Consider the following 121,896-nt stretch of genomic DNA (forward strand, 5'->3'; position numbering starts at 1 on the left):
CACTTAAAAATGAACTTCACCGCATAGCACGCTCCTAGCCAACCATCATTTCGAATGATATCGTTATCTGCCCTGATTTGTTGAAAACAGGAGGCGTACGCCTTTTTTGTGACACTTATGAACGGCATAAGTGTCACAAAAAAGGCGTCCATCTCCCGTTTTCAACTAATCAGGCAGATAACGATATCATTCGAGATAACGGTTGGCTAGGGGCGTGCTATGCGGTGAAGTTCATTTCTATGTGCGTGCGTGTGTGCGTGCGTGTGTGTGTGCGTGTGTTTACTGCTACGTATTTCACTTGCTCTGTCCGATTATACTGTTCTGATTATGTTGTCTGATTATTATACTGTGTCCGATTACAGTTATACTGTACACTTCCTGTCATATGGGAATTGCGAAAGGGTAAGCGAGAGAGTCGGACCGAAAAAAAAAGCACACACGTTCTCTCAATAACTTCCGCTTTTCTTCAATGCCTGAAACAATATACGGGGATTTTTAATGTGTGTGTGTGTTTTTTTTTCATTATCAGGACACGGAATAACACCACGGGCAAAAACTGGGCAAACTTATTTCGTGTAAAACCCTTATCGAAGCATAAATCATTCAAAAATGATACGTATTTCACTTGCTCATTCTCTACTCTTGTTCATATGCGACTAGAGGAAGTCTCTTCTGATTACGTTGATTGATTGAATCGATTAGGTCGATGAGTTCTGGAGAGATAAGACACGGAGCTCAATATTGTACCGCCGTAGGGCGTTTACAATGTATGCACTTGAATCCTAGCATTTTTTTTTTTTTCTGCACACATCCGTGCACTTTCCAGACGAAACAAGCAATTCTTTCACCTAGCTCACTTCACACCCGCATTTAGACCAAAGGAACCGAAACAGAAAATGAATAGCGAATGCCTTCTAACTCTCCAGCACGCACACCACGTCGCCGCCATTTTGGTTGCGGGTGGTCGTCATTGTCGTCTGCAATCGTTTCGTTTTTAGGTTTCGTCGTCTGCTTTCGCATCGCAGCCTACTTTGGACGTTTGGGCGCCCATTGGGTGGTCTGCGCGCCAGACGCCCGCAGAAAAAAAGAACAGGAAATCATACAAAACGAACGTGAACAAGATAAAAAAAATGCCCCCGGGTTCCACGCCACAGGAATAGGCCGGAGAGTCGAGAACGATTATGCGGTACAACGCAGATCTGTAGCGATAGAAGGATGCCGATCCCAATGCGACTTTCTTTTGTGCCGCTGGTTGATATGTCAATAACGGACGAGAGTCACACTGCACTCTTAAAAATGAACTTCACCGCATAGCACGCTCCTAGTCAACCATCATCTCGAATGATATCGTTATCTGCCCGGATTTGTTGAAAATGGGAGGCGTACGCCTTTTTTGTGACAATTATGAACAACATAAGTGTCACAAAAAAGGCGTACGCCTGTTTTCAACAAATCAGGGCAGATAACGATATCATTCGAGATGATGGTTGACTAGGAGCGTGCTATGCGGTGAAGTTCATTTTTAAGAGTGTGTGAACGCGTCTAGAAAATAACGTTTGGGAAATGTAGGATTGTTTTGGAACAAGCAGCTTCTGCACTCTTAGAAATGAACTTCGCTGCATGGCACGCTCCGAGCCAACCATCATCTCGAATGATATCGTTATCTGCTCGGATTTGTTGAAAACGGGAGGCGTTCGCCTCTTTCGTGACAGTTATGAACAGCATAAGTGTCACAAGAAAGGCGTACGCCCCCTGCTTTCAACAAATCAACGTCAGATAACGATATCATTCGAGATTATGGTTGGCTAGGAGATTGCTATACGGTGAAGTTCATTTTTAAGTGTGGGTATTCGAAAAGGAATGAATATCTCATGTTACCGAACATCAGAATTCGAAAAGATACAAGAAAATGCCCGTATGTCTCAATTATCAATAAATCAATCAGTTCGTCTTTAGTTATATTTTTCAATGGCATGTAGTGCGTGTGTACGTGTACTCGTAAATTTTAATAAAATTCCTCACAACATTTCAATCAGTCAATCAATCAATCAATTCGTCATTATCTTTTCTTTTTTTCTTTTTTTTTTTTTGCGGTGCATAACACTGGAAGCGACCAGAAAGCGGCGCAACTGTTGCTTGACGAGGGCACATCCTCGAAGATGCTCAGCTCAGCTAGCAGTGACATATATCCAAAACTAAATGCACACAAGATTGGTACACCTGAACTAACACCACACTCTTAAAAATGAGCTTCACCGCATAGCACGCTCCTAGCCAACCATCATCTTGAATGATATCGCTATCTACACTGATTTGTTGAAAACGGGAGGCGTACGCCATTTCTGTGACACTTATGCTGTTCATAATTGTCACAGAAAAGGCGTACGCCCCCCGTTTTCAACAAATCAGGGCAGATAACGATATTATTCGAGATAATGGTTGGCTAGGAGCGTGCTATGCGGTGAAGTTCATTTTTAAGAGTGCACGGACAAAAACTGGACAAACTTATTTCGTGTAAAACCCTTATCGAAGCATAAATCTTTCAAAATAAATTGTCCACAACATCACAGCCTATAACCCTCATTTGCTGGTTTTTAGTCTTCTGTCATCATGTCCCTTCATTGTGTGTCTCCTTGTAACTATTCGTCAAACTCGAGGAAAAATGTCATCAACCATTTGCCCCCAAATCCTGATTTCATAACCGGAATTACCATCCAATCATCGCAGTCTATACGCGAAGGTGTTTTATTTCCCACGATCCGGACTGAACACGATCGAGCCACACTCAATCAGGAAGCGAACAAGTTCAATGAGGTGGCAACAACAAGTATACTTATGCAGGCGGAAGTCCCAGTTCCAATGCTATTGCCTGCAGCCTACATGTGTACAAAAACACGCCACCGCACAGTTGACGCACAACCGACCCTTCGCACTCTCCCCCAACGCACCCACAAGAAGTGTGTTCCCGCTATACTTTACGTACGTGGGAATCTCTTATATCGAAACGTTCGCTATATCGAACTGTACACTTCCTGTCATATGGGAATTGCGAAAGGGTAAGCGAGAGTGTCGTGCCGAAACAAAAAAAAAAAAAAAAAAAAGCACACGCGTTCTCTCAGTAACTTCCGCTTTTCTTCAATGCCTGAAATTATATATATGGGGATTTTTAATTTTTTTTAATTATCAGAACACGGTAGACGTGGTCAGTGCGTATCAGTTGATGCAGACACCTTTGGAACAGTAATAGGTCTCAGTCCTATATAGGTACTGACTATACAGGAATTTCGCTTAGCTTTTTCAGGGGCTGTTATGATATTAAAGAGCCAATCACGCCGGAACTCTAGTATATTGTACGGCGTTCACGATAGCAGTTGCGAGAACAAAGTGATCGGAATCCCCGTTGCAAAATAAACTACTGTAAATAAATGTTATCTGACCATAAAACGCACAGTCGCGCGCGGGAAACTGCCAAAAGGCGAACTGAGACTATACGAGGAACCTGGAGCTGTTAAGGACAACGGGCAGAAAGAATTCGCGTACGCGGGACCGGCTGCTCCGCTACAACAAGTTAGTTATTTACTTGTCAAGGCCTCTGCTTTTATACAGGTTTGTCATGTGACCAGGCCGTTGTCCTTATAGGTCCAGGTTCTTCGTATAGCTATGTACTAACAGGCATATACTCAGCCATCCTAATGAACTGAGACTAACCTGGACATACGAATGCAAACACCGAACTTGGGCTAAACTAATAATAAACGAACCAACATGCTGCGCTCCGTAGTGTCCGCCCTGCTAAGCCTAACGGAAGCTAAAATGTGGCTTTCGTTCGCTACTTCGACTTGGACAGACATGGAAAACACGTGAGTTCGAGGGGTCAGGCGTCGATGAAACGGCGATCGACGAAAAGGCGTTCGACGAAAAGGCGTTCGATGAAAATGGCGTTCGATGAAAATGGCGTTCGATGAAATGGCGTTCGATAAAACGGAGTTCGACGTAACGGCGTTCGATGAAATGAGCGGACACCGAATTTGAGTGGTTAAATAGTGTCGTCGTGCTTTTAAAACACGGCATATCATCTTAGAGCATTCCAGCATTCTCCTTGATTCTCCTTGTTACAAGAACGGGAATTTCGAGACCGGGGATTTCGCGACCGGGAATATCGAGCTCCTCCCAAAACCAGAACCAAGAAAAAAAAAGGTAATCGGTCATATGAGTACATTCTCCTCCCCTTCTGCTCGCTCCACACCACATTTATTTTTTTTTAACTCGTGCCATGACCTGTGGTATAGATGATGATGATGATGATGATTCGGGTTTTTCTGGCGCATTGACAACTACGGTCATAATGCGCCATTGCAATGATAAGAATGAACTAGCTAAAAGAAACTAGAACTAGCTGTGGTATAGAGCTCCTCACTTGCATGAGAGACCATGTAGCATAAACTAAAGACACAAGGATGACGACGACGACGAGCTGGCGTTTAATTGCACAAAATCATCAATAAAAAAAAATTTGGAGACAACCTACCTGGGAAAGAACGCACAAGCCAATACGAAACTACACGAATGCGCATGGACCCGGTACAAAGCACTTCCCTCAATTAAGTAACATCTTCATTGTAAACAGTGAAAGCATTTTACGAACGACCTCGAACAGAAAAACGTGGGAGAATCGGAGAGACGGCCTTCCTCGTGGCATGCTTGGCTAGCTGAATGATCATCTCCAGCTGCATCTTCAATATGGGGGATGATACCTTCAAGGACAACACCTTCCTCTCATTACATTCTTTATTCCTCCGCGGAGTCAATCGGTTATCTGGGCTCCATTGTTTACTACTAGATGCTCTCACGGACGTGGAATATATGCTCGTGCGTTCGATCGCCGTCAGGGATGGACGAAGAAAGAAGGGCACCTCATTTCCTGCCAAACGTGTTTGGTTAATTATGAAGGAAGCTCGTCCCTTTAATTAGGTGTGCAAATTCGGATAGTAAGCGTGCATTGGATTCAGCATGCACAACCTTCGAGGATACTAGAAATGACGTTACGCTAATTTTGTATTACGCAATGCTTAACGTGAAATCAGGGACGCGGTGCAGTATAGTGTTGATTTATAATTCAACGTGCAGGGGGTAATCTAGCGAACGATGGTTAATTTTTACCCGTGTTGGGCGCTGCATGACATAACACAACAGCATAAAAAGACTCATGTTATAGTCGTGTTCAACCTAAGAAGGAGAAGAAATCTAGTCCGTCAGCTCTCAAAATATTACTGCGCCGTGGATAGGATGACTGGACACAGTGAGGTCACGCTCCCTCCTTGCGCAGGATAATGTAATCTACCATTCTAACTCTGCTTCTGCTTCTTTTTAAGTGTGTCCAGAGAGAGGTCAGCCAATATTTGGCTTACTACTCTTCAAAAAAGTGACACAAAAAAGTTACAGACACAGGTAAGTGAACATGGGCGGAAGCACACGTGCTCACTCACTCACTCACTGACACTACGCTGCGGCAGAAAGTGCGCTCCCCTGCTGATGGCACATGGTGGCGCTATCGTATTTCGAATACATTTGCAGTACCATATATGGGTACCTTAAGTATACGGTGTCTTATGAACGCCTGAAAACAAATACCACAATCACATGCTAGAATTAAAAAAAAAGACATCCTTCCACACTCCAGTACTTCATGAATGGGTACAAGAAGTACACACATATATCACGTAGCACGTAAAATTGAAAAACACGCGCGCATACACATAATACAGTTTCACAATTGCGTGCCACAGCGGCAGGTATAGGATAAATTACAAACCGCAGCACATCCACCCACCACCGCCAGCACATCCAGGAAATCCCGTTCCTATACCATAGAGCCGCTTCGGCGCAAACGTGTTGTTACTGGAACAGATCAAGACAATCATCCCGTATTGATCCTAACTACTATCATCAATCCAGGAAAAAAAGAAAAACTGGACGGTCCTCCCTCTCTCCCACGCGTCCTCTGTTATTACTGTCAATACTATAGGTTCGACTCCCGCACAAGAAAAAAAAAAAAAAAAGAAACACTACTATTTGGCCAGTCTCATGGACGCCGTGCGCACAGTACAAACTACCAGGCGTATACCAGGACGTTGCCTCTCTGGTAATACGCCGGTTCTTTTACAAGACGCGCTGTCGGCGACTTCTGAAAAGCGCCGGACGCAGCCGGTCGGAACGGTTACAGTTAGATACGCACAAGCACCCTCTCTTCACAGAGGAATCTCCGTCACGTTCACTTTCACTGGCCCGCTTTCTATCGTGATTATTTGGCGGATGTTCCTCTCACATGGCATAGTTGCCCAATGTTCTCAAGAAAGACCTTCGGACATGTGAGTGGGCGACAAAGAAAAGTGTTCGAAGTGTTCTGCAAACAAAGTTGTGGGAAAATAACGAGAATTCAGCAAGAATAGACGATTTTTAAAAAAATGCGCGCGCCACCAGCGCGCGGCGCAAAGCATCATGGGAAGTTTGGGGACACTGCTCTGTCGTCTGCTTCGGTTATGGAATGGTTTACCTCGGCCACGTGACCTCGGCTGACGCTGCTGCTGCGCACACCGGGAATGTTGTTGTTCTTCTACCTCCGCTTCTAGTCTACTGTAATCAAATGAACTTTGTCTGGTGTACGGTATCTCGTAATGCTGTAAGACGCTCTGAGTTCCCATGGGCTAAGTTATCTTGCTTGGCTACAGTTGGCAATACAAGTTATCTTGCTTGATGACAATACACACTCTGAGTTCCCATGGGCCCTTGCGTGCCACAGGTGGGCAATACATTTGGCAATACTCTAAGGTCCCATCCTACAGTTGGCGATACAAGGTCTATTGCGAATAGTTTCAGCACCTTAAAGCTGAAAAAACAAACAAACAACAAGAAAGAAGCGTGGAGTGTGTCCATCAGGGCTTTCTGAGCGACGTACTGGTTGGTGATTAACGCAGTATCACATACCCCTGACGCACGGGCACGAAAAATGACATGCGGCGCCACACGGATATAATATATATATATAATGGCATTTGTCTGAATGACAGTTTCTGCTTAATGAGATCGACACAACTTCATTCGCCGATGAAGTGTCTGATCTGGCCCCCATTGTCTGCGCAGAGTAACAATTTTATTTTTGCACAAAACCACTTTGTACCGTGCAGGACAATATTATTTCATAATTTGAGGTGACACGAGTACTATTCTTTGGTGAAGGTAAAGCTGAAGTTTATATTAAAAAGAAAAGAAAAGAAAAAGAAACACCGACAAAAGCAAAAGAACGCGTGACTGAGCCGAAGGAACGGCATCGACACCATGGCGTTTAATGTGATTACGAACTGACGTGTGGCGCGACCTTCGTGAATAATGCCATTCGGAGATAATGTCATTTGTTCTGCCCGTGTGGTACATCTTACATTTAAAGGTCAGCTTTCTGTTTCTGCTTTCGATTTCACAGATCGGTTGACTCTAGTTGACGGGTCTACATGGTTATGGAAGGAGGGGAACTTCGCCGCTGAATGTATGTCAAACGCCAGGTACATTCTCTATAAGAAAAAAAAAAAGAAGTAATTTTAGTCCTTTTGGTACTAAATGCATTGCCACAAAAATTACTCCCTTTGGAGAGTAAATGCACGGGAGTAAATGAATGTCACAGAGTTGGGACTGCGTTTCACGCTATGTTCTAACAATTTCACGTACATAATTCGTGTGCATGAATGAAAATACTATGAATTAAACCGTCAACCGTGATATGTCGAGTGAGACAAAATCTTGCGACATGCGTAGGGCACAATTCCAGGAGAAAGAACCTCTAACTACTTTTTTCCTTTGTGTGACTGGAACAATTCGAATTCACGAAGAGCACATATTTGCGTAGACTATTGCATTCAGGAGACCATCTGCGAAGTTGAGTGACTATTTGTAGTCCTGGGGAGTAAATTTCTGAGTTAGGGGACTAAAATGAGGAGTAATTGCAGTCTAGGGGACTAGGAGCTGCAATTACTCCTCATTTTACTCTTTTTTTTTTCTTCTTAGAGCGTACTCGAGGGTCAATCGTTGACCATCGTATATACCTGGCGTTTGACATATCATTCAGAAGCAGTTCCCTTCCTTCCATACCCGTTCAGACCCAAGCGTTCCATGGCTCGCCCTCGTACAACTTGGGACAAAAGTTTACGGAACACGGCACTGGCGTATTTCTTCATGGGAGTGGCCCCCTGCTACATATCAAGAAGATATCGAATAAGAAACGGGTGTTTGGCTATTCTGTCCATCTCTCAATGTGTGCGTCCACCTCTGTTTGCTGCTAGGGTGTCGCTCAAATGGAGAAATGTCACAACCCCGTGTTCCGTAAACTTTTGTCCCAAGCTGTACCACGTAAACAGCCAAGTAATGAGAAGGAAATATTTCTACTTCCTCGTCCCATTATATATCTTCCATCTCAAGTCTTCATGTACATCAACAGTCTCCACGCTCCCACGGAGGCCCAGCCAGTCATCATCAAGAGCCAGCAACTATCCGTTATCCAAAGGTGAAATTCCGCCCTCCGCTTCACATTGCACTCGATGACCTTTCACGCAAAAAAAAAAAATAAATAAAAAAGTAAAATAAACCACTGCTTAGGCTTCGTTTCCAAGCCTCTTAAAATCATCGCACCGGCCAAAGGTCAAATAGAAAGCGGACAGCGCGTGAGGAGATAGCGAAGAAGCTCAACAGGCTGGCTCCGTGAAGTGCCCTGTTGCAGATGGGCACGAGTGAAAGTGCATGGGGTCCTCTTTCGAAGAGTACTTACACATCGTGCCACGAAAGTGTGAAACGTGAACTCTCAGCCGCGATGACCTTGCGTCGGGGAGGACTTGCAGCTTCGAGCGGTTTCGTGATGCGGGAGGGTACATCGGGAGTGATCGAGACCGGCTGTTGAACTCGTTGCTCTCCGACGAGTGGGAACTCTTCAAGTTTCGTGGAGCTAGGCTCCTCGTTTTCTGTGTCAGTGGTATCGGTTGATCTCGAACTCGACGAAGGCGCGAAGATTGGATGCTCGATGCAGCCCTTGTCGGTCGTGCAACTTTGTCGCTAAAAAGGAATTCCGTGTGGTCACGTTGACTTGTCGAACTTTGTTGAACTGATTATTCAAAGTCGTGAACTGTTCGCTGCTTGTTCATATTTGTCAAGATACGCGCCCAGCCAGCACAATATATTGGCACAATATTGGATGGATATCGGCAATACTGGTCCAAATGCTAGAAAGATTACTCTGCAGGTAAACTGACTGCCAGAAGTTAAGGAAACCAAAAGAATCAAAATACGCTGCCCGTCCCAATATCACGAAGAAAGGGCTCTCGGGGTCATCTCGAGAACGCCGCCTACGGGGTGAGGGATAAGCGTCCAAAACTGCCAAAATACGAAATGGATGGCTATCCAGTGCTCCGGGCGACAGGGTGTGACCCTGTGTCGTCGACGGCAACAGACCCTGAGCACTTGGGAGACACCGATTTTCCTATCTTATGAAGCAGCCGGCCGCGAACGGGATGTTAACGTACTTAAAACTGTGACTTACGGAACTGAAACATTGATTTTGTTTCGCACGAGGACTCAAACCTCCGGACCCAAGAGGGCGCTTCCGCGAATTTTCTAAAGAACCCGCGAAACCTGTGCTTTGGACTCTCCAAGATTATAGGTGACGTCACCGGCAGCATTGACGCCTGTCTCCAACGGCAGCGCGCGTCTCCGCTCTCCACCCGACGTTAGAAGACTGCCAGCAGCTGTGGCTTCGAGCGGTTTCGTGATGGGGAGGGTATATCGGAGTGATTGAGACCGGCTGTTGAACTCGTTACTCTCCGACGAGCAGGAACTTTTCAAGTTTCGTGGAGGCTCCTCGTTTTCTGTGTCAGTGGTATCGGTTGATCACGAACTCGACGAAGGCTCGAAGATTGGATGCTTGATGCAGCCCTTGTTGGTCGTGCAACTTTGTCGCTTGAAATGAATTCTGTTCAACTGCGTGTGGTCACGTTCACTTGTCGAACCTTGTTGAACTGTTTAATCAAAGTCGTGAACTGTTCACTGCTTGTTCATATTTGTCAAAATACGCGCCCAAGTGGCACAATACATTGGCCCAATATCGGCTGGATTTCGGCAATACCGGTCCAAATGCTGAACTGCAACATTTGAACCTGTATATTGAACCAGTATTGCCGTGTACTGGACCAAGTGCCAGTGTTTGACTATTGGACCAGCATTGCCGATATGCAGCCAATATTGGGAATATTGTGCTGCTTGACTCAATATTGGCTGGGCATAGGCAATACTGGATCAGTATTATGACTCACACCTCCGGCCCAAAAGGGTCAGTTCAGTAAGTTGCGCGCTTCCGCGAAAGAACCGGCGAGACTCATGCTTCGGGTTCTCCAGGGTTATAGGTGACATCACCGGGAGCGCGCATCGCCGCTCTCCACCCGACGTTGCAAGACTTGCCAGCAGCTGAAGCGATCGAGGAGAACGGAAATCGCCTTCCGGAGAAGCAACGCTGTCGGACGCGTGGGTATACGAGCGGCGCTCCCATGTCGTATTACTTGGTCCGAATTGGAAATTACTTTTATGACACTTCCCAGTCACATGGAGAAACAACATGTTGAGAGAACACAGTTTGAAGCATACGGAAGGATTCTGAAGGCGTGAAATGGGTCTCATGCGCATGACGTCACGCGCAGCCTTTGAGCCACGTGACTCGGGAAAACACGGGGATACATCACAGGCATCATACCAACGCCACCTAGATACAGAAGGCCTGTCGAATGCCTCCTCTCTCCCCTTCGCTGTATCGACGACCCGCACCCCTACGTCATTGATTACGTAACGACGACGCGCAAAGCATGCTGGTGGCTACTATCAGCTTTATCAGGCGACGCGCTTTTCCAGCTTCTTGCCCATCACAGCAAAATATACCCTCGAACCGGTCTTGTCCCGATGTCACATGTTTGTAAACAGAGGGTCGTCTATACGTGGTCACATAAAGCAAGAATTCATCTGCTACCGCGATCGTTGTTTTAAAGTTTTCCCATATTGTACGCGGGGACGTTCACTGCTCGCAGACGACAGTGGCTATATGGCTGACGGTGACTCGCCCTCATGGCCACGACCGCTGAAAGCACGTTCGCGGTTGGCTACGGCCGTTGAAAACACAGTCCTGATTGGCTGACTCTTAGTTGTTACGTCACGTCGACGAGTAAGCAGGCTCTCTATATCTACTTGGTATTGGTCATACCGCGGGCCGAATGGAGGCAACAGCGTGTGTTTTTACAATATCCCCTCGTAATTGTACGCACTAACGGCTGCCCCCCTACTGTAACTATGTTTTCCCGAGTCACGTGAGCAAACATGACGTCACTGCACAAGCCTCATTTAGTCCGTATTCGGAGCCGGTGGATGAGGGACTGCATTGGTCGAGGAACTTTGAGGAAGAGATACGAAAACGTCGTCCTGAACAACTGCCCATCAATGTTGTATCGCACACGATGTCTTCCTGGGACACACTCTCTCGAATGTGCACCCTCTATACGACTATGCGAAGTAACAACACGTCGTGAGAGAACAAACAAAAAACTATCGCCTCTATTAATCCTATATGTCTGTCTTCGCGTATAACTGTCTGAGGAGGAGATGCATCAATTCTCATACAACACATCCTATTTTGCAAGCCAGCGCAAAGGCCTGTTTTCTTGGCTTGCACCACTTCCCCATGACGGCCATCATTCACAATCATAGCAGCGACGTGTGGCAATTGCATGGACGAATCCCACCGGCCGTCATTTTGTCGCACGCGGCGCTGCCATGGGGATGTGTCCGCTGTTCATCATCCTGTCTCTAACTCTCGTCCACGTCTCAGCTCAAGCAGTGCTTCTCACAGCGTGTCCGAACAGCACTTTCACCTGCGGAAACGGACGCTGTGTCTCCGTTAGCTATGTCTGCGATGGTGATAACGACTGTCAGAACAACAGAGACGAAGATGTCTGCCGGAATGGATGCCCTCGAACGCACTTCGAATGCCACAATGCAACGAGCAGAAGAAAATGTATTCCTAAGAGCTTCGTCTGCAACCTCAACGACGACTGCATCGACGGCGAAGACGAGAAGCAATGTGTGCCGCGTTGTACCGCGGCGCAGTTCCTCTGCAGGGATAACACGTCCTGCGTGGCCAGAAGAGTTCTCTGTGACGGTGAGCGCGACTGCGCCGATGGCTCTGACGAAGTTGGCTGCTTCGACAGTTGTTCGGAGTCTGAAGTTCCCTGTAACGTCTTCGGGCGTCCGTGTTTGTCTAAGCGCCATGTTTGCGACGGTGTGCAGGACTGTCTTAACGGAACTGATGAGACGAACTGCATTCGGCAAGACCCTGAAGGACACCGCTGTGGTTCTTGTCCTGAAGGTCAGTTTGAATGCCGAGATCAACTTAGGTGTCTCAGAGCAGATAAACGTTGTGACGGGGACGTCGACTGCAACGATGGTTCTGATGAAGTAGGGTGTCCTCAACGTGTAATTTGTAATTCGACTCAATTCCTCTGCAATGATGGAACAAAATGTATTCTGCGCGGCCAAGTATGCGATAACGTTACCCACTGCAGCGATGGCTCTGACGAGTTCGGCTGCGACCCTTGCGAAAAAGCAAACTGCAGTCAAAGGTGCACTTCTTTCCTGAACGGTACAACAGTGTGTTCTTGTCACCACGGCTACAGACTGCTTCCTGACGGAGTGACTTGCGAAGACATCGATGAATGCGTGGGTGACAATCCGGGTTGTAGCCATATTTGTACCAACAGGAAAGGTTCGAGGTCTTGCTCTTGTTTCGAAGGATACCGCATGCTCGGAGACAGCATTTGCAAGGCCGAGGGCGCGGATGCTGTGATGGTTTTCGCTGTCAGGAACATGATAAAGGGGAAATCCTTGAACGCGAATCGTATATACGACATTCACCCCACGAAAGGTGACGCATCGGCGGTAGAAGTCGATATTGAAAGACGAAAGCTGTACTGGGCCATTACAGACTCGGAGGGCAGCACAGTCCATTCGTGCTTCCTCAACGGCACGGACTTCAAAGTCGTGGCTCACTTTTCGAGATCGAAAATTGAAGATATAGCATGGGACTGGTTTTCGAGGAACCTTTACCTTCTTGATTCTTGGCGTAAACGTATCGTTGTCTGCACGCATAACGGGGATGCCTGCGGTGACTTGATAGTCGACAATATCAAAGTTCCCGGGAATCTCGTTCTTGTGCCACACTCGTCTACAATGTATTGGACGGAACTGGGGAATCCAGTAGCAATCGTGACAGCCGGCATGGATGGAACCAATGCAACTCACCTCCTGGCTGGTGACCTTCGTCACCCTTCTGGTCTTACCTACGATCAGATCACCGACAGACTCTACTGGTGCGACGACAAACAAGGGACGATCGAGTCCCTCGACGTCCCGACCATGCGACGACGCACACTGCTGGGGAAACAACGTCGCTTCACGCCTGGAAACCTTGACAACTTCGAGGACCATCTTTTCTGGATCGACTGGACGACGTCGACGTTCAGGATGAGCAGGAAGTTTGGAAGTAACTACAGTGCTGAACTGAGCATCGGAGACACGTCTTCCATGAAGACGTTCGGTCTCTACCACCCTGTACTGGTACAGCAACGTACATACAATCCTTGCAGAGAGAACCCTTGCAGACGTATTTGTCTGTTGAGTCCGGTGACAACGGCGGGTTATAGGTGCATGTGTGATGATGAAGGCTGTGATGTGGGTCAGTCGTGGGACGGATGTGCTGGACAAGGAGGCAGAGAAACGTTGACTGACTGATTGATTGATTTGAGCGATTGAACATTCACTTATTTCTGATCTGACACGACCGCAGTATAAGGGTTTATGGACGTTGTCGGATGACGTTCTCGTGGTGGCTTTAAGAGGAACAGTGAGGAGAAAAAGGTTACTTATCTAATCTTATCTATATACTCTGAGCCTATATTTCCATTGTCATCGTTGGCGTCGGGTATACCGTATTAGACTCCCTCGATTACGTCGTGAGATTTGCTCAGGGTGTTCTCGGTCAATATGTATTTTCCTCATTCCTAATTTTTTGAGTTCGCTTCCTTTGTTTGTCCTTTAGTCTGGCTTCCTCCGTGTGGGATATCGCGATGTTTGCTGTTCAAGCAGTTTTTTTTATGTTATAGTTCTTTTAGTGCCAGCGTATATTTTCCCGGACCACAAGTATTGGACTAGCCAGTCCTGACCCTGTCGGACTAACAACTCCACATTTTTTGTTTTCGTCTATTAAAGAGTCTCTTGAGGTAATGCATTACCTTATGTAACAAAGCATTGTGTGGTATACATTATTATTATTATTATTTTTGCATAGTCAGTATTAAGGCAGGATGCTAAATACCGTAGTTCCCGTGTGATTACTAGAGTTTTCGTAACCATGCACTTTACTTCCATTCTTTGGACTTGGAACGCATCAAATGTTTATCAATGCCGTGTCAAAAAAGAATTCAGGGGTGGCAAGAGTGTGTGAATGTAAATAAAATTAATGTGATCGACTTCGTCTGATTCAGAGCGCTTGAAATCTGAGAAATAAGAGAAATAAGACCAGAAAGCGAGGCACGACAATTCCTTGACAATGTTGTAACATAGCGCCGCCAGGATTAGTGGAACCACAACCGAAGTTTGGTGGAGATTGGGGAAGTGAAAAAAAAAAGTCACGAAATACGCTCGTTCTTAGGATTACTTAGTAGACTTGTGTGCTCTATATTCCCCTTTGAATCTATAACTGTGTGTCGTCACGATGCCAGAATACTTCGTGTGGGCTAGTGTGCGCAGAATACAGAGGAGGGATAAGAACGGTTGTTTCATTCAATTTTGGCTCAACAGTAGACCCCACTGGAATTGAAACCCGTGTTGGTAGATTCAGATACAGCTGAACCGCAAGCGCTTCAGCCGTGCGCTTTCGGCAGACGCGCCAGCCATTTAACGGCAAGACTGTGTTCAATTCTCTCATTTCATTCCCACAAAACACTCTCGAGAAATATTGTTCGTTCCAGAGATGTCTGAAGAGCAGCATTTCGTCAGCCTAAGCATCTGGCTGACTATACCCGATCCTTTTTACTCTAACCAACCCTCGAGTGCTCTGTTTTGTACCATGTACATGTGTACCAACATCACCGCCCGGAAACTATGAGAGGCTCGCATTCATGTACTCCGCTCATTCAGACAGGCCTCTCACCAGCGCACTCATCCGGGTCAAAAGCTAAACAGCGCAATTACGCGATCACTCAGCGATAAGGCCTGTTTCGCTCACCGCACATCCCACGCATCGCTGCGCACAACAGAATGTTGTGTTTGCGTAATGAACTATGGAGGTTCTCATGCACGCGAGGCGCGTGACACGGAAAAGACTTGGAGAAGACTGGTTTGAACGGTCAACACTGCCCTAGTCGGCTTACAGTCACGGTAGTCAGGACTGCGTGGTGTCGCAGCAGCTCAGTGCCGGAGATTAGTGTACCTGACTACTAGTACCCTCTGTATACACAGAGGGAGCTAGTAGTCAGGCACTCTAGCAGAGAGACATGTATTTGAAGACAGACCAAGAGGAGGAATAATGGGACCTTATATGTCGTTCATTACAAGCTCATCTTGAGTCCAGTCTGGTCTAATACCCCTGTCGGACGACAAGACCAAAGGCCTTTGGGAAATTGGCCTTTTCGAAAAATGATCTTTGACAACTCTGGGTGACAGACGGCAGCGTAAAGACCCTCATTAAAAACTGACCTTTGCACCCAACGGAGCTCCAGGACGGCCTTTGCGATTCAAACCGAGGCACTCTTGACAACAACATCTCAATTCTCAAGTGAAATATGAACCATTTAAATGAGACGAAAAGAGTACCCCTGAAGATTATAACCGCGTTGGTAAAGTCTTTGTAGGATGACAACTTTAGTACGGGACTACAGAATTAAATAGAAGCGAAATATAGATGGCGCAAAGGCGCCAGCAACAAGAGGCTCCTCTACGGGCATTACGGCGCGTCTGACAGGGGCTACTCCAGGCCATTCCAAAATCTTAGGACGAAAGGTCATTTAGAGCACCATCTGACAGGAGTACCAAGTGATCTACCGTGATTGTGCGGAACGCTCAGTGAACAACCCTGCCCCAAAAGTTTTGAACAACACTGCATGCCAAGCCCGCACCCTTCAGAGCGCGGTACCTTAGCTGGCGGTCATATAGTTACAGAATAATCGTGGGTTACATTTCTTTATTCGTTTCTTTTTTTCTTCTTGAAAACAACTATGTTCCGCATCTCATCAGCAGCGAAGTGGTGCTTCAATGTCGCACTAAGAATTTGTAGGTGGATGGAACAACTCCCATCACCAGGTGCGCTCTCTTGGGTTTCACTCAGAGCTATAAACGGATCTGGTTTCACTAGGCCTTCCGATAGTCTTCCATACTACAGATCTCAGTCTTTTAAGACAAGGAGGCACGTTTTTTTTTTCCCTCGCCATTGAAGAAGATGTGGGGCGTACGAAATCACATTCGTCACGCGCAGGGCGTCCAGTTCAACTTCCGCGTTGTCTGCTGCATAAAGCAACACGGATAACACCTCATCTTCTCGTTCTCAAGTGTTGCACACTGCATCAAATTCTACTTATAGAACGTGACAGTTTTGTCACGGCCCATTGCCAGGGCCGCGGTTTTGTCGTGAGCTATGTTAACGTTTGTCCTCCAGTTTGCGAAGAAGGAAAAAGGGCTGTCCCAGAGACACGTCGTGTCCATAAACCTTCGCGCGAGGAGACCAGCGGCCGACGTGCGGAGCTGTCACCCATGAAGAGACCGGTAGCGGTATTTCGACGCTGGCAAAGGCCTTATCAAAAGTTGACGGCGGCCTGATCATCGAGGTCACGGTCGAGGACAGCCACCATGCGGGAGCTATCTTTGAGGAGTAGTTGTCAGAATGAGAGGCTGTCTCGTCGAACTGGGTTGTCGGGGCACGCAGTGCGACGGGAATGCTAGGTTAACTGGCTCTGTCGTTACGTCGATGCCGCTTTGAAGCACGTTAGTTCTAGTTTCACGGTCTCCGCGCTCGTTATACCCTGTGCGGGCATGGTTGCCAGATTTGGCTGCCTTTGTGGGCTACGGCGACTTGGGTATTTTCCAACTTCTTTGCGGGGGCTATATTTTAGACTCCTGTGTAGATAAATCGTGATAAGTTTGTTTCTTTGTACACTTGTTTCTTTGTTATTGTTGTATCTATATTAGTTGTTGTTGCTTCTTTGTTTCTTTGTAAAAAAAATAGTAGTTTTGCTCCTTTTGGGGACTAAATGCATCGCCACAAAAGATAGTCCCTTTCGGGAGTAAATGAATGTCACAGAGTGCATGGAGACTGCATTTCACGCTCTGTTCTAAGAATCCCAGGTACATAATTCGCGTGCATGCATGAAAACACTTTGAATCAAACCGTCAACCGTGATACATTGAGTAATATAAAATCTTGCGACATACGTAGGGCACAATTAGCGCTAACTGGTTCTTACTCTGTGTGGGTGGAAAATTGCTATGCTAGTTGAGTTATGATGCCATATGCCATCAAATTCACGAAGAGCATATATTTACGTAGACTGTTGCATTCGGAAAACCATTTACGAAGTTCGGTGACAATTTGCAGTCCTGGGGAGTAAATGTCGGTGTTAGGGGACTAAAATGGGGAGTATAATTGCAGTCTACGGGACTAGAAGCTTCAATTACTCTCCACTTTGCTCCTTTTTTCTTTTTTTCTTGGAGTGTTGGGTCACAGCTAACGACCAAGTACATTCATGCAATTCTCTCTCCCTTGATGATCCGCCTATACAGTTTTCTTACTGACGTCCCAACCCTAGAGGGCACTAGCATCGAAAAAGCGACACCGTCGCCATGATAGAATCCGGCGACGTTTTTGTTTCGTTTTTTGTCCGCTGCCATATATGCTATTTAGAAGTCTATTGACGTTGAAAACATGAATATTCTGGGGTACGGTCTGAAAGGTTCAGGACCTCATGACCTATAATGGTGACAAACACGCTATATAGCGACAGTGGCGTCATGTGTTCTCTATCGGTAACGATGTGCTCCGGCATGCTTCCCTTTCCTTAATCAATAAAATGTCGGCATTTTCCGATGACGTATCGATATCACCTGTACTGACCTTTATCAATAATCTGTTTCAGGTATCGATATATAGATAGATATTCTATATATAAAAAGATTCCGAGAGTTTTACACATCTACTGCCTACACATACTCACCACGCTCTCAAATAGACGGCCGGATATTGCTAATTAACTCGCCCCATAAGCACATCCAACTCGCAGAGCACCTGCTCTATAATACCTCCCATGGCTCGTACAATAGGCGGCCCACTAAATGCCATGAACCCTTGCACATGGGGCAGAGTGAGTTTGATTTATGCCCGCGATTAGCATGGTAGAATATAGATCGTAGTACTCCTCAAAGAGGATGGCTTAGCGGAGGGGAGAGAGAGAGAGAAAGAGAGGAAGGGGGGCATGCTTGATGGTAACGTGCCGCCGTTTAGATTTTCAACAAGTGCTCTATAATCATCCACTCTTCCGAAACGCTTTCGAAGAATGCTGGCGTGTGGGTGGACGGACGGTTGAATGCATAATAAGAAAAGAGAAGATATGTTGGTAGGAACATATACACGCGCGTGTACAGTCTTGAGCAATAATAACTGAGTTACAAATAACTTGTAATTATTTACTAATTTTGTGCGAAAGGAAATTGTAACAGCTTCTATTATTACCACCTTTAAAAGTAGAGCCACAGCGAAAGTAAAACTAAAAATAACTTTATTTTATGATGATGATGATTGGAAGTTTCATGGCCAGGGGCGAAACTCTACCCCAATTTAATTTGTTTTGCCAAGATTGCGAAAGTTATGAAATTTCCGTGATAGCGAGACTGTGAAATTCCCGACACGCTCATGCTTTAAACTTGACAGCTTTTTTTTTTTTTTTTTTTTTTTTGCACGACTTTGGCGAAACATTGGTTCGCTACAATGGCGTGGTTTGCTCAAAACCGGACTTTCCTTCGTTAAAACGACACAGTCTGCCAAACTATAATTTCTTTAAAACGTCACACATCAGTGATAGTTTATTAGATCTTGTGTACGTATTTTTCATACACCTAACGCTAACGTTCTTTGGGCAGTTCCAGCCTGGAAGAAGTGAAGGCTTCTCTGGACTACCTGGACAGCATTATCGAAGAGTACAACGACATCTCCATGCCCTCACCCGTCCCTGTCACAAATGATAGCGGCTACGGCATCGAGGATGAAACATCGTCACCGATGAGCAATGACGCAACACCTGTTCAGTACGTTACATTCATTTTCTTCTTTGTAAAAGAAAGGAAAAGAACGGCTCGAAATTTGCCTCACAATCTTCCACAGTAGCCCGTCACCTATCCGGAAGATCTCGGTGGAAGAGGAAAGCGGCGAGAACAACAATATAAGCCACATTATCATCAAAGACATAATCACGGTAACGTATATCACCAGCTATTAGCCGCAACAACATCGAATATCCTCTGGATGTACGAATAACGTCCTCACGGATTCGTACGTCCGACGGATATCACTCAGATATCCATTGGACGTGCGAATTCGTTGGTACATTATTCGTACATCCAGAGGATATTCGGTGTTGTTGGGGAACTTATTGCGCATGTTAATGGTTTCCATCCCGTCTTTTCTTTCTTTTTTGTTTGTATGTTTGTTTGTTTGCGCAAGTAGTGTATGTTTTTTGGTTTTCGATCCGGTCCGGCTTCGGTCCAGCTCATATCAGGTCGAACCGGTTCGTCAAGTCACGTTACAAAGAAGTATATAAACATATATTTGTATTTCTAATACACAAGTTAGAACGTATATTTTTACTAAGTTTAAATGTGAAGGGCTACGAAGTCCTGTTTGCAATTTGGCGGACGACCACGCATGTTTTGAGCTATGCTCTCTCTCTTATCTCACTCATCTTCCTTCCTACTTTACACTCTTTTACACTTTTATTGAGGACAGACTCAGATGCCCTTCATACGTACGGACAGTCCGGTATCGACGGCTACCGTAGATCTAGCTTACAATGGCACGGCAGCCCGATACCAGGCAGGCTCCGCGGTGTTTCCGGCAACTGAGACCGAAATATTTGTTTTCTGCGAATTATTGTTGCATATGAAAGATCATAATTAACATGTAAAGGAAAAATCCTCATGGCGAACTGCTGATATTTCGAACAGAGACTGTTCGCCTTCTGCACCAATAAGAAGAACAGTTTCTGTTCGAAATACCAGCAGTTTTACCATTGGTTCGCATATTTTCTTCTTTTGAACTGAACCGTGCGAACTTAAAAATAGGTTTGAAGTGGTCCCGGCTTTGCCAAGGTTTGACCGACATGTCACATCCGGCTATGTCGAGTGTAGAAGATCCCTTGTCGACAACTGTCATTGGAAGCCTACCGGCCTACCGCTTACCTGCGAAGCGCAGATGCATACGTGTGTAACAAGCGACGCGCACGTATGGCACGTATATCACGACGGTGGCTCCACAGCGCAGGAGAAAATGTGACTTGTTTCAAGATACCGGCAGGGTGGAGGCGCGGGTAGTGACTGCATTCGCTGTCCCCAGGGGACGCTGGCGTGCTGCGTGTGGCTCGTGAGAGCGTGGCGGGCTGATTTACGACCGGTGCCTTTTTTCTTTTTTTCGAATGCCTCGACTTTGTGTTGGCGTACCTACCGTGACCTGGTTCACCTTAGCAATTGACCTTATTCACCTTCATAACGGGGGTAAAAAAAATAAAAATAAGAACACGAAATAACAGAGTGAAAAAGGAAACATCCGTAATGTTGAGTAGTGACCGCGTGCTTTTCTATTTTACTTTTTTAAGTATATACAACCAAAAGATAGGGGGGAAAATCACTCGAAAAGTCTGCATGTGCTGACAGAACATAATCGTAATTGGAGCACAAATCTGCATTTGGTTGAACGACATTCATTTGCTCATTAATTTTTATTGATACCGTAAAGGACCATGCATATACAGGGTCATACGTAGGTTTAATCGCTTTGCAGTCATTGCAGACCGCATAAGTACTTAACTTCCGTGTGGATACGTGAGGTATGCTTCGTACAATTATGAAATAATGTCAAATATAACGTGGATATAATAAAGAAAAATGCATCATGTAGTGCGAGTGACCTGTGCGTGACCATTCCACAAGACTTGTGCCATCGCATAGAATGAAAGACCGTGAAATTATAATCATTACTCGATATTTTAACATGCTGATCAAGTTCGTAGCTCTCCTGCTTGATGACAATACACGCTCAAGTTCGTACAGAGTTCAATCATGGGTTTAGGAAGAATTTGTAGAACAGCTAAGGCGCAATAATTTTAAACGAAAAGACAGTCAAGATCCAGAGTGACCACAGGGTCTGTTCTCATGAGAACGATGAGTAGATGCAGCAGGGAGAGTAAAACAAGAATAGGACGCTTTTGTACGTATTCAACGTACGTACGGAAGTAAACGCAGGTTGTTCTCATGACGATCGCATCAACCTGTGTGGCCCACTGAGCTGTGAACAGCAAATTGCACAGCATTAGGCCTAAGGTTGCCTAAGCTATAGACCCTTGTGTACTGGTAGCCTATTTTACGAATTTCGTAGGTGTGACTCATCCATGAGCAGTCAGCAAATACATTAAGCCCAAAAGCACTCGTATGTGCTAGAGCAAGCCATATTTGAAATCTTGCAAAAAAAAATTAAACCACGTGACCAGAAGGTGGACGTATTTATTCGTGTTCAGGTTTATCGGTTCAGCATGGTTCAACACAGTACTCATCTTGGGGCGAAGAACATGTGACACAATCGCTGTAAATGTTTTTATAGAAGAATGTTTGATGATTCGTCATCCGGGAAGTCTTTTATCTGAACCAGGAGGGTTGAGAGATACAGCTGAGAGAACTGGAAGAGCAGAAGATTCTCCGTATACTGCATAATATGTACTTGCCTATATTGGCAAAGAAGGATAAGCAGGAAGAGATATAAGCGAGATACTTTTTAGGGTGTCGGGGGAAACGGCACTTTACGGAATCAAAGTAAAAATACATCTGCACTCTAAGAAAAAAAGGAGTACTTTTACTCCTTTTGGGGAGTAATTGCATTGCCACAAAAAATAGTCCCTTTCGGGAGTAAATGCACGGGAGAAAATGAATGTCACAGAGTGAAGACCGCATTTCACGCGCTGTTGTAAGAGTCCCGGGTACATAATTGGTGCGCATGCATGAAGATACTTTGAAGCAAACCGTCAACCGTGATATATCGAGTGATATAAAATCTTGCGCCATACTATACGGCACAACTTGAGAAGAAAGATGCGCTAACTGTTTCTTACTCTGTGTGGCTGGAAAATTGCTACGTTGTGTGAGTTATACAGTGTTATGTCGTTCAAATTGACCAAAGGCACATATTTACGTAGACTTTTGCATTCAGGAGACCATTCGCGAAGTTTAGTGACAATTTGCAGTCCTGGGGAGTAAACGTTGGGACTAAATGTTGGGTTAGGGGACTAAAATGGGGAGTAATTGCAGACTAGTGGAGTAGAAGCTGCAATTACTCCCCGTTTTACTCCTTTTTTTTTCTTATAGTGTGTCTGAAGGGCAATTTTAGGAAATTCACAAAATTAACCCCACTCCTGCCTTTCTGGTCTCCTTTTTCCTGCGTTGTCTGTCATTCGAGTGCGCAATCTTTCTCATTTTTAGAACAGTTTCTTGCAGTCTCTATTTTCAACGACGGCAGACGGTGGCTAAACAAACATCAAAAGTATGGGCAACCCCCTTAAAGCGAAAACAAAAGACTCGAAGCAAACAAGCTGAAACGAAGCTCCCGGCCAAGCACCCTACGGGACCAGTTTGGCAGGTCACTCCACGCGCGCGCATACACACACACACTGGTTACTGGCTACAGGTCCGGAAAATCTACACGTTATGCAACTTCGGCGTCTTCATGACATGCACTGTTTCTTTTTATGGGCCTGCCCTTTTGAGGAGGCCCCATAAATGTAATTACCCTTCAAACACCAACGTATCTTCGTGCAGAAACGATAGCGCAGGTTAATCTTGGCATCCACAGCGTGATAGAGACATGACCTTATCGGACGTAGGAAGGAACCAGATGCAGCGATGAGAGGCATCGGCCGATTTTTCGAACAACTATACTGTTCGGGTCCAGAAGAAGAAGAACGGTCTCTGTTCGAAATGTGGCGCCGTAGCGAACATTGAGCACTTCCTAACAGACTGTGAGTTCTACGAAACGGAGAGGCGGAAACTCTGTGCTCAGTTGAGTACTGCCAGCAGACAGACATTCAACCTGGCTGCAATTCTTGGCCCATGTCAGAGTCACGTGCAACACCGTCGATGTCTTCTGGTGTTCTTGGTGTTCCTCTTGGCTACCGGTTTGCGCTGTAGAGCCATACTCTGTATCTCACTGACCATTGGTGCTTCTTTCATGGGTGTTTTTTTTTTTTTTCGTCTTGCTTTTTGCGGCTTTTTGGGCTTAGGTGGACAAAATTAATCCACATATCGACTACTGTGGCGTCACTCATTACCGCAGTTGTATCGCGACGTAAAGCCGCGAATAACCAATCAATCAATCTGCTGCCATATGTCATGCGTGTGCGGCACTACTACACGTGGCCGGTACGTTCTACTCCACTTTCTTCGTGATAACACTATGCGTCAGAACTTTCTTGGGGTGCGTTTTTTTATTTATTCTACCCGGGTAACCCCCGGGTTACGCACCACGTGACCCGAGTGAGATGTCACGTGACCTGTGGGTACGTACCCCCGTTAAGAAATTTTTGCCCATTACGAGTTACGCCCGTCTCGGCGAACATGGCGACAAAGGCAGACGACGTTTTTGTCGAGGACATGATTGTAGAAGTTGCGGCACTTGTGCTGCATGACGCATTTGACGAAGGGGAAGAGATGATGACAAAGGAAGAAAAAGGCACGCATCCAACGAAACATTCAGTCGTGCTAAAGCCACCGAAATATGCTCAGAATCCGAAAGTTAAAAGACGCAGGACTCTCACTTGACGTCGTGTGACGTCATAACCCTCTGCTATACCCACCTGCTGAGTTGGGTGAGTGAGAGTAGGTACCCAGAGTAACCCTCGAGCGACGAGAGTTGAATTTTCGCCGGTAGGTTATGACGTCACTTCCGTCACCCTGGATTTTTCGCCCAGTAAGGGTTACCCCCGAGTTACCCGGATAGAATAAAAAAAACGCACCCTTGGGTTGTGTTCGTTTATTGGACTCCAACAACTCGAGAGTCGACAGAGTCGACTCTTGCTGGGCGAAAATTCCCTGGTGCGGCTCTCGTGACGTCATCGCCCTGGCAGTGACTCCCGTTCTAAAATTCGAGGAATCAACACTAGCGGTGCTCGGTAGTCGGCTTCCAGCGACTCTCGATGCGAGTCGTTGGAGTCGATGACGTACGATGACTCTCATACGTCACAACTCCGACTCGCGGCTCGCGCGAGTTGAATAAACGAACACAACCTTGGTGTCACTGCACTGTTTTACTCTACTAGGAATCGGGGAACAATGCACGACCATCATACAACAAGAACGCGGGAGGATGCAACTCCGGATACGGTCGCAGATATGAAGGAGACTGCAGATTGATACAATTGTGCTACTGCGCCGGCTTCTATTTATCGCATTTATTGTTATTTTTCATCATCGCGACGCAGATAAGCTTGGCGAAGGATGGCCCGCTATGTTTCTCAAGCAGCAGGGATGAAACAACCACATCATATAAAATCACATAATGTTGGCTACTCCAGCGATGATATATATGCTCTCCGGAAACCTGTTTGACCAACAAAACAACTTTTTTTTTTTTTTTTAAGATGACGAATGGGGAGTTTCATCGCCAGGGGCGATACTCTACCCTATTGCTGATGGTGATGTGGGGAAGGAAAGCATAAGCCCCTTCACAATAAGGTTCGAAGTCCTATATGGTGTCCAAAAATGTCAAAAGAACTTTGAGGGCACAGCGTTGGCGGGCGGGATTTGGCCCGGGACCAAGCCATTTTGAGAGAGGGGGCGAGAGTCCAGCTGGTTAAGAGACCGGGAGAGTTTTGCCAAACTAACGGAACTGCCTTGGGAAAATAGTAGAGTTCCAGATACTATTTGTTTGTGTGTATATATGCCCAGTTTAAGTTACGGTTCAACTCTGTGTTGGAAATTCACCAGGGCTTCTTGGTGGTCCATCATGGATTTCTGATTGTTCATCAGAATCTCCTAGTGGACAACCAGAAAGTGCCAGTGGTCCACTATAGAGGATCCTAGTGGTCCACCACGAATTTCTGATGGCGCACCTGTAACGCCTAGTAGACAACCAGAAGGTGCCAGTGGTCCACCAGAGGAGCGCCACAAGTAGACCACTAGAGATAGTTTTTGCCACCACTAGACAGTTCTAGACGGCCGTTAGGGACAGCTTCCCGACTACTACAGATAATACAAAATGGTTATAAGCTCCTGCGCGGATAGAGGGGAAAGAGGAGGCCCTGTTGTCCCGATCCATCCCTTCAATTTCTGTCGTCACCTAGTGCTTCAATTGGCCATATAGGCAGTGTATGTAACACGACGTCTTCTGGGTCCAGTTCTGGATCCATCCCTGTTCATAGCTGTACCCAGCTATATATCGAGTCATTGCATAGGCGTTGTTTCTAGTTGTTGTTTCTAACTGTGCTTCCCTTCTTCCACAGTGTCACATGTCTCCTCCTCCTGTGCCCCGAAGAGGCCCTCGTTCCTGTTGCCGCAACAGAGAGTACCCAGTGAGTCCACCACCTCGAAGACGCTACACCAGCCCTGAACGTCGCATGAAGGCTGCCCTCCAAAGCAAGGCGCAAGAATCGAACCTCAAACGGAACCCCAGCGCTCCTGCCTTCAACCCAGCGTACCAGCGCCATGACACCAACAACAACGTTACTTCTAAAATCAGCGACGTTAAACCTGGCGACCTTCTCCCAAGAGTTACCGTCACCTTCCGTACTGTCTCCAACCCGAGGAACATGTCTCCGCCTCCGGCTTTCTCTCCTGCTTGCTCACCGGTAACGTTTCGCCGCAAGACAGAGTCCAGGAACTCGATTCACGTCGATTTTAACGTCAAGGACCTCTGCGGGAAGGACGACAACCAGGTTAGGACTAGTGAGGAAGGAAGGTTTGTACGGACGCGAAGTCTTCGAGGACTTCGTCGCACGAGCGTCGACGAAGTCACGAGAGGATCTTCCGTCTCTCCTCCGCCGCTACCACCCAGGAAATCTAGGGACGACGTCAAGCGAAACGGCCAAAGTGGTAAACACGTCACGTTCTGCGTGGACAATGACGACGCGACGTTAAATGGCAAGAAGGAAAACGGACCGGCGTCACATACAGACGCAGCGCCGCACTCTCCAGTTCAACGCATTAAATTGATGCCATTAACGCAGGAAACGATCGAAGACAAACTGCGCCCAGCGGACGAGAACGGGATCTACATTAAAACCTTCGAACCGTCCGCCGTCGATGACGTCCCCACAGATTGTTACAACGTCTACAATGTCCGCACGGGAAAGATATCGTCCAGCGTGCTGAAGCCTTCCCTGGTCGCGAGACAGTCCGTGAAGTCTACGACCAACAACGTGAGCAGTCCGCTGGAGAGGCTACGAAGCATATCCCCGACAAGAGAGGCTGCCGAAAGGTTTATAGGAAAAATAATCTCGAAGTGCAAGTCTACCTCACCCAATAACAAAGACAAGAAGGCGGTGACGGACCAACACCAGTCCAGATTGAGCAAACAGCAACGTCACAGTCGGTGTACGAAGTGTGCGGTAGCTACGGGTAAATGCTGTTCAGGGGTGCCGATGATCAAGATAGCGAGAGGAACTTGAAGTGTCGTTATGACTCTTTGGAAGTACATATAGAATTCAGGACACGCTACTATATGTGGTTGGTGGTACAGACTGTGGACTAAGCGCAGTGTTTTGTGCAGAAAATACAGATATATTTTAGGAATGGACTGTGTAAAGCTGGAACCTCATGCATAAAGGACAAGCACTGCTACTAACGTAGGGATGCAGCACGGCCTTCCGTGGTTCATCTCGTCGCAGCTCCTCGCCGTGGCATGTGCTGCGCTGTGCTGACGTGCGACACCGAAAACAGAATGACTATTTCGTTATTTTCAGATTACTATATGCTGCGAAACAAAGCCTTGTAATAAAATCCTGTTTGAAGAGACATACCAGAGAGACAAGAGACATATCATAACAAGGATATAGAATTGCACGCCTGAAGCATGGTGCGTTCGAAACGGAAAACACAGTAACCGAAACAGAAAACTTTGGGTGGCCCGTGTCCGTACCGGGGTGACTTCCTCTACAACAGTGCTTTACAAGCTCTGCTACTCTGCGCCCCCATCAAAAACATGATATGGCGACCTCCCCCACGCCCCCGTACTTTTCGCAACGCCAAAAGCTTATCAATTTCAGTGCACGATCAGAAATATGAAAAATTGACGCTGAAATTTCATTTGACAATGAATACACTGCGACTGAAACAGCCGGGACAGAAACCGTCGCAAAAAAAAAAAGAAAAAGAAAGGAAGAGAGAGAAAGAAAGAAGAAAAAACAGACGCATGGCAGCAGTTATGGATGTCTCTATTCAATAACGTGAGCTTGCTTGTTAGACCTCCAGGTCCGCTAACACGAATTGTTTCCTTCTTTCTTTTTATTTTTATTTATTTATTATTATTTTTTGACGCAGAATAGTGTGCAGAGCATGGTCTAGGGACATCCTTTCCTTTTTAAGGACATCTTTTTTGCTGTCCCAAGTTGCCGTGCTGTTTCGCGACCCCCCAGCTGAATCCGTTACAAAAGTGCGGCCATTATGCGAGTACTAAATGCTGTTTATTCTCCCCTGCCCGAAATTAAGCTAAAATGTTCACGGTGTGGGTATGTAGCGCACATACCGATTCTCAGAGTCGACGCCAGCTTTTCCGACGGACGTCTTCCAATGTCTGACAGAGTCGGTGAAGAATGTGAATGGAACGAACCTGCGACAACGACACCTGTGAATGAGCTATTTAAAGCCGACCCGCAAGGAGCGCAATAAACAGCGACTTGAGGTTCCCCTGCACAGGAATGTTATTACCTTGACGGTTTTATCACGTCTCTCTTTTCTTTCTTTTTCTCTTCTTTTTTTGTCATTATCGAACGTCCAATGTGCAATTAGTCTCAAGAGAAAGGTAAGTTTAGCATTACCAGTGAGGTCTAAACGGTCGGAACGGAGGTCTACACGGTTCCACATTTTTAAGAAGTGCTCAGCTTGCAAACGTGAAAACACGGTTAGGATTCAGAATAGTCATAATATTAGAACCACGAGACTATATAGGAACTCCTTTGGTTAGGCAGCGTCGTCAGCATCATCCTCATCACCATCCTCTCATTTTTCCCAATAGCAATGGGGTAGCATTCTGCTCAATGAGGTTGAGAGCAACGTTGCCATTCTTCTCTCTTAGCCCAGGCACCGACAGGGAGATGCAAGGTGTCGGAAAAGTCCAACGAGGAGTGGGAGCTGTGGGTTCGACCACAAAGTCCGGTATACTAGTCTTCAGTTGAGAGACAAATGGGTGTACGCTGCTGCACTTGCGTCTCCGGAGCTTCATAACTAGCGGATGCCGGCGATGGTGAGCTAGAAGGCGGAGGTACTGACGACACGTCTCCCCGTAGCGAAGAACTTCAAACGGGGCTTCCTAAGCGTCAGCAACGACCATATGGGTCTCTGCCGCCCGAGGGACTCCCAAGCACACTCGGAGACTGCGCGCCTGGAGGCACTGCAGCTTATGGACTGAAGAAGGTGGAAGGTCATTCAACACAGGCAGGCTGTAATCAAGTGACCCGCGAACCAAAGTTCGGTGGACGTTAATAGTACTGACTGTCGATAGAGCTTGTAGATAGGAGGGGTGTTCAAGTCAAACCGGGACTTTCTGTCTGCTGAGTGTACAAATGGCTCGCGCTAATTCTTTTTCGTCATTTTCACACGCGACAGACCTCCGGGTTCACCACGTAGTGGTCCAAAGTTTGTGCAAAACAGAAGACACGTGCTGGACAAGATGGCCGACAACGAGGTGAGTGCGCACATCGAACAGAGAATTGTCATGAAGTTTCTTGTGAATGAAGGCGTAAAGTCATCTGAAATTCACAGAAGACTTCAAGCTCAGTACGGCCATGATACACTTAGCCGCAGCAAACCGTTTGAGTGGTGCAAACGGTTCCGAGACGGCCGTACATCAGTGCAGGACGATCCCGAGTGCAGGACGATGTTGATTTTCTGCCCAGTGGTACCACCATCAATAGTGCATATTACTGCCAGGTTCTCAGGGATGTGCATTAGGCGCTGAAGCAAAAGAGGCCGGGCCTCATCATCCAAAGGAATCCTCCTTCTACAGGACAGTGCACGCCCGCATACCGCGCATCTCACGACACGCACCTTACAGGAACTTGGCTGGCTGTTGCTGCCACATCCCCCTTACAGTCCAGACCTCGCCCCCAGCGATTTCCATCTCTTCGGGCCACTGAAGGCGTTCCCTGGCGCCCGCTACTTCAGCTGCGACGACGAGGTCAAGAATGCGGTCCGATCATGGCTGCTACGCGCCGTAAGGATTTCTAAGCTGCTGGCATCCAAGCCCTCGTGAAACGCTGGGACAAGTGCATTAGTGCACCTGGAGATTACGTTGAAAAATAAAACTAATTTCTCGCCTGTAAGTTCATTTTACTTATGCGAAAAATGAAAAGTTCCGGTTTGACTTGAACACCCCTCATATTGTAACTAGTGTGCCTGTTACAAAGTTTTTCGCGCATGCTGTCGTCAACAAATTGTCCTATAACGTCACAGATAAATGGTTTCGGTGTGTGGGACCAAAACCAATTATCTGTGTCCGTTGAATATCTATTAAACATTCTGTCAGTTGTGAGTAGCATCCCTGAGTGTTTGCGTGTGCATGTCTCGTGTCTCCATGTTTCCCTTTTTTTTTTTCGCTTTCTTTATTAGAATGTCAGGACACCAACTACCCCAACCTAGAGCTCTGATGAGAACTGCAGTTCCGACTGATATTACTGAGCATTGACTGCCAGGTTTGTAGTTCGTCTTCCTTTTCATGACAAACTGCGTTTTGTTCTACAATTTTTGACTCGCGTGGCTTCTTGAATATCGCACCAGGAATTGATTGGAACGAAATTTATGTATGTTCAGATGTCGATATACCGCCTACGAAATCCTAGAAGATCATCTGCAATCTGCTATTCTAGCCAACCGCACAGTTATCAGTTCCTGAAATAAATATCTCGAAGCTCGAAGTCCGTAGCTAACAAAAGGTATTATAAACCCGGGTACAAAGAAATATAACCTTGGTAAGAGTCTCAAAACACCAACCGTGTAACCTATCCTTGAGCGACAGATATACATCATACTCTAAAATACCATCCAAAATTATATTCTGTACAAAGAGGCAATACTTCCTGTATCAAAGCATCAAATATAAGTAGAAGACAGGTTTCTAAACAGGTCCTCTTTCAACGTAAAACCTGTTAAGATTAAGTACAACAATACTACTTCTGAACATGACGAGTGCCATGATTTTTTTCTCCTTAGCATTTATGTACATTCCTACTATGTTAATTGTTAATGTGATTTTTCTGTCTTTAGCATCTACGTACATTACTGCGATGTTAACTAAACATGTCATGCACTGCGATTTCACCCCATTTTCCTGTGCATTACTATTACGTTAACTATCACAAGAGAGGACCATTCAAAAGGAATCTTTTTCCCACCGGGTACTCTATCTTGTGTGTACCTGCTAACACGTATGTTCCGGTGAAAATAAATAAATATACTCAATTCAATTCAAGAATTCAATAGCTGTCGTCTGCTGCGGCAGTGGTGGTGGTGATTGTGAAAGGGCTCGCCGTTGTCGGCCTTGTCGGCTGATGTGGGCAACGTCACGACTGACGCCCTAGGGGAATGTGCGTCCTGGGCCGACTTCTAAGGGCCATGTGTTGTCACGTCGAGACTGGGAGGTACCCGAGTTCGAACCCCGGAGCCGGCTGGGCTGTCTGGAGTTTTTCCTGGGTTTTGCTCAGACGCTTTCAGACATATGTCGGCTGCGACAGTGGTGGTGGTGGTGCTGGTGGTGGTGGTGATGATGGTGGTGAACGGGCTCGCCGTTGTATGCCTCACATAGGTGGGCAATGTCACGACTGACGCCCTGGGGGAATGTGCGTCCTGGGCCGACTTCTAAGGGAACTGTGCCGACATATGTTTGTAAACGTCTGAGGAAAACGCAGGAAAAACCCCATACAGCAAAGCCGGCACTGCCGTTCAAAGTTCACATTTCCCAACAGCCCAATCATGATAGAGATCGCGCGGGCTGGCGCGGGTCGTCAGCGAGCACCGAAACCACCGTTGCTTCCACACCTTCCATAGTCTGTTTCCTTCCATCTTTCTTTTTCCAATAAAAAAAAAAAAAAAAGGAACAGCGCCAGTCTCGATTCTCCGCAGCCTACTTATCTGTCACTGGGGTTCCGCAACATGGGACGTATGCTACTCCCCGGTGAGAAGACGTGTTTGAAAAATGTGTCGCTTTACTGTATATTAATAGAAGCGCTCCCACGGACGCGTCGCTCGCAGCTAGCGGCCCGGGAGAGCCAGCTTCTCCGGAGCACAGTTCTATTTTATCACTTAACTGCAGATACCGTCCCATATGTGTGGGACTCCCCCGCAAGGCTATGCGGTTTATGCAGGCCGCGTCAGCGCCGTGTGCAGACTCTTTCCACACCGTTCGAAACTCCACGCCTGCCTGGCGCGTCTATTTTGCGATGAAAAAAAAATTCATCGTGTCCGTCGACGGCGTTGCTTTAAAAAAAGGATGGCGTCGCGTTCCTCCGTTATGTCCACGGGGTCGTCGGCGAAGCAGGCGAAGGAAGATGTCAAGGTGATAAACTAGCGATAGGATGAAATACATCACAATAGTTTTCACGAAGGGGCACTGTGAGACGCATACTTCGTTCTGCGCAATGAAGTGACACTTGCGCCGCTGCAACACGGGCATTTGAATTATGATTGAAGGCAATGACCGTTGAACATTTCGAGCACCATTGACGCTGTCCCACTTGTACGCGGGTGACACCTGACACGGGCGCAGCGCCGATCCAGTGCTCCTTGACAGGTTGACGCATTACGCTCCAGATGGCGCTATGCGCGTCCGCCTGCCCAGTCTGCACGGTCTGCACAAGTCACAAGTTTTCGTAGGCAAAAGGTGTCTAGAGTGGTGGCAAATGTTTGGCAAAAAGCGATTTTGGAATTTTAATAGTATTTCGATTGCTCCTTTCCCGTAAACATCAATTTTATACACAATTTTTCTACGACCCCATGGTGTGGACAACGAGCCGCTGCGTGATGCCGAGGGCAGAAAAGTAAATTTGCGAATGCCAGTTACATGTAATATAATCATAATATATAACAATAATAATACATGTAATATAATAATATATAGTCAGCTGTTTGTGGGCACTAAGTGTGGAAATAAATAAATAAATAACCGTAATGACTGTTACACTGAAAGTTTCACGGCTTTTCATAGCATTTCTCGCATGTTTATTGCGTGCGTTTGTTTAAGCGCTTGATGCGTGCTCGCAGATCACGAGGCTGCCAGTGGCAGTTCCCTTGACAGCCGCGCGTGTTTTGTTGTACAGTCCGCCGCAGCCGAAAACGAAAAATTTATGGAGAGGGCTTTCGCTGCTCCTTCAAAGATGAAACAATCAGCGAATCAAGAGGATGTGGAGGGAAAAGGGGTTGAGGGATGTCAAAAATATCAACGAATATCATCAGGCAATATAAATTCCTAAAGCATCATCCTGATGAAAATTCCAGTGCGCAGAAAGTATGTTCGATGAAACGGAAAAAGCATTCGCACACGACACCATTAAAAAAAATAACAACTTAAGAGGAACAAATAGACTGTCTTGAAAAAAGCATTAAAGAGATGCTCTCTACCTTGCTAAAATTGAATTTGACAAAAAGTTATGTTGTATTTCTACGGAGGCACAAGAACTCCGTGCATGCCTAAGTAATGTGCAAGTTACGCGGGAATGAGGTCCAGCCCCGAGGCTGGGAAGTGACTTGTGTTTAGTGGCGGATCCAGGATTTTTCTGGGGGGAGGGGGGAGTTGTTTGTTAGCCGATTTAGTTTCTTCATCAAAAGTCTACCTACGAGAGCTAAGTAGTTTAGAACAATGACGTTTAGAATACTATAGTTTAGAACAATAGCTTTTATAGAACAACAGTTTAGAACACTGTTCGACGCAAAAAGTTCAAGGAGCGAACGTTCGGCGGAGGAACTCAGCGCAGCACGATCACTTTGTCGAGCAACCGTACCTGGAACTCGCTCGATTTAATTAATTGCAATTGACTTGCTCCCCACGGACGTGAAACGAAATAACTTTACATAACTCGCAATCCATACGCGTAGATATTTAATTCGCGTACCCATTACATGACACTGCGGTTTTCACAGAGTTACAGCTATATGCCTCATAATGTAGTTTATAACGTAAGCTTCAGAAGTTTACAGCCACGCAGGGTAAGGGCGCTCGTTTACAATTGCAGCCGACGTCGGCTTTCATTTTCTGTAAACGCGAGTATGGTTTACATCAGTTTTCTGGACGCGCAAGCATTTATTTTCTTCACGTAGGCAACGCGCTATACGACAGAATGCAGCTGACCCTACGACTGACGGTCGTGACGCAGACGCTGTACCGCCGGGACAGCGCCCTGGGTGTCTATGCTGTGTGCCTGTCTTCAATGAGACCTCAGTTGAAGACTTGTTTCAAAACCGCACTTCAAAGGAGATTCTAGAAGCTTCCTTTGTTGCCGAGTAATGGGTAATCAATGCATTACTTTACAGAACAGTAGTGACTAAGAGTGATGGTAATGAATCACAAAATAAAAGTAATTTCTCCAAGTACTGTACGGTACTCTTGTTGTTACTCTAGCGTGCATAGAAGTCGATCAATCGCGGTCCTCGTGAAAAGAAAAACGTCCTAAAGGCTTCACTTTATATGTTTACCTTTAGTGTTTTTATAGTTTTGTGTTTTTCCTTCTTTCTTTTTTCTTTTTCACAACCAGTTTTTACGAGGTGAAATGGTATATATATATATATATATTTATATATATTCAAGTTTTGTACATAATATATCTGCTATCCGAGGAAGTGTAGATTCTGCTCAAAATCCCGTAAAATGCCGTATTAAAGTTTTCGAGATGTTTTCCGGGACCACTGATTTTCTACTTTGATACGGCATTACGAAAAGACAGACGGCAATGACATGCGAGACGAAGAGAATGTGTCTACCGGTGCATACTTGCATCGCGGAAGTTCTGACGAAGGTGCGAGGTTTCGTCTCTTCCATTATTTGTGTCATGTATCACGTATGCTTTTACACGTGATGTCTATTCTCTCAGAAGAGTACGCCGTGATGTCTCTACGACGTGTTCACTAACATCAATATCTAATAAGTCTTCACTCTGCTCAAAGCCCTTCTTCACTGAATCTTGAATCTGTCCGTACGTTTCGAAGTTCACAAAACCAAATCGGCTGTCATTTTCGGCGTTTTCCTGCAAACGCCGGAAGCTCTTTTTTTTTTTTTTTTTACACACCACCGCCTTCAGTTACTTCAATATTCTACGCATTGCATGCGATCCTGAATGAAAATTAGTGGTACTGTACTCAAAAATTCTGAAAGTGGTTCAGTGAAGATGAAAAGTGAAAAAGAAAGAGTATTCAAAAAATTCACAGTGTACATCAAAATTGCACTACAACACACATGTATTGATTGGCATCGGAGAGGAAGACCAGGAACACAGCAGGAAGCAATACTGCCCCGCGACCGATATTACAACACGTGTACTACTGCGCCCACTCGGTAGTGCACCTTGAGGAGAGGCAAAAAGGAGAAGAAAGGAAGAGTACGAAGGATAAAAATCACTACTACTTCTTGTCTATTGTGTCATTTGAATGACGTCTCCTATTGAATACCTTTTGTAGATCCTACCACGAGACCGTAACGTTTCAGAAATACTTGTCCGTGCTGTCGTCTGCGTCATGCATCGTCTGCTACGTCCGTGGTGGTGGTGGTGATGGCGATAGGGCTTGCCGTTGTCGGCCTCACGTATGTGGGCAACATGTGTCTGTGTCCGTGTCTACGTCCGTGTGCCTGCTTCTGCCGTTCAAAATTCAAATTTCAACTGTCCAATCGCGATAGAGATCACGTGGGCCGGTGTGCGGCGCGTAAGCGTATATAAATGCAAATCAATGTATTCTTATTGCTTCAAAAGAGTTTTTTTTTTTTTTTTGCAGCCTATCGCCTTATGTTAACGCAGAGCTAAAATTATGTTTCCCTTTATTAACGACAGAGGGCAGTGCGTGATTAGCGCGTGACATGATGCACTTCATTGCATCGCGCACAAAACAAAAATGATCGCGTCACGATTGTTAATGAGTGAGCTTCTGCTGCAGCGCACAGACACAAATGCAGAACGCTGCCTCCCTGCTCCGGTGGTTTGCGATTGTCATTTACGGCTAGCCGCCCATAACACCTGAGTGACTTGCACGATCCAGCCGACCGACCTTGTTGCTGTGCGCTAGATATGGGTCCTTACTGTATAGGTATCAAGGACTTCCTAATAGGGTTAGAGGCGTCTTTTGCTTCTTACGGCTTCTATGAGTGATCCGTCCCATTTAGTCAAAACGTGTTAAATAAAATGCTCGCAGCAAAATAAAAAAATGTAAAGCGTGCATGCAGTGTAAATGAATCTTGTGCTTTGGGGTTGAACATGGTGTACAACCAGTTTTTACCCCCGATTTCCATTGTCCTCACTTGGGGTAAAACTCGAAAAAGCATTGAAAACGAACCTGCCAAAATGCAAATCCGCTCGTCCGTATACGGAGAATGCTAAGTACTCACCGCTTGGCATTTCGTGTTCATCCGAAATGCGAGAAGCGCTTTTTCCTCTCGATTTTTCCCGGTTCTCGGTTATTTCGGGTTTAATAAAACCCGATTTTTGCCCCACGCGAACGCAAGGATCGAGAAGCGTAAGCTGTTCACTTTGCCGAGACGTGCACTCTGTATGAAATAAAAACTTAATAAATAATGAAATAAAAACTTAATAAATTTTCCTTTAACAATAAAAACTGCAATGGAAGTACTACGTATTATCGAACGTGGAAAGTTCTAACGCAATCCACGATGTTCATCTTATTTGAAAGAGATGCTGACAGCAACAACGATGCCTGTGATAATAATGCGGGTTTTATGTCTTCAGACAACTGATGATGAAAGGGATATTTCTGTACTTACCAACACGTGAGGTCCACTAGTTCATAAAGTTCACCAAGAAAGCCGTTATTAATCACTTTGCTGTACCAGTTCACGATGTGATCATTTAAAGTTCGAATGGTAATACGGCATGTCCTTTCTTCATTCAAAACCGCAAACAAAGACACAACTCATAGGCAGACTCTTTCACACAACACGTCATGAAGCTGAAACCATCACACCTCACAATTATGACGGTAAGGGCCACTGTGAAGTCCCATTTGCTTCGCCACCATAGACCTCGTACCGCACCAACTAAAACAGCGCAAAGAAATCGCGAAGCACAAAACAAAATCACTCCACTTCACTTCAATGTAGTTTGCCTTCGCTGGGCCTGTTCCGTTCGCGCCGGTTTGTCCATATAAGCAACGAGTCTACATCGCTGTACCGAGCATGCCTGCTTATCAACCAGCACGATATCAGCAAGATAGTAAAGTCATGTTCTGCATCATAACCGCCGTGAAGAGCAGTCACTGCATCAGGATCTTTCATCAGATAACTACATAGCGTACCAGTCCCAAGCAGCAAAATGCACTGAAAGTCGAGTGCAATAGGGGTGGACGGGTAGGTGAAAGGCCTTGAACAGATTCGTGAAACTAAAGGACATTGATAAGACACATACCGTCCACCCCTATTGCACTTGACTTTCAGTACATTGTGCTGCTTGGGGTATTTTTCAGACACTTGTCGTCGACGTGTCTGAAAGTGAAACACAGCGTATCTCAGGCTTTGTGATTACGTAGCCCTCCCTATATCGGGGTGTTTCCTTTCATTAGTATAACATCTAGGGTTTCCCCTTTTTGGTACTTACCGAAACACATCGATAAACGTAGGATGGTAAATATTTTTTACGCGGTCTATGGTAATAATTATACAGCGCTAATCACCCGAGTGAGCACTTCATCCGTTGTATCAAAGTACCTGTCGACAAATGTAAAACTTACAGGCGAGTTTTCTGTTTGCATATGCCTTTGGACGGTTCACGCAGAACAGTGACCGGTGCTTTCTGCTGGGGCAAGGATAACAAAGAGTTAAAGGCGTTAATTCCTTAATTTCTTAATTAAAAGTTAATTTCTCCTTGTCGAGGGAAAGACGTCTTGTTACTACGAAAGGAGCGGTATGCAATGTCGTCTGAATTCCTTAACATGCACCTGGTATCAGCGGCATGGCCGAGAGGGTTAAGGCGTCCAACTCATTGGTGATAACCAATCTGAAGACTGAGAAGTGGTGAGTTCGAATACTACCACCGGCTGTGCTCTCTGAACTTTTCCCCTGAGTTTTCCGATGACTTTCCGGAACGAAAGTCGGCACAGTTCCTCCGGAAGTCGGCCCAGGACGCATACTAACCCCCCTGTCCTCCACTCCTTCCTGCTGTCCTCTCTCCAGCTGTCCACATCTGTACGCCTCTCATAGCCACGGTTGCTTCGCGGCGCTAACACGAAAAAAAAAAAGCATGCACCTCACAACCTATTACAAGTTCAGGTTTGAGCAGTTGGTACTGTAACAAAAAAATGTGTATAAAACGGGGATTGTTACCAAAAATAATAACGTTTCCGGTACCCGAAGATCTCCGCTTATCAGTGTTTCCGTTTTCGTTTCCAATCGAACTTATTGAATCAGTTTCCGTTTCCGTTCTTGAAGTAGATGTTTCGTTTCTGCTTTCGCTTCTCAGCTATTTCTGTTTCGGATTCCGTTTCCGAAAAAAATAAAATCGGCTGTTCGGTATTCGCGGCATACTTTCCGTGTCCTACTTGATCGTTAATACTGTGTCATACTGTGACAACCTATATTTCTGTGTCATACTTTAAGTACGAAAAAACGAAGGAAGATTTGTGGTCTGCCTCGAGCACTCATACTTGAATTTGTTGAATTTATATACGGCGTGGCACGGGTTGGATTGGATTGGATTGCCCGGAGTGCGCCTTCACGGGCAGAAGTGAAGTGCGAGAGAACTACTCGCTGGCTTCTGAGACGTCTCCGCCTGCAACACGGTTACCAACACTCGCACTTAATTGCTATGCATTTAGTTGTAATTGGCTGCAACACGCTGTGAATACCAAACATATAACGAATATATTTGGTGGTTGCCAGTTCAGGAATAAAAAAAAAAAAAAAAAAAAAGGAGAGGTTTCCGTTATGGTTACTGTCCTTTCAATTCTGTTTCGGTTTCTGTTAGAGACGAAAAATATTTTTGTTTTTGTGTCGATTTTCGTTTCCACAGGAATTCTGGAAGAAAACATTTCCCGTTCCCGTTTCTGTCTTCGGTAACAATCAATGGTATAAAATGTTGCGTTCACTGTGTGCCTTGGACATGCCTTGGACATGCCTAGGACATGCTCGTTTTTATTTCCCGTCAAGGTTCACCGAGTGTCGTCATGTTTCAAATATCACCAAAAGTCGTCCATTCGTCGAGCAATAAAGCAACCCATCCAACAGGGAACGTGCAGTATCTCAAGCGAAAGCGAACCACCGGCAAGGATTCCATACAGACCCTGCTCATGTCCCCGGTGCGCACGAAGACCAGAACGAATGACTTCAAAGAACCCTGCGCTTCCGGAGTCTGGGCCATAGAACGCTAAACGGCACCGGTTGATCCACGCTTGGGAGATAATTTCCGTACCTAGCAAAACCAACTGCGAAAGGCAGAGGGTGCAAAGGGTGGCCGCGAGTCAATGACAGGCGTACAGTTCCCATACCCGGTGTAGTAAGATGTGACATCGCAAAAAAAGAAAAAAAGAAAAGGCATACTCTGCGATTTCCGAAGCCCCACATGCTGGACAGCGGCCAGGGCGACGGGCGCAGGAAGCACACCTTGAGCCAACTTCCACCGGAGACTGGCACGCCGAGCATCGAGCCGTCCGGCAGTTGCTCCTACGCCTACGCGAGCCACACCCTGAGAGAGGACTCGCCCCGTGGGAGATCTACTGATTTCACCAGATGCCGTATAAAAGGATCTCACGTCCCACAACGGAATGTCACCAGCAGGAAACGTACTGCGTTTACTATACAGTTCAAAAGATGCGGAGGGGGTACTTCTGCTCTCGGCCGGAACTTTTACAAGGCCAGGAAAAAAAAAAAAAAGATACTTGCAGAGTGCCATTAAAAAAAAAAAATCGCTAAGGCGCACCGGATGTTCAGGCGAATGCTATAGGCTGTAAAGTTTGTACGCATTTCGCCGCGACAGAAGGCACGCCAAGCTCGCCCGCGTCGCGTATTTCGTGCACACGAGCCCTCGACACTCGCCCAACTGACCACCCCCCCACAGAAAACGAAATGCTCAGCGAGTAACTGCAGACCGGACTACATAGTCTGCCGTGCGTACGACGCACATAAACCACAGAGTGTTTATTGTTTTCAAGAAGGACGGTGCACATAGTGCATATATATATATATATGATATGATATGATATGATATGATATGATATGATATGATATGATATGATATGATATGATATGATATGATATGATATGATATGATAGGGCTTCAACAGGACTCAGGTCCTGCCTACTGTAGGATGGGACAAGGGTAGGATGGGGATGGGGGGTCTGTATTGTCATCAAGCAGGAGAGCTACCGGAGATACATATATGTATTAGCATCATCGTGGAAGACCAGCCATATTGGCTGGCTCCCAGGCAGGTTGTATTGCCAACTGTAGGAAGTTTATCAGGCAGGTTTACCCATGAATAAGTTTTACCAAATTCACAACGCTCTTCCGTTCCACGTGCCCTCACTACATATGAGCCAGTTGAAAGTCAGAGTCAGTGGTGTGTACTATCGTTCTTTGCTTTGCGTGCGTGTCTTTACCGGTGTATGACTTCGAAGTAGATTTACACGTAATATCGAGTCCGTTCGCATCGGTGTGGCTATGTGGCTACGTGGTGTACGTGCCGCGCAGGGTAGGACAGCAGATAGCTTCGATCACCTGGGGTCCTTTCAAGCAGCGTGGAAGGGAGTTGGGACATATATATCTTTTTATTGCATCATACGCGGGTATAGGCGAGCTGCGCTACAGCTTTGGACCGACGCCAGCGCCACGCTGCGGCGGGAGCGCGCATCTATTAGCTGTATCGGTGGCGATAACTCTCTTCCGTTTCGCTGGCTAAGACAGGGCACCTCAATTTAGTGAAGGCGACATGGACCTGGGGAACAATATATAGCACAAGTACGTATCCACATGGAACGTGCGATTCAAAGGATAAACATTTTCGATATTCGAATTCTGGTCAAACTTGTGCCCTACACGGACGACATCTTTTTAAAGGTACTGTAAAGCAGCAGGCTAGCTGCTAATATTGGCAGTGGCATTTGAAAGCTTATTCAGAAAGAAATCCACACTGCAAATTTTATGTGCGACAGAAAACTCTAAATATTTTTTAATCACGACTGAAATTGCGGTGAAAAGACGAGGGGCGACGCCTGGTGGGTACCAATCACCTATTCCTCGAGCAACAGTGTTACATGTCCCCAACCTTGTATCGGCTAAGTCATGGGCTAAGTAGCCGGCTTCACGAACTTTCTTTGAAAAGGTTGTTCAAACGAGATAGTTCCTGCCATATATTATCTCAAAATGCAAGAACATCATGGAAATGAGTAACAAACTGTCAGCAGAAACACCATGCGAGTCACCCTCGCAAAAATGCACCACGTCAGGCAAGCCGACGTGGTGATGGTAGCCTTCCACAGATGCCGCTGTACACTCCCATTGTTATTGGCATGTTTATGTTCGCCGCCCTACAAGGAGGAACTGCGGAATTCGTGTCGGGTCTTAGACACAGGGTTGCCCGTAATATTAAATCTGAATTTTCTAATAAACTAGGAGGTGGATTTGAACAAAATTTGTGGCGTTTGTATACTGAGCACCCAGGCTGTCAAATGAGCCAGCAGTATAAAATTGCATGCCTGCTGCTTTACAGTACCTTTAAGAAAAAATATTCCCTGGAACAGCACCGCAAAGGATACTGCACCGACAACCGTTTTATAGACCGCGTGTTCAAACACACGGTCCACATATTCCACATGTGTTTTATGCTGACAAATTTAATTAGCCCTGTGCTAAAAGTAATGTGCTGTGATGCGTGTTCTAAAGCAATAGTTTTTTTAGTCCCTCAGTTTAGGAAATAGGGGTTCTTGGTATGCCAATTGCCCAATATGCAGAACATTGCCTGATACGGATTGCCATTTCCGGCCTCGGTAGCTCAGTTAGTAGGCGCAGGCTTGCTGAGTACTCTAGGTGCTCAAAATTATCCGCAGTCCTATACCACGCTGCATGTGCAGCATGCAGCCGTACAGTAGACCCTCCGTACGTGTAAATTTCGTAGTTATTATTTAGTGTAGTGTGTTAACACATGCAAGCCCAAAAAATTCAGGATAGACGATTTCAGCCGTACCTTAGTGCGAACACAACACACTCGCCGCCTCGCTCTGCAGCAAGACTATGCGCGCGCTTTCCGCGAGAGGCGCCTCTAGCGAACCGCAGGTCGCCTATGCTACCTTCAGGAACCGTCACGGAATACATGTACAGTCAAACTCCTTTATAGCGAACACCTTTTTAACGAAAATACCACTACAGCAATTTTTTTGCGATCCCGCTGCAGCCCTATAGGTCCAATAACGGACATCCTTTTTAACGAAAATACCTTTACTGCAATTTTTTTCTTTTTTTTTTTTTTGCTGTTCCCTGAGTTTAGTTGTAAAGGAGTTTGACTGTATTTCCTTTGGTAAGCGCTAATTTAGTGAGAAATTTGTTTTGCAAAACGGCGCTCAGAGGCGATAAGTTCGCCCAGCGGCTCCTCGCGTCTCGTGACGTCCAGTGACTGAGGACTCTTCATTGGTCACAATCATCTGTTAGTGAAAGCGACCAGTCGAGACGCGAGAGGGGCGGCGCAAAACGCAACTGCAAAAAGAAAGAAAGAGAAACGATGAAAATTAATGTTCTGAGGCTGGAACACATAATAAAGAAGAAAAGGGAAGTCGCTCTCATCAGTATAGACGTCTACCTAAGAAACGTCATCATGACGTTGGTAGACACACCGAAACCAAAAGAAATCGGAAGGGGAGAGCTGGGTTCCACGAATGGGCAATTGTTCACTGCCTCCTATTGAAAGAAAAGTAGGACCGAAGGTCGCGTCCTGTTCAGAGACCATCGTAATCCCCTCAAGACCGTGGCTTTCGGGCGCGACCTTGTTCGCCACTAGCTTTGAACGTATTTCAACTCTACCAAACTCGTGGCGCTGTCGGACATTATGATGTCATTTGTTTACAAACATGTAGAGGTCTATTGAAAGAAAAGTAGGACCGAAGGTCGCGTCCCTTGCAGGGAAATTCGTAATCCCCTCAAGACCGTGGCCTTCGGGCGCGATCTTGTCCACCCGGTTCAGTGGTTCAACTCTACCAAATGGACCATTTCCGACAACGCGTATGCGCATGCCCAGCCCTTGAGTCCGCCATTTTTGAGCGGAAAACATCGCCATGGACCCACCTGCGGGCGACTGTCATGTTCATTGTGGGCAGATAATCGGTTTCAAGGTTACGCGGACGATTGAGGTCCGGTAATGAGTACAATACGCTTTCCCTCTTTCCGCATTCTTCTTCCAATCTTCTTTGGCTACTTTCCCACGCAACGTGCGTGCCAGTTCGTAAAGCGTCACCATTATTAGAGGGATAGACACGACGTTCGACATTCCGCCGCCAGGGGCGACGCGAATATGGAAAAGGTCCATTGAGCTTTTTTTCACGACTGCCTATACGCATGCGCATGACCTTGAGGCGCCGGAGAGTGCTATTCCCGTCTTCACTAGATGGCGCAGTATTGGGACGACAGAAGTGGGGACCAGTGGGGAGACTGCATGAAGGGCGCGAGCTCGTCGGTCCCACACCGGACCGGTTTTGGACCTATGTGCTACACACGTGGATTTCTTTTCACGCGCTCCGAGCGTAGTTCGCTGGACAGCCGCTATGATACAACGCCTATGTTTAGAAATATCCATTGGTGGCGCTGTCGAACAATATGACGTCATTTGTTTACAAACAGGGAGGGGTCTATTGCGCTCCAGAATTACGCGGTGCACTCGTAGTTTTTGTGCGAATGTAGTTCGCAGGGCTTGTAATGCTAACCTCTAGTTCTTCCGACATATTTGTTCTCCAGTCTTTCCATGCTCATTTAACGTGCGCCGGAACTCTCCCACACACTGTTTACTTCCTCCACTTTACTATCGTCCTCAGCCGGGATCGAACCCGCGATCTTGAACTCAGCAAGACCGTGAGTTAGTCGACACCGGAGTATGAAAGGCGCCCCTCGTATTATGGGCCTATTTCTGCGTTTGGCTTTAGAGGTCACGTATTTTTTAGAACAGAACCAAGGCAATATGACAACACCGGAGCACAAAAGGTGCCCTCGAATAGACCTCGTATTGCCTTTTCGTATTGCCAACTGTAGGGTGGAACAAACGAAAGCTTGCCCACATCACAATTCAAAAATATAATTTTACAATTTTAGAAAAGCAAGCGCGACCTGTCGCACGCAAGGGATCATGGGAACTTAGAGCGCCTCAAAGCATTACAAGACAACCAGAGGCGGAGGTAGAGGAAGAACAATAACATTTACGGTGTGCGCAGGAGCAGTGTCAGTCGGGGTAACCCAACCGAAGCAGGCGACAGAGCAATGTCCCTCAAAGTTCCCATGCTGCTTTGCGCCGCGGGCTTGATGACGCGCGCACCTTTTTAAAATCGTCTATTAGCATATTACCTGAGGTTTTGTTCTAACAAAAATATACTAAGTCTACCAGAAATATTTCACGCTTGAATAGTGCACCATTGAGTGCACAACAACATATGCGTTGATTTGCTTCTGATCCTTCTGATGAATTGAATGAAACACACTGTGACCCCCTGTGCGGCAGCCTTCTTCAGCGCGCTGGACAGGCTAGGAACTCTACCGTTGCATTAAGCACTGGTGGGTTGGCGAAATTTGAAAAGAGACAACGTGTATAAATGATAACAGCTTCGCGAAAAAATAGCACAAGCCGGAGAACCAGTAGTAGTCATCCAGTTTTTATTGATGTTCATTTCATCAGTGCCAGATTCTATTGCCTTCAGCATTAGTTCCTCGGCCGTTCTTTCACGAATTTTCTATCGGATTCAAATTAAGAACAACTTAAAGTCGCACAGAAATCATTTTTAACACCCTGTTTTCTTCCCCAAAAAAAAACTGTTAAGTGGGCCAGTAAAATGCACCACGAGAAGTAATGCACCTCACAAAGTCATAATTATCGCAGAAATTGAATTTAAAGTACGCCGCACAAAGCGACCTTGCGCAACTTGCGGTGGTGGAGAGCAGACCCGCGCTCGCTGATTGGTTCCGAGTATCGTCTGCTAGCCAGCTGTTCAGGGCTCTGAAGAAGCATTGCTCAGGGCTCATTGCGGGGAAACTCCCGCGGGGCAATGAAATCCTCCATGCCCACGGTCACCCTTTCAATCCCTACTCCCACCCGAGAGAACATAATTATATAATTGGGTGTTTACGTCGGCGAGACAACAGAGATCATGAGCGACGCCACAGCGGTCGGTCTGTGGATTGCTTTTGCCCACCTGAGGGTTCTTTAACGCGCAATGAAAGCTCATCACAGGGCACCCCGTATTTTAACGTCCCTCGCGGAAGACGGCGTGTCTAAGCAACTTGTACCCTGCCACCAAGTTGCTGGCGTCCTCGGCCGGGTTCGAACCCGCGATCAGAAGGCGAACACGCTACCGACTGAGCCACAGAGGGCGGTCCGAGAGAACAGGTTTACCGACTGAGAAAGCCGGCTCAAAAAAAGAAAAAGACAGGCGCTGACCTCGACTGACCGCGCAGACGTTATGACGTCATAGGTCGTCCCTCTCCTCCTTGTTACACTCCGGAGGGCGAGGCGAGAGTGAACGAGCGCGGCTGGTGTTTGTGCACATTTTTTTTTTTTTTTTTTACTGGGTGCATCAGAAACTTCTGTGCTGTTTGGCAAATTGACGCATATTCTTTCATCATATGTCTTAAACTGAAAATAGTTTGGATGGCCCTGTATACTCTTTTAAGCCCGATATATGTCCACATTGCGAATAATGGTTCATGCAGTGTATTGCATTGCTGCTGTCCTCTCTTGTGTAGTCGACGTCATTGGACAGGCTGAGTCGGGTGTTGAACGGAGCGATAAAACGTACACGATCCGGTGACATACTTTTGTTGTTTATCTAGCTCTCGCCAGCTGTCGGTCTCGTGTCATGTGGCGTTCACGTTCGAGACAGCAGGTTCGGCCAACAACACGAATCCACCGAGCACGTGTACAGCATGCCTCGCCCCATGAAACTTTAAAACCTACCCTTCTACACCCTCTACCCTCTACATCAGGCTTCCGACACAGTATTACACAACCGTGCATAACATAAGACCTGTAATCGTTCTCAACCCATAGCGAGCTGTGTCAAGCTAATCTGTAACCTATCTCTCAGAAGATTAGCAGTTCGAACACAGGTATGGTATACACGTTCAAAAGGCCAATAGCAATAGTGGTGAACGTACTCGAACGCCGTAGTCGAGGTGGGCAGCCACGACAGACGCCCTGGGGGAATGTTCGTCCTGGGCCGACTTCTAAGGGAACTGTTCCGACATATGTCTCAAAGCGTCTGAGGAAAACCCAGGAAAAACCCCAGACAGCAACCCTGAAAGTGTCTCTCTCCTTCGCACGTAAACACACGAAGTCAGCAGGATGACATGCAATCGCCGCAGACGATTTCAAACACAGGCTTCCTGTAGCTAATACAAGTGGCTCCCCATGGGGTTGATGGCAGTTCGTCACTATGGCTACGGCTGCAGAAAATTCGGTCGTGATTGGCCATGTGATTGGCAGACTCTTAATTGTCACGTCACGACGTTTAAGCGATCAGACTTTGTTTCTAGGCGGTGTTGGTGTATCCTGCGCTGGGCGGCATCAGGATCGCAATCGCCAGTCCGATCATCATCGTCATCATTCATATTAGACCCCCCAGCTATGGGGTAGTGTTCCACTCCTACAGTGGAAAACCTCCCTACTTCATCGTCAAAATATAATTGTTGTTGTTGTTTCGCTGCGGCGCAGCCACAAGATATTCCGTATAGCAGACGACAGGAAAAGACGCAGACGGTGTCGTCTGCTAAGTGCGAATCAGGCCATTCCCGATATTCCGACACCGTGCGGATGCTCAACGTAACCCGCGGAACTTCTGCCTCGTGGGCAGTTTTTTTGTTCCCCCTTCCACTGGAATATTCAACGGGAACATCGCGCGTGTGAACACACGGATACGTACTCGACCGTCAAAGTAGTTCTTATCTGTCTGTATAGCGAACTGTCACGGTGTCCCGTACACTCCTACACCGTTATTCACTCCCGATTTGCGAAGAGCACGAGACGCACGCCTCCTCGTGACAGTTAACGTAACTGCACAAGTGTCACAAAAAGGCGTATGCCTCCCTTTTCAACGATGTCAATCGGGACGACGGTTGGCTATGTGCGTGGTGTCCGGTAAAGTTCTGTTTAAAGAGCTTATAGTTCTCGAAAAAGTCTGGTGTAGTGTCTGGTGTGTCTGTGTGTCTTCTTCCTTAGAATTAGCTAATTCCTTCCGCCGTCGCTGTTTCGACGGCGCACAAATCGGTTTACAACGATCTTGCATGCAAGTTCTTATGTATACAGAGCACTCCATCACCGACCGAGGGAAGGATTTCCCGCCGCAGCTGTTTTCGTCGCTGCGGGGGGGGGGGATTCAGAGCGCGGCAACCGCGAACGGCGCTTTCAATTGACGTGTGAAATCAGAGCGGACACGACAGAGACATACGACATTAATGCAGCCTTGATTCGTCATGGGACGCTCCTTCTTTTCGCAACGGTTTCTCTCTCACCCTCTTTTTCTTAGTCCCCTCTCTCTCTCTGATAGTCTTTTTGTCCCGGAAATTGCGCTGCGAAAAGAATTCTGTGCAAAGACGTGATGATCGACGGAATTATCTTAAATATACGTAATTGATCGTGTACCTTTACCACTCCGCAACACTTGTCCTGATACTTTTCTTCAAACTTTCGTAACACGGGAGGTAGCTCATAATGACGATGGTTATTATTGGTTGTTACTATTATTTTTTTTAAATGAAGATGTTAGTCGCGACTCGTTAGTATGGGGGAAAACGAACACGAACAGCAAATAGCGAAGCCCGTGACAAACAAAAAATATTGACAATACGCACTGACAATAAAGAAGAACTAAGTATAGACACCGTTTTCCCGTGGACGCCGCCATATTGAAAGCGCAGCGCCGTCTAGCCGGGGGAGCACGTTGAAAACCGTTTACTGCCCATGCAAGAGAGAAAGAAAGCACACGTGTCGTGTGCCTCCTCCCTGGCATCGCTTTCCTCCTTGCTGGAGTGCGCTGGGTGTGAGGCTGGCTGGCATGAAGATTTCGGAAGAAAAGGAAAATGAAAAGAGAGCGAGAGAGAGAAACAAGAAGAGAGAGGGAGAGGAAAACGCGAGAGGTAGCAATCACCAGAACTCCTAGTGCTCCTCACTTTGGTAGCACCCGGATTAGTTGCTAATAGTTAACAACACACGAATGCGGAGTAGCAAGTCGTAATTTTTCCTGACCATTCAACCTTGCTGTACAACCTTCCCTGTAGAACCTTTTATCCATATTTCCCTCCCTCCGATATTTTGATTGGGTAGGAAATATAACAGGCCTGTTGCGCTGGGCTAAGTGAGGTGTCGCTACAGAGCTCACCAAACCAAAACTTGCGTGACAGCGCCTCTTGCGGTGATCGCTTCGTATCTCTGCCCCTGCGAGCAGACGACAACCCGCCATTCAGGATTTCGTGCCTTTCCATTATTTTCTTGCGTCTGTATCTACATGCGTATCTGTCTCGCGGGCTTGATAAAATCGAAAAGATCGAAGACTTCTCCAGAGGTTCAGCTGTCCAAAAGGGAACTGCTGGTGGAGCACGTGAACAAGATCCCAGAGGAAATTGACGGCGGCTAAGCAATATTTATTAGGAAGTTACGGCATGGGCGTACGCACGCATACGCAAAGGCGCTGCGTACGCAAGGAAATAGCATTGTTGACACTGCGGATATACGTCGAACGCAATTTTTGCGCCCGGCGTACGTTACGCCATTTCTCGTATCTAGCGTGCGTACGCAGTGCCGCTTGCGTTCTGCTTTTGTGGTACCCAATTCAGTTCGAGATAATACCAAGAACATCGCTGGTTAATCGCAAATCCCTCTCCTTTTGTGTTGATGTCAAACTTAACGGCATCTCGTCGCAAGGAGAAATTCTTGCGCTTCAGTGCCCCTTTAAAGATGGATCTTTCATTCACGATTATTCATTGCCCGCAGACGGAAGTCCCGTTGAACACCAGCGCTCGTAAAAACCACGAATAACGCAACATGGATAAGCTCTTTTCCTCATAAGTCCATCCATCCGTCCTTTAGATCAGTGGTTCCCAAAGTGTGGTCCCCCTGGATGTCCCCGCGATAGTGTTCGAGGGGGTCCGCGACGACTAAAGACAGCCCGAAGACCGTCTTGGCGAGTGCAGGTCACGTCATCCCTGATGAGGACGATATTCATATACAGTGAACCCTCGTTAATATGACCCCCGATAATCTGACATACGCGCTTTACGACCATACTCTTGGGGAACATTGCTGTGAAACCCCTGCAAATACCCCCCGTTAATATGACAATTCCTCATTATGACCAAATTTTCGGGAACGACCATGGTCATAATAACGAAGGTTCACTGTATGACGATACATGATACTAAAGAAGGCAGAAAATATACTACCTTCACATTTCGTGCATGACGCGGTGCCTTGTTTGTTTGTTTGTGTTTCCTTTTCTTTCTTCGCGTCCCTTTTATGTCAACATGAATCTTATTTATGTCAACATGAATTGTCCTTAACGGGTGTCCTCGAAAGGATTCTCAGTGGTTTTGGGGGTCCGACACAACAAGAAGCTTGGGAAACGCTGTATAGACTCTAGATTATTGTCAAGTCACTAACCACAGTTGCTTACAACTAACTCGGTCGTTACTTGTTCAAAGTAACGTGGTGAAGCTTTATTTCGTGTCCTATATGATTACGCCCTCATAGAGGAAACTTGGAACAAGTTCGTTCTCTCAAGTGCCTCCTCCAACTCTGCCAGAACTCTGCGTTTCTCCAAGCCACATGTTATAGAATGCCCAACAGAGATATGTCGTCTGCATCAAAGAACGTGTTGGTATTGCCGACTCGAGCGAGAGTCTCCGATTACCGTGTTGTCACTCGTGGTGAGTGATATAACCCCCTTGACAACGCGAACATATGCGAATGAATCGCATGCGTTTCACACATGCGTATCGGGCCTGTGGTGACACGAAGCTCCTGATAGACAACTCATTCGCTACTGTGTCTACAGTGTTTATTGGCGAGTGTTAGAGACCGCTGATGACGCCATCGTGAAGTTATCGTACAGCTTGGGACAAAAGTTTACGGAACACCGGAGTGCCGCATTTCTCCATCGGAGCGACATCCTGGCAGCAAACAGCCGCGGACACACATACTGAGAGATAGATAGAATATACGGTCACCCGTTTCTTATTCGATCTCTTCCTGACAGCTAGTAGGGGACCGCTCCGATGAAGAAATACACAGGTGCCGTGTTCCGTAAACTTTTGTCCCAAGCTGTACCTATACCGGAACCATATTACTTGAATGGGTGCTGATGATACGGCGCTTCTGAAGTCACGCGATCAACGTGATCAACGGTCTACTAGCCGTCTCTATATAAGCCAGTTTTAGTAGAATGAATAGTGCTCACGGTATGATAAGCCTTGTCGATATGATGAGCCTCATCGCCTCGTTCCTTTGACGTGGACGAAATGGTTCCGGGACATTTCATCGAACATCGTTTCGTCGAAAAATGGACGTTTCATTGAACGCCGATTCACTGAGCTTCGTTTAGTTGAATTGCGTTTTTATTTTTTCAAAGGCGTCTTATTCGTTACAGATCACCGTCGAAGCGATGGAAGCCGGACAAATGCTCACCAAGTTCGTCAGTCAGTTGTTATGTCGTGACTTTATTTCTCCTTTTTCCTAACATGACAGCACATACCACGCACCGCATTTGCTTCTATCTGGCTGCTTGTGACTGCTGAGAGCACTGCAGACGACCCTCTAGTCGCAGTAGTCCATCACGAATAAAAATACGTTTACAGTAGTGTAAACTAGTTCCTTTTCTCATCTCCTTTCTCCTTTTTTCCCCCTTGTTCGTTCTCTTTTTCTTATTTTTTCGCCTCTTTTCTTTTTTAATGGAATAGCCGGTCGACCTTCGGCTTCTGACGGATCTTTCTTCTCTCCCTTCTTTCGTTTCAGCTTCGGATAAACATATACTCGTTTCCCATTCCCTTCTTCCCTTTCTTCCCTTCCTCATTACTTCTTCCGCTACAAGAAGTAGAAACTTAATCACTGATGAAGTTCTTGCCCGGCACCTACTGAGGAGCTCAGGTATCTGTTCTTCGCATAGCAGGAAGAGAAAAAGAATATAGCAGACGACGCCACACGACGCATGCCAAATACCGCGCATTCCTGGCACCTCAGCGCAGTGACTCAAAGGTGTGCGGTGAGAGCAATGAATCCCAAGCGAAGAAAGATTCCTTCGGGGTCGCATTTGTTCCCCCTTTTTTTTCCACTTGCTCTTCATATTTGCGTGCACCGCAGTAAAGTCGGGACTCGCATCTCTATATTTTTCTTTTTCATTCAATCAATCAATCGATCAATCAAAAGATGCCTTGCCAATGCGGCAGGAAGGCTATCCAATCATAGACTTCCCGTTTCGACCACGACTTCCCGCTCGCAACACCGTCGTTATGCCGATCGTTGAGATGAAGCAATGAGTGATGGCCATTTCCAAGCTACGTAAGGCCATGGTATTAGATTAGGTTAGAACGAAAAATGTTGAGATGTTATTAGGCGAGATTATATAGTTATACATACGCGAGATTATATAGAACTTTACGAACTCCGCGAATTGAAAGCCTCGCGTCTTTTAAGAAAACGCGAAAATTTTTTAGTAACATTTGACACTCTCGGAAAAAAGAAACTTAGCTGGAACGGCGAACTTTATCCTCACAGTTGAACGCATATAGGTTACTAGTCGGGATTTCGAATACTTTGCAGCGCAAGCACGCACAACGCGGCTTTTATCAAACGCGGTGTACTTATCACGACTTGTCTCATACCATACCATGGTACTCAACTCAACATACCAAACTTGTCTCATACCATACCCATATACGTACCATACATCTCTCTCATGCTTACCATGACGATTTGTGGCATCCAGAATTCGCGAAATTTCGTACTCGGTCACTTTCTATGTACATGCATAAGAACTAAAAAAAAAAGCCTACTCTGGTTCCCATCTTTGCCGCTTTAAATTGAGTAAATACACGAAACGTAGACCAGCACCACGATGCAGCTATCGCTGTTACTGCACAGCAGCAGGCAAGCTGTTAATATTGGCAGCGGCATTTGAAAGCTTATGCCGAAAGAAACCCACACTGCAAATTTCATATGCGACAGAAAATTCAAATCAAATATTTTTCAAATCACTTCTGAAATTGCGATGAAAAGACGCGTGGCGACGTCTGGTGGAAAACAATCGCCTTTTCGTCAAGCAACAGTGTTACATGTCCCCCAACCCTCTATCGGCTAAGTCATGGGCTAAGTAACCGGCTTCTGGAACTTTCTTCAAAAAGTTTGTTCAAACGAGATAGTTCCTCACATATATTCCCTCAAAATGCAAGAACATTGGTACATCCTGGAAATGAGTAACAAACACTCAGCAGAGTCACCATGTAAGCCACCTACGCGAGAATGCACCACGCGCTGTACGCTCCATTGTTATTGGCATGTTTATGACAGCCGCCCTAGATGGCGGGAACTGCGGAGTTCGTGTCGTGTCCTAGACACAGAGTTGCCCGTAACATTGAATCTTCATTTTCTAAAAAAACTACGGGGTGAATTTGAACGAAATTTGTGGCATTTGTGTACTGAGCACACAGGCTGTCAAAAGGGCGAGCTGTATAAAATTGCACTGCACTATCCTGCACTATCTTACTCCCTTCCGACAATGCGAGGCAATCTTGACACAAAAGGACACAAAGGCATCATGGCAGGGCTTTTCTTGCCGAGTTCTCGGTTACTCGAACCCCAAAACGCGGAGTTTTTCGGATAAATCCGTAAATCTGGAACCGTAGTCATAGGTAAACTGCATACAGCGCGCGATGAACAGTGACAGGTGTGAGAACGGTTACAGGCTTTGTGTCATGCAATTCGCACGGCTGTATATTCCGTGACGGAAGCCTGATCTATAGAGGTTAGTTATATAGGTTGTATAGTTGCAGCGAGACATGCAGCGAGACAAGGACCACGGAGGACGCCTGTTCGGTGCATCCATATTTGCGGCTGGACTTGCGCTCTTTCGAATGAAAACGCCACTCAACGCGAGACCGACAGCTGGCAAGAGCTAGGTCAACAACAAAGTATGTCACCGGGTGGTGTTTGTCGCTCCGTTCGACACCCGTTTCAGCCCGTCGAATGCCATCCAAGTACAGAAGAGAGAACCAGAAGCAATGCAACGCAATGCATAAAACACTATTCGCAGTATGGACACATATCCAGCTCAAGTTGTTCTTAATTTGAACCCGATAGAAAACTTGTGAAAGAACAACAGAGGAGGTGGAGGCAATAGAAATTGTCAGAGGCCCGTTGATAACAGGAAATCCCAAAGAGGGATCCCGGAGATCTTGGTGCATATGAACGCTACCGGACCATGGGCCCAGCGCCTTGCCTACGGTAAAGGGGCGGTGGTCGATTGCATGCATTCCGTGCTGCAAGATATCGCGCTCCCGCTGGTAGTCAGGGCAGTCCATAAGAAGGTGGTGCAGGTCAGCGTGCACATTGCACGATGCACAAAGGTCCGATGGCGCACGGCGAAGGCGCTGCCTTATAACTGGGGTAAATGCAACGTTCAGCCGCATACGGTGAAGAAGAGATATGCGTAGTGTCGCGGAAGGCGATGAGGAAGCGACAGACAGAGAGAGAGAGACGGATCCACTGCGTGGAGTAGAGAGTAGAGTGTCATGTCATGCAGCCCAGGGGCACGTAGAGTTTAGTTTACCTCGATCGTGTATCTACCATGCTGGCCGAGGCTGGACCCCCCTTCTCAGAAAGATCCTGGGTCCGCCCCTGATGCAGCCACTGTGATCTCGTCTTGTCTGCAGAGATTGCACAGACAAGGGCCCGACGGTCACCTTTGGGCAAAATGATAGAGTGGGCTGAAGGTATCTGATGACCCCGTAGGGCAGCCTGGTCAGCCTCTTCATTGCCGGGTATGTCCACATGACCAGGTACCCACTGTAATCAGTGGCGTATCTAGAGCTACCTGCGCCCATGGCAACATGGTTAACATGATGTCCTTGGGGATGCGTTTTCGTGTGGTCCGCACTAGGTTTCACACTACAACCTCTGTAATGGCGGGTGCTTTAGATCATTTATGAATGTGCCAGGTTGAGTGCCCGACCTGGCACATTCACACCTGACCACATAATGGCGCCCCTGTTCACCTGGCGCCCATGGCACCTGTCCACACCTGCCACACCCTAGATACGCCACTGACTGTAATACTATGCAGTGGCTCAGGTCCAGCAGCTCCTTGTAGGATTCAAGCACGTCAGCAACATTGGACATCAGAGGGCCGCGAATGCCCATTGTTGAAGGTGGAGTTGAACGCGCCTGGGGCTCAACTTGAAAACGTGACAGGTCAGACTTCAGCTGTTGAATGCAGGACCAGAACTTGTTATTCCTGCGGTGGGAAAAGCTTCAGCAATAAAGGATGCTGCCGGTGATGAGCCAACAAACGGAGATAGTGACGACTCGTCTCATTAAAGCGCTGGATAGCAAACGGAGCCTGTCTCGCTTCTCCCATGACCAAGCAAGTATCCGCTGGTCTTGGCACGCCCAGACACACACGAAGGCTACGTGCAAGAAGACACTGAAGCTTAGGTTCGGAGGATGGCGAGATCCCGTGTAGTACTTGCGGACCGTATAGGAGCGGACCACGTACCAGGGCCCGATGAATGGCCAAGAGAGATCGCTCATCGCAGCTCCACCTAAGGCCAGCAATGTGTCGCACTACAGCAATCCCCCTGGAGAGTTTCGCCTCTAGGCCCGCTATATGTCTTCTCCACGAGAGTCGAGAGTCCAGCGTAACACGCAAGAACTTACATGAGGTGGTGTAGTGGAGCTGCTGTCCAGCCACAGAAAGACGATATGGAAGCATGTTCTTTCGCGTGAAGGCGATAACGTCTGTCTACTCCCACGGGATATATAAGCCTGCCATCAACAGGTACACCAAAGGTACTCCGTACACCAAAGCACAACAATGTACACCACTGATACTGACTTTCAACTGGTTCATGTGTAGTGCGGGAACGGGGAAAGGAAGACCGTTTAATAAGTATAAGTATACGTAATAAGTTGGCTCTCCTGCTTGACACTCATCTCATCTCAACTCTGTAGCTCATCTCATGCAGAAAAGCAAACTCTCCTAGAGAGTGTTGTTATCTAGCTTGTAGGATTGTAACGTGGAGTTAGTGTCCGTCCAAAGGGGTCTACTTTCATAGGTGGTTCCCCCGCTTGATGTGCACGTCCTGCTTGGTCTGCTTCAATCGGCCTACGCAGTGGAGGGAGGTAAAGAGGTGCCTTGACAACGCGGTCAGTCATCAGGGCAGGGGGGGACGCGCGCGGCCTCAAGACTGCCTCAAAAGCGGCCCCAAAAAAAGCTCAACACGGCGGTCTCCCTTCAGATCGGCGTTCGAATGATCCCCGTGGAGGAACACAAAGTAGTGCATGCCTGTTCTTCGGTTTTAGGGCCAGTACGGGACTATTTTTGAAGCGTGATGTAGGCAAGTATCGCGCTTGTCCCATCCTAGAGTTCGGCAATACAACTTCCACAGGTATAGCTTTCCTGTTTGATGACAATACACTCTCGAGTTATTTAGCACACTCCGTTTTCTGGCTCCGTAGAAAGGCCAGGCCGCGAGCAGAAGTACCCCTCTCCGCATCTTTTGAACTGTATAAACGCAGTCCGCCGTACACACAGCACGTTCCCTAATGATGACATTTCGCTTTGGGACGTAAGTGACTTTTATGCGACACTTTTCGTGGAATCAGTAGCGTTCGCGCGGGGCGAGTCCTATCTCGGGGTACTCTAAGTGTGGTATATTTCGTAGGATCCACTACCGGCTGGTTAGATGTTCGGCGTGCCAGTCTAAAGTGGAAGATGGTTCACTGGGTGCTTCCTGTACGGTCGCGCTTTAAAGGTACTGTAAAGCAGCAGGCAAGCTGCTAATATTGGCAGTGGCATTTGAAAGCTTATTCAGAAAGAAATCCACACTGCAAATTTTATGTGCGACAGAAAACTCTAAATATTTTTTAATCACGACTGAAATTGCGGTGAAAAGACGAGGGGCGACGCCTGGTGGGTACCAATCACCTATTCCTCGAGCAACAGTGTTACATGTCCCCAACCTTGTATCGGCTAAATCATGGGCTAAGTAGCCGGCTTCACGAACTTTCTTTGAAAGGTTTGTTCAAACGAGATAGTTCCTGCCACATATTATCTCAAAATGCAAGAACATCATGGAAATGAGTAACAAACTGTGAGCAGAAACACCATGAGAGTCACCCTCGCAAAAATGCACCACGTCAGGCAAGCCGACGTGGTGATGGTAGCGGTCCACAGATGCCGCTGTACAGTCCCATTGTTATTGGCATGTTTATGTTCGCCGCCCTAGACACAGGGTTGCCCGTAATATTAAATCTGAATTTTCTAATAAACTACGAGGTGGATTTGAACAAAATTTGTGGCGTTTGTATACTGAGCACCCAGGCTGTCAAATGACCCAGCAGTATAAAATTGTATGCCTGCTGCTTTACAGTACCTTTAACATCTGCTGCTCTGACATCGGGAATCGCCCATATTTCGAGCAGGGACTCTTCTTCAACTGGGTCTGTAAGTGTGAGCAGCATTCAGCGGATCGGCGAATTTTCCACTTTTCGACAGCCCATTTCCACGGACACGAAAATCTGACATGGTGGCAGCGTCTTGTTGCGGTATGGCATCATCACCACCAATGGGGTAGAGTAACGCCCCTGGCGATGAAACTCCTCATTCATCCTCCCAAAATAAAACTGTTGTTGCGGTATCTACTCCATTCCTCAGCTTTACGCGTCGTTAGCAGTGCGAAAGGACCATCAACCAGTCCTATTTATCACATGAATGGAAGAGTGTCCGTCCTACGTATATACCCCACCTTAAAGCACCGTTAAAGCACCTTAAAGTGTCGTAAAGTATCTAACTAATTCAGACATGAACAAAATACAGCGCAAAATTATTTAAAGTAAGATACTAAATACTCCGCGTAAAAAGTATTTAAAATAGAGTATACAAGATGCTCAAAACTGAAAGTAATTGGAGTAGAGTACTAAATACTCTGAGAACTATTTAAGATACTTTTCAAAGTAGTTTCGTATTAGCAGTAAGTGAAATGCGTGTTCTGAACGTGGCCGTACAAATGAAAGGAATAAACTTCATCCGCCATACTTAAGCATACCTTTTATTGCACATTGCATTGCATGCTTATTGCATTGCAAGCATACCTTAATATTATTATTATTTGCAAGGTCGTGGTCTCGAGTAATGTTTGGTGAACTTTGGTAAACTCAAGTACACTTTGGTGATAAGTATGTTCCGACCCGAAACTCCGTAATACCTCCTGTATGCGATAAAAACCTCCTGCGTATGTCAGCTCGGGTCTTTCAACTTTTGGCGCGTGTTTATTGCTTTGGTGACCAAGGAAATAAATGTCCGGATTCTCTTGTACCTAATCCTTTGGGGATTCACCTTGCAATATGAATAGTAACATCTGCCGCTCTGACATCGGGAATCGCCCATATTTCGAGCAGGGACTGTTCTTCGACTGGGTCTGTAAGTGTGAGTAGCATTCAGCGGATCGGCGAATTTTCCACTTTTCGACAGCACATTTCCACGGACACGAAAATCTGACATGGTTGCAGCGTCTTGTTGCGGTATGGCATCATCACCACCAATGGGGTTTAGTAACGCCCCTGGCGATGAAACTCCTCATTCATCCTCCCAAAATAAAGCTGTTGTTGCGGTATCTACTCCATTCCTCAGCTTTACGCGTCGTTAGCAGTGCGAAAGGACCATCAACCAGTCCTATTTATCACATAAATGGAAGAGTGTCCTTCCTACATATATACCCCACCTTAAAGCACCGTTAAAGCACGTTAAAGTGTCGTAATGCATTTGACTAAAACCACTGAAATTCAGACATGAACAAAATACAGCGCAAAAGTATTTAAAATAAGATACAGAATAATCCGCGTAAAGAGTATTTAAAATAGGGTATACAAGACGCTCAAAACTGAAAGTAATTGGAGTAGAGTACTAAATACCCTGAGAGCTATTTAAGATACTTTTCAAAGTATAGTTTCGTATTAGCAGTAAGTGAAACGTGTGTTCTGAACGTGGCCGTACAAATGAAAGGAATAAACTTAATCCGCCATATTTAAGCATACCTTTTATTGCACATTGCATTGCATGCTTATTGCGTTGCAAGCATACCTTAATATTATTATTATTTGCAAGGTCGTGGTCTCGAGTAATGTTTGGTGAACTTTGGTAAGCTCAAGTAAACTTTGGTGATAAGTATGTTCCGACCCGAAACTCCGTAATACCTCCTGTATGCGATAAAAAACCTCCTGCGTATGTCAGCTCGGGTCTTTCAACTTTTGGCGCGTGTTTATTGCTTTGGTGACCAAGGAAATAAATGTCCGGATTCTCTCGTACCTAATCCTTTGGGGATTCACCTTGCAATATGAATAGGAAACGTTTTCTGGCGAAGGAGTCGGGCTATTGACAAGCAAGGCCAAGCGTGAGACCAGTCTATTCTACAGGAGGATAAATGACAGACGCACAATAAATAAACAAAACAGGGGGAAGTTCCAGTGAGCTGAAAATCTGGACACGGCGGGGAAGTGTGCTGAATTTTGAGCACTGAGTATAGCAAATACTGAAAAAAAAGTACTTTAAATACTTTAAAAATACTTGTCGTAAAAAGTATTGAGGAGAGTACCAAACTACCGGAAAAAGTATTTGAAATACAGTGAACTCTCGTTAATATGACCCCCGTTAATCTGACATACAGTGAACCCTCGTTAATATGACCCCCGATAATCTGACATACGCGCTTTACGACCATACTCCTGGGGAAACAATGCATTGGAACCTCTGCAAATCCCTACCCGTTAATATGACATTTCCGCATTATGACCAAAATTTTCGGGAACGACCATGGTCATAATAACGAGAGTTCACTGTACTCGCTTTATGGCCGTTTTTCTCGGGAACCGTTCCGCCGGCATGTAAATCCCTCTGGTTAATATGACACAATCCGTTTATCGGACAATGACCAAGATTTTTGTCACAAGTACGTTCAAACACAGGCATTATCTTCCCGCTATCATGACCGCGTCACATGACACTCAACCCCCGGGAGAGGCTATCTCGTACCTCGCTCAGATGGTGACACGTGTTAAAGCAGGACGTCACCCAAGCAGCACAATGTACTGAAAGTCGAGTGCAATAGGGGTGGACGGTATGTGTCTTATCGATGTTCCTTAGTTTCGCGAGTCTGTTCAAGGCCTTCCACCTACCCGTCCACCCCTATTGCACCTGACTTTCAGTACATTTTGCTGCTTGGGGCAAGGTTTGGGATGTTCCCTGAAATCACTGACCACCGAAGTGCTCAAAAAGACGAGGACCAGGTCACACTGTGCTGCTGTTTTCACGTAATGATGGTCGGAATGAAGCGGAAGAGGTCTGATTTGGCAGCCGGAATGAAGAGCGGCGTTACTCAAAGGAGGCAAGCGAAGCCCTACAGGTTGCCTTGTTATTTTTTGAGCAGATAAAGGTCGATAACGTGTCCGCAGTTGATGGTGCTATTGTCCATTTAGAAAAATTAATGACTGAAAATTGTGAAACGTCGTAATTGTTCACAAATTTTTTCAGAAAATAAATCATAATTACGTTGGCTTTTGTTGTGCGTAGTTGGTGTCCGGTCCGCGGAGGGCGCGTTTCTCGTTAATATTACAATTCGCTTTATGACGAAATTCCGCGGGAACTGCAGTGGTCATATTAACGAGGGTTCACTGTACTGTATTTTGAGTATGTACTCAAGATACGTACAGGTCTGCCACTGATGGGAAGTACTTGAAGTACTAAGCACTCAAGTAGTACTTTAAAGTGGGACTCCGCAACAAAATTACCTCAAAGATTGTGACATAGCAGTAACCCTTGGGGTGTCAGGAACATAGATACAAAATATCGCGTTCCCAAAGTACGCAGATTTCATTCGGACGAATTATTACGAAGTGACCGCTTCGCCTCTGTCAAGCAAGACGGCGCTGAAAGCAACACTGCTGACGTCATCCGACATGGAAGAATGCAAGCTTGGTAGCAGACCACAATGCTGGGTGACGTCACAGTATCTTCCTCCGGGCGAACCGTTGTGCGTTTTGGTTTCGGTTTGGTATTTTCATCATTTACGGATTAATTACTAGCACAAAATGAATGCGAATGTTGTATTCGGTATCAAGGGAGCTGTTCGTGTTCGGTATGATGCTCACCTATTTTTTTTTTTCGAATCCTTGCGAAGTCCCCCTCAGTAAATTTCTCAGTACTTTTACTGTACTTAGGGTACATTTCAATGTGTGTAGTTTGTACTGTACTTTAAGTACTTTTCTTTAGACAATATATTAATAAGTCAACTGCAAACTATCCATGTTTTTAAACTAGAACTTAGCAAAAATGCTTGCCCCTAAAAGCTTTCTAAAGATAACAATTGCAACATAATTACCTCACATTTCATCACAACCAAGTGTTGAAACGTCCAGCGATACGATCTAAATTGGCAATGTACTTGATGAGTACTTTAAAGTATACTTTGCAAAGGACTGTGTACTTTGCCTTAGTACATTTGTAGTATGGTACTTTCTACTGTACGTTAAGTACAACTGGCGCTAGGTACTTTGCCCATCATTGACCAAAACCATCTAGAATAAGGGAAGCCTCTCCTCCGTCATCCGGCACTTATAAGGTAACGGTGTCGTCTGCTTCTACTTGTCGTCGCAGACGACAATCGACACAGGAAGCCTGTGGCTTCTAGTGGCTGAGGATGGCTCGTTACCAATGCTACAGCCGCTGAAAGCACGGCCGTGCTAGGAGGGGCCACTTATTATGCGAAGTTCGGGAAGCGATCACGCTTTGTTTATCCCCCGTTCACACGGGAGCCTGGATGCCGTTTCCAGCAAAGGACCTTTCACCACCGCCACCAGATGGCCTTCGACCAGCGGCGTGGCCGTGTGGCTAAAAGCGTCCACCGATTGGTGGTAGCCAAAGGTCCTGCTGAAGACTGGGAGGTGGAGGGTTCGAATCCTGCCACCGGCTGTGTTGTCAGAGGTTTTTTCTGGAATTTCCAGTAGACTTTCCGGGCGAATATCGGCATAGCTCCCCCTGAAGTCGGCCCAGGACTCATACTGACTGCCTGCCCCCACTCCTTCCCGCTGTCCTCTCTCCATCTGTCCACATCTGTACGCCGCTCATAGCCATAGTTGCTTCGCGGACCCAACACAGAATCAAAACACTTTGCTCGGCGTATATGGTGTCTGTATACCAGCACCCTCTGTGAGCCTCAGGCGCCCTATAGCTCAGCGAGTAGAAGATTCCACCTTCATCAAATAATTAAGCGAAACTTAAAATAGGCAGAGTGTACCTTCTCTTAACAATAGTGCCGCATACGAATACCACCATGATAAGCAGACTCTTCTTCTTTTTTTTTTTTTTTTTTTTTTGTGTGTTCAAGTTGTGTGAAAGCTTCCGCACTGTAATAGGCGCCCAACGTCTCTGAGCAGGAAGATACTCAAAGTGACCGCAGTAGACGAAGCAATGTCTTCTCCCACATATAAACAGCTGTCTGAGTTACAAAGTCGCTCCGTCATCAGCAGGAAAACTATGTGAGTCAGACAGAGGAACGAACTAGCCTATCGCTACCAAGAACTCCAGGTGACGTCAGAAGAGATATCACTTCTCACTGTGATATCATCCGAGCGTTTGTGATTCATTCTGCATTGTCGTGGCAAGACAGTAAGCGGACGGATGCGGGTGTCGTAAGTGGTGTGGTAGGCATATCTGTGGTGGACATCCTCTAAAAAAGGCGGTGATAAGACGGGAGTGAGATATTAGGAGCCAGTTTTAGCAGACCGGAACGTGTTCACGATAGCGGTCCCGGAAACGCAATGAACTCATCACCTGATGTCTCTGTCAGACGACAAGTCCAAATGTCTTTGGGGAATTGGCCTTTCCGCAAAGTCACCCTTGACAACCTTGTCAGACGGCAGCGTAAAGGCCTTTTTTCGAAATTGCTCTTTGCGCACAACGGGGCCCCCTAACGGCCTTTACCATTCAAAACGGAGTACTCTCGACAACAACAACCCACCACATCGCTTCCTGATAATGCTCAACATTAATTCATTTCATTTATTCGTAACCCAAAGGCCCTAAGAGGGCCTCCGTGGCCCTAAGAGGCCCTAAGGCTAAGGCCGTGGCCCTAAGGCTAAGGTCCTAAGGCTAAGGCTTTTTGTCACAAAGGCCCTAAGAGGGCCTTTGTGACAAAAAGAGTCTGGATCCAGATTATAACCACGTTGGTAAAGTTTTGGTAAGATGACAGCTTTAGTATGGGGGTGGGGGCAGAAACGAATTAGATGGCGCAAGGAGCCCAGTGACGGACTGAACTTCTCGTTTCACAGGGGTACTCCACAAAGGCCATTTCCGAATCGAAAGGCCCTTTATGTTAACTGTCATTTAGAATACCGCCTGACAGGGGTATTAGTCCTTTTAAGTGGCTGACGTCACGTTGCCTATCTTCGATTTGGCAGCTTCTCTTCTCGTATCGTGCCCGTTGAGTCCTTCAAAACTCCATTGCAATACCCGTAATATATCGTTTTATATCCTTATCCCCTTGCTCTTCGTCCTTGTATATGGCCTCCATAGGCTACGACATACTCTACTGGAGACTGGATAGTCCCGTAGAACTACGCACCACAGAAAACAAGCAAGCATTCCTCGCGTGACGTCATTAGGATAGTCGCTGTACTACAATTCTGTACAACAACAGCGACAGATGATGACGATGAGATGGGCTGTTTAACCGCGTCTTTGTACACGTATAACTCCATGCAAAAGTGTGGTATTAGCCCCCAACAGCACAACATCTTGACCGAATATTGGCTGTATATAGGCATGTATGTACTGGGCCAATATTGGACCAATATATTGCCTATATCCATCCATTGTTAATTGGGTCAAGATGTTGCATGGGATACTGCTTAGCACTTTCTGGAGGACACACTCTACGGTTCATTATTTCGTAACGAAGATATTTTGTTCGAACATTGCACAGAGATTATCGTAAGGCTTGAGTTTACGGAATCACGTTTTCGTGCACAAACTTGTTAAAATCCTTGTTCTGATAACTGGACGCTAAATATGCCGTTCAGACCATCAATGAAACAAATGTCAATTAGTTGAAAGACTGACAACTGGCCAAACACATTTACCTCGATTTTTTAGGCATGTACGAATTATTTCTAAAATTCGGAAAGGAATAAGAAGCGAATAGATATATAACCAAAACAAATGCGAAGCGAATGGCTGTATAACTGGACCGCGGATATACACGCAACACATGCACAGATAAAAACATGTCTACAGCGCGTATACGCGATATATTCATACGGATCAGAATATGAAGTAAAGTTCACTTTGTCTTACGCATACCTCTTGTGTCGTTTTCGACATTACGTGTCCTCGGCCCTCAGAAGTATTCAAATATATTCGGTTTGGAAGAAAGATTCGATTCAAAATTAGAATGTAGAATCCAGTATTCGATTCTGAAGTCGAATCCATCTAAAATTATTCGCTACAGTATTCGAAAAATTCGAATGTGGAATCCTGTGTTCGATCCTGAAATCGAATCCAATATATAGATATTCGCTTCAGTGTTCGAAAAATTCGAATATCGAATCATGTATTCGATTGGGAAATCGAACCCGGAATAGAACTACTATTCGCTTCAGTATTCGAAAAAAAATCGAGTGTAGAATCCCGTATTCGATTCGGAAATTAAACACAATATATAGTAATTCGTTTCAGTATTCGAAAAATTCGAATGCAGAATCCCGTACTCGATTCAGAGGTCGAATCCATTATAGAACTATTCGCTTCAGTATTCGAAAAATTCGAATGTGGTATCCCGTATGCGATTCGGAAATCGAATCCAATACATAGCTATTCGTTTCAGTGTTCGAAAAATTCGAATTTCGAGTCACGTATTCGATTGGGAAATCGAACTCGATATAAAACTATTCGCTTCCGTATGCGAAAAAAATTCGAATACAGAATCCCGTATTCGACATCGGAAATTGAATCCAATATAGGATATTCCAATATATCCAATATATGACAAATATAGGACTTCGCTTCAGTGTTCGAAAAATTCGAATACAGTATAAAATTCCGTATATATTCCGAATATATAATTATTTGTTTCGGTATTCGAAAAATTCGATTATTCGCGCATCCGTACTTTTTCCGAATACAGTCAACCCTCGATTTATGAACCTTCGATTTATGAATTCCCTCGTTTTATGAACACTAGCACAAAGAACCAAACTTTTTACATGCGTTTTTCATTCGTTTCATGAACCTCGATATTCGAATAATGAACGGAATTTCTGGGAACCAACTAGGAGTTGCCCAGCGTTTTTGACCTCAATTTATGAACGGATCGTTCCGAGGCCAACAAAAACCTTCAAAGGGATTATTCGTGGTCTTATGAATGACGCCTGAATAGACAAAACGTTTTCCAGGTATTGCACACTTGATTCTTAACCCCTCGAAATCCGAATAACAAACGGTTTTTTGTAGAAGTGTTCCTGACCTCAATTCATGAATAAGGTGTCCGCTGTCACCCGGAGATTAATAAACGTAGGTTAAGAACCTCAGAGGAAATCCGAGACCAGTTGAGTGCGAATGTGCTGATATCTCCTCTTTCCAAGATTGACACAGCGGAAGGCATGGTCCAAAGCAAAATTAAACTATTTAGTATTGCATAATAAACAGAGCGTGAATGCGCTAACATCTGTGCTTTGTGAGATTGATACAGCAGAAGGCATGGTCGAAAGCAAAATTACACAATATATTCCATTATAAACACAATACCAATTCGGAAGTACTGTTCCGTTTGCTCGATAGTACTCACTTAACGGAATTTTCGATTTATCAATCCCTCGATTTATGAACGATTTTTCGGGGAACCGAGGGTGTTCATAAATCGAGGGTTGACTGTATACCACGCCGTCTGCGAAGGGGTGATCACACAAAAAAGCAGAAAAGAAAAACCCTGAGCAGCCAACGAAGCGCTTCCCAGAGCGGGAAGTCTCGGAAGGACAGCTCTCCATCTCCTTCAAAGTGTATACGTTCAACACCACGGCCATAAATCGCGGACGAGTGCAACCAAAGGCGATAGCATTGAGCAGCAGAACGTCTTTGTGTAGGAACGCACCAGCCAGCCGTGCCGAAAGTAACGCTCTACCAACTTTACGAAAAAAAAGGAAAAGGAAAAAGAAGCGACACCGAAGACCTGCCTTTCCAGCGCATCCCACCCGCGTAGCAGTCCGACCAAACATGCAACACGAGAAGAAGGAAAAAAAAATATACGTAGAGAATCGGATGCACATCTCATCGACGCATAGACTGCGGGAGAAGGCGCTGAAGCAAGGAATAATAAATTCAGCGACAGAAAGTACTAGCATTTAGATGTTATCTGGCATTGCTGTCACAGTAATCAATCTGCATTTAACTTAAATATATTCCAATTACTGCAGCAACCACGCATTCGAACTTGTCGGAAGGTATGCAAAAAAATAAAAAATAAAAAAGGGGGAGGAAGAAAAAAAAAATCCGGAGCGTGGGCACATGAATATGGAGTGAAATACAATTTCACAAAATTTTTGAAATTTCTGCAGACAACCTGAATGACATTTCCTCTCTCTACCCAAGCAGTATAATATCTTGACCCAATATTGGCTGGATACCGGCAATACTGGACAACCATTGAACCAGCTATATTACACGAGCTGAGAGGTCCCGGCGTTGGGAGAGATTGTGCAGTACTCCTCTCGCGCATGCGCAGCCGCACAGGCGTTTCGGAAACCAAGTATGACATCATCGCTGACAAGAATCAGCACATTTCAAATTAAATATGGCAGTCGTCGAAAAAAGCCAGACAGCGGCAGGATTTGGACGCATCTCGCATTGCTGCTCGAGTGCGTTAACCAATTTCGCTACGCTGGCATCTGCCTTCTGACACACACACACGTCATAATAGCATAATTGCACAGAATTATGGATGGCAGTTGAAGAAAAGGCACGAGCAGTGATCGCTTTCCACGCCGAGACTGTGAGGTGACCCGGGTTCGAATACCGACACCAACTGTGTTGTCCGGTTGTTTTCCCTAAAACGGTAAATGCTGACACAGTTCCCTGTGAAGTGGGCCCAATGCGCGCGATCCTTCCACGTGTAACATGACGCCACACCGACAGGCAGATCGCTCGGCAACAGCGTGCCAACATGCCAACCTTGCACTAATGTGAATCAAGCAGCGTCGAAAAGAACCATGAAAATGTAAAAGCAAAATGTATGAGCAGAAAATGTGTGGGGGACTGACAGCTGAAGGCGTGGTTCACATAGTCCACGTCCCACGTGCACACAGAGTGTCCTTGTCCACATGCACCAATTGGGCGTTTCCGTCTGCGACAGATTATATATTTTTTTGTTGCTAGGTAAAGTCTTCATTCAAATATCCCTGAATGTAACTATTTCATCACTTTTTCTTTTATACTATTTGCTTACCCGGAGAGAGACCGCGTATTCTCACAAACGACGTCCCCAGAATAGTTAAGCGGAAGATGCGCAAAACGTCATAATCCGTAGCAGACGACAGGGTCGATGGTGTCGTCTGTTATGTACGCAGTACATACGCTGATTGCAGTACGTATGCTACTTCCGATATTCCGGCGCAGCGCAAATGCTGGACACACGACGCTTTTCCTTTTTGCTTATTCTTCCACCAGAATATTCCGGGAGGATATCGCTTGCGTGTATACACGGAGACAGACATGTCGCTCCAGAGGACTGGCAAGCGGAAACGGAAATGAGGTGTACCGTAACATTGTAATAGATGAGGCACAGACAAACACAGAACAACAAACACAAGTCGTCGGACAAAGTTGGCAGGCTCAGTTGTTCTGACTGCGAGGCGGGTTAGTTGCTGGAGCGTGAGTTCTTTTCCAAGATTGATTCGTGGCCGTGAAATGATTGAGCAATATCTTACTGCAACACGGTGCAAGTCTGTCTCGCCTAGGTCGCACATGGTTTTCTGCTGCTCTGCGGGGGGACCTTCTCATTGTGAACGGCGAAGGCGACCGATCGTCTGCTACACATTTTACTCGTTGAACTAAAAAAAAAAAAAAAAAAAAAAAAACGCATCCCGATAGCGGTATGTAACAACAGTTCATCGAATCAATTATCATGTACGTCTGAGTACGTAGTGTTTCATGTAGCGCAAAAAAAATAAATAATAATAATTGCTACATGATCAGGTACGCGCGGAGTCATAAAGCGCGCGCGCAGCGGAGAGCGCACCTACAGTTTTTGTTTGCCACACTTTTTTTTTTTTTGCTACATAATCTTCAGCAACATCAAAAGCATCGACCACGTAGAAGTATTCTATGACCAACCACCCCAACCTTTTTTTCTGCATCGACAGGCACTTAACAAATATGTAAAGCTGCCGACCGAATTGCGACCAATTGTCTACTTTTTCATTCCTACATCATTACGGGACACTGAGGTAGGTTACTACGCTACTCAGATCATAATCGAAACACACAGGACTGCAACCGCGTTGTCTTCAAACCCAACATTATAGTATCCACACAGGCGAAAATCAACCCAGTAAAGAACTGGAACACTCTCTTTGGCCCTCGGGTGCATGCATCAGTTTCGAACTGTCACGGAGGCACTTCGGAGCTCTATTAATAGCGACCCACGGGGGGGTTGCACCTATCGGCCGGGGCCAACCAGGGCGCGACTCTCAGATGCCAATAACATTGCACGCAGCACTTCACAGCCATTTTCCAGGTTGACACACGCCTTCGCGACAATCCGCAAAATATCGTTATTCCGAAATGGGGCGGGAGGGTTACACGTCTGGGCACTCCCGATATCCTCTAAAAAAAAGAAAAAAAAAGAGAAAAGGAAGTCCTCCCCGGACGGAAGCTCTGCTTCCTCCGTTATCTCCAGTGCAGGATACAGAGAAGATCCCTCCCCCCCCTCCACTAGACAGCAGGAAACGCATAAAGAGTGCACAACCTATAAGCCATACAGCCAACCACTTTTTTTTATCACCAAACTAAACTACATTTGCTGGATCATGCTATGTTAACTGCCCCAGCTAACTGACACTACTGCAGGGCACCTCACATGCAACATTATCCAGTTTATTAGTTTGTTTTTCGGTACTCGAAACCTTTGATTAGGCACGAATAGCAATATTTATGTAGCAGTATTAACGAAATAAATATTTATCCGCTACACAGTGTTAATAGTTATAACATGCACAAAGCACCAGGACGCTGTCCTACAGAGGCATCAAGATGCAAGAGACAAGCCAATATGAGTCTCACACTTTGTAAATTTTATTAAGAAACAAAAGCAGACAAGAGACAATTAGCACTGCCAGAGCTCTAAACACATACCTCTCTGCCTCATACGGCATTTTCACAGCGAATACAGTCACACCCTTCTACACCGTTGGCACAATCATTCGCTTATCACGTGAGCAACTTCAATCGAGAGCGAGCAGCATTGAGCTAAGCAACTTTTTTTTTTTTGTCTCAATTTCCCCCCCACAAAAATCTAGACATTACTAAACGAGGTCCGAACTACCGTTATAGATGAGTTCCTGCGCAAGTGCACACAGAAAATATTTCCGAAAGCGAAAACAGTAGGAGATAAAACCAGTCCCCAAATCACACGTAAGTTTGCGTCTCAGATCACTGCTCGCGATCCACAGCCAGTACCAATTTCGCAGAAACGACGTTTCCGGCGTTCGTGAACCAATCCGGTTAGCAAGCTCGACAGTGACACAAAACTCAAACGAGGACAATTATGCAGATTTAAGAGCTTTCGTCTCTGACAGGGGAAAAAAAAAAAAGTTACACGCACTGACAGGTATAACTTCTTGCATCTCCCAAAAGTAGAAAAAGTCGATCAGTCGCGACCGGTGGCCCCGCCCACATGCTCCTGAACCTCCCAGCCCTCCCCGAAAGAACCACGAGACATTGACTAGGCAAACAAGCGAGCCAGTTTCAAACAAAAAAACCATTTAATCGTACCCAGTCGCAAAGGACAGAAACACAGGACCAAATGATTTTAAGTACAAAAATTTCAAAAAATTCAATCGTACCGACTGGTGAATAATTTAAGGTTCACGCGCGTGTGTATGTGGGCACTTTAAAATCAATGCGCTAGCAACAGACAATTTCCCCCCCTAAAAAAAGAAGAAGAACAGCAGATTATGCCTCCCACTTGCGAAGAGTTCATGTACACATTTCATGTTTTTCTCAAACTTTTTTTTTCCTCAGAAAAAAAATGTGTTACCACTGAAAACACCTCCCCTGAAAGTGAGGAGAATGCACACACATCCTGCTCATCATCGGCTCGGGACATTTCACAGCGCTGTACGAAGATTAGAAGAAATCACTTGTTCGAGGGCAAGGAGGCCAGTGGGAGAGGAGGTCGCACAATTTTTCTGTGGCCCAACTTTGTAAAACTGCAAATGGAAGGAGGGCACGCATTAGAAACGCGGCGGCCAAATTCAAGCATCTCTCCACATTCAAGTACCCGGCCAAGAATTTGCTTTTTGATAAGATTATCGCACAGCTAGTGGGATGACAAGAGATGTACAAAGTGCAAAAACATTACACGTACGTTGCAAGAAGACACGGATGTGGATGCCAATACGAAATCTCACCTAATAATTATTTGACCTCAAGTAGTCTCCTAGCTTCTCGACGACAGTGTTCAGCTGGCCAGGGGGAAAGCCGTCAATGGTAGCCACCACGAGGAGGCCTGAACGGAAAAAGAAGAAAATATTCAGGAATTTGCAATACAATTGCTAATTCACAGGCATATAAAAACTAAAATATCCCACACACACAGTTACATTTTTCTTCTGGTCACTTGAATAAGATGAGCATGTAGGGTGAAATAATTTACCGATCGTGGTAGTGTGTGACCAGGGGTGAGCAATAATATTCGTAATACATACTTTAATCCTGAGGTATTATAACCCAGAATGCTCGTGTATCACTCGAGTAATACAGACACTCCTCTCGTGAAGTATCAAGGTAGGAAAAGGCAGACACGCGATTTGTGTACTACCCGAGACAATCATTATCCAATCACGGTTGATTTCAGGTGAATAGTTGGATGAAAATCATCATGTAAAGTTCCCACAGAAACTCTCCGAAAATATTTTTCTTGCTAGGCGACTTGGGACCCCTCAGTAAGTATTAGACTTGTACATTACAACACAGATACAAACACATCCACAGATTGAGTATTATAATACAAAATAGAAACAAAAGTATCACAGAATAGTATTACAACACCATCATACTTGAAGTCCGAGTCTGGGCAAAACACACAAAGTATAACAACTTATTACTCTTACTGCACACCCCTGACTGACAGCAATCATCTCGGGTGAATCGCCAGACAATAAGGTAATAAAGGGGAAAAAAAAAAAAAACGACGACTTACAAGTGTTTGTCGCTACGGCAATCATTGCGGCGCTGCCTTTTCGGCCACGGACAAGGGTGTTCTCGGCGCTCAAGCAGAAGTACTTCTCGCCTCCGACGTGGACCCCATTCTCATTGAAAGCGCAAGGATTGGTCCTCATTGTATCTGCAATGGTTTTCAGCTCCTGCTGCGTTACCTGGACGAGAAATACATTTCCACCCATTTAGCCAACTCGCATAAGCCGGCTTGCACAGACAGAACTGCACGGAAAGAAGAGTATTCCCATTCAAAGAAGCAAAATAAGCTCACTCGCAGCACGTAATAGATTTCATGTGGACGAGGTACATGCGGTTCATCCACAGAGGCGAGGCTCTCCGACAGAAAGGACACGGAAGCAAGTAAAAAAAGAAGTTACGAAGAACACGAGCACACGCTAACGTACCGGTTTATGAAAGGTGCAGGAAATTACAAATTTGCCCTCAGCGGGTCAAGAACAACACGTGATGATTACGAAAAGCAGCAGACACAATGAAATTCTAGAGCACGATTTGACAAACAAGGTATACAGGACAGGACTAGGGCGTGTACGGTACCTCAATGTCAGAACCTGAACGACCACTCACGTTTATGAATCAACTCGAAAACTTAACTCTTCGCAGGAAAACAGGAACGTGGTGCCACATTATGCGTCTCGCTTACGACTGAGTATTGAAATAACACTTTGGAAAAGTGTAAAAGCTCCCTGAACATGTCGCCTGGTTAGGCCTAGTAAGGGAACCGGCAAGTCCTTACCGTAACGCTGGGGTCCTTCTCGTATTTTGCCCATACTGCCCCGTCGCTTAGTCCAGCAATAGCCGCGACTTTGCAGGTCACTTGGGCACAGATCTGGTTGTCAACGTACGCTTGCCAAGACATTTTTTACAGTTCCCTACGAGTGAAATCCGCCTGAAAAGTACACGAATTGCCACCAGATGTGTCCAACAAAGCCGGGAGAGACCGGAATCCTCCTTGACGTATCACTCCGCTCTTGCCGCCCGCGGCACGTGACCTCTTAACACCGGCTCGTTGCTTTTATAGCCAGGGAAGTTGCGAAGGGAAAAGCTTCCACGCGCAAGAATGTGAGATATAGCCTTAGAATAATATATGAAAAATTTTGACTGTTTATAAAATTATGTTTGAGCGGGTTGCAATAACATATACGTAATTTTTATGTTATCTATGTGAGTCAGCCGGTCGCATGCCCCGTGTGTCAGTCCATGTTTTTCACTGCATATAAGTTCTTTTGACATTGTATTTCACGGGTCGGACGAGCAGAATGCACACATAACATCTGAAGTGCAATAAGAAAACTAACGCAAACGTGGGACAATAAGTACATGTCGAGGTGCGTTTTTATCTACTGCAGCACCTTATTTACATTTCGTACATGTAATGTAGTATATATTATTTTAGAAAATATCCTTTCAATTTCACAATTTGCGATTAAGCAAGAACAGCCGACAAAAATTAGTAACTATTTCTACGCGCGGAAGATCACCCGTTAAGGCACTGAGCGGCGGACGTGATTCATGATGACGCAACGCGACGTCACGTAAAACAGACAAACAGACGTAGCGACAGCAAAGCAACTGTGGCGCCACCTCATATGTTTGTATTGAACTAACACGATTAAAATGAAAACAAAACAACAGTGGTAGGTGACGGTGTGTAGAAAGCCTAGCAGAAAATCGGAATCGTGTTCTCGATGGAGAACCGGCAACGAGAAAAAAACGAGTGTAGCTGCAGAAAAGTTTGATCTGCACTTCGTCGTTGCCAAGCAGAAACTTTGGGGTGTTTTACAGGTTTTACACGATGGCAACCGATGTGCTTCAGCAACAGCTAAGTGACATAGAAAGTAAAATCTTGTCGACCGACACCGAAATTCAACGATTACGAAGCGTCAAGCAAGCTTTGTTAAAAAAACGCGACGAACTGAAAGTACGAATAACTCAGCAGACTCAAGAGGAACTTGCTCGCACGGATTGGAATAAAAATGACTACCCATGGCACGAACAAGTACGGAAGTATGCAAAAGAAACTTTCAACATCAACGATTTCAGACCCCTGCAAGTACCCGCGATCAACATGACTCTATCGGGCAAGGACTGCATTCTCATCATGCCTACTGGTGGTGGCAAGAGTCTCTGCTACCAGCTACCAGCCCTGGTGTCAGATGGGATAACTATCGTAATCTCTCCGCTTATTTCGCTCATGGAGGATCAAGTGATGGCGTTGAAACGTTTAAATTACCCAGCTGCTATGCTTTCTGCAACAACACCAAAGGAAGAAGCACAGGCCATCAACGGTGCACTAACAGATCCCAAAGCTCCGATCAAGTTACTATACATCACGCCCGAAAGACTAGCAAAGAGCAAGCGATTTATGGCCAAGCTCGAGAAGATGTACAAAGATGGCCAGTTTGCACGCCTCGCCATTGACGAGGTGCACTGCTGTTCTCAGTGGGGCCACGACTTTCGACCGGATTACAAGTTCCTCTCGATCATGAAACGCCAGTTCCCAAACGTCCCCGTTCTCGGCTTAACAGCGACGGCCACCTCCCACATTGTTGCGGACGTCCAAAGCATGCTGGGAATAGAAGGCTGCATCGTACTACGTGCCCCTCTGGACAGGCCGAACCTGCGCTACGAAATCCACCCGAAGCCCGCGGCGCAAAAAGAATCCATAAAATTCGTGGCCGACATCATACAGCGCCGATTTCGAGATCAGTCGGGCATCGTGTACTGCTTCTCCATAAAGGAAACCGAAGAGGTCGCCGCGGGCTTACGCGAGTGCGGGATCTCCGCGTGCCCGTACCACGCCGTGATGAACGCCGACGACCGCAGCAGCGTTCACAGGCGTTGGGCCAAGAACAAGCTGCAGGTAGTCTCCGCAACCGTGGCGTTCGGGATGGGGATCGACAAGCCCGACGTTCGTTTCGTCATCCACCACTCGCTCTCGAAGTCGCTCGACAATTACTACCAGGAAAGCGGTCGTGCGGGCCGAGACGACAGACCGGCGACCTGCATCTTACTCTACCGGTTCGGCGACATCTTCCGCCAGAGCTCGAGCGTTTTCACGGAGAGGTCCGGCCAGGAGAACCTCTACGCCATGGTGAGCTACTGCATCGACGGCAAGCGCTGCAGGCGGACCATCCTGTCCGAGCATTTCGGCGAAGATTCTGACATTGCGGTGAACTGCGGCAGTAAGTGTGACAACTGTGATCCGGACACTGCGGTCACGACTAAAGAAGTCGACGTCACCGATATCGTAAAGACTTTGTACAAGATACTCGACAATGCGTCCGCGAAAGACGAAAGATTGACTCCGCTGAAGCTTCTCGATGCGTGGCAAGGCAAAGGTAGCAAGAAGTTGAAAGCGGAAGGGGTCAAGTCTACGAGCATGTCGAGAGAGAGGTGCGAAGAGGTTTTAGCAACGGCGCTACTCGAAGGTTACTTGAGCGAAGATTTTCACTGCACTCCGTACGCATACATCAGTTATATCGTTGCTGGCCCGATGGCCGAGGCGGTTAAGGGTGGGAATAAAGTTGCGTTCACGTTTCGAACACATTCCAAGAGAAAGCTTTCTGCTACGGACGACAACGAATCGGTAAAGAAGCAGAAGACGTCCTCCGGGAGCAAAGAAAAAGGAGCTACGAAGCCATCCCAACCTTCGTGCTCCCATGGCATTGTAATAATTGATTGATCATTATAAAAACTGTTATTTAATCTTCAACAACAACAACAATGTTGCTGGTTTGTGGCAACAAAGACCAGGTGGAGTGCATGCTTCGTCTTTATTGTACCCGTCAGAAACGGTGTAAAACTTCGTTTGATGTCGTCCACAAAACTTGCCCCCCTTTTATTGCACGTCATGAGCGACACGATGTTTCGGAGTCCATGAACAGATTTTTCCCCCTTAATTTTCTGCAACCAAGATTCACAAGATAATTCTAAATAAAATTAAAAAATCTGCATGCATGTGTAAATGAAGGAAAAATGAAAATGGTTTTAAATTGATTGAACAGCTAATAGCTCAGAACTTCCTCTCTAACGATTTTCCGGTAAAACATCATGATGTTGCTGTTACTTCATAATTTACAAATTTTGTTCGTAGCCCAACACTAAATAGGAGCAACTTTTAAGACATTCGTTTTTTTGGGGGTCCCAAGCAAATAACTACAGTGTTTGGAGAAACACTGAGTTGCAATGTTCCCATCATGCAGGGAAGAACGCAAATGATTCGGAGCGAGCCTCTTGAAATCGAAAATGACAGCATGGCGCCAAGTCATGTGGCCGCTTCCTGTTCCTTGTAGTGCCGATATTCAGGTTTCAGTTCCCACATGTTCTTGTGCGGATTCTTGGCATTGTACGTGCAAATCTCCTTAAGAATCTCTTTCAGGTAGGGCTGCAATGCAAAACATGAATCATATAGTATGCCACATTTGCATATTGCACTTCAGGATATTTATAGTTGAAACACGTAAATGTACGATGTTTCCAGGGAAACACAATTCGTAAGAGCCCTCGTTCAACCTGCGTAAGTTATTTTTGTGCAATACTAAAATTGGAAAAATCAGCTTACAAATGTAACTGCAAAGTAAATTTTTAGTATATTTTGCTGCTCCATATAGCCTCATAATAAGAAATGGGATCTTAGCTTCAACTGCGACCCACAATGTGATTCATCCGTGCTCTGATTTGAAGCGTGCGCTGGCATGGTCATAGCTGCGTATCTGAGGAATCAGCGTGGAATAACTTGGAATTGCATATTTAGGTGTGTCCACAGCTGACTCCAGCATTCCACACTGGGAGACATGAAATTTCACTGAACGGAAATTTCAGTGAGTGGCCTTTAAACTCTAAAATGCCTATAGAATCGGCGATTGTGCTAGTGAAACATGTGAGAGCACAGTGTTGAAGGCATTAAATCTTTTGTACAAGCGATGCCAGCTGCACAAAAAAGTATCCTACCACAGGCTGTCGTGTGATCTTCTCAAGGTCCTTGATGTTGTAGTATTGGTGTTTCTCAAAGGCAGCAAACAGCATGTCCATAACCTTGTCCTTGTCTTCACGTGCCTTCTTTCCTTCCACTTTCTTCTTCTGCTCAAACTCCACCTGTGTCATACACACATACATTTTTGGTACAATTTGCTAAACTTAACATGTGCCATACACATATACATTTTTCGTACAATTTGCTGAAACTTCACCTGTGCCATACACACGTACATTTTTGGCACAATTTACTCAAATGCCACCTGTGCCATACACACATACATTTTTTTAAATATTTCCACAAACTCCACCTGCACCATATATACGCGTATATTTTTGGTGCAATTTAAAGGTGCCGTAAAGCAGCAGACCTGCAGTTTATGTTAACGGCGTAGATTAACAGCTTGTTGCTTGTAAACCCAGCTCAAGTTATGCATAGGGCCTTGTGTTTTTGGGTCATATTTTTTTGAAAATCGGGGGTAAAAATCAGGTTTTATTTCAGGAGCCGTAAAACAGGGTAAAATCGCGCTATATCGGGTGGAAAAGCAGGTTTTCTGGTCAAAAATTAAAAAAAAAAAGAGTGCTTCTCGCATTTTAGATGAACACAAAATACGAATTGGCCATGCCGAGTGTGCAATGCTCAGCATTCTGCAGTGCACATATTCGTGGCTTAACTGGCTCTTTGTCAAGTTAGTTTTCAGTTTTATTCGGGTTTTACTCCAACTGACAATGATGCAAATCGGAGGGTTAAAACTGGGGTTTTACCCTAAAACACAATGCCCTAGTTATACGCGTGACTGAGAACACTTCATATTTCTCATTTGCTAGCAAAATTGCGGTAAAACGGCTCTGCGCAACGTCTGGTGGGAAATAATGCGCAATTCGTCGAGCAACAGTGGTCTGCGTTCCCGACTGATTTGCTGCTCGTGATGGCTATGCAGCCGACGCTTATTTCGTTTTAATACGGTCCCTAGTTTTAGACCCAGTGTTGTCTGCATGCAAGCCGTAGCAAGAGTTTTGCAAACAACAACAACTTTATTTAAGATGATGAATGGGGAGTTTCATCGCCACAGGCGATACTCTACCCCACTGCTGGTTGGAATGAGGGGAATAAAATAACGAGCCCCTTCACAATAAGGATCGACGTGCGCTTTTTGCAAGATTACAAGACTGCTTCTGATAGACAAACAGCCATAATGCTCTTCATAATAATAATGTTATTGTCTTGTGGCTCGAAGAGGTGTGAAACACGATAGAAAGTAACTGTTCTGAGGCTGGCCACACTGACAGACAAACCGAACACAAAATAGCGAAATATGGCAGTCGTCTAAAAAGCCCCAGACGGCGACGGGAATCAAGCTACAACATTTCCGACGAATGCCATATTTCAGTCTTTCATGAGAAATGTGCAGTGCAAAACAAGAATACAAATCATGCAAAGGACTGGAGGTAACAAAGTGCTAAGCCACATCGAAACAATTCCGAGAGACCTGTCTGCGTCGGACCCTCATGGAAAGCTTACGTTAAAGCAATGGTCTGCACCCAAACCAAAGCTAAAAAGCACTGCCGCATGTTTTGTCATGATGCTAGGTGTTACCTTGCAAAATATTTCAATTAAATTCGCAGATAAGTATTGATAACTGAATTTTATAGCCAGCACTTTCGCTGACGTGACATCACCGTAAGCAACTTCCAGTTTCTGTTCCGTCAAGCATCAGAGCCACTGGAGACGAAACTTCCCGATTACATTTTTAATTTCCTTTTTTTTTATCCTATCTCAAAACAGCGCTCAATCAGCATTATCTCAGTGGTACATTGGTGTGACATGTACAAACATGTGGTGGCTTTAGGGTTGCCACTTTTCGTAGTGAAAAATACCGGCTGAGGGAAAGGAGGTGGAATAGAGGGAAAGGAGAAAAGGCTCGCGGGAAAGGGAAGTGGGTGAGGGGCGGAAGAGGAGCTCAAGACAATACAAGGAAACGTGTTCCTGTGTGTAGTAGTAATAATAATAATAATTAGTAAATAATGAAACAACTAGTGACTGCGCAGTGTTGGGTCTGTGCTCCAGATTTATTCAAGCTGTAGTGGAATGTTGAAGGGAAAAGCCCCTATGAAAGCTCTTGAACCACAAATACCGGCAAAAGGTTGCCGGTATCACCTTCCTACCGGCAACCGGCAGAGTGAGCAAATAACCGGCCGTGCCGGTATAATACCAGCCTGGTGGCAACCCTAGGTGGCTTACACAGATGTAAAGCCAAATTTGGATGTCAACATTAGTTTTTCTCGTCTATGTGAGACGAGAAGCAATGTCATTCTGTCAGATAAAATTTTTCATATGGCACCTGCACCTAACTTGCAGAAACTTTTGCGGAACCCTAATTTCGCAAACAAAGTTTGAATGCGAAATTCGCGAAAATTAAGTCCTCGTAAAAATTTCTACTTTTACAGTAGTACCACACCACACCTCTAAACAAGTTCTGTAACCATCATATGAAATGTTCCTAAATGAATATTACCGCATTTTGTGGCTTTACACTTTGTGGCCCTTATCTTGTAGACACAGAAAGAGATAAACAATGCTGTAACCCACGTTGTGCTTGTGGTCAGAGACAGGCTTGTAGTTCTGCACAACTCGGTCGAGCTGTTTCACTTGACGGAGTGGCTGACTGGCTTTTAAGATGGTTTGCCTAATGAAATGGAAAAACAGATGAGTTACAGTCTATACATGTATTTATTTATTTAGTTTTTTGCATGAAAAGTACAGGCATATCCGTCTTTGAATGTTACATTTTCATAATCGGCCAGCAAAAGGAGGAAGGGACATTGACACCTCCATTTTCAATGTTGATATTATAGATTTTTTATTTTATTATTGATTGATTGATGACTACTATCGATATTAAAACTGATATTAATCCTACTGTTAATAAAATGAAGACTCTGTGTTCCCAAGATCAAACACGTACAAAACGATGCTGCGACTTTTCGGTAGGAATACTCAAACGCTGTATCGCAAAATGTGTAGCCGTCAAGAAGGACATTATTTTTACGAATTTCCATCGACAACAATGCTGTGAAGTACATGAAAGTTGGTACTCAAGGCTCCTCTCGCACATTGGTTTACCCAAGATTCACCAGCTCATCCGTTCCACTAAATTGCAATGCTGACTACTAACCTTTTCAACTGCATGTAACGGTCATCGCCCATTGGCCTACATTCTCCTTTCTGTACTACATGGCCTTCTAGGTACGCCTTACCTGGGAAAACAAAAAGAAAACGGTCACATACGGTATTCTTACGGCTAACAATACATAACAGGTATGTGAATGGATGTCTTTTGAAGGTTTCCGCATCCAAACTATCCTCCTGCCAGCATCCAGCAATCGCTACTCACCGGTTGCGTGGTCGACACCGTCTTCGGAAACTGGAAGAAGATTTTGAAAACAATAGTGTTGTGAAAAAACAAAAACAAAACGAGTGTTTTCGAGCACAAAAAAGTACTGCACATGATATGCACCTAACAATCTCCACCTAAACCTTCGGTGAATTTTAAAAACAAGACCAACAACATTTTAGCAACCACTATAAGATTTGTTCCAGTTTGTTAATATTTGTCCCATCAGTTTTTCCCCACGTTAGATGTGAGGCATTTTTGGCTGCCTTATTCGAATTTTTTTGTTTTCTTTCACGGCGCCAAATTGAAGCCAAAGAAACCACAAACTATGCTGTGCAGAATCAAACGGTTCTACAAAAAGGAATGAGAATGTTATAGACAATAATGGCACATTTAACAGACCATTTTTAGAGGACATTTCGCTTGACGTAACACACTGGCTATATCATTCATTCTCATTTAAAAATGGCTATCATTTTCTTTACGCCACAAATGTGTTGTATATGTCACTGACCTTACATAATATTCACCTTTGTTTTGTGAGAAGACAGCCAAATTCTGGTTGGCTATGTTTGAAATGACAAAGCGATGCTCCTTCGGTATCGCTGACTTCTCAGCAGGATCCTTCATATTTACACACTCGTCACTCAATGTGAACCTGATGTCCGATTTCCCACTTGGACCCCTAAGGAGGAATCAAAAAAGCAACAACAATTGACAACCTCCCGAGTACGCACTACTGTTACTGTAAGAGGTACGTTCAGTGCTCTGGCTACTACCCCCAGGCCAGCAAATATCGCACGTGCAAGAAAACCTGGACACCGTGTCCCGGACACTGAACGCTTTCGTGAGTCGGCTCCCTTCAGCGTTAAAAGAGTGTGCTACAGGTGTCGTGTTTTCCTCGTTTCTTCATGTTATTTCCAGAACATCTTACTTTGTGATTTTCAGACGGCCGGCTTCTGACATTGGAGGGGCTTTCGACCACCTGTTGGCTATGTATTTGGGAACCTACGCGCACAGAAAAATAAACGGCAGTATAATACGGCGTCACTCGTACCCAACTCATAAGACAACGGCTGTTGAGTACACAGGCTCTTACCTTAACAAGCCACACACCCCTGGCTGCATTCGTAGTGTCGAGATCTTTCTCACTTTCACCCATTTTGGCCATGATTATAAAACACTCGTTCTAATCAGCAGTCCGCAACAGCTCCCTGTCTTGCTCGTCAAGTGTGGAAAAACAAAAACAAGTCCACCGTGATGTTGTTGCTGCTGCCGTTGACTGTTTTTGCCTGTCAACAGCTTGGCGCTCTCGCCCGAAGTACACTATCTTATTTATCTATCATTATGATAAGTTGTAGTTAATATGGATGTGTAGAAATGAAACATATTGTGCATGGTAATATGCTTTGAAATCGTTGCGTTGTTTCCGCTGTGTCGCCCATTCTGTCCGTCTGCTTCCATCTTTGCTCAAGTGTGGGGCTGCGATCGCGTAACAAAGCGAAAACGCGCGCTTTAGCGATCTTGATTTGCGTTTTCTGCTAACTAAAACAAACTTTTTCGAGTGTTACCGTAATTTACAGTTTATTCTTTTTATAAGGCACTGTTGTGCAGCTAGACAGTCTTTTGACTCACGCCTTGAAGACTTCAACACTTAATTACTTTCAGCGCAAAGCTATGCACGCCTTCCTCAAGTCTGCGAATCCCAATCTCACTTTTCCGAAGGAAAAGCAGAAAGACTCTACAAAGAAACAAACGGCGAAAAAAGAGTCAATCATCCCATGGGTTGAAAAATAGTAAGTTGCCAACTCAAACTTCACTTTTAAACGAGAATCTTACTCGAATTATTCTTTTTTTTCATAGCCGGCCCAAAACTGTCGATGATGTTGCACATCAAGACGAAGTTGTATCCGTGCTCAAGAAATCACTCCAGGGCGCTGATGTAAGGAAATTTTTCGCTACATACAACAGCCGCACATCACACATAACGGCATGTTTGTTACTATATAGGTAACACCAGCAGAACAACTTGTTTGTGTCAGGATATGAACTGTCTAGTACCGAAATCTTTGACACCGTTGTAGAATTGCATGCATTTGGCACGTGCGGGCATGTCAAAAACTTTGTATTTTCATTAAAATCAGGTTGTATAATTCATATTTGATGGCAAAATTGTATCTTTCATTTAAGCTTCGTGTATAGCTTGAATTGCAACAAACTTTCAGTTACCAAACCTGCTGTTTTACGGCCCCCCTGGCACCGGAAAAACGTCAACTATCTTGGCTCTGGCCCGTGAGCTGTTCGGGTGAGTCCATCCGTGCATTCAAGGAATTTCACGTGGTGGTATATTGGAAAGGTAGCACGAATCATTTTTGCTCCACGCAGTGACATGTACAAGTCCAGAATACTGGAGCTCAACGCCTCGGACGAGAGAGGCATTCAGGTGGTACGGGAAAAGATCAAGAATTTTTCGCAGTTGACAGCCAGTGGCATCAGGCCCGAGTCAGTCCACTTTTCCGATTGACGAAGTTTTTCAAGTGACGGTAGTCAGCAGAGTCGTATAAATACAATTGTGATTTTCGTAGTGGAACCCCTTGCCCGCCTTACAAGATTGTCATCCTGGATGAAGCAGATTCCATGACGTCCAGCGCCCAGGTAAGAAACTCGTAGAAAACAGGTGTAACTAACACTTGGGAAAAAATATTGTGCGCTTTAGAAACAGTGCTTCTTATATTGCAGGCAGCGCTACGACGAACGATGGAAAAGCAGACCAAAACCACACGCTTTTGCTTGATATGCAACTATGTGAGCAGGTATGTTTGTGGTACATTTATTTATTTATTCACATACCCCAAAGCCCCTCACAGGGCATAAGCACCCTAACATAAGCATAAGGATGCATATGCACAGGCAACAGGGTATATGGATCCTCACACTTTGTTACAAACATTGCAGTTTGTAACCCGCAAGAAGTTCGGTGGGATAAAACCTGTTGAAATGTGTACGTGTGTACTACAGATCTTGTCATTTGTGCAGCATTAAAAATAATATTTTAAACATAATTAAATAAAAAACAATTTCATTTATTGCACTAAATTAATTAATAAAAAGTATCTTCGACATGCTTGCTTTTTTTTTTCTTCAATATGCTACAACAAAGGCCAAATAAGGGGACAGCCCTTCAAATATACAGCCGTCATTCGGGGCGTTTCTCTGTACTGGTTTCATACACAGATTTCTGCAGGATTTTAATCTCTGGGAAGTGTGGAAATTTCCCTAGGCGGTGCAATGACACCTGCACCTGCTTTAAACGTCCTTTTACCTGTTTTGAGGGCATTGCAAAATCTTTAAGTGAGGGGTGCTGGGAAAATCCCCGGTTTTACATAATTTCTGTCTTTCTGCATCCGACAAGTAATAATTGCGTTTTTAATAAGTTTTTATACGGTCTTACACAAAAAACAATGGTTACTAAATATGTTTTAGAAGATATATATATATAAATTCTGAAACCAAAATTTGTGAACGAGAACAAGTGGTGTTATTCATGCTGCACAATATGTTCTGGGTACCAATTCTCCTCAAAACATAAAAACGTTCAAAAACATTTTAGGATAATCGAGCCACTGACCTCACGTTGCTCCAAGTTCCGCTTCAAGCCGCTTCCCAAGGAAGTCCTGCTGAAGCGACTTCGGTCGATCTGCGAAGCGGAAAGCGTTGACTGCGAGGACGATGTCTTGGGTTTCCTGATGGATGCTTGCGAAGGCGACATGAGGAGAGCAGTGAATTTGCTGCAGAGTGTCTCCACGCTCAAAATGGGAGAACCAGTCACGTCCAACGACGTTTCGGAAGTTGCCAATGTAAGTTTTATTCAACTTGCAGTAGGTGTTTGATGTTACGACCCTTTGAGGTGGCACGCTGGACACCACCTGATTCCATACAGCTGTTGTATCCAGAGCTTAAAGTTTTAGGGTTTAACCCGAATTGAAGGTCGCCTCTTTAGGGTGAAACCCGATTTTTACCCCGCAAATTGCCCTCGCCGAGACGTCTGTGGGAATTCACGCTAACTTGTTTGGCAGCAAATGCAGTTATGTCACTGTTTGTACCAAACCACTACAGTTAGTTCGAGTAACTGAGCCCGATTTCTCCCCGAATTGGAAATTTTTCACCCGAATTTGCATGAATTTAGAGCACATGTTTATTTTTTTACCAGATTTTTACCTCCAAATTTAGAAGAAGAAAAAATACCAGAAAACTTCAGTCTCTATGTATAACATGCCACGCCCGTTTCTCTTTCCGGTGAAATGCTAGGTTGTGGGAAAAAGATCTTTTGGTTTTGCTTCATTAACGATGCGCATGTTTCGACGTACATTTCCTTTTGCAGGTCATTCCAAAGTCCTGGGTAGACCGAGTGCTTCAGGTCTGCTCTTCAAGCTCGTATGAAAAGCTGCAGGCTGTGATTGAGGTATGGTTTCCGTTTCAGTTTTTAAAGGGATTGCAAAATTTCCAGAACACCCCGTAAGATTTTTGCCGAAAATGATACTATTGAGCAACTTTTTCGTGAAAAAAGTGTGCTCAGAAACATCTATTCTGTCAAAGAAAAACAAGAAAAAAAATTGTCTCATAGTTAGGGCCTGACTTTTTAGGGTTAAACCCGTATCCGCCCGATATTTACCCCCCGAACGAAATCTGTAAAATTTGGGTTTAACCCGAATCTACCCGAAAACATCCGGGTCGCGTGGCACACTCATAAGCGTGCATTAAAATAAAGTTTGATAACATTGCTAAACATTAGTTCCATGTTAAGACAAATTTTTATTAAACAAAAAAAAAATCACCCGAATACACCCGAATTCCTGGCGACAGAATATGCCGTAACGGGATTTAACGCGAATACACCCGAATTTTCAAATGAAAAATATCACCCGATATTTACCCCCCGAATTTGGCCAAAAATAAAACCCGAAAAAGTCAGGCCCTACTCATAGTCCCTTAAGGATTGTTTCATTGTTATGTCGAATTACATGAAGTATATGTTATAATTTGACAGGACTTCGTGCTAGAAGGTTTTGCTGCATCGCAGCTCTTCAATCAGATGCATGACATCATCGTAATGAGTGAGGACTATACAGACAAGCAAAAATCTGTGATTTGTGAAAAACTAGCAGTAAGTACATGTGAACGTTGCCCATCAGTTTACGGGTTTTTGAGCATTTATTTTTTTTCAGGTGTGCGATCACAGACTGTTGGACGGAGCAGACGAATTCCTTCAGATTATGGATTTATGTAACACAATTATGGTGCAGCTGTGCAAAGCCGATGTTTCTGAATGAATTTCCGTTTCCTTGTATCGCTTTATTTATTGAGCAGTTCACAACGTTTCACAAAATATACAGCACGCAATAATACAAGTCGAAATTGCGAAAGCAAAATGACCATCTCGTGGCAGTGGTGGCTGGTCTTACTTCGCAAAGTAGAAGGACAGTAACGGGACATAACTTACAAAAAAAGTAAAGAAAAGTGTTTTTGCCGTAGTTTGGACCCTATCGGTTTACATACATCACAGCGGTACATTTTATTCTGCATTTAGCACAGAATGGTTTAAATCTCTGTTGGGCACCTATGCGTGCTGCATTTTATAACGCTGAAACAAAATTGAAAGTTGGGCTTGTTGGTTGAAAGATAGTGTACGACAAGCAAGGACACAATGGCTGAAACAAAATTTGTATTTCTGCCATATTTGCATGTTTTGACCACGACCATCCCATAATCGGCAACCCCCTATAAGGAGCTCGTCGTGGGTTTGACAGACATCGCCGCTCTCATTACACTACAGAGACCATGACCAGCCTTTTGGACCAGTAAAGCCAGTCCTGACTGAAATAACTGAAGTCTTATTATAAATAATAAAAAGATGAAGGTTTATGAAGTATACTACCTGAGTAAAGGCACTTCTGAAAGCGTTTCGTCCATTTAAAATCGTCAAGAACGGCACCAAGTTGTAAAACCATTTTTACCTCGTAAAGTACTCTCAAAAGTATCCACTCTTCGAAACACACAAAAACATAGCAAAAGGAAAATTCTCGGTACAAAAGGCAAGTGACATTATCCAATACACATTACAAGTTGAATATTACAAACGCAGATCAGTTTGAGCACAGCCTCACATTTTTCTGCTCTCTCGTACCTGCGATGCTCATCAGGTCACCATTCAAACGAACGTAATTTTCGTTCTGGCTTGATTAATCTGCCAAACATTCAGTTCCTCATATTCCTCTATGGCTTCCTCCACCTGACCTGGTCGGAATCCGCGAGAGGTGCAGCGTTCGACGGCTTCGCTCATTTTCACGGTCTTCCCGCCAGACTCCGCAGCCATATCTCGGATCAGAGCGAAGATCTTGTCCGTCACGGTTTGGATCCTGTTACGACAGGGGTACGTTAGGCACTTGCCCTTCACTACGCTAGAGGTCTGTCTGCACGATGTACAGTAAAACCCGTGGATAGCGATATCGCGTATAACGATATCCCTCGTAAAACGATGGTTTATGATTTTACCGTCAAAATATATATTGTTTCTATGGGGAAACGACCCGCGTACAGCGATGGAGGGCCGCGGTTCCGAGTACTCGTATAACGACGTGGGACGCTGTCTCGTGCGCGTAACAGCGCGTTCACCGCGATAAGATACAGTACAATCTCGATTATACAAATCTCACGGGGTAGCGGAAAGAATTCGTATCATCCGAAATTCGCATCAAAAGAATTAAACCCGCGAGTCGCGCGACAGTGTTCTAAAGCAAGCTTCTCCTAAAGCACGCAGGCGCTAGGTGAAGCCGAGTTGCGGAATGGTGACTTGTAGGGTTGCCAGAAGATGTCCGATGTGTTCCCTGATTCTCTCCACAAGTTCTGGTTGCTGTTTTCCCAAGCCAGTGCGCTATCACACAGCCTCGCGTTTTTTCTTCGCATCCGTTTCTTTTTCTTTTTTTGCTACACGCGAGGTGGCGCGCGACTTTTTCGGGGATGCGCTATTTAGGTCAGCCCTCGTTTAACGATGTACCCCGTATAACGATAGAATTCGCGATTACCATCAGTATCGTTATACGCGGGTTTTACTGTATGTCTGCAGCAGAAAAAAATAAAAATGTGTTCTTACCGCCCGGAAGGTTCGTTGTGGTGCACTAGAGAGTCTCGGGACATCTCCATCAAGCGCATGGCTTCGTTTACATCATCCTTGTCTACGACGTCTGCTAGCCTGAGCCTTGCCTGGAACATTATATTAACAAGTATTGCCGCTGTGTTTCGGAGCCCTTGTGTCTGGCATCAACCCACAGTGTGTCACTTAATGTTCAGTGGCTGTTTTTTTCTTTTTTTATGCCTCACTAAACCGGTATAATTGTTTCATGAACAGCATGCTGTACTCCATGCGGTCTTCGTGCAAACTGGTGCTTTGACTTCGCCTCTTTCTGAATTTTTTTTTTTAATGTGCTATTTTAGTTCATTCGCAGACAGCGCCTGTGAGCAATACAAACAATGCCTTGAAGGGGCAAAAATGCAAAATGGTCCTCTAAAGTTTGATTTTGATGATTAAAGATGATTTTGACCCCTAAACGTGTGATAAGAACACTGTTCCAGATCACCTTACAACATGCCCGGTATGAGCAGAAAGGGCGCTTCGAAGCAAAAGCAGATGATCCCAATCAATCACATTTAAGATGCACCAATTTGGAGAAAAGCAGTGAGGCACAGACAACGTGGAAAATCGTAGAAACGAAGTGGCTTTGTGATTTGCAAAACCTTGTGTGTTTATTACTGCGTAACACTGGCTTGCACAACAAAAACAAACGAAAACAAGAAAAGGACGTTTCGACGCCTATGCAGGCATCCTCATCATCTTTAAAAAATGTGAAGGAACTGTTCATGAGAAGGGGAAACCTTTTAAAGCCTTGTAGCAGTCCGGTAGGGGCCCCTTGTGATGATTACAGGCATTGTTGTCTCTATGAATGTGCCATGACTCGAGGACTTTGTTGTGCTAGCCAGTGTTGCGCAGTAATAAACATCATGACCCCTGGCTTTTGGTCTATTTTCAAAACCTTGCATGCAATACACAACATCAACATTGTAGGAAAAAAAAATCAGGTCTGAAGGAGCAGCGTCTGTAAGCCCCGAGCTTTCAATGTATTTTTTTTTTAAATGTTTGAATGAATGTTAACTACGTACAACTATCTACGATTTTTTTCTCCTTATTTTACAAAACTATGCTCATAGTTAGCACGGTCATCCCTGTACGATGTACGCAAGTTACCAGTAACGTAACGGTTAACATAAAGGTAAGTAACGTAACATACCAGTGCCGTTGAGAGACGCAGAATGGCAAGCAGAGTACGGGGGGACATGAACGTGCTGTCTTTGCTGTTGCGCGCTTCCTTGCGCATGTCCACGTAGGCCCCCACGATGTACTCCGTCAGAGACTCCGCTATGGCTGGAGTCTTGCGCTTGCACAGCGCAATATAGCGGCGCATCAGACGCATGTCCAGTGGTTTCAGTGTCTGCGGCGGCTCGGCGCAGTTCTTGTGCACAAATGTGATGTGGTTGGCCAGGCTGTTAAAAAAAAATGGAATCGTCAGCGGGGCCAGTTTGAATATTCCTAAGTGCACTACCAGTTTCACGCTGCATTTCCGAACAGATTTTGGGTCAGGCGCATGAAAACTTATGGGTCAGAGATGGGATGCAGTTTAACGGCCTGCCGACAGGGTGAAGCCAAAGGTTTTGCGAAACATCTAATATGAGTCCAGCCTCACACATGCCTCTTTGGAGATATTGATTTTTACTTTTGATCGAGAAAACTAACTTTTGCAATCTAAAGAGTTAGAGTGAAATCTCTAGCACGTAGGAAAGTGAGACGTATCAAATAAACATTCAACTGCAATTGCTAATTAAAAAAACAAAAAACAAAAAAAGGATAGCTATGACCAGAAACCTCACTTTTGGTAATTGATATATCAAATAACTAAGTGTAGTCGCACCCAAATCTACACAAGACAATACAAGTATTGTCAATATGCTTGAACTTCCTTATACAGTATCATGTGAACTCTGATTTTGTAGGGTACTGTGTCTGACAACATAAGGGCACTGCAAGGGTTCTTAGAACTGTATTAAATAGTCCTAATTTGCATGTAATATGTAGGCAGATCTAGAATCGCACAGCAATGCTCACAGCAAATAATTTGAAGCAACCCCCTCCCCCATTTAACAAAACGTTTGGCACAAAAAAATAAAAATAAAAAGACTGTACAGTATTAAACTTCCGAAGCATGACACACACGAGAGCTGGCAACCCTAAGTGAACACCACTCTGTTGCACACATGATTGCATTAGCATTACTGAATTGACTTACTTATCATTGCAGACTACCACTCGTGCAGCTGACACAGCCCATGCAACATTCAAACTGACCTCTCCCCTTTTCTCCAAATAAACATATATCTAGTGGGATTGCAAAACGCGAAATAACGTTTTGAACACAGACAAAAGCTTAGGTTGGGAAACAAGAGTGATTGCTTCCCCGGCAGTGAAGACTGAACGTGTCACATACCGGAGGTCGTTCTCTCGATCCGGCTTATCCTGGATGAGCCAGAGGAGATCAAAACGGGAGAGCAGGGCAGCAGGAAGCTGCACATTCTGTTCGATGGTCCGCTTGGGGTTGTAACGTCCGTAGGCAGGGTTGGCAGCTGCCAGGATAGATGTACGGGCGTTCAGTGTCGTCAGGATGCCAGCCTAGACACAATATGAGGCCTCTATTGTCAACAAGCTCTTCTCCTGTTACAGTGGCAATCTGAGACACCCATGGCACTGCTATTATCTATGCTGGTGTCAAAATATAAGACTGCTGTGTTGCCTTTATTGATGCAATACTTGGTGAGGACGAAACAAAGAGTGACATTGTAAGTGGAGAACAGCGCGGCTGTTACAACCGTATTAGTTCCCAAAATCATTTATATCGTCGTATTTTCTGTTACTTAGCATAAAAGAAAGTAACTTTCATCTTGCCTCAAAAATCCAGATGGGTTTGTCAACATTTAAGCTGCACAAATAACATTAAAAGCAATGCAATTAACAGCCACAACATTAAAACCTCGCAACTGAAATTTTCGATACAGTAGTATCTGTCTATGTGCAAAACTGGCTGGTGTACTGACAAAGCCTGTTCAATTCAATGTGCATCCAACGTAGTGTATAGTTGTGCACGGCAGGTACACATTAACTAATTGACAGTGAACGAATTGAAAACAAGTAGCAATTACTAGAAAGGCACTCAAACAGCTGCATTTCATTACTCTGCCCTACTGGTAAAGAGTGTGATTCTGCATTTCAGTTGTTACAAAATGATTCACTTGAGTGTACACAACCTTAGATCTCTATATCTTAGTTATGATTAGCTTTCATTATCATATTTCTTATATCTACAGGGTTAGCCCAGCAAACGTTACAGATTTATATCGCATCGTAAAAATAGAAGACAGGATTTAGGCAGCCCCAAATTTTGCAGACCGGTAGTCATTTGTCTGAAGCTTTGTTGAATTTTTTTTTTGAGCATTATGGTCCTGTAGAAGGGGAATTAAAAATATAGCAAAATCTCACTCCATGCATTTTCTATGGCTCATCTCACTCAAAAGCTGCCAGTTTTTCCTATGTGCACTTGAATTTCATTTAACCACACACAGGTGGCACCAACATACAGAAGAAGAGGATTAGTGCATAATATCAGCATTCGCATGTCACATTGTTATAAGCAACGCCACCTGTGTGAGGTGAGATGAATGTGAAGCCGACACAAGAACAGTTTTTGTGTGAGATAGGCCATTGAAAATGCATAAGGCGAGATTTTGCTTGATTTTTAATTCTCTTTCCGTATGATCATAATGCTTGAAAAAAAATTAAATAAAATGTATTTAAATAAAAATTTAAATATTTATAAAAATAATATTTAAAAAATTAAATAAAACTTATAAAAATAAAACATTTTGATCGCTTCATAAAAATAGAAGACAGGATATGGCCACCCCAAACTTTGCAGACTGGTAGCCATTTGTCCGAAGTTTTATTGGAATTTTTTGCAAGCATTATGGTCATGTAGAAAAAAATAAAAAATTTGCAAAATCTCGCCCCATGTAATTTTAACTATGAACGTCTCTGATGCATTACCTTGGCAATAGAAATAGTTTGCTGCTCCATGACTTCGTGGATGGCTGTGCGGTCAGAGTCAACCATCTTGTCAAACTCGTCAATGCAGCAGACACCCTGATCAGCCAGCACTAATGCACCTCCTTCCAATGTCATCTCACTTGTCAGAGGATCTTTCACGACTGACGCAGTCAGACCCACCCCTGACGATCCACGTCCCGTGGTGTACTGACCTAGAAACAAAATACAATTGGTCGGGAAATGGTAGCTGCAAACCAAGCGGTGCTTCCGTCCCGTAAGCAGAAGGCAATACTTACAAGGTAATCGATGTTCTTAGATACTTGAGAAAAAACAGAGGTTGATCGAGTTAAATGGATTACAATTTAAAGTTACGATCTACTCTGTGTTGTAGAACTTGTATGTACTGGTTAGAATATGCTACCTTTAAGTGCATCGTGGAACTGGTTAAAAGCGTTTCTAACCAGTTCGATAAACAAGGTTAAAGACAATTCTGCATTGCAATAAATCATACATGTAAGTTGTGTTCACGCGTGACCCTTGTTTGTGCCCAACATTGCTTGTATTGATTTGTGGAATGCACTTATGTGACTCAACAAAAATATTATAAGGACAACTGGTGAAGTAATGCGAAAGTAACGGCATTACTTATCAGAAGTAACGGCATTAGTAACGTGTTACCTACTACCGCAACAGTAACGAATAATGTAGCGAGTTACTTTTCGAAAAAGTGATGAGTAACGGTAGTGCACTACAAAATAAAAGTAACTTCCCCACCTATGCATTACAGTAACATATTTCAATCGTTTGTGTAAATAGTGCCCCCTCCCTTTAACTTATCTACCTAATCTTATCTACTCGCGTATAAGACGCACATTTTTTACGAGTGCATCCAACATGCTAGTAAATCTGGCATAAATTGATAACCTTACTTCTCGGGGCCAGCCTATCAATGTAGGACAGCAGCTGAGACTTTGCCACTCCGGGATCTCCCATGAGACAGATATTGATATGACCTGAAAAAAAGGCAGAGGCACAATGTTAAAAACTTGCGTACGTACATAATGCTGCAATCTACTGAAAGTAAAATGCCTATAAGCACGTACCTCTGATCTTCATGCCATTTGGAATTCTGTCAACCCCTCCCACAAGCAGAAGCAGCAGCGCTTTCTTGACATCCTCATGGCCGTAGATCTCGGGTGCAATACTGCCGGCTAGTTTCTCGTAGAAATTCTCCTCTAATTGCGAGAAAGACACATGTATGTAAGACTGTTGTACTTAGATGAGTCAATTTATCTATAAATGCTGTTATACAGAGACTAAAATTGATAACATAAGATATAAGATAGAGGACGGTAAAAAACAAGAGGATAAGATTGTAACACCACAAATTTTACACTGCCTGGGCAATGGCTCATGCCTACCTGCCAGTTGCTTCAACTCTTCAGCGTCCATTTCTCCTTCGTCTAGTTCATCATCTTCAGTTTTATTCATCTTCGTGATTTTCTATGCAGCATAACATAAAGTATCACAAATTATGTTCTACGTAGAGGTACCAGATTCCTAAGACTTCTCGCATTTCATCGATATATGATTATGCATAGCCATATCAGAGCACAAAAATCAATATTTTTAATATTTGTCGATATGCGGCAACATCCGCAAGAAAAATACTGTTACTTTACGGATATGACACTTTATATTCAATGACACTGACAACGTAAAATTGGGGGAAAACATTAATATATTGTTCGGGCCCATGCATCATTTTGTGTACTTTCGCTAATACCAGGAAATCTCACGGTACTTAGCATTTCTCAAGAGAGTGCACTTAACTACAAAACTTGCAGCATGCAATAGAGACGGCAGCACACTCGAGTGGGTCTGGCAGACACTTTCACCATACATCATATTACATATAATTGGCTTCTAACGTGGAAACTCACATGAGCATCTAGGTAGGTGTCCGACAACAGCCCTCCTTGAATCTGTCTAAACCCCGTTCTCAGCAGAGGCAAAAATATGCCCGTGATGGCAATATGGTCCCCAGGCTGTGCCGACCTCGTGAGTTCTCCTCGCACAAACACTGTCATGGTGCGAGGTATGTTGCCAACGGGAACTTGGTCGCTCTGAGGAAAGTTGCAAAAGTGAAGCATGTAGATATGGCTCGTGAACTTACATTTCAGTAAAATAACACAGACAGAGGGGTACATAACAGACACATTTTCGTTACTCTTTCAGTTTTTTGTCTCTGGGACGTTTCCGTTTCTAATACTACCAGACTTTCAATTTCTCTTCTGTTACTGTTTCCGGTCATTATAGAGCTGTGAATAGACAGCCCTTTAAGCTCAGTCGGCACTCCCCTTTCGCCTAAGTGATGCTTCAATGTCACACGTACATGCAACGCGAGTAATTTCTTATTTCACTTTGGTGACATCTAGTCTCCCGGGATTTAGAAAAAAAAAAAAAAAATCTGTATGGCTTCACCCCTGATGTCATAACACACCAGGCATTAAACAAATTCAATATCGACCGATCATTTCCCTTTCCGTTTCCCGCAATGGCTGAAGGTTGTATGCTTCTGTTTCCCAGCTCCAATTTCGGTAATTTGCCGTTTCTTGTTTTCGATACCATTACTGCTCCCTGGTTCCGACTGCATGCAGGTGTGGGCATGCACTTATAGAATACGTGCTGCTTACGTGTTCCTGAATCTTAAGTTCTTGAAATTTAACGAACTTGGAACCCCGCGTCTGGAGATAGAGGCGACCACCGGACCTGTTGACTCGGCAGTCGTCACTGGGACACATCAGCAGAGGCATAAAATTCGGGCTGTTGATCTGTAAGAAAGAAAATTAAATTTAAAATAAATAGAAATTAAAGCGAGACAGAGAACAACAAGGGAGTTACGGTAAAGCACCCACAGGTTGGTAAGTCTCCGCACCGCACTGGTCGCAGGTGTACGTTGCCACGGACATCATCGGCTTGACCTCGGTGCATCGAGTCACGATGCCTTTCACGACCACGAGTTTGCCGATGGAACTGGCCTTCACGTCGCGGACGGACATCGGCTTTGTCTCGGAAGGGAGCTTGAAGTATACTTCACTGCGTGACAAATTTCACACGTTAAGGTGTGAGCTATACACAACTACACTTGCTAGAAACTAGGCTTGTAAAACTACACTTGCGAGAGAAAAATTGGTACTTTTCAATCGATCGTACCTGTCTCAAATATCACGAAATTTCGATTGAACCGCCGCAGGAAAATAAACACAGAGAGAAATTTACACTACCGTAAGTTGGTTATGATATACAGGGTGAGTGCAGATAAAGTAGCCCCACATTTATGCATGTATGCTGTTCCCTGCTTACCGCACGAACTTCCAGTGGCGTGGGGTCAGGGGCGGCGGAACGGGGGGGGGGACAAGCGTACATTGTACCCCCCTGATATTCCTAGGGGGGCGCAAAATCGTCATTTCCACCAGGTGGAAAAGGGCTCAAGTGGGCTAATTCAAAATATCTCGGGGGCAAACAATCCTGTGATCATGCACCTTGTGAAATCCGTAGTCAAACTAAAAGCAGTTGCGCAGTTCTTTGAAAAGCGAACCAAAGAGAGCACCTTCGCCGGCGCGTCTACATCAGGTATGTCAGCTGCAGTGTCTCTAACAAGTCTACCGGATTGAGCCCCGATCCAGCTAGTTTTGCGCCTGGCATGGCTTTGAAAGTTTCTACAAATTGCGACTTTTGAGTCTACTTGTCTCATTGCCATGATTAGGATTTATGTTAACATGTGTGTTCCTCTCCTTGTCACGCCAAGAATTTCTAACCACAGATACCACAGTACATGTGGGTTGGGACATTAGGGGGGGGGGGATGTGCAACCAGGGGCTTGTCCCCCCCTGAACTCAAAACGTTCTGCTGCTCCTGCGTGGGATGATGCATTTATGCAATGAAAACCAACAAAAAAATCGTAGTAATCAAACTTCATGTAACAAAAAAGTTATCCATGAAAACGTTGCTTTCTGCGCATCCTGAATTTCCTATGCAGAAGTCAATATGGCGGTTACGGTTCAGTTGCGTCTAGCTACCGCTAGGCGTGCCACGTTTCGTTTCTGCATAGGTGGCACCCCCGGCGGTTTGGCGACACAACTACTGTGCTACACTGCAATGTGCCATTGGAAATACACGGAGCAAAGTTCGGGTTGCTAACAATTTTGTTACGCACAGTTTGGTTACCACGATTTTTTGGTTGGTTTTCGTCGCATAAATGCGTCATACTGGGCCGCCGGAAGTTCGTACACCATGCAGGAGACGCGCTATGTGCGAAATTGTGGGGCTACTTTATCTGCACCCACCCTGTATGTGTTTGCGGTGGCGCTGCAGTTCTACCAGTTTCCCCACAATGTTCAATAGGTCTTGGTCACATGCAATACCCATTTTTTCAAATGGCTACTTTCCACCTACAAGCTTGAAATTTCAATTTAACAAAGTTGGCTTTCCACCCACGCTACGCCGTTGCCCACACAACTCTATGTTTTATCGTTCGCTCCACTTACATACCGCCAAATCACCAAAAACCGCCATACCGCGTTGCACAGCTTCGCAAAGTGCATCTCAGTCGAAGACTGCCGCTATGTGCATACTATATACATATCGAAAGAAAGAAAGAGGAGAAGCTTTAGAAGAAATCAAAAACAACTCACTATCTGCGCATAAGTTCCGGTGGGTACTTGTTCCGCGGATCACGCACCTCGCCTGGTTGGTGCGTGCGTGCCTCCATCAACATGCGGTGCTCTATATACACATCCAGGGCATCCTTCGCAATGACCTGGATGTCGAAGAATATAGAAAGGATGACTGTTTAAGGCCTGCATCAAACATGCACTTCTACTCTCCATATGGTTTAAAGATTTTCAATTAAATTCTTTTCATGGTTAAAGTTTTCCGCACACTAGTTGAAGTGCCCCCTGTGCTAGTTTTGCATCTCACCTCTTTCTGCCTGAAATCTGGAAGCATTTCGTATACCACATCCGAGAACAAGTTCGCATAGCGCCGTGCATTCTGAACGACTGCTTCCGCCAGAGCAGAGTCAAACCCCTGAACATCGTCGAGATCGATGGTGAGGGCTACTTGTTCTCGATGTGCAAGACGAACCTGTAAAAAAATAGCGCCCATGGCGAAAAAAAAATAAATAAAAAATTAGAAATCATACTCCGTGCACGCTTTGCCTGAGGGAAGAATTGGATAGAAGCTAACCAATTGTTTCGAGTAAACGAAGTCTTTCTTTCCTTTGGAGTCGGGTGCGTAGAAGTCGATTAAAAACGACTTGATCTTATCTGAAAAGCAGATTTTTAAAATGAACAAAGGAGATGCAACATGAAGCCATCTTTAAAGCGGTGTCCTAAAACTATGTTAACAGCTTTTTCATTGCTAACTGCACAAACGATATTCAACGGGACCACAAGGAAGTACGAACCACGATCAGTTGCATAGTCTTTCGCCGTCATGTTGAAATATTTTCACTTAAGAAACAAATCCCAACTCAACGGACGGCAACTGCAACTGCTAACAACGAGAGCCGGGAGTGGCGGGAGTTCAGAAACGGCGGGAAAACGATATCACGTGACTTTTGTTTCTGCATTGTTTTCGAAGTTTTACTTTGCGTACCACTGTCACGTACTTGCTTCAGAAACACGGAGAGTTCATTTTAACCCCTTTTTACGTTGCATTGTTTAAGTTTACCAAGGTAAAAGTTCGACTTAAATCTAGTGTCAGCGTATCAGCTGTGAACGGATAGCACGCATGCGTAGATGAAGCAGTACTGTCTCAATGGCCGAAAATGGTAGGAAACGAATTATTTACATTTTCCATATTTTTTTACCAGCCGCACTTCCTATCTTTCTCACAGAACATGCTCTCCTTTTCAGCATAAATTAAAGTCGTCTCAAAAAGAGAAGGTAAAACAATTCATCGCATTTACGCAGACAGGAGAGAAGACTGCTATCTACTGCCTAGCACAACACGATTGGAAACTTGATGTTGCATCGGACAATTTCTTTCAAAATCCTGACATGTATTACAGAGAGCCGAAAGGAGCTGTCGATCGAAAAAAGCTGGAGCACCTCTTCAACAAATACAGAGGTACTGATCAGTGTCACACTGCCTCGGGATTGTCAACTTTTAATCTCGATTAGGCTTAGTCATAACTTCGATGAAATATGCTCTGTTTCAACAGTTACCATTTACCTACCGCGTGTATCGTTCTACAGCGAGCAGAAAGAACGCGTGACAAAGTACAGCATAAGTTGTTGTCACGATCTAACGGATGTAGGCTGTCATAGACATAGTCATGCACTTGTTTCGAAATGAGCTATTGCATAACAGTTGGACGCTCGAAGCGCTCAGCGACAACCTTGCCCTTGTCCGAATCCGGAGGGTCTCTCATTTCGTGCACCGTCTGTTGCAGACCCACATGAACCTGATAAGATGACCGTCGACGGCATTTCAAAGCTGCTGGAAGATCTCAACCTAAATCCAGACAGCAAGCTGGTCCTCATACTTGCGTGGAAATTCAAGGCATCAACTCAGTGTGAATTTACTAGGGATGAATTTATGAATGGAATGACTGAACTGGGGTAAGGCAATCAAGGAAGAAAGTGCTGCGAAGATACAGAACTTTCCTTTCATTGGGATAGCTGTAAGGCTGTGTGATAATATCTGGAATGTGGTGCCAGTATAGTGATGTGTTCATGAAGTGTCCCAGCGCATGAAAGGGTTCGACGAGTTCCACCGGCTCATGATCGCGTTGTTTATGTGGGCTCTTATTAATTAATGGCTAAGACAAGCATGCTACAGCAAGGGAGTGTCTACGGCAATCAGACACTACATCTCACTAAAAGGACACGATGGTTTGACTACCCTCACATGTCGAGCCGTTGCTTTGGTGCGGTGTACTGCAGTTATATTCCCAACTTGTCCCTTTCAGATGCGACAGCATTGAAAAGCTAAAAAACAAGCTGGTATCCTTAGAACCGGAGCTGAAAGAGCCAATGAAGTTTAAGGATTTCTACAACTTCACATTCAACTACGCAAAGGAGGCAGGCCAGAAGGGCTTGGGTGAGGTTCCAAGTTCCTTTAATCGTTGGAACAGAGCTGCATCTCTGTTGGGCGCTGTTCTGCTTCGTGGACGGTTGCCGTGTATTTTGAGGACCCTGCGTGGAAGACAGAATCTAGTTTTGTGATCAGAACGAAACCTAAATTTTTCCAGATCTGGATGTTGCCATAATCTACTGGAACATAGTGTTTCCCGGCAAGTTCAAGTTCTTAAACCTGTGGTGCCAATTTCTCCAGGTAATTAATATTGTACGTTGCGCTACAAAAAAGGAAGCACAGGAAAGACTAAAAATACTACGCGACAAAGTGTGCATACTACGCAGTAATCGCTGAGCACTGACACATAGACATTTATAACTAGAGCCTGAAGTTTTTGGGAAATATTTTTTTTCCGCAATTCGGGGTGTAAAAATCGGGAAATCAACATGTGCTCGAAATTTGTGCGAATTCTTGTGGAAAAACTTCCAGTATGCTAAATTCGGGGAGAAATGGGGCTCTATTACTCAAACGAACTGTACTGGTTTGATAGAAACAGTGATGTAATTGCGTTTGCTGCCAAACAAGTTAGTGTGCATTCCTACAGACATTTCAGTGAGGGCAGTTTGCCGGGTAAAAAATGGGGTCTCACCCTAAAGAGGCAATCTTCAATTCGGGGAGGAGACGGGTTAAACTCTAAAACTTCAGGCTCTATTTATAACAAATTTATTTCATGGACTTTGTTTTTAGGTCAAAAAGCCGCATAAATTGTACCTTGTCAAAACACCTTGGACATCAAACCAAGATTTTAAAAGTTAGCTCATCAGCCTCATCTACTTAATTGATCGGGCACATTGAAAAAAAATACTGGAAACAATTGCAATATACAGCAGCTGTCAGCATTCAGCTAGTTTCAGTCGCATAGAGCGCTCAATCTTTTTTTAAATCTTGGCACATACAAGTTGGGGGACAAGGTGGCAACAAAAGGGGGGCAAGCTCATCACCACCCATTTCTTTCGTTGCTACTGCTGTGCATACCTGGGTAAATTACTTCCAAAATGTAATTAAATTACATTACTCATTACTTCAGTTAGAATTTAATTAAATTACATTACTCATTATTGCAATGTAATGCAATTACATTGCAATTGCTACAAAAAAAAGTAATGACATTACAAAGTCATTACTGCGAATTTAATCGTAACGATATTGAGGATGTGGAAATTCATTGTCAGACAACACTACGTTGTAAAAACAAGACACATTGTATTCTGTGCCGATTGCGTGCGTCACCGTTAATAGTGGGCATTGGAATTCTTTTTAACTCGCCAGTAGGCGACTCGGAACACGCACTCGATACTTTTGTAAGAAGTAATGAGTAATGTCATTAAAATTACTGCCCTAATGTAATTAAATTACATTACAAATTGCATAATATCAAAAGTAATGCATTACATTACAAATTACCAGAAAAAGTACTTCATTACTGTAATTTCATTACAGTAATGACATTACTACCCAGGTATGCTGCTGTGCCTGCAGAACAATGTCTGCCTCGCGAAGGTTTCTGCAAATCTCTACACATAGCACTAGCACAGAGTGTGACGCGACATAACTGCTCACGAGAGGACAAATTGTAAGCATAACTTGCTGAAGGGTACGTTGAAAATTACAGGAGCACCACAAAAGGTCCATACCAAAGGATACCTGGAACTTGCTGCTCGACTTCAGTGCAATGATATCCGATGACATGAGTAACTACGATGAAGAAGGTAGGTGTTTAGCATAACGCAACGACCTCCAGCTGCTGCCTTTTGAAAGGGCTTGAAGTGTAATGTCACGTATTGACGGTCTGGTGTAGGGTCAAATTAATTAGGATCCACATAATTAGTTCGTTAAAAGTAATTAACTTTATTAAATACAATTACATTAAATTACTAAAGTGCAAAGATTCCCTCAATGATACACATTCCCTCTCCTCAAGAAGCGGAGGGGCCTCGGATTGGCCTCCTCAAACGATCTCCGGCGATGATGGGACAAATCGTTTGCGGAGGCCAATGAGAACTCGCTCCACCATGGTCGGCCTTCTAGCGAAAGAGAGCACGAGGGAAGGTGTAAATCACTTATAAATCACGAACGACGAAACGAACGACTCCCATCCCTTTTGTGTTGTAGTCTTCACTTCCGCCAGGATAAATTTTTGCACTTCAGTGCCCCTTTAATAAAGCTTAATTGGATTAATTTCATTTTATTAATCAAAAAACACTAATTATACTAAAGGGGTTGTGGCAGGTCATCCGAGATAAACATAAAAAAGGCTTCTTTGCACCGAAGTGAACATGCACTGAAAATTTCACAGAGGGGAGGGGGTAATAGAGGTGGAGAAAATGGGCACCTGGAATACTGAAACTCATGCGGCTCTGACATCACAGTCCTCGCTGCCGCCAGTGAGGCCACTCCGACATCTGTAACGTCTGCACTGTGCTCGGGAGTGTGTTCGAAGGCTTGTATCTCGCCAAGTACGATACAAAGAATAATACAGTAAAACCCGCAGATAACGATATCCCCTTGTAGAACGATGGTTTATGATTTTACTGTCAAAATCTAAATTTTTTGCTATGGATAAACGACCCGCGTACAGCGATGGAGACCGCGGTTCCGAGTAGTTGTATAACGATGTTGGACGCCGTCCCGTGCGCGCAACCTCGCGGCGAAAATGGCTGCGATAAGATCTCGATGATACGAATCTCACGGGGTCGCGAAAAAATTTGTATAATCCGAAATTCGTATCAAACGAATTAAACCAAAATAAAAATTGAGGCAAGGAGATAGACAGCGACTGTTCATTTTCCATTGCTGTCAGTGAAAGAGGTCGGCAGTAACGCTTTTGTGTCTCGATATTTGGCCAATGCTGCTCAAATTCGCGAGATGATTCAAAAGGCCCAGCATGTGCTTTCTACCCGCGAGTTGCGCAACGGTGTTCTAAAGCGAGCTTCTCCTAAAGCATGCAGGCATTAGGTGAAGCCGACTTGCAAAATGGTGACGTGTGATGTTGCCAGAAGTTGTCCTGACATGTTCCCTGGTTCCCTCCACGAGTTCTGGTCGCTGTTTTCCCAAGCCAGTGCAATGTCACACAGCTTCGCGTTTTTTTTTTTTTTTATAGCATCTGTGTCTTTTGCTACGCGCGGGGTGGAACGAGAACTTTTCGGGGACGTGCCATTTAGGTCAACGCTCGTTTAACGATGGAATTCGCGATTATGGTACCGTCAATATCGGGATACGCGGGTTTCACTGTATAATTCCTTTTTCCTCAGTATTCTGGCGTGCAGCACAATGCGTTCACGATGTAACGAACACATTGAATGTGTCCCAACCCCTCTAAGTTACCTCGCAGACCTCTCCGACAGAGAGCTCCCCCTACATATTTTTTTTGTCTTTTCCTTTTCTCAGGTGCTTGGCCAGTGTTGATAGACGACTTCGTGGAGTGGGCGCGACCCGTGGTTCAAAATTCCAAGAGCAACGGCAACAACAACAACACGTTTCAGTGAGGACGGAGTGTACGCTCATGTAAATAGGTCCATCTGCACCCATCGCAGCGAAAGACTGTTCTTGCCACGCTCCCGTTACTTCAAGCTCCAAACCACGTGTACATAGCATGCATGCAGAACCGTTTACAGCCTAGGGAGATAGCTCGCAAAAACAATACAAGAAGTTTAGGCCGGTACGCTAATTTAAATGGTGTGTGTGGAATGGGTGGAATAAACCTAGAGAACAAGCGCTTTCTTTTTCCCCCTCCCCGAGGAGAGTTGAATGGTTGCTTCGTTTTTTTTCCCTTCAGTTTTGTGTACAAATGCACTTTTAACCATTAGTGACGTGATTTTAATGGAACACCATCGTGAAGGAACGGCACGAATAAATGCTTTATTGACATTTGAATGGCGTGCTTTTTGTGTCTGCAAATGTCCCTTTGTAGTGCTTGTGACAGAAAGAGTCCCCAATTCTGTCCACACTTTTTCCTTACCACCCCCGTAGAGCATCGATCACTGGTGAGCGCCGATTTCCCGAGCAGAGCTACTTGTCGTCAAAAGCAGATATGGACAAGAGGTGACGTTAGCACCACGACCAGAGCATAGGAGAGCATAAACACCACGACCTACTACAGGTTTTCCAGCAGATTTTAATCCAAGTGCCCGCTAAATTAATCCATGTGCCATGCAAACTTTATGGGACATGGATTAATTTAGCTGGCACTCGGATTAAAATCGCCGGGAAAACTTGTGTATTTTATAGCGACCATATCATAATCTGCAAACCCTATGAGGAGCCCGTCCGCACGATCCACCACTCCTCGGCCCGCAAGACGTGCACTGTGATTGGACAATGGAAATTTGAATTTTGAAACGCGCTGAAGCGGACGTGCAACTACTGTAGCAGACGACGACAACAGCTTCTATGAAAACGCATAGAATGGTGATGTTAATCAAGTTTATAAAGAACCATCTCTCGTGGGACATCCACTCCTTGTACAAAAATACTAAGGTAAGCTGAAGTACAAAGTACTGTAGAGATTGAGAAAGCAATAACCGGGTCGATCAGTAGCGCCACCACAAGCCTATAAAAGTGTCGTTGGGGAGTGGTCCACATGACCTGGTCGCTATAATCTAGTAGGTCGTGATAAACACTACAGAATGATGGAAGATGAGTCACTTAAAAGGTTAGCCAGCTGTAGGATAATCGTTAATTTCTTAGGCAACTTGAGGCCTTGTATGTGTTTGTCCCTTCTATGTTGTTCCAGCCTCAGAACATCAGTTCTCTCATGTACTGCAGAATGAGTTTCGTTTACACTTTTAGCTCTTCCTCCTGGTGGCCATTTATGAAGCTCGCTCTGTGCCAAGGAGGCAGTGTGGAGATTTTGCCTTCGTCGCGGCACTGCGTTCGGACGGTGGACCTCTTTTGCAAATGAGGGAAAAAAATAAATAAATCTGCATTGTTTGCGTTGTGTCAGCAAGTGCAATTTTGCACTTTTCCCCTGTAACTTCCTGTATTTCGTACCTAGAGCACACCACTGCAACACACCCAAAATGCAGTTTTTTCTGCTTTATTTAGCGACCACACAGTTAATGACAATGCTGTAGCAGCAAGCGCACAATAGTTGAGGGAAAAAAATGAAACACCAGAAATTGATATGGTCATGACTAATAAGTGCCATAACACTGTGTTCTCTCTGACCACCTAAATTACTTTACTTTTTCTTTTGCAATGGAAGGAGTAAGTAATACCTCACCCCTTCAGTGATCCACAGCTTAAAAATTACCTTCGTGCTTATTCGTCGAGAGAGAGAGAGAGAGTTGGCTGCCAGAGCTGCTTGAGCCGCTCGTCAGTACAGGAATGAATTAAAAATCGTGACTCTACGAGAAGGGTTCATGCTGGGGTTTGCACGGCTCACAAAGAAAAAAATAAAAATAAAGTACACAGTCACTTCCCGTCACGTCTACTCGCCGGGCGGTGGCGGCTGCTGATTCCTGAAGGAGATCGGCGGTAACGGCGGCTGCACGGGTAAGGCGGGCACTACGTCGGCTGCCCTCGGCGCCGACGCCTTGGGCGACACGGAACCCCTGGGTGGAGATCGTGAATCCGCATCATCCAGCCAATTCCTGATGATCGTTGCCTTTGTAATCTTCGAGCTTCCTGCCTCCTCTTTCTCCTGGTGACGCTGGGCAGCCGCCTCCTTCAACTTCTTCAGCTCTTCCGCGTCCGGAGCGCGGCTCACGATCGGGTTCTTCCTCTTCCACGGAGGGCAGAAAGAGCCTCCGCGGTCATCGTGACCTTCGGAACCCGACCTCCTGTCCCTGCTGTCTCTGCTGCGGTTGCTGTACCCGCCGCTGTTGTTGTAGTACCGCGGCGACCCGCGGTTGTAGTAGGGCCTGTACGGCCGTCGACCGCCCCTGCCGCCGCGGAAGTAGCGGTTGTTTTGGTACCCGCCCCTGTAGTTGTTGTACCTTCGGTTGTTGTAGTAGCCTCCTCTGTTCTGGTGGTAGTAAGGCCTGTAACCTCCTCGCCCTCGTCGTGAGGGAGAGTGGCGCCGATGGGAAGAGTCGCTGCTGTAGCTGTCGTCGCGCTTACGACCCTTGCCGTCGCGAGAATCTTCCGAAGAGTACCGCCTGCGGCTGCGCGAGCTGTCGGAACTGCGTCCGCGCCGCCGCCGGCCCCGCGACACGCTGGACCGGTCGGACGAGTAGTCCTCGGACCGGTCGCCGCTGCGCCGCCTGCGCCGCCGCGGCGGCGGCGATTTCGAGTGCGCCGACGATGAGTAGCTCTCGGAGTCGGCGCGCCGTCGAATCCTCCGGCGGTGTTTCTCCGCCGGCCTCTCTTTTCTTCCGCCCGAACTGCTTCGACTGCTGGAGTAATCCCTCCTCTTCTTGCGGTCCTTCTCGCGGTCGGACTCTGAACGGATTGAACCTTCTTCGTGGCTCGACGCTTCCTTGCCGTCGTCGCCTTCTTTCTCTTCTTTCTTCTCGGGTTCTTTCTTTTCGTCATCGCTGGTCACGGAACCTTCTTCGTGACTCTCGGCGTCCGCCTGCTGGAGCGGCTTCTTGACGGCTTTCCACTTAAATTCGATGCTCTTGCGCTCTGCTGGTGGCGCCACCTCGGGTCGTCGTACCACTGATTCCATGCGAAAGCCGTCGCCGCCTTCTTTCCTGTCGTAGGGGGCGCTGCCCTGTGCGACGTCACTCCCGCTGATATGGAACAGTCGAGGTGCCTGCTGCGATTCTGACAATCGGTTGACAAAAGTCACCTTCGGTGAAGGCGTCGACTTCCTTGTTGTTTCTTCCTGGGGAGCATAGGCAGACTTGTGCACGCCCAGCTCTTCTTCGGCTTCGTAGAGCCGTTGCGCGAGCGCTCTCGACAGCGGAGACATTGATCTGCGCCTAAATGAGCAAGAGGAGGATGATCACATTCAACAACTTAAAAGGGTCGCAAAGTGCACAAATTTCTCCTCTTCGAAATGAAGGATTTCGTTACTTTGACGATGACATAAAAGGAACAGGATTCATACATTGTGGTTCGTAATTTATGAGCAAAAAATTTTTTCAAAACATTTACGCGTTCGATCTCCCTCTCTTGCTCAAGGAGCGTGATGATGCGGAGAGGCCTCGGATTGGTTTCTGCAAACAATCTCCTGTGAAGATTGTACAAATCGTTTGAGGAGACCAATGGGAGCACGCTCCACATTGTTGGCCCTCTTAAGGAGGAAAGGAAGAGGGAAAGCATACCATATTCACTCGCGCATAAGATGCAGACTTTTCATCCAAAAAACATCTAGCCACTGTGGGGGTGCGTTTATTATTGCGGGGGAAAATTGGAACTCAACAGGTACACTTAACTCCAGTTTTATTCCAAGATATCTGCGGAATCGAATGCCGCAGTCCTTCCGCACCAAATGGTCTTCCATGCCATCAAGCGTGGACAAAATACTCCGCCATGTTTGTCATATTCATCGTTCAACACTGTGGCACCAGGCGATCATTCTCAATTGCGAGGTACGCTGGGTGGAGCTGCGCGAGACAATCCAGCCGTACTACTAAAGTCTGGGTGCGTGCGAGGGAACAAAAAAGTGAACTAAAATCTCATTAAATCAAATGCCGGTTAAGAACAAAATTAGGCTTAACTCCAACGCCCACGATGTCCCGTGCACGGCCTGTATTCCCGTAATGTAAATAATAGTACCTGCTTTAGTCGAAATCGTTTAAGTCGAAATCGTTTAAGTCGAAATCACGGCTAAGCCGAACAAATGTTTTGTCCCAGGCGACATTTTTCATCTGTTTAAGTCGAATTTCACTTTGGATCGGTAAACACCACCTTTCTCGACTATGGATCGCCATGATTGGCCAAGGTCTTCAAGCCAGCCAACACAATCCAGTCCAAGTCCGCCTGATCGAGAGTCGACGGGATCGAGGCTTGCGTGATTCCAAAACTAGTGAGAGACGCTGTGCACAGGCTAGGCTGTTTAGCGCCAAAGACGCTAGGATGAGGATGCGGTGAAGTGAAAGTCAAGAACTGCGTGTACTGTGAGCGCGCTGTTAAGTTTTGTGCGACATGTCATTGTCGACGCTGAGGCAACGCAGGTTGAAGACTCACGCTTGCAAAAAAGCGCGAGCTGATAGCAGCGGTTGAAGCCGGCACAGAATCGAGCTTGTGAGCAGGTGATATTGATCCATTTGTGGACTATGCAACAGTTTAGGGGCCAATTTTTATCAGAATTTGGCAGTTGTTTGATAAGTCAAAATACTGCTTAAGTCAAACTAACTGGTCTGGATGGTGGGTGTTTGAGTTAATGAGATTTTACCGTACTAGCATTTCCGCACTCAAGTGTCCAAATACGTGAGTAAATACGGTAAATTGCTGTTTCACTTGCTCATAAATATGCATTCACCCCGTGCGTTAACGCTCGGATGCTAAAATGCGATCTAAACTCACGCCTGTCTGCCAGAGCTGCTGGCGGCCAGAGGCTGCTGAACGGCGGCGGCCTGACCTGTTGCTCCACCGCGTGTTTCCCCCGCCATCTTCCAGTACGAATCTTCCTCGTCCGTGGGCTGGCCCGGTGGGGCCGGTTCCGGAGCCGGAGCACCATTCTCGGAGCCCTTCGCCTTACCCTCCTTGGACTTCTTCTTCTTGGAACCGTGGTGCTTCTCAGCAGCTTCACCGTCCCCCTTGTGGTGCTTCCGAGAGCGATGCTTGTGCGAACGGTGCCGCCCGTAGCCGGAAGACGACGACGAGCGAGATGACCCAGATGATGAGCTCGAACTGGCGGAGGAAGAGGAAGAACTGCGTCGACTGCGATGGTGTTTTTTGTGCCTGTAAACGTGGCCGTCGTGAATGTTACGCTGGGCGAGAAGAAGTGTTTTCCCGCTTACTTCTTCTTTTCGTCTTCGCGCAGAAGCATACGCAGCTTCTCGCGCGTGTCCTTCGGCTTGCTCACTCCTGCCTGGGGGTCGGCCAGTGCGGACGTCTGGCTGGCAAGTGAGTGAGTGTCCTAGAACGCACATTTTAGATGATGATATTGATGAGGTTGTGTAAGTAATAAATTTGTTATTATTGGAGATTGTGATTCCAATAGCTGGAGATAGTATGTTGTGTATAACGACCGTACTCAGTGCAGCAAAGGACCTGCATTGCAAAACAACCTTTTTGCATCATGAGAGAAACTTATGATCGCAACAAACACAACACGCACACACAACAAGCACAAAATATACCTGCAAGTTATGAGCACAAAAAGCTCGGGTCTATTTTAATATCGCTTTGACCAAATCTTCTATTTTGGAATTGAAGGTAGAGTGGGTGGCATATGTTTGGTCAAAAAGTGCATGGGAAAGTCATTCAAATGCAAAGTCGACTTGCTGTTCCGTTGAAAAATGAAATAGTGGGACACTCACATCTCTGGTCAACATTTTCTGTGGAGTGCTGGGCCATATGCAATACCCAAATCAGCAATTTGTGAGGTACAATACTGCGCGGTTTTGTTGTTGTGCCGCAGATTTTGCCTTGGTTTATTAGGTTTGATGGCCGTGATTATTATTACTATTTATTAAGATTATTTCCAGAAATAAGAATTTCATGTCGCAACAAGTGAAACATGCTGCACTCAACAAGCAACAATTGCTCAAAAATGATGCACCACATCACAACCGCATTACCCTACAAAAGTAAGCTCGTATTTCGAAGCGAAAGAAAGTATTTAATGAAAGTAGTTAAAAAAAAAAAGGCTTTTGGTGCCTCGAATTTTGTTGTCATAGATTTGGAACTGCTTCTCAGACCTTCGTAACAGTTTTTCCTGTCAGAGATCTACAAGTACAAACACAGATGCACACAGAGGACAAAACAAAACACAAGAGCACATACACTGTCCTTCTTGCGGTCTCGAACCTCCACAGCCATCAGAGCGTCTCTAGCGTCCGCATTGCTGAGGTTCACTTTCACTGCTTTCTTATAGGTCTTCACTGCACCTTCCAAATCACCCTTTTCTTCGTAGCTGAAAATGTGAACAGCATGACTCAGCAACAAACAACACAAGAAAAACCAAAACTAAAACTTACTATCTGCCGAGCGCCACAAGGGTTTCCGACATGTACTTGCGAGCATTAGGATGATTCGGATTCAATGCTAAGGCTGCCTCAAAGTCTTCGAGTGCCCTTCGTAAGTTGCTGTTGTTGGCAAATCTGAAAGGACAAAGGGGCGCAACTAACACCTCACCTCGTCACTCAATCAAGGCCCTACTCACAGTGCACCTCGCGCAACCAGTGCTTCTACGTTTTCGGGGTCAATCTGCAATGCTTTATTCAAACAGACAAATGCCTCTGTATGGTTGCCTGCCTTGAAGTGCATCACCCCGTCCTTCAAACTGAAAGTGGGAAATCACACAGTCAGTGCACTTGCAGTTGGGTACATTTTAAAGTAGACAACAAAAGTAGAGTAAATGCAACTGTCAGTGGCTAAGAAAGGCATAATGAGGAGTAACTTAATTGGGTATGTTCTACAGATACCGTATTTTCACGCGTATTAGCCGCACCGCAGATAAGCCGCAGGACTCGTTTTTAGATACATTTTGATTTTTTTTTTTGCAGATAAGCCGCACTCGCAGATAAGCCGCGGGTAATACGACGCGACTGCTTTGTGCGCTAAACCAGTGATGCACATACAAAATCAATAGAGACCTTATCGCTATGAAAACAGGCATCATTTATTCGACAGAAAAAAGGCTAACATCAGAAATATTACAGAGCGGCTCACTAAGACATGTTCCAGAAGACATGATTCACTGTCACCCCTTTTGTTAAAGCTGCGTGGGGGAATGTATCCGGAAGGTCAGACCACCCGAATATGGACTCGTTCCTGTTCGGTATTGTTCGTGCAATGGCAGGGCGGTCCTGTTCCGAAAAACATGACGCACTGTCTGCTCTTTCGTTTCATCCAGGGTATTGGGAAAATACCCAGGGAAAGATAGTCATCAGATAAGCCGCACCCGCGCATAAGCCGCAGAGCGTCCGTGAAAACAAAAAAATCTCGCATAAGCCGCGGCTAATACGCGTGAAAATACGGTACTTCCATCAAAAATTGTTAACTAGTTACAGTTGCAAGTCACTTCCCACTAAAGTAACCGCAAGCTACTTCCCCGAAAAAGTGACTGCAGTCTCAGCAGGGATGGGCAGTATTTAAATACATTGTAATTAAAATAGTGTTTAAAATATAAATACATGTACTTATATTTTCTATGCAAATACAAACTCGAAAAATTTCAGGGTGTTTATTTTTGTAAATACTTCATAATTACTCCTAAATACGCAAGATACTGACTTTGACCTCTCGGTGAAGGGCAAAGCAGAGTTTGGAGAGCCGTGCAGTTATGCCACAAAGTATTTAGTATTTATATTTAAATGCTCAAATAACATATCTATGCCCATCCCGGAGTCTCGGCTACCAATTACTCATAACTTTAGTCACTACCCGAGAATGAGTTAATGCTTACAGAGAACATGTCTCTTGCTGGTTTTATAATTTTCTAAGTTCAGGAACTAAAAATCCCTAGATAATTATCCGGCAACCCTGCCATAGTGATACTTGTTCCAGACACATTCTCGAACCATCTGTGACAACAGGTTCAACAACTGTGCCCATGTACCGCTTCAAGAGGGTTCATGATGGTGATGGTCATAAGATGATAGCAGGACCAAGTCAGTTCTCCATGGTGACATATATCTTGTGAGCACTTGCAGTCAACCCAAGTGGCAGTAAATGTTTGACAATTTGTAGTTCGGCTTCATCCATCATCGTCGTGATGCTATAATCTGTCTTTGAAGTAACAAGTTTTGCAGGACATAAAGAGATGCAGATAACCCGGTGAAAACCGACAGAAGACGTACATGGCCCAATGAACTAATGTAACGTACGAAACTCAGATCAGGGTTCCTCTTGAGGTGCCCCAATATCACTTCATACGAGAAAGGCACGGAATTCGTAACTGTGTGGCATATACTTAGGGCCCTGTGTTTCAGGGTAAACCAGTAAAACCAGTTCTTATCCCCCAATATGTGTAATCATCGCTTCGGGTAAAAACCCAAAAAATCCCGGAAACAAACCTTTACAAAGTGCCAATTTAGCCAAAGGGCATTGGACAACGTTAAGCATGCAACATTCAGCCCAGCTGTTCCGCATCTTATGTAAATCTAAAATGCGAGAAGCACTGTACTCTTCCACCCGATATCGCCAATTTTATCCCGTCTTACGGCTCCTGAATTAAAACCAGATTTTTACCCCCCCCGATTTTCAAAAAACATAAAACCTGAAAAGCAAGGGCCCTAGGTATACTTCATCCAGATCTACTCAAATTTCAACTTTGCAAACATATAACTTCTAATCGCTGCATTCACAATTTTCCGAGAGTCATTTCTCAGAAGTTTATGGCCTTCGTTAAAATTCGTAATAATTATACTTAACAGTAAGAAAAGTTTTTGGCATACAAATACACTACCTTTTGTATGCCCACTTGGACGACTGGGCCTTCCTCAGGGCCACGGCATACTCTTCCCGAGGGTACTCCTTCCTGCGCACAAGCAAGCACACCAGATTTTTGGCACACCAGAAGAAAGAGTAGTAGATAAACACCCAAAACAGTGAATAGCCAGGGAGAAAACAGCTCACATCTGCATGCCCTTCATGAGAGACGCCTGCTTCCATGACGGGATGCCCAGAACAGAGCACAAATGTGTCGCTGTGGCTGGGTTATTGAATCCCATAGTGCGTTCTAGAACTTCCTGGAAGGACCTGCCATGCGTCGACAGTAAGCGCCTGAAAGCAGTACGGCAGAGTGAGACATAAGTTCCGTGTGCCCCCCACAACACTTCCCCAGAGTTTCAGACGATCTAGAGCTCTAGCTACGATCGTTTGCAGGGATTCTATTTGTCCTACAACCTGCTGCTGCCAGAAACAAAAATGTGTACGGCAGCACCTTTAAACAGGCTAAGGTGGCACTACAAACTATATAAAACATTTATTCTAAAGGCAGCGCTTCAAAAATGTGGGCTTCAAATTTGCTTTCGCAGCACAAAAGTAGTAGTAGTTCCTTTGTGCTCAGCATTTCTTGTTAAAGGCCCTTTTCTGTTTGGTCTTTTCAAGATCCAGGCACCGACGAGTTCGATGGATCTCCACTGCTTGAGCTAGGCATTTGTATTATATATGTCAGCGTGTAACCCTTTCCCCGTCTGAGATCGCTTTTGCCGCACCCGCTGTCTCACCCCTTCGCGTGGTGAATGTTAGTGTTGTTTTGTGACGGTTGCACAGTCACGGGTACCACCACGATGCGAAAAGCCAGCGTCTGGGCAACAAACGAGACTATCACACAGCAAAGTGAATGTCATTCCCAAAGCACATTCGCACTGAATGGCATTCGCTGCATGTCACACGGCGAAACCGAATAGAGTTCGCCCAGTGAATGGCTTCGGGGGAACTAATTGTACACAATCGTTCACACGTACAGACGCCATCTTGAAGCCAAGGCCGCGATAAGTCAGAGTAAGTACTGCGCATACATCTACGGTTCACCATGCGATACTGTTGTTTCGTGCTTCTGGCTACTGTACCAGGTGCAGTAAGCAGTTGAGCGCTATCCTCGTTTTCGTTACGCTTGCCTCCCCCCCCATACTAGCTGCGGACACTGAAATGCACACTAAACACCTCCCTCCCACTTCCGTTCGAGAGAGGGAGGGAGGTCCCCCTACCAAAAACACTCACTTATGATGACTCGGAATCTCCTCCTCCGTTAGCAGGCCCTGAAATTCGGAAGAAATCCTCGGTGAGTCAAGAAATATGGCGCGAGCCTTATAGGAAAGGTTAAGCTGCAGTCACCAGTTTCATGAGGTGCTGCTGATCCGCAGGCAGAGCGTCTGACTTCATGGAGAGGATAATACGCTCCAACTCTGAAGAGCAACTGATGACCACCCCTAGGAAACAAAAACGCAAACAAAGACAACCTCGCTTCAGCAAGCCAGTCGTAAAGAGCGGGCGATGAGAGCATTCCGCCGGATCTGAGACAGGGCTTCTCGCCTGGGCGGCTTTCACCTTATTTTAAATTCATTGGGCTCAACTCATACGTTTTTGTTTTTTTTACTTATAAGGCTGGTTGTCTAAAACCTAGAAAAAAATAAGATTGAAAAAATTCAAAATGCTTGCATCAAATTAAAACTACTTCTACGAACTGACACAACACAATGGAAAGAACAACAAAAACACAAACAAAGAAACCCCAAACATTCACACCTCGCACAAGGTCTTTGGACTGGAATATGTCAAACGGGCTCTCGTGGGCAGAGAACGTCTGGATCTGATTCAGTGGGCAGAAGGCCTGTGAACAGTAATCATGAATTACTATTCAACTCTTCCACAGCAGGACACACAGACATACAATGCTATAAAACAGTTGGGGGGTAGAGAGAGATATATTCTAATACCTGGGGTGACTGATACATGAAGCATCACTGTTAGTCACTGACACAAACCCAGAAAGTAGCCGTCAAAAAGGTTATCATCATGGTATACTTGAGACCCAACAGGTAGTATACTTCAAAAAAGGGGGGCAAATCAGACATACTCACTCTACAGAGGCAGAGCTGCCCTGAGGCCAACACATTTTTCTGTCAGAAAGCTCAGTTCCTCAACACATTTTTTTCTCTGGTGATATCGCATCAAAGTTTTCCCAATACGGGCGTACGCTTTAGTTAGCAGGGGCATTCGAGGCAGTGCCAGATTTTTGTTTTGGACTGAGGAGTTGGTCTGAAGTCCCTAAGACCAACATGAATAAAAAAAAAACAAATGTTACAAACCAAGCAGCTTCATCAACTTATAGTTTCATTTCTGCTGGCCGAACAAGGTGGCAGCACCTTTTCATATTTTGCAAGGCTAGTGGCTACACTCTGGACAAAAAACAGAGGACACCAAGTCGCTCTGGAGTCTCACCTTCCACATTTGTAAAATTTCTGGAACTTAGAAAGTTTAGACCACAAATTCATGTGAATAGCAAGCACTTCGGAATTAAACTACGACAGAGTATCCTACGTAGTGAATAGGCATTGCGTGAAGTTACTCACCAGCTATTTTTTTTTTGTATAAAACCTCTCCAAGGAAAAACAACAACAACAAAAAACAACCTTATATAACACATATTTGTGTGAAGTCACAACATGGGACCACAACACGCAGCTAGTACATACATTCAAAAACACAAGTGGGTTACAGTCAACCCTCAAACTTATGAACTGTCAACATTCCTCGAAAAATCATTCACAAATCGAGGGATTCATAAATTGAGGTTCGAAATGAGGAAGTGTCTTGACCCAGGGGGTGCCATTCATTAAGCGAGAGAGAGAGAGATTATGGATTTAATGGCACAAAGGCAACAAAGGCCATAGAGCGCCAAAACTATGGTGAGTGTGTAGGAGATGATTAAGTGAGGGAATCTGTAAACAGAGGGTTCATAACTCGAGCGTTGACTGTATATTATTGGGGTCTATTGCAGGGCTATTAGCTTCTTTATGACAACTTATTCAAAGCAACCAATGCTTGCAAAATGACTACTGGAAGTGCAAGACTCTCAAAATTATATCTGCTTGCGACTGCAGTGGATTGTTCGACCGCCACTTGCATCTCCAGCGTTTTCAATAGCTGATGTCACACATCACGTATCGCAAATCACGTCACGAATGACAAGCAAATTATGCAGTAAAAAGTACAGTGAAACCTCGCTATAATGAAAGGTTATACTGGTACAACAAAATTCGTGGTATGGAGAAGTAATCCGTGTTCCCTGCCGATACAGGCTGCCACATTTTGTTAGGCTCGACACCATGACCTACTAAATTATAACGACCATGTTATAGGCCCGCGTTACCTGTAGGCCCAATTACTGCTTCCTCAACTTCTACAATACTCTGTACTTCAGCTTACCTAAGTAGTATTTTTGTACAAGCGGTGCATGTCCCACGGAAGATGTTTCATTCTAAAGTTGATTATCATCATCATTCTACGCATTTTCATAGAGGCTGTTGCTGTCGTCTGCTACGGCAGTCGTATGTCCGCTTCTGCGCGTTCAAAATTCAAATTTCCATTGTCCAATCACGATATAGATATCATGGGACGATGTGTAGCACTCCTAGCGGATCGTACGGACGGGCTCTTCATAGGGATTGCAGATTATTACATGGTCGTTATAAGCTAGTAGGTCATGCTCAACACATACAACGAGGTATTCGGTACAACAAAAGAAGTAGTGTACCCCGCGATTTTTATTATATCGAGGTTTGACTGCATGTGCAAAAATCTCATGTGAAATGGTTAAGAAGGTCACACTGCGGATTGCACGCTATGTGCGACGAACAATCCACGTCAGTTTAGATTCCGTGCAGACGTACATTTCACAGCAGGTATGCCACATTCCGTAGTAGTAGCGTTAAAAAACATTTCTATCGTGCTGGCTCTACTACACATACACTACAACGCAGGATCTCCAATAGAAACCCACCACCTTTAGTTGTCTACAAAGCGCAGCTAAAGCCCGAATTCCATAACAAGCGACACGCGGCAGATACACGCGAGAAGCGACAAAATCGACGTCACTGCCGCCACACGAGCGTCAAAAAAGCTTTGTCGCGGCTCAATATTTCTGCATCTACTCCCAGTAGATATTTGTAGCATGTCGCCGAGTTCGTTGCCTGTTGTTTGACAAAACCAGCTAGATTTGGCGGCGTGAAACAAGAACTGAACGCGTGGGCAAGGGAGAGGGTGGAGAGGGCAACCAACAAAACTAGCAGACGAAGAAGTGGGCGGGGCGTTGGGTACTTCAACCGCAGCGCCACTGCGTTACGGCGAATATTACATAGCAACTTCATTACAATTTCTCCTCGTTTTGACGAATGAAATACTATTTTTGGTATATTTATGGCAATTTACAACTTGGCTCGAATAAAATAAGCATTGCTTCTCCAAAAACATCATTTCTCGGTGACGAAATGTCGCTGCTCAAATGGACCAGGAAGTCGTGCCATGACCAGACGCGACAGCGACAAATTCTGCAGCGCGTCGCGTGTCGCTTGTTATGGGGTCCGCGCTTGATCCAGAAGTGCCAACAAGCTCAATCTGCATTTCCCTTTTGCACTCTACCACAGCCACTGGGCCAGCACATAGCTCTGAAGCCGACAGTGGGATAGCCAGCGACAAAAACAAACCCTCCCACCTTGATTCCAAGGTCATGAATTTCTCGGCGCAGCCCTCCGTCCATGCACAGTAGGGTTACAAAGAAGCCATTTTCTTGCTTCCCGCTGATATGTCCCACCACAATGTCGCCCTTCTTCAGTGTCTGCGTAGGAAGGACAGAGTACTGAGAACATGGGCCCGAGAGCGTCGCGTGCATTACCGCACAAGTACTACCTAGGGTAGCTTTTGTTGCAGCAGCGGCACTTCATTAGGCAGTATCAAGCGCATTACCTCAAAGAAGTACTTTTTCCGCTCAGCCGCAGGAACGCTCATGAAGCTCTCAATGGGAGGCATTACTGCACATAACTCTGAAAAGAGAAATAATCAGGCAGGAGGAAAACGTGTGGTAAAATCTACATACAAAGTATCTCTAGTATTCACGTGTGTTCCGTTAAACACAATGTGGCCGTCACATATGCTTCCCCTTTTGCTCCTTTCTAAGGCAGCAGTAACCATTAAGCGGAAAAACAGCCACCCATGTAAGTCTTTATGCTGTCAATCCATAGATAAATACGCAGACACAGCTTGAGTGAGAATGGCCTGGTTTCACCAACGCCGATTAACGTTTGAACTGAGATCAGCGGTCGCTTAACTTGAATTTTACGCGGAACTCTGCTTCACTATAGGGAGTTACTGTCACTGAAACATTTGATCACGTCACCAACTAAGGTTTGTAAAAAGGAAGTGAGTGTTAACTTGAAGTTTTAGCAATCCTTGATCTCGGTTCAAAGTTAACCAGCGTTCGTGAAGCCGGGCCAATGCGGCACACTTTGATGGCAAAGCAGCAACAAGGTCAATATATGCAGATGCAAATGTCTATATCACTGCCACTTCCTTAACCGCAAAACTGTTTTTGCAATGTGGTGTGCAATTTCATTGCGTGTGGAACTTTGTGTTTTAGGGTTAAACCCATTTTCGTCACTCAAAGCTAAAAAAAACTGAACTCGCCAAGGTGCAGGTTCAGTCACCCATGTAGGCACTTGACAATGATACTATGACAAATACTTCAACGATAAATACAATGATAAATACTAATAAACACTTCAATGATAAAATGATAAATACGCTCGGAGTCTTGTCATATGTGAGAAGCACTTTTTTTCTTTTTCGTTTTCCACCAAAATATCTGCTCTTTTTCACGTGATATCGTCCAGTTTTATGTAGCTCCTGAAATAAGACTCCATTTTTACACCCCATAGAGCAACAAAACAGGAGGGTTTAAGTATGTGCACTTGCCATCGGATCCAGCAGACAAGAAATATCGCTCTCATTCCCCACCATGGCCTTTGGGAGCATATAAATGCATTGATCAATTTTATAAAATTCTAGTTTCCGATTCGTACATTCACAGCCCCAGCAGCCTAATCATGGTCGCACGTTTGGTTCTTAGCACACCTCCGCGCGTTCACTGCTGTCAGGGCGGTTCAGTTACTTCTGCGCATAATCTCGACACAAACCCGTCCCGTATGTTTTCGCAGACGTCTCAGTAATTGACAGAAAAGAAAATAACCTTCGTTTTCTTCATCGGTGGTAAGCGTGTGAGGCAGAGTGTCCCACGTCTTGTAGAGGACGTCAGCCTTGCGTGCCACGAAGCGGATGAACTTTGACCGTTTCGCCGGGTCTTGCAGCCTGACGAGAAATCAAGTTGGGCCCGATATAGCGCATCTTGTGTTTCGTTAACATTTCGAGAACAGCGCGCAGAAAACGTACAATTGGTCTCTATGCCTCGGATGAGCTTGCTGCAGGTCACTGCGGCTGAGCCCCTGCAGGGCATAGCCCAAGCCTTGCTCTTCCTTCAGGGCGCTCAGCAACTCCTGGCCATAGCTCACCAGAGCCCCCTTCAGCAGGTGAGATTCCATCCTAAGGACATGAGCCAAGTCAGCGTTACTGCTTTCTGTCACCTGCTTTACGTTTGGCATCTTTATCGCTTTTGTTCGTTTGGTGGTGGTGGTGGGGGAGTTCTGCTGTAGACATAGAAATCTTACGGAGTAAGGAAACCTCCGAAACTGGGAGACATACGGGAGAGGGAAGCGCCATATTGAATCAGCTACCGTTGCCGCGGCGCATGCAAAAAAAAAAAAAAAAAAAGAATCCGGTAAGCATACACCAAACATAACGCCAAAAAATGTTTATGGAACGGTAACACACAGCCCTAATCCATGATACCCTAGGATTTGAAAGAAAGAAAGAAAGAAAGAAAGAAAAAAAGAAAAAAAAAAGACATGAAGAAACACAGACACGACACGGATGCCACATGGGGACGCCGTCTCCACCGCTGCCCTGACCACTCTGGCCAGCCTTGGCTGCAAGCCCGGATAGGGGCGGACAGTGACAAAATTTGTAGCCAACGGAAGCAGCGGAGCAAGTGTTGCCAACAGTTTTCGGAATTGTGCCTGCTTTCATGGGCTAAAGATACGCGACGTTCCCTCAGCTGATTCAATATGGCTGCCCCTGGGCGCATTGAGAGGGAAGAGCCCCGTTCAAGTTCTTCGCTCTCCTCCGATCCTCCTCCCCACCTTTCCTTCTAGCCTCTCTCTGTAAGATTTCTATGGCTGTAGAGCCCAATGTTGTGAGCCTGGTGTTAATGAGAACATACCGCTCGCAGAACCGGCGCTCACCGCAGCCCTAGCCCCACGATGCACAACCTGCACACCCACTGATGTGCTTCCAATTTTAGCGAAATACAACAACTAGCTCAGCTCATATCAGCTGGAACACACATAAGCTTCTCTCAGAAAGCCTAGGAGGGTGAAAAGCTGCAGATGAAAGAGAATCAAGACTGTACCATGGAGAGATATCAGGTATATCTGACAATTTATGATTGCTATTCGGCTGGTCGCTGTTATGGCCTTCATCGTCCAGTTCGCCATCCAAATTACAGGAAGCAGTCTCCATGCCGTGTAACGGAGCACTATAGATGATTCACATAATCACGCAACACGAAGCAACCAGCTCCCAGAAACCTTGACGTGGCAAGACTTTTCGCACACACTGCAAATGTTGCTTCACACTGCAGCCTGGCACAGCACATACAATACAGCCTCAGCAAGTAGCCTTCCACTCTCAGCTCGACACATCGCAGGTTTTTGAAACACCTTTATGGGCTGGCCTTCTGCAGCTGCCGGCCAGCTGTAGCACTGTCATTTAACATTTGTGATAAGTGGAATGGAGCATTGAAGCCTTATGAATCGATGTCAATAAAGGTTAAAAAACATCAGAAAATGCTTGTGGTAGTAGAACGGTTAACTGGTACCATATCAGAAATGGTAATGCCACAGAGTTATACCGTGAAGGCATGCTACTTCAAAAAATCCACTTATCAGATACCTATTTCTACTTTCCAGCTTTGCAGCTTCTAACATGAAACCCCAGAACACTAGGATTGGTAATTCAGCATTTGCAAGTTGTTAGTTCCGTGGACAAGGTTAGCACATTGTAGAAAAGAAAAAAAAACAGAAAGAAAACAAAACAAAACAATGATCATCTTCAGTAACATCAAATATGTTACATGTCATATGAGTGGCCACATCTGACAAAACTTTCTGACCTTTTTTTTTGTGAGGACATGCAAAGGAGACACGAAAAACACACACAAGAATGTAATACAAAAAGAGCCCCTTCACAAAGAGGGGCAGACAGGTTTACGACACACAAGATGAGAAATTTAAAACCAACCTGCTGGGAGATCTGGGAGATTTTTTTTTCTCTCTCAAGTGACGATCCTACAGCTGCAAATAAAAGGATGGACCTATAATGCTGCTCGGGGTGTACACTGTATTGCGTGTGCTACCGCTCTTCCCACACAGCTCATACACAACAACATTTCACACTGCAAGTGAAGTGACACACATGAAAGACACTGCTTAAGAACACGGAAACATGCCGCTTTGAAACTTTGAAACAAGGATAAGCTCAGTGGAACAGTTACACGTATGAACAGTAGCTTTCACTGCAGCAGACAAGTACTAGACTGCACCACCGTACATGACAATGTCCACAAAAACTAGCACATAACTACAAGGCAAAGTAAAGCATCAACGGAAGACGTACCTGTGGATTACCTGCGGGATTTTTTAAAACCACTACACGAAATGCACGAGACGAGGTGTTGTGCTACATCGTGTCTCATGTAATACCTAAGCCCCGATCGAGTGCCGGGCGATCTTCCGTTTGTCCCCGTGGGAAAGTCGGAAACAACTTTGGAAAGCCACAACGCATTCTCCGCATTTTGTGTTTCACTCTCTCTCTCTCATGTAACCCTTTTTGTTTTCTACAATCGAATATGGCTGAATCTGAAACAGGTCAAAATGATATTGCAGGACACTGTGCTCTGAACCTGAGACGAGCAGAAAGAACTTTCATCCCTACAACCACTTCTTTTACAAACATGCAAACAAAAACAGCATACCTCACTGCAATGAGTTTGGCAAAAACTGAAGTAATATATGCATAACTATCACCAGAAATATGTGTAAGGGTGTTAGTCTTTCGCAATTGCTCGTGTTTATTCATGTCTGCCGCTGCCGGAGCAGATTCATTATACATAGGGAGCGACTTTTTCGGGTTAAATGCCCTTCTCAGATTTTTTTTTTTTTTTTGTGTGTGTGTGTGTGGGGGGGGGCGCTATTTTTAAATCTGTATTTCGGGGAGAAATCGGGAGATACTTGTGCCTTCGGGTGTTATCGGGCGTTTTTGTTTCTCCTCTTGTCTATTAAATACTTTCCTAATCTTTTTATTTATTTTTTTTTGGGGGGGGGGGGGGGGAGGGGGATGACCTACCAGCACTAATCCCCGGAGGCATAGACAGTGCTGACACACATGGGTGTATTTTTGGGAACGTAAGTGACCCATTCTTACATGCGTTACACGTGGCGACCTTTGTTCGTCTAAAACTACGGCGAGAAACTTACACTACCGTAAGTTTTTTATGATATATGTGTCTGTGGTGGTGCTGCAGTTCTGCCGCTGAATTTGTCGCTTGTAGCGCGTTAAGCGCGGACCCCATAACAAGCGACAAAATCGATGGCGGTGCCGCCACGCGAGCGCCAAAAAAGCTCTGTCGCTGCTACAAACTCTTGCATCTACTCCCCGTAGATATTTGTCGCTTGTCGCCAGAGACCATTGCCCGGCGCGTGCCCAAATCCGCTAGATTTGGCGGTATGTAACTCAAGTGAATGATAAAGTTTAATTATGCAAGTTTTTGCGAACTGAAGTCAGAAATTTGCCAAGTAAAGGTCACTTTTTTACCCCACCAATGTGAAGAGCGTGTCTAATTTACTCAAATTAATGATAATTGACAGGGATATTCAGGGGCTATCCCATCAGAAAAAATAGCCGAACATCATGCTCTATGGAGGTAGCGCGAGTCAAATTTTTCAGTGCAATCCTTGTCAGTCCGACGAAAGGAGGTTGGGAACCCAGCCCACACCTGCAACGTAGAAAGAGATAACACAGGTATGGCTTATCGCGTCCGTCAGTCGCTGGGATCGCACTTTCCCTCTTCCAATTTCAGGAACTGTCACTTTTACTACTATCACGCTGTGGGCTGGGTTTCGAACCTCCTTTCGTCGGGCTGAGAGCGATTGTGCTCAGATAGTCGTCGCGCGTTATGGTACGGCGCTACGAAAAGCATGATGTTCGGCTATTTTTTCCAATGGGATAGCTCATGAATAGCACTGTCAATTATCATGAACTTGAGTGAATTCAGCACGCTCTTCATATTGGTGGGGTAAAAAAGTGACCTTTACTTGGCAAATTTCCGAGTTCGGATCGCAAATATTTACATAATTAAACTTACGATACATGACATTCACATCAGGAATTGGCAAAAATCTAGTAAGAACAAACGCTGTTGACCGCATGATTCTAGGTGGCGCAGTTTTTTTTATTATAATTTAATGACATTTTCTGGGACACCCTGTACAAACTAAAATCACTTCACGTCGTGAGGTGTCATGTTGGGAGATGCAGATTTTTTTTCCTGAAATGTTGTTTCGCAGCTCGCTTTTGTCGTCGCTCAAATGGGTCGGAAAACAGCAGCACTAGCACCCACGACAGCGGCAAAGTCTGTAGCACGTCGCTTGTTATGGGGTCCGCGCTTTATGTGTTCCAGCCTTTTTTGCGATCCGGCCTTAAAGCACCCACACTCAAGAGAAATCGAAGGCAGGATGGAGATCAGGAGATCTCGACCTTCATGAGGTTTACCCCTGGTGGAGTGGCTCTAAGTACAGCCAAAATCATACCTGCCTGTAACATGCCCGGTGCTCATTGTGAAACTGCTAGGTAAAAAAAAAAAATCTTCAATCGATTTGGACGCTTCCCATACTTTGTACCCGCGCAAGAATTTTGTTTCTAGTGTCAAGTATTTTCGTGAAAATGGCCGGTATTATCTGCTCAGCGGCCCGCGCTATCGTTATCGAAGTGTCTCAAGTTACAGCAACTGGTTCTTGAGAAAAGTTGGACCCCGCAAGCGTGTCAGAACACTTCAGACATGGATCGTTGAGCAACAGAAACCACAAATATTACTTTTCAAAATCACAGCGGTACCCATTAGCGTACTTTACATCCGAGTACTTTTCTAAACATCGGCATTTTTTCGAAGAGTATTACACATGGAGTTGTTTGTGTGCTGTTGTTCCCTTAACGTATCTGTAGACAGGAATCACTCGTGTTGTAGCGATCCACCAGCACGCAGCGATAATTCGTATTGTGTCCAGTCTGTTTATTTTCAGGAGATGGAATGTCGGATTAGGGTTAGAGGGTAGGTGCAAGATGCTCGTTAGCGTTAATAATCACTTACCCCGCACCGTTGCCGTTCAACAATCTTCAGTAAAGAATACACCTGCGGAAGAATTATGAGCGTATTTGCCCTCTTTCATCCAATAAATTCTTTACTCGCAAACGATAAACCATTTCATGACGCCATTCGTGCAATATGCGATGATGCGAGTACGCGCAATGATCACAGTATCGCAGCAAATAATAATCACACCAAACATCCAGGAATGCAAAGCGCTGCAGTGATAAACCCCACTTCATAAAATAATAAACAAATATTCTCGATTTTGATGATAGATCTTATTTGTGTTCTTCCACAGGCACAGGAGTAGAATACCCTGAATGGCCCTGCATCTGCCATGTTTGTAACCACGCTCTGGCAGTCGCCATCTTGTTCTGGTCACGCGTCGATGTTTTCCCTGGCAAATGTCGCACAA

General features: G+C 45.3%; 10 protein-coding genes across 12 annotated transcripts in view; 5 read left to right on the top strand and 5 right to left on the bottom strand.

The window, feature by feature from the left end:
• LOC135366064 (uncharacterized) overlaps nucleotides 1-27,380 on the top strand; it is a 43,163-nt gene extending 15,783 nt beyond the window's left edge. The window contains exons 2-4 of the mRNA XM_064598711.1: nucleotides 19,255-19,419; nucleotides 19,496-19,586; nucleotides 25,869-27,380. Of these exons, the coding sequence (XP_064454781.1) occupies nucleotides 19,255-19,419; nucleotides 19,496-19,586; nucleotides 25,869-27,032 (1,420 nt within the window). The 3' untranslated portion in view covers nucleotides 27,033-27,380. The remainder of the gene's footprint in view (nucleotides 1-19,254; nucleotides 19,420-19,495; nucleotides 19,587-25,868) is intronic.
• LOC135366666 (uncharacterized) overlaps nucleotides 1-36,941 on the bottom strand; it is an 83,002-nt gene extending 46,061 nt beyond the window's left edge. Inside the window, exon 1 of the mRNA XM_064599473.1 lies at nucleotides 36,554-36,941. The gene's annotated coding sequence lies outside the window, so the exon portion shown is untranslated. The remainder of the gene's footprint in view (nucleotides 1-36,553) is intronic.
• Nucleotides 11,826-14,597, top strand: LOC135366063 (low-density lipoprotein receptor-related protein 1-like). The gene has a single exon (XM_064598710.1). The coding sequence runs from the start codon at nucleotides 11,848-11,850 to the stop codon at nucleotides 13,858-13,860; it is 2,013 nt and encodes a 670-aa protein (XP_064454780.1). The 5' UTR covers nucleotides 11,826-11,847; the 3' UTR covers nucleotides 13,861-14,597.
• Nucleotides 36,942-69,226: 32,285 nt separating the features above from the next.
• Nucleotides 69,227-71,714, bottom strand: LOC135366674 (profilin-like). The gene is made up of 4 exons (XM_064599482.1): nucleotides 71,460-71,714; nucleotides 70,689-70,863; nucleotides 69,898-69,995; nucleotides 69,227-69,696 (listed from the first exon to the last, which is right to left on the bottom strand). The coding sequence occupies exons 1-3, from the start codon at nucleotides 71,580-71,582 to the stop codon at nucleotides 69,898-69,900; spliced, it is 396 nt and encodes a 131-aa protein (XP_064455552.1). The 5' UTR covers nucleotides 71,583-71,714; the 3' UTR covers nucleotides 69,227-69,696.
• Nucleotides 71,715-72,268: 554 nt separating this feature from the next.
• LOC135366670 (ATP-dependent DNA helicase Q1-like) lies at nucleotides 72,269-74,679 on the top strand. The gene has a single exon (XM_064599478.1). The coding sequence runs from the start codon at nucleotides 72,519-72,521 to the stop codon at nucleotides 74,406-74,408; it is 1,890 nt and encodes a 629-aa protein (XP_064455548.1). The 5' UTR covers nucleotides 72,269-72,518; the 3' UTR covers nucleotides 74,409-74,679.
• Nucleotides 74,486-80,363, bottom strand: LOC135366673 (general transcription factor IIF subunit 2-like). The gene is made up of 8 exons (XM_064599481.1): nucleotides 80,195-80,363; nucleotides 80,030-80,103; nucleotides 79,626-79,780; nucleotides 79,096-79,125; nucleotides 78,877-78,958; nucleotides 78,291-78,387; nucleotides 75,677-75,820; nucleotides 74,486-75,110 (listed from the first exon to the last, which is right to left on the bottom strand). The coding sequence occupies exons 1-8, from the start codon at nucleotides 80,264-80,266 to the stop codon at nucleotides 74,991-74,993; spliced, it is 774 nt and encodes a 257-aa protein (XP_064455551.1). The 5' UTR covers nucleotides 80,267-80,363; the 3' UTR covers nucleotides 74,486-74,990.
• Nucleotides 80,364-80,559: 196 nt separating this feature from the next.
• Nucleotides 80,560-84,442, top strand: LOC135366671 (replication factor C subunit 4-like). Its single transcript, XM_064599479.1, has 10 exons — nucleotides 80,560-80,891; nucleotides 80,959-81,037; nucleotides 81,321-81,400; nucleotides 81,481-81,597; nucleotides 81,681-81,750; nucleotides 81,835-81,908; nucleotides 82,706-82,952; nucleotides 83,477-83,557; nucleotides 84,143-84,259; nucleotides 84,321-84,442. Exons 1-10 carry the CDS (start codon nucleotides 80,773-80,775, stop codon nucleotides 84,423-84,425), a joined length of 1,089 nt encoding a protein of 362 aa, XP_064455549.1. The 5' UTR covers nucleotides 80,560-80,772; the 3' UTR covers nucleotides 84,426-84,442.
• Nucleotides 84,433-95,904, bottom strand: LOC135366669 (DNA replication licensing factor mcm7-like). Its single transcript, XM_064599477.1, has 15 exons — nucleotides 95,769-95,904; nucleotides 95,549-95,628; nucleotides 95,282-95,446; nucleotides 94,996-95,120; nucleotides 93,217-93,397; nucleotides 92,995-93,132; nucleotides 92,242-92,424; nucleotides 91,720-91,801; nucleotides 91,402-91,533; nucleotides 91,228-91,311; nucleotides 90,299-90,510; nucleotides 88,689-88,870; nucleotides 87,438-87,690; nucleotides 86,246-86,355; nucleotides 84,433-85,511 (listed from the first exon to the last, which is right to left on the bottom strand). Exons 1-15 carry the CDS (start codon nucleotides 95,797-95,799, stop codon nucleotides 85,304-85,306), a joined length of 2,166 nt encoding a protein of 721 aa, XP_064455547.1. The 5' UTR covers nucleotides 95,800-95,904; the 3' UTR covers nucleotides 84,433-85,303.
• Nucleotides 95,905-96,079: 175 nt separating this feature from the next.
• LOC135366672 (DCN1-like protein 1) lies at nucleotides 96,080-101,317 on the top strand. The gene is made up of 7 exons (XM_064599480.1): nucleotides 96,080-96,134; nucleotides 96,220-96,433; nucleotides 96,759-96,927; nucleotides 97,278-97,408; nucleotides 97,560-97,642; nucleotides 99,057-99,153; nucleotides 100,832-101,317. The coding sequence occupies exons 1-7, from the start codon at nucleotides 96,132-96,134 to the stop codon at nucleotides 100,927-100,929; spliced, it is 795 nt and encodes a 264-aa protein (XP_064455550.1). The 5' UTR covers nucleotides 96,080-96,131; the 3' UTR covers nucleotides 100,930-101,317.
• Nucleotides 101,318-102,463: 1,146 nt separating this feature from the next.
• On the bottom strand, nucleotides 102,464-121,646 carry LOC135366675 (tetratricopeptide repeat protein 14-like). 3 transcript variants are annotated; one of them, XM_064599485.1, is made up of 18 exons: nucleotides 121,482-121,646; nucleotides 118,733-118,974; nucleotides 118,358-118,410; nucleotides 116,393-116,542; nucleotides 116,193-116,311; nucleotides 114,914-114,990; nucleotides 114,663-114,785; nucleotides 111,695-111,779; nucleotides 111,284-111,378; nucleotides 111,170-111,207; nucleotides 110,081-110,227; nucleotides 109,911-109,982; nucleotides 107,664-107,783; nucleotides 107,479-107,601; nucleotides 107,285-107,414; nucleotides 106,297-106,415; nucleotides 105,860-106,237; nucleotides 102,464-104,310 (listed from the first exon to the last, which is right to left on the bottom strand). In XM_064599485.1, exons 4-18 carry the CDS (start codon nucleotides 116,539-116,541, stop codon nucleotides 102,873-102,875), a joined length of 3,213 nt encoding a protein of 1,070 aa, XP_064455555.1. In that variant the 5' UTR covers nucleotide 116,542; nucleotides 118,358-118,410; nucleotides 118,733-118,974; nucleotides 121,482-121,646; the 3' UTR covers nucleotides 102,464-102,872. The 3 variants fall into 3 exon arrangements, with proteins under 3 accessions (XP_064455555.1, XP_064455554.1, XP_064455553.1); XM_064599484.1 differs by lacking the exon at nucleotides 118,733-118,974; XM_064599483.1 differs by lacking the exons at nucleotides 118,358-118,410; nucleotides 118,733-118,974; nucleotides 121,482-121,646 and adding an exon at nucleotides 117,468-117,725.
• Nucleotides 121,647-121,896: the final 250 nt, after the last annotated feature.

This window comes from Ornithodoros turicata, chromosome 8 (genome assembly GCF_037126465.1).
Source record: "Ornithodoros turicata isolate Travis chromosome 8, ASM3712646v1, whole genome shotgun sequence".
Classification (NCBI taxonomy): Eukaryota; Metazoa; Arthropoda; class Arachnida; order Ixodida; family Argasidae; genus Ornithodoros; species Ornithodoros turicata.

What these genes read in the sequence shown, in the direction of transcription:
- LOC135366063 (XM_064598710.1), top strand. Translation starts at nt 11,848, where the DNA reads ATGGGGATGTGTCCGCTGTTCATCATCCTGTCTCTAACTCTCGTCCAC.
- LOC135366674 (XM_064599482.1), bottom strand. Translation starts at nt 71,582, where the DNA reads ATGTCTTGGCAAGCGTACGTTGACAACCAGATCTGTGCCCAAGTGACC. An exon ending in AGAAGGACCCCAGCGTTACG is followed by an intron (nt 70,864 to 71,459) that starts GTAAGGACTTGC and finishes TTTCTCGTCCAG; the next exon opens with GTAACGCAGCAGGAGCTGAA. An exon ending in TGCCGTAGCGACAAACACTT is followed by an intron (nt 69,996 to 70,688) that starts GTAAGTCGTCGT and finishes TTTTCCGTTCAG; the next exon opens with GCCTCCTCGTGGTGGCTACC.
- LOC135366670 (XM_064599478.1), top strand. Translation starts at nt 72,519, where the DNA reads ATGGCAACCGATGTGCTTCAGCAACAGCTAAGTGACATAGAAAGTAAA.
- LOC135366673 (XM_064599481.1), bottom strand. Translation starts at nt 80,266, where the DNA reads ATGGCCAAAATGGGTGAAAGTGAGAAAGATCTCGACACTACGAATGCA. An exon ending in GGGGTGTGTGGCTTGTTAAG is followed by an intron (nt 80,104 to 80,194) that starts GTAAGAGCCTGT and finishes CTGTGCGCGTAG; the next exon opens with GTTCCCAAATACATAGCCAA. An exon ending in TGTCTTCTCACAAAACAAAG is followed by an intron (nt 79,126 to 79,625) that starts GTGAATATTATG and finishes ATCTTCTTCCAG; the next exon opens with TTTCCGAAGACGGTGTCGAC.
- LOC135366671 (XM_064599479.1), top strand. Translation starts at nt 80,773, where the DNA reads ATGCACGCCTTCCTCAAGTCTGCGAATCCCAATCTCACTTTTCCGAAG. An exon ending in ATCCCATGGGTTGAAAAATA is followed by an intron (nt 80,892 to 80,958) that starts GTAAGTTGCCAA and finishes TTTTTTTCATAG; the next exon opens with CCGGCCCAAAACTGTCGATG. An exon ending in AATCACTCCAGGGCGCTGAT is followed by an intron (nt 81,038 to 81,320) that starts GTAAGGAAATTT and finishes ACAAACTTTCAG; the next exon opens with TTACCAAACCTGCTGTTTTA.
- LOC135366669 (XM_064599477.1), bottom strand. Translation starts at nt 95,799, where the DNA reads ATGACGGCGAAAGACTATGCAACTGATCGTG. An exon ending in AGAGTTGAAGCAACTGGCAG is followed by an intron (nt 91,534 to 91,719) that starts GTAGGCATGAGC and finishes TCTCGCAATTAG; the next exon opens with AGGAGAATTTCTACGAGAAA. An exon ending in GATCGAGAGAACGACCTCCG is followed by an intron (nt 87,691 to 88,688) that starts GTATGTGACACG and finishes TTTTTTTAACAG; the next exon opens with CCTGGCCAACCACATCACAT.
- LOC135366672 (XM_064599480.1), top strand. An exon ending in CCTCTTCAACAAATACAGAG is followed by an intron (nt 96,434 to 96,758) that starts GTACTGATCAGT and finishes CGTCTGTTGCAG; the next exon opens with ACCCACATGAACCTGATAAG. An exon ending in GAGTAACTACGATGAAGAAG is followed by an intron (nt 99,154 to 100,831) that starts GTAGGTGTTTAG and finishes TCCTTTTCTCAG; the next exon opens with GTGCTTGGCCAGTGTTGATA.
- LOC135366675 (XM_064599483.1), bottom strand. Translation starts at nt 117,577, where the DNA reads ATGGAGACTGCTTCCTGTAATTTGGATGGCGAACTGGACGATGAAGGC. An exon ending in AGCAGCACCTCATGAAACTG is followed by an intron (nt 111,208 to 111,283) that starts GTGACTGCAGCT and finishes TCCGAATTTCAG; the next exon opens with GGCCTGCTAACGGAGGAGGA. An exon ending in GAGATTCCGAGTCATCATAA is followed by an intron (nt 110,228 to 111,169) that starts GTGAGTGTTTTT and finishes TACTGCTTTCAG; the next exon opens with GCGCTTACTGTCGACGCATG.